Source organism: Taudactylus pleione, unplaced genomic scaffold (genome assembly GCF_031769625.1).
Source record: "Taudactylus pleione unplaced genomic scaffold, aTauple2 ptg000133l, whole genome shotgun sequence".
Taxonomy (NCBI): Eukaryota; Metazoa; Chordata; class Amphibia; order Anura; family Myobatrachidae; genus Taudactylus; species Taudactylus pleione.
The window spans coordinates 3,194,267-3,338,445 of NW_028284535.1; the positions used below are offsets into that span (position 1 = coordinate 3,194,267).

At 42.5% G+C, this 144,179-nt stretch overlaps 1 protein-coding gene across 4 annotated transcripts; it reads right to left on the reverse strand.

The window, feature by feature from the left end:
* Nucleotides 1-13,987: 13,987 nt before the first annotated feature.
* MTMR14 (myotubularin related protein 14) lies at nucleotides 13,988-94,830 on the reverse strand. 4 transcript variants are annotated; one of them, XM_088473275.1, is made up of 19 exons: nucleotides 94,593-94,830; nucleotides 90,129-90,277; nucleotides 88,202-88,310; nucleotides 85,703-85,778; nucleotides 85,165-85,222; nucleotides 79,598-79,720; nucleotides 79,418-79,491; nucleotides 77,122-77,192; nucleotides 72,570-72,644; nucleotides 71,196-71,262; nucleotides 69,944-70,029; nucleotides 66,108-66,184; nucleotides 63,893-63,929; nucleotides 51,507-51,580; nucleotides 48,863-48,921; nucleotides 43,721-43,859; nucleotides 40,722-40,892; nucleotides 24,431-24,586; nucleotides 13,988-17,989 (listed from the first exon to the last, which is right to left on the reverse strand). In XM_088473275.1, exons 1-19 carry the CDS (start codon nucleotides 94,680-94,682, stop codon nucleotides 17,809-17,811), a joined length of 1,872 nt encoding a protein of 623 aa, XP_088329401.1. In that variant the 5' UTR covers nucleotides 94,683-94,830; the 3' UTR covers nucleotides 13,988-17,808. The 4 variants fall into 4 exon arrangements, with proteins under 4 accessions (XP_088329401.1, XP_088329400.1, XP_088329403.1 ...); XM_088473274.1 differs by having other exon boundaries at nucleotides 40,695-40,892; XM_088473277.1 differs by lacking the exon at nucleotides 24,431-24,586.
* Nucleotides 94,831-144,179: the final 49,349 nt, after the last annotated feature.

The following is a 144,179-nucleotide window of genomic DNA, read 5'->3' on the forward strand; positions in this document are numbered from 1 at the left end:
AGAGGTTCCCAAACACAGTCCTCAAGGCACCCTAACAGACCAGGGTTTAAGGATATCCATGCTTGACCAAAGGTGACTTAATTAGAAACCTCGGTCAATTTGATTTAACCACCTGTGCTCAACCATGGATATCTCTAAAAGTTGAAATATTAGGGAGCCTTGAGGACCGCGTTTGGGAAGCTCTGCCTTGTTGTGATACCGCATGCCAGTGTAGGGGTGAACGTTTTGTACCAGGGTTCAGAATTCTTTACTTCCATCACTGTCTGGGGAACTGGCTAAATAAATAAGCACTGTTGGATATAGTCTTGGGATCCCCACTGCCTACTACCTGGATCATCGGAAGAGTTTGATGTGCGGCCTGTGATTCTGAAGCACCATGGGAAAGGAGATGTGGATTTGTTGGCAGATTTCTAAGGACTGGGAGAGAGAAAGTGCCTTTATATCCTTGTCATATGTTTTTTATTTTGCACAAGATTAATTCTACTGCCTGATGCTAACGCAGGCGTCCTGTGATGTCACGCCACTCCCACATTCAGCATTAGCACTAATACATAGATTAAAATGACAATCCCTGACAGATCTTCCAGAGAAGTGTGTTTGTAAGCAGCGACAGATGTGGGTAGCTGTATGTTCACTGGAGCAGTGGGGATTTCAGATACTAACCAGTATAAATCTGTATTTGAGGGGATGAGGGAGATATCTATTTTTGTTTTGTGTGCAGGCAGAAAATCTACAGCTGCAGCTAAAATAACACAAACACGACAATAACAGTAAGAGAAACAGGCAGGAGCGCACAGGATTGTAAGTGACTCCCATCTGCTGTGCTCTGAACCAGATGTATTAGGGATACAGGAGTGAGGCGAATGGAAAAGGGTTACCAAATTAGCCATGTCAATCTAGACACAGTAAGCATGTTACATACCCACCAACTGCCCTGTTTTCACTGAGTGCCTCGTGTCTCAGTGAGGTCAAAGGAGAGTTTACATTTTAGCAATATGATGTCTTTCTATTTATTGTCATTTGCACTGAAAATTTGTATTTATGTGTAGATATCCAGCAGGGGTGTATCTAGGGATCCGAGCGCCCCTGGCAAGGTAATGGACTGGCGCCCCCATTCCCCCATAATTTCAGGAAGTGCCCACAGTAGCAGTAGTAGTCCCTCCTATGCAGTGCCCCCAGTAGTAGTCCCTCCTATGCAGTGCCCCCAGTAGTAGTCCCTCCTATGCAGTGCCCCCAGTAGTAGTCCCCCCTATGCAGTGCCCCCAGTAGTAGTCCCCGTTATGCATTGCCCCCCAGTAGTAGTCCCCCCCTATACAGTGCCCCCCAGTAGCGTACCCCCTATACAGTGCCCACAGTAGTGCCCCCCCATAAAGTGCCCCAACTAGTGGCCACCCCCCCATAAAGTGCCCCCAGTAGCAGCCATCCCCTATACAGTGTCCCCTAGTAGCCACACTCCCCCCCTCTGCTGTGCCAGAAAAAAAAACACACACAGGAAAAAAAAACAAAAAACTTACCTGATCCCCGCTCCTGCCGACGTCCGCTGCTGTACACTCCTCCGGGCCAGCTCTCTTTCTGCACTATGGGATTGGAGAGATGTCATGACGTCTCTCCCATCACCCGCTGCGGGGGGAGCCGGAAGGCGGAGCTCATGAGTGAGCTCAAGCCGCTCCCTCCTTGGATGCAGCAGGCAATGAGAGTCTGTCTGACTCTCATTGGCTGGCTGCTATAACAAACACAGCTGTGTGTTTGTTACTGTGTAGGGCAAAACAAAATGCTCTCACTGTGGTCTGCCCTACACTTGTGGGGCCCAGGGGACTAGCAGGGCTAGTTCAAGCCCATGGGGTAGTCTACCCATTGGCTGCTGGTGGCAGTGCCGGAGGGCGCCCCCCCTTTGGACGGCGCCTCTGGCGAGAGGCATCATAGCCAATGGGTAGATACGCCCCTGATATCCAGCTACTGTCCAACATCATTCCCTACCATCCACGTGGACATAGAGGGGGAAAATAAACCTGTGGCGAGCGTAGCGAGCCACCGTGCCCGAAGCGTGATGAGCCCTCGAGGGGACAAATGTCTTCATTTGGTGGCCTTTATGGACAGGGAACCGCACTTCTGCCCTCACTCCACGTCACTTCCAGGTCCCTAGTGCGAAGGGGAAATACTGTAAGCTCTAACTAAGGGGTAGATTTACTAAAGCTTCTAAAACAGACAAGTGATGGTGTTGCCCACAGCAACCAACCAGATTCTGTCTGTCTATCATTTTCTAGAATGCAAAAGGGAAATGTTAGCTAGAATCTGATTAGTTGCTATGGGCAACGTCACCACTTGTCTGTTTTAGAAGCTTTAGTAAATCTACCCCTAAGAGTATAACCAACTCGACTTAAAGAAGATATACGAGACCTTTATGTCCCAGTGTGGAAAGGCAGATCTTATATATAAAAATGAAAATTTGTCCTTCTGTCTTTCTATACGAATCCACAGTTTACAAGCCACGATCGTGAAATTTTATATACGAGCATATTAAAACACGGCGGAGGCAACTTAAAAAATTTGAAATCTAAAATAATTATTGTTAATTTATAATTAATGAAAAACCACAATTTTTGCATAGCATTCGCCCTCTACAGGTCAGGTACGGAACTACAAAAGGATTTAGCTTATCTACTCTTATTTTGTTTCTACTCTTCTAAATCAAAATTAATTATTGTTACTTTTTAATTAATTAAAAAACAAAATTTTTGCATAGCATTCGCCCTCTACAGGTCAGGTACGGAATTACAAAAGGATTAGCTTATCTACTATTTTTTCTTTTATATCTTCTCTACTACATCAAAGCGAAAATTTGTCCTTCTGTACTTCAGTCTTTCTATACAAATCCACAGTTTACAAGCGAAGTTCATGACATTTTACATACGAGCGTATTAAAACACGGCGGAGGCAACTAAAATAATTTTAAAATCTAAATTAATTACTGTTAATTTTTTATTAATTTAAAACCACAATTTTTGCTGGACGCTCATTGTGGGGCCTCACGGCATATGGGTAGGGCCACGGAGCGAGCGTTTTGTGTTGTCATGTTTTGTCATGATCTTAATGTTTATTATCGAAGAGAGCTTTAGCAGGGGAAGTTTGTCACACTTTTCGTGAGGCCGGCCTAAGAAGAGGTTGGTTGGAGGATGATGTGTAAACAAACATTATTAAAATCCCGGGCAATGCCGGGTACTCCAGCTAGTATTCTATAAAGTAGATAAAAGGAAAGATTGCTGGAGGCCCGTTGTGTAGGGCTGTACATTGGAAGTCCAGCATTGAATGGTTGCCGTGCTTCCTACATGAAATCCAGCGATGCGACGGCAACTAGCCATTGCATCGCAACAATTCTACAGTATAACCATCGCAATGGACTGAACAGGGGTGGGGCCTCGCAGCACCTCCATTCACATCACAGTAGGTGTATGCCTAGCACTCGCTGGGCTGCCCCCAGGCTCCCCCTGACACTATTAATAGATGCAGTGCACATGCGCACAGCATCTATTTATACGCTGTCCTGCTCTGCAGAGCTGTGTGCTTCCTCCACAGCCAGTCATCTGATGGGCATCGGAAAGCTGTATCCGATGGCTTGCAACCATCGAATTCCCACTATTAGATGGGAAAAGTACTTCCATCGAATCGGAAACATTGATGGTTGCTAACCATCGGCTTCCGATGTCCACAGCAGAAATGGGAGAGGAGAAAGTAATTATAGTGTTCTCTCAGGGCCCAGGGATTATTGCAGAATCCATGAAGCAAAGGGATTCCACAATGCCAACCACTGGGTATGGAGAAGACCATAGGTACAGTAGAATTCATGAATAATCCATCCTTGGACCTCCCACATGCTGTTACCAGACGGAAAGGAGGAATTCCCCTAAATTGAAGTAATTTGACTACAGGGGTGGGCAGTAAGTGCAGAGAAATCAACTTATACTTCATTCTATTTGCCTCTAGACTGTACTTACACTAATGATGAGAAAAACAGTGGCTGCTGGGAAAATAATTTATCCGGAGAGCATTAGTGAGCTATGTGTCTCTGTAGGTCTATTTACTCTGGGGGATGCAGTCAAAAAGCCGGCGGTCGAAATGCTGACCGCCGGCTTCCCAAATGTCAAATCCCGGCATCTCGACGCCTGTCATACCTACGCCGGGAGTCCGACGCCCGCATTCCAAATGAAGGTAAGCCGGGCGCGGACAGCCGCGTGGGGGGGGTGGTTAGTTTAGGGGCTCCTGGGGGGGAGGTTAGGGTTAGGTACCTCCCCAGGAGGGTTAGGGGGGGGGAGAGGGTTGGGGATAGTTAGAAACTTACCTTAGTCGGAATCCTGTTCTGCTTTCCGGCATTGGTATAACATCCGCCAGGCTAACATCCAGCGGTATTTCATACCGATCCCCACACCGGTAGGTAAGTTCCGATAAGGTTGTCTGAGATAAATAAGCAGAAGATTATACAGATACATCCAGAAGGCCTAGACTTCCACCCAGCTGCATGCAGAAGAATACCTATTTGGCTATGTGCTGAGGACCGGCTCTGCCAAACAACCTCTAAAAGCTTTTTCACTGAAGGATTCTAAGATCTCCCGCAGACTATTTAATTGGAGGCTACATGAACTAATGACATTTATTTGGAAGCCAGGCTATAAACGCTGCCTACCCTAAAATTATTATTATTGTCTTTTATTTATAAGGCACCACAAGGGATCTGTACATTATAGAGGAGCATAAGGCCTGATTCAGCAAGGAACGCACGTATGCAGATGCACGCAATTCACCGCTGTTCGCAGTCTGCGCATGTGTCTGGGTTGCAGTGTGCGAACTGCTCACTGCATCCGCAAAAGCGAACGCAGTGAACACACAGACCCAGGGAAAAGTGATTGACAGGAAGTACCCTTTGTGGGTGGATACGGGGAGTGGTGGGCCGAACGCACGCTCTGTTACTGGGGCGTGCATAAATTAGCCACTGAGATGCCGGACGCAGCCTGGGGTCCCTCTGCGTGCCGGAAGTCTGTCAACTCCTGCGGCAGGGTCAGGTCTACCATTAGTCTGCATGCTGCTCCGATGTTACTCGATGTTTTCTCAGCCTTGTGCATCAGTACGGACGTTAGCGGATGGTAAAGGGGGCGGCGTTATGTAGTGCTGGGTGTCTGCATCTTTGTGCTGCGATTGCCGTGCGTATGCATTCATTAGCATATTCTCGCAGCTGCCGGGTGCGTGCGTCTGGATCCGTGCGTTCCTTGCTGAATCATGCCCATGGAGACAATACCAGGTACCAGTGTCATCAGCCAGAGTAGTAACAGACAAGAACACAACTTTACAGATACACATAATAAAAATCTTACTCCAATCCTCCAAAATAGAGAAAATCTTATATTACAAAGGGGAGAATTAACGCTATGCACATCAATGGGATTCTAACCCCCAAATCCCTCACCAACGCCGACTGCCATTTAGTATTAATAACCCCACAATAAGGAGAGCAAAGGACATGTCAAGTTAATATTTATAAGCACTTTGCCTTAGGGCCCTTGATTTTAACCTAGATAGAATGCCAAAATGACTCAGTAAGGACATGAGATTAGGGAAGGATGATGGTTCAACACAGGACACATAAAATCATTTGAAAACACCTGTCTGAACTAGGGCCACCTACCGTTCAGAAGTATTAGGGTCAAACTATATGGCACATGCTAGGGGTTGAAGTAGCAGCATGAAAGGTGGGCAGACCTGTGTTCCATGGATGAGAAAGTCCCTGGAGCACAATTTTGCTATACTGGAAGGCTGACATACCAATGCATACACTAAGAAACCAAAAAGAGTGGGAACCCTGGGCCTGATTCAGCAAGAAACGCAGCTGCCAATACGCACGCAATTGGTCGATTTTTGCATTCTGCGCATGCAACGCATTGCGTGCAAACTAGCAATTGTGATCGGAACTGCGATTGCAGAGGCTATGCAGACCCAAAGCAGAGTGACTGACAGTAGTAACCGTCATTTGTGGGTGGTGATGGGGGGGGACGCAGGCGTGCGGTTTCAACGCCGTTGCAGGGGCGTGCATAAAATATCCTGTGTGGCCATAAGCAGCCATAGCACTGAGGGCCTGATTCAGAGCCGGATGCTCTGACCAGAGCGCTCGCTCTGAATCAGGGCCCTCCCACCTCCTGGTCTGGCAGCTTATGCGAGCGGCCAAAAAGATGGTCGTGATGGTCAAGACCATCGCGACCATCGGGCTTGCGACGAGACCCTGTGGTAGGGTCTCGCTTCCGCAAGCCCTGGAGTGATTTTGGCTCTATCAGAGCCAAAATCACTCCCACTGACATCACTAGTGAAGTCAGTGGGGCCGGACCCAGACGGTAGGCGTTCCCATGGGAACGCCTTCGTCTGGCAGCCAGGCCCCCGGCACGCCAACCAAAGGGGGCGTGCTGTCAGTCACCATGGACAGCACGCCCCCTTTGGTGCGAGACTCCTAACGACAGCTTGGCTGTCGCTATGCAGGTCTCACGCATGCGCACGACGGAGCTCCCTCCGTCATGCGCATTAGGGCACCATCGACCCGCTTGCGAGCGGGTCTGAATTAGGCCCTGAGTGTGCATGGCTGTTAGTAATTTTGGAGTTAGTCAGGGCTTGTGCAAGTGTGCATATGGGTCCGATGTTACCAATTGTTTCACTATGTTGCCCTAGTATACAGATGTGAGTAAGGGGAAGTGGGCGTCCTTATGTCAGGCTGCGATCGCAATGTGGATGCAAACATTTAACATTAACCAATAACATTGGACATAGCGTCGTAGGAGCATATTTTAGCACGTCAATGGATGCTTTGCATCTTGTTGCGCTGGTCTGTTGGGAGTAAATCAAAAGTTGGGGACAGATGTATAAAAGGAGATAGACCCTTTTATCAGCATTTTTTTTTACAAACATAAGGGGAGAAATCAGAGATTTCCCCAGTGCTTGCTGAACATACCGTGTCGTTTTGCTGCCGCCACACCTGGCTATGGCAGTATACCGCGTCGGCAACTTATCATAGCTTTCCAACACTTCTCAAAAAACATAATGTCATCTTCCTAACTAAAATCCCACCGGAGCTCTGTCTTTAGTCAATGCACATGCACAGCCTGATAGTATACGCTGTCTCGGACAAAAAAAAAAATCATCGTGTGCTGCCATTTAGTCTTGTTCATCCGCAACAGGCAGGGGCGAACACACACGTCGCATATACATTAGAAACAAACTTATCTTGCAGCAGATCTGCACTGGTATGCATGAACACAAACGCACAGGACTGCTTTCGGTAAGAGTTGTCCTTTGCAAATAAGGGACTCCCGGCTCTATAACCCAGAAGTCCCTCTGGCGTACTTCTGCACATGCACAGAAGGACGTGTGTGCCGATGGGAGTGCTGGGAGGGATCTGATTGGATACCTCTCACAGCACTCTCCGAATAGAAGCCTATAGGCTTACCCACAGCATCCACACCCGGCTTGGTGCATATGAGAAATTTCTCCCTTTGCTGCATCCTGCCCCTGATCAGTACAGGACCTAGCACAGTGGTTCCCAAACTTTTTTGAACCACGGCCCCCTAGAGTATCAGTTATGTTTTCACGGCACAGCTAAGCAGTTTGTTATTGAGAAATTCAGAGAAAAATGAAGTAGTGAAGTTAATTGTGCTGCCCTGTCATCCTTAGGTCCAGTTATGTGGTGGTGGACAGGTTTGCACTTCTATTAGTCCACATATTTACATTACATTTATGATAGTTTGATTTGGTGCTGGCCCACCAACCTGAGGCACCCCTGCAAGTGTCCCAAGGGACCCCAGGGTGCCACGGCGCACAGTTTGGAAACCACTGACCTAGCAGACTCGCATCATGTAGCTGGGCTCCGCCCCTCCCCCTCACGGCAAAATGCTGCGATTCGCGGGTCAATCGGGAGGGGGCGGGACCAAATGACTTAATTCTAATGGAATCACATATTGGCTCCGCCTCCTCCACATTGACCCGTGAATTGCAACAATTTGCCGCAAGCGGCGGACCTAAAGAACATGGTGCTTGTACTCCAGTCTGTCAGGGAAGGGTTTCTGGGTACTCAGAAAATGCCCCCGGGCACGGGTAAAAGGGGGCATGGCCTATTTGCAGGAGGCGTGGCCACATCCCTTAGGTTAAAAAAAAAAGTTTTGCAGTGGCGCTGTGCACTGGTCAGGGGGGCACAGTAAGCCCCCCTCAGCCTGGTGCATAACCAGTGGGGGGGCGCGATCAGCTTGATCACTCCTCCCACAGGCATAGGCTGCTACTGAGCAGCCACGAGCAGTCTCCCAGTGCAGCCCAGCGCTGCTGTGATGTAAGATGGGGGGGAGCTGTGCCGGGCCCGGGCCCCTCCAGCACGCCCGGGCAATTAGTACACACTCCCCCCCCCCCCCCCCGCAGCGCCAGCCCTATAAGAGATTATGTATGCAGCTACGATGCCGATCACAGGCAAGATTCAGGAAAACATACACAAGCACAGGAATCACTACCTGTGGCAGAGCGTCTACATCGCACCAGGCATCTCACGCCATATGGCGCAAAAGAGATGTGTTTAAGGTCACATAGGACTAAGGAGTGACCTGTCCAACTTTTTGACACACGTTGGGGGCAGAAATATCAGCTTTACACAGGAAGTGTAGCTGTCAGATGATCATCACATCAAAGTCATACCACCCACTTATCAGATGATGCAATGGACATACAAGACAGAGGTCGCATAGCAGGTGCCTGTACTCCTCTAAAATTGGGTTAAGGCTAAATTCAGAATCATCCTCCACATTAGATTGTGATCACTCATAGGCAGGGTCAACCCTCGTTCCGGTCTTCTTGCCCATTCTCACCTCATTCCCTGATGTGTACTTGTAGGTTACCATCTGCAAGTTCTTTGTAACACCCGTTATGTGCCCTGCCTAGCACGTCTTATTTACAGTATTGTGACTCTTGACAGTCCTGTACTTTGGTTCCCTACATCTTTATAATATACAGTGCAAAAGGTAAGGGGGTGATCTCATACAGGACTACAAATTTATAGGAAAAACTAATAAATCGACCAACATATAGGAATATTATTATCAAGAATGAGAGAGTATAAATAAATTGGTGGTGGTCCCAGAAATCGAATACCCAGTAGTGGGAGGAAAAAAAAAAAAGGGTGTTTAGCGAAGAAGCTAAAAAGACAATGGGATAAATTTACTAAAGTGAGAGTTTTTAGAAGTGAGTTTTAAAAATGTTGTTGCCCATAGCAACCAGATTCTAGCATTATCTTCTAGGATGTGCTAGTTACATGTTAAATAGAATCTGATTGGTTGCTATGGGCACCATCACTTCTAAAAACTCTCACTTTAGTAAATTTACCCCAATGACTGCTACAGACAGTACTTGGGGCACACTTTAGAATATGAAAACTTAGATAGTAATAATACAACTTTTATTCATACAAATGGAGTATACAGACAAAAAATCCTGCTCCTAAACAAAAAGATGTAAATAATGTATTACAGCAAAGGATTATTAAGGATTAAGCATAGAACCCTTTTGTAAAATAAGAAAAAAAGTTTATTCAAAGACTAAGGGGGAATTCAATTAGCTACTATTATTTTTTGGGGGGTGAAAAACAGGATTTTTTTTTTAAGCTTCAGGCAATGCAATTAAAACTTGTTGTTTGCGTCTGAAAATTATGTTTTCAGGCGAATACACAGAATCCGATGACGAATACACATAGGTCCCATGAATTTATCACGGCTTCCAGAAAACAGATTAATTATATAGTTATCAGGGATTTCTTTTTTGGGACTTCAGAAAGCTTAAAAAAAAAAAAAAAATCCCATATAAGTGCTGCAGGCGGCCTCGCTTTGGGGCGAATTGGATAGTCTCGAGGTGTTAATTAGTGTACGGCAATTTACAGCAGATAATTGAATTCCCCCATAAATGTTCATCTCGCAGCAAAATATAATTTTAATCTCTCATGTATCTAGTAAATCTTTAGGTGAGACCATGGACAAGAAACAACAGTAATATTATTGTAAATTCTCACGATTATCGGACAGAGTACAGTGTAATCCAATGCATAAAATATTTTATTATAGATTGTAATTAAAAAATAAGGGGAAGCAGTTTGCTGCTAATGAACCAAAAAATGTCAGTGTTAGATAGTAATGTGGTCATGCATCAGGCATTTAGGGCTTATGCACCTGAATCTTCAAGAAAACTGAAAATATTGTAAATGCAGTTTCCTAGGCCAATAATAGCAGGACGTGGTTACGGTCATTCTCCAATGCAACTGGACCAGCTGACTGTTTCCATCTGTTCTTGTGTGCAGATTTATGCAACCCATTATTAGACCTGTTTTAGTCAATGTCTACAATTAAAAATGTTTTATTACAACCTAAACTGAGGTCACAGAATTCATGAATCTCACGAGATCAATTACATATAGAGAGCAACCCATAAGTTACAGAAGTCATAAAGCTACAAATAATAAAACAGAAGATTCTCCATCAGTCTATCACCCAATTAGCTGTATTTACACTGTTTAAATTAGTATTTTCTGTGTTCACACAGTTTTCCTAAGGGAACATTAAGTGTCGGGTCAAATAATAGACCAGATTGTTTTGAAGGACCTTTAAGTGTGTGTGTGTGTGTGTATGTATATGTGTGTATATATATATATATATAAATAAATGTAGTGTAAGCGGTGCAATAAGCTCATAAAAAAAAGTGAAATAAACAATAATTATCAAATGAGACATAAAGGTGAACAATCCCTATTTTAGGAGGCCGCTATAGTATTCCAAAAAACTATCAATTCTAAGAACCATCAATAAAATAGTGAAAAAAAAAAAGGGAAGAACAGCGCCTTCAGTGTACGAGTCTGATTCCAAATCTTTAGTGATGAACCATCTATTCAAAAGTGTTCAATGGGGATCCATAATGTCCCTATGGAAACTTCTGGGGTATCTTCATACGGTGCCCCCACAATATAAAACCAAAAAGAAACAAATAAAAACATAGTATAAACCTGATAATTCTAAATACATGTGCTCACATGCAAGGAAAACACATGAAGTAGTAAATTAAAATACAAACGTGAAAAAGCACTCCACTCGTGCTCAAAATAGGCTTCCAGCACCTATTTAGACTTCGACATAAATGCCTCGTACCAACTAAATTCATTCAGACTACTACAGGTAAAGATTGTCTGCAACCGATCCCATTCAGTCAATGGATTCATATATAAATTGAAATATAAAAAAAGGAGAGCCTCCCCAAAGAATAGAGAGGGAGGCAACGCGTTGAGCTGGACCTCTTGTGGTCACCTCCAAACTGGACAGATAAGCTGTTTGAACATACCACACGATTAGAGGCTTTTTTTTTTTTATATTTCCATTTATATATGAATATCCATTGACTGAATGGGACCGGATGCAGACAATCTGTACTAGTCTCTGAATGAATATAGTTGGTACGAGGCATTTATGTCTAAGTCTAAATAAGTGCTGGAAGCCTATTTTGAGCATGGAGTGGAGTACTTTTCACATTTGTGTTTTAATTTACTTCATCATGTATTTTCCTTGCATGTGAGCACACGTATTTATAATTATCAGGTTTGTACTACATTTGTTTTTATTGGTTTCTTTTTGGTTTTAAATTGTGGGGGCACCGTATGAAGATACCCTAGAAGTTTCCATAGGGACATTACGGATCCCCATTGAACACTACTGAATAGATGGTTCATCACTAAAGATTTGGAAACAGACTTGAACACTGAAGGCGCTGTTCTTGACACGCGCGCACGAGCACACACACATATATATATATATTTACATTTTATTTATAGAGCGCCACAAGAGGTCCACAGCGCCATACATACAGTAAAGGGTACACAGAACATTACATTACAATACAGTAACCAACTTATAAACAGAGTATAAGTAACAATTAGCAACACAATTCTCCATACACAATACAGCTGGGAAGGTGAAGGCTGTCATAGAAGTGCTAGATAAGAAGGCTGTGAGACAGTGGGGAGGAGGACCCTGCTCCTAAGAGCTTCCAACATACACACACACACACATTATATATAATTATTTTTCCTATATATACAGCCATGGCCAAAAGTTTTGAGAATGACAAGTATTGGTTTTCACAATGTTTGCTGCTTCAGTGTTTTTAGACCTTATTGTCAGATGTTACTATGGTATACTGAAGTAAAATTACAAACATTTCATAAGTGTCAAAGGCTTTTCTTGACAATTACATTAACTTTGTGCAAAGAGTCAATATTTGCAGTGTTGAACCTTATTTTCAAGACCTCTGCAATTCGCCCTGGCATGCTGTCACTCACCTCCCGGGTCACATACTGACTGATGGCCACCCATTCTTACCTAATCAATGCTTGGAGTTTGTCAGAATTTGTGGGTTATTGTTTGTCCACCCACCTCTTGATGATTGACCACAAATTCTAAAATTAAGGTCTGGGGAGTTGCCCGACGATGGACTCAAAATTTTGATGCTTTGTTTACCGAGCCACTTCGTTATCACTTTTGCCTTATGGCAAGGTGCTCCATCATGCTGGAAAAGGCATTGTTCGTCAAACTGTTCTTGGATGGTTAGGAGAAGTTGCTCTTGGAGGATGTTTTGGTACCATTCTTTATTCATGGCTGTGTTCTTAGGGAAAATTGTGAGTGTTTTCTGATAGCGTAAACAAAATTTTCGTACTCCTGATGTTGTCACATTCCCACCAACTTCTCTCGCAGTTGCTGCATACGAAAGACCATTTTCACATAACGCCACAATCCTGGATCGCTTCCTGGGTGAACCAATCACCACTTTGCCTGGACAACATTGTTGTATTTATTTTTTACACCGTCAATAGCACTAAATAATACACACAAACACCCAACCGTAATTGCACTTCAGTAACCAACTTTATTCTGCAAAATGAAACAGCCAAACTGACCTTTCCCACCTTTGAACATGACCTTGCACCTGCTCATAAACGACAGCTGATTGGTCCTCAGAACGACGATCTTGATTGGCTGGTAATAGCTGTTACTACAATCCGCTTCTTGAATCTCACGCATCTGCGTTTCTTTGTCTGACTGAAAGTAGTATAACTTCCCTTGTAATGCAAATATTTGACCTGTTTATTGTGTTGATTCAGCATAAAATTTCCTTTCATTTGATATATGAATCATTGCACTGCGTTCAAAGTTGAAAAACATTCATGTTTCAAAATGTGTCTGCAATTTTGGCCACGAGTGAGTATGTATAAATATATATAACAGTGTGTCCGGCGCTCCACGTAGGGCAAATGTATACTTGGTTGCCTCCACAAAGATAAATATAGAATGGTAAAGATGTGGCACTTCAAGCAAATAATCAATAGGCTCTTAAACGGCAGGTAGTCAGTGTTTCAATGCCTTTTTAATAAAGTGTCCTGATGAAAATGCCACCACTTTATTAAAAAGGCATTGCCGTCTAAGAGTCTGCTGATTATTTGCTTGGAGTGCCACATCTTTACTATAAAAATATATTATATATATATATATATATATATATATATATATATAATATATACACATATATACATACACTCACACACATATATATAAATATTTTTATTTACAGAACATTATAATATAATAAAAAAAATTATTAATTTAATGGTTAGAAAAAAAAAATAAAATATATATATATATATATATATATATATATATATAAAAAATAAAATGAATGGAGTAGTAATTAAAAAAAAATAATGATGCAGCTTCGTGATTAATTTAATACTTGCATATTACAAGTACTTTCAGGTGTTTTCTAGTTAACTATATAAAAAAAAAAAGAATAAAAACATTTACTTAGAGAATTTGGTCTACAGAAAAAAATTAAACAAAATACAAGCTTTCCACCCAGATGACATTTTTAACGAAAATAAAGATCAGGCATATGGTTTCACAGAGCATAAAGTTGATCAGCAGTTTATTTTGAAAGCCGCCTAGAACCACAGCTTTTAAAAACAGTCAAACACTTCCAGGATTTAAATTAGCTTTATAAATCAGATTAAAAATAAATCGCTTTATAAAATTTATAAAAATGAATTTAAGTCAGAAAATGGTAAACTGTATGGACAGAAGAAAAATTCTAGATTTGAACTCAGCATATTTGTCCAAATGTACATGAAACGCATATATACAGGAAATATATATTACATATGAGCCTTAAAGAAAAAAGGTATATCAAATAGATGCAATATTTTTTCAATGCAGAACAGAATTGTGTGTGCTTCATCGAGTAATGTTTCACTGTATAGGAATGCAACTTAAAAAACAAACAAAAAAAAAAACACAACCCAAAACACAACAGCCAAAAAAAATATGAAGAGTTCTGAACATGCAGAAGGGATCATGTGCATATGAAAATTGCGTAGGCTGCATCCAAGGCCAAATCTGCTTTCACAGCAAGTGAGTGTATTGTATGGCCTTTCTTTACAGCGATCAATAATCCCTATTTTTAGGTGTGCCTTGCACTGTTCCAGAGTACACTTAAGCAAAGGCTAAACAGATATCATCGTAAAGCTGTTCACTACAAAAGAATACAAGAAAGCAAGCCAAGATTAGACTCCATTCTACAGATTTTAAAAGGTTGAGTATTTTTAGGAAAAAAGTCAGAGCTGGTACTTTGCAAATTGAATTAATGGGGAAAGTCCACATTTTTAATTCAGATTAGAAATAAATTGGTCGGTAAATCATTGAGACACATTTTTGTTGCCTTATGAGCTAAATCCAGTACCTGCAAAAATAACATTTATAAGTATAAGTATAACACCTCCCCTGCTGACTGAATTGTCAAGCACTTCTTGAAGCGGTGTCACACAGAACCTTATGTGTCTACAAAGTTCTGGTAAGTCCCCACCCAACATGACATCTGCCCACAAATTTAAACACCCCCCCCCCACTGCAGTACAACAACTTGTATAATTGTTACAGTTGTTAATAACGTTGTACAAACATCTACTAAGGGTACTTATTCATGTGTGGTTTACAATCAGACTGTAGTTGTGTTATGGAGGGATGAAAGAATGGGGCCACTTGTCACTATAGTGATCAGATTATGACAGTTGCTGTACAGCAACTAAATATAAAGATCCAGAAGGATCATGGAACAGGGGAAAAGCATGATCTTCATGCATGGACCAGTAATGAGACTACCAGTATAGTAGTAGGGGAACCAATATCAAATGAGCTGTAGTAATGCCAGCTGATTCTCAGTGCATGACAGTACACAGAATGAGTCAAGCAGTGTTATATCTGCATCCTAAAGTGACTTAATCACTATGGGTTGGGTACGGGATCCCGGTGGTTGGCATGCCAGCAGTTAGACTATGGACAGCGGCATCCCGATGGTCAGAATCCCTACACCCAAAGGTAAGTAGCCTAACCCTAATACTTCCCGTTGGTATGCTGGTGGTCGGAATTCTGGCACCGGGATTCCGACTGTTGACGAAATTCCGGCACTGGTATTCTGAGCTCCGGCATTCAGACTGCCGGGATGGTGACTACATCCCATCACTACACATACGGGTGCCAGTGTCATTACTAGGAACCAGTAGGTGTAGACAGAGCTGTTGGTTTGATCAGGTTTTAGAATGATTTTAGGTACTGGAGATGTGTAGCTATATTTAAAAAAAGATTTAGCAAGAAACATTTTTTGCACACTGAGCAATGTTTGTGGTTTTAAGGGGCTCTATGAACTGGTCTCTTGGTAGCTGCAATGTATCTTGAAAGCACAAACTCTAAGCCGGATTTTACATGCGATGCATCCCCCCAGTACATGCTAACCAAAAAATACAAAGACAAAAAGCAAACAAATAAAAAAATCCTGAAATATAATCTCTGCAAATCTTTTCCTTAGAAGGCCCGAGTAGAATGATGTGTTAGAAGTGTACTCAGGGTACATATTTAATAAAATATCAGCAATGTCACAGTATTCAACGTTAAGTGCCATGGACATAAGGACAGACCGGTCTCACATAAACCAGTTTACTCAATCCAGCTGTAAAAGGATTTTACATTTACAAAAATGATCAATTGTTCTAGGCATTCAGATCCAAAATTGGAATTCTGCAGATGAACAATACAGTTTTCAAAAAAACAATCGTTTTAGGTAAGAGACACGCAAAAAAAACCCACAAAAAAACAACAACAAAAAAAACATTAATGCAGAATTAAGAAGAAATATACTAGGAGAAAAAAAAAAGTTACAAAAATAAATCCTCATTGTGTTCACAGAAAATTGGCAACCATATCAGAAAACCTTAATCACAGGGATACAATGTGAAATAAAACTCTGTATGAAAAAGTTGTACGCGCAGCAACAAAAAGGAGGGCAGATCTGAACTACAAGTCCCAGCATACTTGTGTATGTACACTTAACTGCCTTCCACAAGCCTCAAATTATAGGTTAGACCCAAAAAGAGTTAAACAAAATTGTGAAAACAACATATATGGGATAGAATGCATGATAGTCAATTGTGTTTTAGCTATAATTAGGTTGTTAACCTACTGGTTGCTATGTACTAAAGGCCACACTCATTCTGTGCTGTGGGCACTGATCTGATGATCTGGCTAGCTGCAAGTAATTATATGCCCACCCATATTTTATGGGGTCTCAGTTTTCAGAAATGTTTCCCCAATATGACTAAACCAACCAGGGTTGATGGAATAATAAATGACCTTACGGGAAGGTGGCTGGAGGTAGATAGGTCTCGGACTGTGGACAGATCGGGAGGTAATGCAGACATGTAAGTAGTGAGGATAGAATGACACATAATACACAGGGTGGAGGGAAAGCTCCTTAGAACAGACATCATTACACTCCGATCTTTGGCATTATTATGTGGGCAGAGGAAACCGATACAAAGATTAGAGACGTTAAAAGCAGAAAAGTCATTTAGTGCACATTCCCTTTTGGAAAAAAATAAAAATAATACTACTTTAAATCAGGCTACGTTACCAGCCTTTTGGGTTGGTTGGAATTCCACCACTCTGTCTAGAATAAGGAGGAGACCCAGAAATATTACAGGTACAGCGAGCGCGCATTACAAAATCGCCAGGGCTACTTTACACAAAATATTATACCATGGACCAAAGAGAACACTAGCCCTGATATAAAAATAATCCCTTTGTTTAATGTGGCTCAAAAACAGGTTGTAACAGTCTTGCTCGGACGTAGGGGAACCTGCCCTTTCTAGCTGTTAAAACTTTGACAGTTTGCATCAGGCAGGCTGGCAATGTATGCTGGGACTTGTAGTTCCACAACCCGCCGGAGAGACACACGCTACTTTAAAGCATTCCACAAGCAGTGTCATCCTAGCATTTTACCATGTAAAAGCTGCAATCTTCACCCATAGTGCTTTACATACCAGTGGATGTAGGTTAAAGGGATAAAACCAAAAATGATAAAACATAAAAATAAAGGGGGGGGAGAAAGAGTTGTGAGAACCACTATTAATTATCAGCCCGCATAAGCAATTTAATCTTTCAACCATTACAGCGGGATTGGTCAGATTTAAATGATTAGAATATCTGCTCCTCTTCTATTCAATTAGTAGAGAAAACAAAACAAAAAAAAAGGTAATTGTAGCGCACAGTTTAGGAGCCAAAATAGAGAAGCCCCAACAGGTCTTGAAGATTGTCTCATATAGCTTGTAATAAAAACTGTAGCATCTGATTTTTGCACATGGCTTTTATATTCCTAGGTTCCTGGCGGAGGTCACACTATGGCACCGGAGCTGCGAAGACCCACACCTCGTGCAAACTGTTCCAGAAGGCCGCCGATTGCTCCCGAAGAGCTCGGGGACACAGTCCTTAGGCCAATGCTGGTTTGGTAGGCAGACCGGAAGATGGACCAGACAGCCTCTAGTCGTGCCGCCCGTTCAGTCTGTGCGGTCAGCCTGCGAATAGAGGGGGGAACGGGAAGAAAAACCATGCTATTAAATTACTCCACAATGTTCTAGTTCATAAGGAAATGGTTGATCGGGATTGAGCAACACAACACTCAAACAATGGCGATACCGAATAGATAAAAGTGAAAATGTAAATGGTATTGGCAATATTAATGGAGCACAAATATTCTGCGAGCTGGTGCTTTCATTTCGGCATCCTCAATTACCGTAATAATGCCGCCCCACTGTTAGTACAGCGTTCCCAGGTCACTGGCAGGCCGGGAGAATTGCAGATATGAGCGAATGTCACGGTCAAATAGAGTTATTTCCACATTTCTATTTACTACCAGCAGCTCACAAATATAATATATGTATTGGACTGCGCTACCGATGTGAAATATTACATCAATATAATTATAGATAATATAAAGTATTATTTGACTGAGAATGAATATCCAAGACAAGACTTCTCTCAATAAAAAATAAATGTTTAATATCAAACACATAACACACTAACATTACAAAAGTATAAATGTAAAAGTTATCCTGATAAAAAACAATTGTTAAGTATTAATACCAGACTGGAAATATATTTGTACATCTATATCTCTGATTGTGAGAGACTTTTGTTTCATTATTAACGAACATTTAAGGTTCCTTGGACCAATAGGACTAATACACCATGTAGGAAACATTGAATCACGAGTTGTATTAATGCTTATTAACAATTGTTTTTATCAGGATAACTTTTATATTCATACTATTGTAATGTTTAGTGTGTTGTGTGTGTTGTGTGTGTGATATGTGCTGATATTAAACACTTATTTTTATTGAGAGAAGCCTCCTTTTGGATATTCATTCTCAGTCAAACAATACTATAGTATATCTATATCATTTTTCACACCGGTAGCACAGTCCAATACATATATTATATTTGTGAGCTTTCCTGTTTTAGGATCAGCTGGTACTGACCCACTGGACTTGCAGCAACAGAGGTGGTCTAACCAAGCACAAGGATATTAGTGGTTAGGTTCTAACATACTACACTACCAGCAGCTAGTGACGGGGGAGATGCACGGCTCAGGGTTATCTTAAAACATGTGTTTATTACAGAGTAAGTGCATATATACGCTACATAGTCAAAAGTATGTGGACTCAATATGCCAAGGGACGCGAGACGTCTGGCGTGAGTGAGCAGCGCGCAGCGGTGTAGAGTTTGTTTTGTGTCTTTTATTGCCCAGAAACGCATCTTCGTCGTCAGATGTGACAGTTTCACACGACTGTACTGATTAATATATGCGACACTCGTATAGGTGTGTGCGACAGAGTCTGAATCTGTATGCAAAGCACAAGGGAACTTGGCGTGGAAAAAGCTGCAGCATTGTGAAGTTTCGTATACAGATTCAGACTCTGATGTACAAATGTCACATATGAAATTAATCAGTGCAGTCTCGTGATGCAATTGGTCACAACTGATTGCAACGAAGATGCAATTACGGGTAAAAAAAGGTGCACGGGGCAAGCAGAGGCGCCCAGGACTTGGCGTGCAGAGGAGGGCTGTTTTGCGTGACTGCAGCAATAGTGTATGAGGACACGGCTGTATATTTTATGCATCATGCCTTTTATACTTTTGAGTAGCTCATTCCAAAACAATAGCCATTACTATGGACTTTGTCCCCTGTTCAAAGATATAAGACCTCCACCACTCTTTCCATCCAGATTGTGGAACATGTCTGCTGGAACTCGTACCCATTCAGCCAGAAGAGGATCAGTAATTTTGGGCAATAAGACCGGACTCGTACACAGCATTCCAATTCACCCAAAAGGTGTTGGATGGGGGACAAGGGCAGGGCTCTTTTCAGCCCAGTCAAGTTCTTCCACACAATGTCTGCAAACCACTTTAAAAGGACCTCTCTGTGCATAGGGGAATGGTCATGCTGAAACAGGAAAGGGTCTCCCTCAAACAATGGTGGAAGCAGACAAATGTTGTAGAATGTCATTTTACAGTTTGCTGTAGCATTGATTTCCTTGCATTGGAAGGGTGGTGCACAGACCAAACTATGTATAAAAAAACCCCCAAAGACCATTATCCCTCCTCTACCATACTTTACAGTTGACAGGAAGCGTTCTGCTGGAATCTGCCACACTCAGATTCGGCCTCTAGCCTGCAAGGTGGTGAAGCGCGATTCTTCAATCCAGAAAACGGGTTTCCACTATCACAGAGTCCATAGGTTGGGTATTTTACACCAATACGGACAAGGTTTGACATTGTGCATGGTGACCGGAGGCTCGGTCAAGGAAACCCAATCCATGAAGCTCCCAATGAATGGTTCATTCGCGTAAGTTGCTTGCAGTGTCAGTTTGGATGGCAGGACTGACGTTTTCTTATAGGCTACGTGTTTCAGGCCTTGACAACGCCATTAGGTGATCTTGTGCAGCATACCACTTCACAGATGTTAATTGGAAGTGGAAATTGTCTAGGAGCATAGACAATTTCCACTTCCAATTAACAACAGTTACAGTGGACCGGAAGAAATTTGCTGAACAGACTTGTTGGAAAGGTGGCATCCTATGACAGTGCCACGTTGAAAATAAATGAGCCACTCTACTACTAATCTACAAATATGGAGATTACATGGCTATATGCTTGATTTTAAGCATCGCCACACAAACTTTCAGTATTCTGCGCCCCTCTCCCCCTCCCGGTTTTTGTTTTAGTCAATACACTGTAAATAATGTTGCGCCATAGAGCAGGGGTTTTGCGCCATTAGCCATCCCCCAATAGGTCATGTTTCGGGGTTTCTTTAATCATTAATAAGCAAGTTCATCTATTTTGCTAGGTCATTAAATTACCCCACCTGTTTCCAGAGAGAAATCCTGAAAACATGACCTGTTAAGGGTACTTGAGGACTGGACGTGAAAACCAGTGACCACAGCATTATTGGACAACATTACCTACAGCTCCCAGCCCCTTTCCCATTTATTCAATAGCAGTCAGAGCTGAGGCACAAGTCAGAGCTGGGGCAGTGGGCGACACATAGAATCACATAATCTGAGTAGCCGCTACTGAATCACAAGACCGTGCGCTGCAGGAGGAGGAAGAGGAGGGACCGCTGTGCTGTCCGCACCATGTAATCTCCATCTGGAGAACACCATGACATTCCTGATCATGACTGGCGAGTTAGCGCTGCTCAACAAAAGGAAAAATAAAATGCAATATTTTCGAGCCGCCGTTTCATGCACAGAGAGTGTCTCCATTTTTAAAAAAAATGTCTTTCATAAAAAATAAAATCAAAAAGGTGTTTCATCATCAGGCCAGTATCAAACTAGAGGCGAGTTGTTTGTGCTCGTTATCTAAACTGTAGAAAAAAAAAAAAAAAAGTATTTTTTACAATGCGGAGTCATTTCTTAGGGTTTTGCCTGAATATCGTACCCAGGTGGATTTGCAGAGCACAGTAAGAACATCCCGTTTCCAGTGCTTGTGGAGTAATTCCCTGTGTGCTCCTGCCCTGTGGACAGACAGGAGAGCAAGTGGTGGCGTCTCCGCAGTTATACAATGCCAAGCCCGTGGGGACTCGGCTAGACCAAGCACACTTTCCTAAATTGCAAGGCCGCTGACAAATCACTCTAGTGCCAGGTGTTTATTTTTAGCAGCAGATGTTCCCCAGTCTCTCCAGCTGTCCAAAATCTGCATGTGCAAGCATCTGCCCCCCCAACCAGCCTACAGGAAAAAAGCCTGAATAAATGTTTCACTCCTGTATTCCCGAACGATGCAGGCTTTTAAGTACACAAACTTTTGAAAAAGAATAAAACACTTTTCGGCATAATTTAAGAGTTGATTCAAATCTACAGCCCATTTATATAGGTAACTGTGGGGGTTACAGTCTTAACAATCTTGCAGGCTAGTGGGATATAGAAGCATGGCACTAAAGCATTTTTTTTTACACTACTTCAGTGTGGATTAGAGTTAGAATTTAGTATTGGTGCATTATTTCTGAATAGTGCTCAAACACCAAAATTTATCAACAAGCCCCGGATACGGTGCATCCGGAAAGTATTCACTGCGCTTCACTTTTTCCACATTTTGTTATGTTACAGCCTTATTCCAAAATTGAATAAATTCATTTTTGGCCTCAAAATTCTACACACAATACCCCATAATGACAACGTGTAAAGTTTTTTTTGAGACTCTTGCACACTTAATAAAAAAAATAAATAATAAGAAATCACATGTACATAAGTATTCACAGCCTTTGCTCAATACTTTGTTGATGCACCTTTGGCAGCAATTACAGCCTCAAGTCTATTTGAATATTATGCCACAAGCTTGGCACACCTATCTTTGGGCAGTTTCGCCTATTCCTCTTTGCAGCACTTCTCAAGCTCCATCAGGTTGGATGGGAAGCGTCGGTGCACAGCCATTTTCAGATCTCTCCACAGATGTTCAATTGGATTAAGCTCTGAACTCTGGCTGGGCCACTCAAGGACATTCACAGAGTTGTCCTGAAGCCACTCCTTTGATATCTTGGCTGTGTGCTTAGGGTCGTTGTCCAGCTGAAAGATGAACAGTCGCCCCAGTCTGAGGTCAAGAGCGCTCTGGAGCAGGTTTTCATCCAGGATATCTCTGTACATTGCTGCATTCATCTTTCCCTCTATCCTAACTAGTCTCCCAGTTCTTGCCGCTGAAAAACATCCCCACAGCATGATGCTGCCACCACCATGCTTCACTGTAGGGATGGTATTGGCCTGGTGATGAGCGGTGCCTGGTTGCCTCCAAACATAATGCCTGGCATTCACACCAAAGAGTTCAATCTTTGTCTCATCAGACCAGAGAAATTGTTTCTCATGGTCAGAGTCCTTCAGGTGCATTTTGGCAAACTCCAGGCGGGCTGCCATGTGCTTTTTACTAACGAGTGGCTGCCGTCTGGCCACTCTACCATACAGGCCTGATTGGTGGATTGCTGCAGAGATGGTTGTCTTCTCTCCACAGAGGAATGCTGTAGCTCTGACAGAGTGACCATCGGGTTCTTGGTCACCTCCCTGACATGGGCCCTTCTCCCCCGATCGCTCAGTTTAGACGGCCGGCCAACTCTAGGAAGAGTCCTGGTGGGTTCCGAACTTCTTCCGTTTACGGCTGATGTTGGCCACTGTGCTCATTGGGATCTTCAAAGCAGCAGATATTTTTCTGTACCCTTCCCCAGATTTGTGACTCGAGACAATCCTGTCTCGGAGGTCTACAGACAATTTCTTGGACTTCATCCTTGGTTTGTGCTCTAACATGCACTGTCAAGTGTGGGACCTTATATAGACAGGTGTATGCCTTTCAAAATTCAAAAATGTCCAATCAACTGAATTTACCACAGGTGGACTCCAATTAAGCTGTAGGAACATCTCAAGGATTATCAGTGGAAACAGGATGCACCTGAGCTCAATTCTGAGCTTCATGGCAAAGGCTGTGAATACTTGTGTACATGTGATTTTTTTTAATTAAATTAGCAAAAATTATAAAAAAAAACTTCTTGCGCGTGGTCATTATGGGGTATTGTGTGTAGAATTTTGAGGACAAAAATGGTTTTTTTTTTGGTTAGTGTGCTGGCAAAAATCTTGACTTCCTATCTATCCCACTGGTGTGTAGATGCTATACATCAAGGAACAACTAGGCTGACAGGAGGTTACCGGCCTCGGGTCTTTGCTGGCCTTAAGTGGGCAATGTGCAATAATATCTTCTAGCCATAACAAAGCCCACCAGGGACTGTTTTACACAGATAAAAGGAGGCCAAGACTACACCTTCTCCCAATCCACCTTCCTCTCTGACAGGCTACTGTGCATGCAACGGTGTTGATGTCACGATGGTTAGCAGCTGGAGACCTGAGAAAGCGGAAGCCAGGAAACCACGTGTTATGCTCTCCCAACACGTTACACAGAGACAAGATATAAATGGAGAACCCATATAATTATACACATGTGAACTACTCTATTTAACTAGGTTTTTCCTCCAGGGGTACTACTCAAAGCATACAACCTGGCAGGGAATTAAGAGCCTTTGCCCTGTATTTTGAGCTTATCTGACTACTAAACTAATTGATATGGCAAAATCGCCGGCATTAGCTAAATAAGCGGACGAGGAACTTTGTACCTATCAGAATTGGATTGTAATCCCTTATTTTTTTATTATAAACCTTAGATAACTTTATAGAATGGACATTCCATAGCTAGAAGCCAAGCCGAGCTCATTATAGCAACCCCCTTATTTCCTGAACTTCTGAGGTTGCAGATGACAGCTTGTGATTGCAGAACCCAATAGAAGAACTCCGTTCCTGCACATTTACCCTTGCTGGCCTCTGCGTGCACAAACACGACTTATGTTGGATGTGACAATATGAAAAGCTCCACAGTCAGCAGCTCATTGGCGGGACAGAAGAGCAGCTGACAACTCTGGATCCACTTACAGGCCACCGTTCGGTTTCTCATCGGGGAAGCTGAAGAGGAGGAAGGTGCTGGCACCCAGTAGACCATGGTCATGAACACTCCCACCCTCCGATACCATCTGCCAGCTGCCATAGTCTGTGGAGACGGAAGATCCAGGCAGGGAATGGTCCGCTGATCTGCGGCGGAGAGAGGAGAGAGGAGTTTTGATTTGTTTTAAAAGTAGAAGACAGAAGAACTTTTCCCTTTCATGCCTCCTGAGGCGGCAATGGCTGAAGCTGATCACTGAATCAGTGAAGACAAGTGCAGACAGCGTGGAGCAACAGAAACGGGGGGCCAGGACGGTTCTCCTGAGAGATGGTCAGCGGTTCCCCTGATATTGCGGTATAATGCAAAGCCAAGGAGCATGCAGAAACCAGCACACCCAAAGCAGGAGGACTCAAGTGATTAACAGGATTTCCTGATTAAAGGCATCCAGTGCAGCAGCCACAAGCAAGAGCGATAAAACCATAGGATACAGTCGCTCATAGGACAGTTAGTCGCGTTTGGAGAAAGAAATAGGAATAAAGTACAAATATGCTAAAGAGGCTTCAGACAGGACGCCACATTAGCGAAGACCATGAGTCGCCAAAGTTAATAAAATGTGCAGGTGTATAGGTTTATTTATGTATAAGCCTTGTAGGATGCAGAATATGGTGTACGATCTTGGCCAAATCTACGGAATCTTGTTCAATATACACACATTGAATGTTTTTGTTTTTTTCCTTTTTGTGCCCTGGCCTCTGGGGGTGCCTTAAAAAATAAATGACCGTTTTAGTGCCAGACTGGAAGAAGCAGGTAGCCTATACATTTAATGCTGGCTCAGTGGTGGACAACTGGCATCCCTCAAAAAGATCATGTGGCACTCCTGATCAGGATAATTCCCCCTTTGTGATCAGATAACAAGGGGCATATTTACTAAAGGGTGGGTTTAAAGAAATTGAGTTGTTGCCCTTAGCAACCAATCAAATCCTACTCATCAGTTATCTAGCACTTTCTGGAATATAATAACTAGAATCTGATTGGTTGCTATGGGCAACAACTCCACTTCTAAAAACCAGCACTTTAGTAAATATATATCCTAGTGTCTACTGTCAAAGGCTAAGAATAGTGCATTGACACTATGTATAGCAGCAGGTTATTGTGTTATATGGAGAGGGCATGGAGTACAGTCACACAATCTATGTAGCAGGTTAGTCTGTAATTAGATGTGATGTCATGAAGTGAGTGCAGTCACACAATCTATGTAGCAGGTTAGTCTGTGATTAGATGTGATGTCATGAAGTGAGTGCAGTCACACAATCTATGTAGCAGGTTAGTCTGTGATTAGATGTGATGTCATGAAGTGAGTGCAGTCACACAATCTATGTAGCAGGTTAGTCTGTGATTAGATGTGATGTCATGAAGTGAGTGCAGTCACACAATCTATGTAGCAGATTAGTCTGTGATTAGATGTGATGTCATGAAATGCTTCTGCAAAAATACACATCAGCTTCGAACAAAGCTGAGATTAAGATGCAATACTGTATATGTTAGGCAAATACAATTACATGTAAGTAGCAAATATCTAACTTATAATTATTCAAAATGCCACTGATGTTGCATAAGTCATTACCACACTATAAAAAAAAGGAATATATAATAGCAATAATCAATGAACCATGTTAAAATAATAATAAAAAATACCATACACACATTAATATATTATATACATACACACACAAATATAGGCTGAAATAACTGATATAAATACTATCTAAAAAAACATGTACACAATATATTCATATATAAAGTATAAATATCATACTAAAGCCCTTGCTTACAAACACATAATTACACATAGCTATATACTGTAGATTACACACCATATTAAAGTGTTACTTAGGAAAAAGGACAAAAAAATCCCATTTCTATGGTGGCCTTAGGAATCTGACAGCCTAAACGCTCTCTCCATTCAACTTCACATTGTAGCAGCAATTAGTTAATATTACAAGGTACAGTAACTACTTCTTGTGGCAAGAATAACTGATTCTAAGATTTGCTACTGCAAATCATTGTATATGCTCAATATGTGAAGAGGAGAATCCTAACTGGAAAAGCTGTTTGTTTTTTTTTTTTCTTATTTTTTTTTTTAAAACCAATATAAATAAGAACATAAATGATAAATTAGCAAAAAAGGGGAAAATAAAACATCCCCCCCAAAAAAGCCCCACCCCCCCTTTCAAACCCCCACAAAAATATCCCTCTACTGTAATTGTAAAAATGGCAGAAAACACAAGAGCCGTTATTATTGCGTGGGATAAACAATGATACAATTCAGGAGCTGTGTAACTAATTGATATGCGATCCACAGATGCCGGCTCAGGGGATCGGTGAAATCATGTTGGATTTCACAGATTTGCCAATCACAATCAAAATATGATCGTGATTAGCAAAATCGGTGAAATTTAACATGGCTGGCGAATCAGCATTTCCGATCCGATCGCAGGATTGGACAATATGTCGGTAGGTATATGGGGGTCTTAAAAGAAGTGCAGAATAATCCCATCACCAACATTACATTTATAGATTTTATACTGAATTTTTATTTCACTGAGGCACCCAAAGATAATGTTGTTTCTAAAGAAACATGCAATTTCCTCATGAATTCACGTCCTTCCACACCGTGTTTTATACGTCACCAAAGTTACATAAGGATCTAAAACAGTGGTTCTCAAATTCGGTCCTTAGGACCCCAAGTAGTTCACGATTTCCAGGTCATCCAACAGGAGCACAGGTGTAGTCATTACTCACTGACACATTGTAAAACATCCACAGGTGTAGCTAATTATTTCACTTGTGATTCTGCGAGACCTGGAAAACATGCACTGGTTGGGGTCCTGAGGACCGAGTTTGGGAATCTATGATCTAAACTCTCCCCCAAGACAATGTGTAGTTTCTACAATTTATTATATCCCATATCACATAGTGTAGGTTCCCAAACTCTGCCATTACAGGCCAGGTTTTAAGGATATCCATGCTTGACACCAGATGGTTAAATCAAATTGACTGATCATTTTAAAACCACACCTTATTAATAGATTTTTTTTAAAGGTATAGAAGAATTTATTTGGTGATGGATGAGGGTAATAAATGTCATCCTTCGATTAAGTGTGATTTTTCAATGAGTGGTAAGAGTGTGACCTTTCTAGATGGTCTTTGTAACGGAAAGTCATACTAAATTTATCCACCGACTTATACCGCTTTTACACCTAAATTCCGGGTCTGACCTGGAGGTTGGAACAGGGTTCCAATCCGGATCAGACCCGGAATTTAGCTAGCGCCGACCCAGGATTTTCCCGAGCCGGCGCCGTTCACACCTGAGCTGGGTCTGCATAGACCCGGCTTTTCCGGCGTTGAAGTGGACGCTTGGAGATGACGTCATCTCCAGGCGTCACTGAGGCCGGCCAATCGGCACCGTGACCCGGATCGTGCCGTGTACACTGCAGGGTTTCGCAGGTTATTCCTGTGTTAAACTCTGCTAGTTACCTGGGTTGGATTGCTGGGTCACTCGACCTAGCAATCCAACCCTTTCCCCTTTTACACCAAGGAGCTACCCGGTTTAACCCTACAATAACCTGGGTTTTAGCTCTGGTGTAAAAGGGGTATTATATATAAAACCCCCAGACTGATTCTTTAGTGCAGGTAGCATCCATCCTGAACCTCTAACTTGTAAAAAGGTCAATGAATGCGTCTACGTAGGATCATGGATAAAGAGATTTAACTTAATGCTGAAGCCAATATTCTTACAAATTAAATAGATGTTACAATCACTGACACTTGGAAAAAAAAATTGATTTGAACCAATAAAAGTATATGGATCAATGGGATTTACTAAACGGCAATACGAGGAAAGGTGGTCGAAAAAATGTATTCTATTGTAACATCTTATGAAATGTAGGAAATTACTTAAGCTGTATACCTGGGGTGTCCAACCTTTCACCTTCCCTGGGCCACATTAGAAGATGAAAACTTAGTTTGGGCCGCACATAAAATAAAATAACAGTAACGTAGTAGTAGTCCCCCCCTTGTAGTGCCCCCAGTAGTAGTAGTCCCCCCCCCTTGTAGTGCCCCCATAGTAATCCACCCCCCTGGTAGTGCCCCCAGTAGTAATCCCCCCCTGGTAGTGCCACCATAGAAATCCCCCCCCTGGTAGTGCCCCCATAGTAATCCCCCCCCTGGTAGTGCCCCATAGTAATCCCCCCCTTGGTAGTGCCCCATAGTAATCCCCCCTTTGGTAGTGCCCCCATAGTAATCCCCCCCTTGGTAGTGCCCCCATAGTAATCCCCCCCTTGGTAGTGCCCCCATAGTAATCCCCCCCCCTTGGTAGTGCCCCCACAGTAATCCCCCCCCTGGTAGTGCCCCCATAGTAATCCCCCCCTTGGTAGTGCCCCCATAGTAATCCCCCCCCTTGGTAGTGCCCCCATAGTAATCCCCCCCCCCCTAGTAGAGAGAGACTTAATAAAAAAAAACAAAAAAAAAACCACTTACCTGAAACTCCCGCTCCTGGTCCCGACGCTTCCACCGGCTCCTCTGGCCGCTTTGCATTATGGGAGAGACGTCGTCATGACGACGGCTCTCCCATTACCCACTGCGGGAGCCGGAAGATGGCTCCCGCAGTGGGAGCAGCGGCAGCCGCTGAGAGTCTGACAGACTCTCAGCGGCTGCTGATTACAGCAAACACAAAGCTGCCGGCTCCGGTCAGCGCTGCACACGCGGTGCAGTCTGTGTCACAGTGACACAGACTGCACCGGCCCGCATGACGCTGCGGCCCAGCCCGCCACTGGTGATTACGCTGGCGGCACAGTGAATGAAGGAGAGCGTGGGGGCGTGGTCTGGGGGCGCCGGGACTACAGTGAGCAATCCCGGAACAGCGGGACATATCGTGAATGTCCCGCTGAATCCGGGACACTTGAGAGGTATGCGGGCCGCATTACGAGCCAACCTGGGCCGCATGCGGCCCGCGGGCCGCGGGTTGGACAAGCCTGCTGTATACACACACACACACACAACGATTTAGTAAATGAACAATTTTAGTAAACGATTTTTGCATATTCCCTTGATGAAAAGCGTTTAGTTGGTCAAGTCTGACTGAACTACAAACGTGAACGCGCATGAACGATAACCGTTAATTTTTTTAACTTCGACAGTGAACGATTTTTCAACGATCGAATGATAAACGATATCATTAACGATAATCGTTCAAAAAATTGTTGTGTGTGTATGCACCTTTAGAGAACTGCAATATGTGCATGACAGAACTGGCTGGAAAGGTTTGTTCTATTACATAGGGAACGAAGCAGCATCCAAATAAAGGGTATAATTTTATCATGTAGTGAATTTCACATGCGATCGGTAAATGTTATTATCCGCTTCAGGATCCATGCGGCCTGGACCATGTTTGGTCAGGCGGTCTGGAAAATGAATACTCGGCTGAGAGAACATAAATGACAGTTTCTTGAAGCGCCACAATGCGTTTCCCTTAGAATAAGGGGGGATTTGACGGCTGTAATGTGAAAAAGTGTATAGGCAAATTAGCACTGCTCCCAAAAGGCCTGAAAGAACATCTAGATTTGTGGTAAATTATTCACAATATCATTATAAACGCGTGTCTTAATAAGGTTTAAAAATGTATTTTTAGTGTAAGTGATAATTTCAATAAAAATTGTAATAATAAATACCGATATGACTAAAAAAAGGTTGCATATATTAGTTTATGAATAATTATATGTGAATATAGTTACATACACGCAGTCTGCAATTATATTTAGCCAGTGGTGGTTGCAAGAGAGAGGAACAATCATAAGTGGCAATCAAGAGGACTTCTGCCTATGATTAGTTTTCCCGCTCACACCGTCCCCCCTGAGTCCCCTCATGTGAGAAAATTCAATGCAGAAAATGCCTGCTCTGTGGTTTGTTTTAAGATGTCACAGGGTGAGCTCAGTGTTCCACAGTGTATATAAGATGGTAAACTGGTGATTAGATGGCAGTGCCAGTGCAAACACAATGCTTCAACAGTCTATATATGAGGGTAACTGGTGATTAGATGGGATGTAGTCAGGAAGCCGGCGTTTTGAAAATACCGACCGCCAGCTTCCTGACAGGGATATCCCGGCATGGGACTAATGATAAGCGTCTAAATACCGACTATCATCAGCCGAATTTTACACCCAGCATACCGAACGTAGGCAAGCCGGGCGTCGGGAGATGATAGTTGCGAGGGGCATGGGGGCGGGGGGTAGGTTTAGGGACTGCCTGGGGTGTCTTAGGGCTAGGCACCCCCCCGGGAGGGTTAGGGCCAAGCTAGGGGAAGGGGGGTTAGCTTCAGGCACCCCCGGGGGGAGGTTAGGTTTAGGCACCCCTATGGGATGGTTAGGTTTAGGGTGCGGGGAGGAGGGGTTAGGTTTAGGCACCCCTGGGGGGAGGTTAGAGTTAGGCACCAGGGGGGAGGTTAGGGTTAGGGGTCTTCCTTACCTCTATCAGGATCTTCATATGCCGGCCTTCCAGCGTCGGTATTTCATCCGCCGGGCTTAGGTCTGGCGGTAATTCATACCGATTCCGATTAGATGTTGGTGCCAGAGAGAACACAGTGCTTTCTCAGTCTACGCAAGAGGGTGTGGTGATAGATGGTGGTGCCAGTGCAACACAGCACTTCCACAGTATACATAAGAGTAATTGGTGCTTACATGGCGGTGCCAGAGCGAGCACAGGGCTTCCACAGTCTACATAAGAGGGTAACTGGCGATTAGATTCGGTGCCAGTGCGAGTACAGCGCTTCCACAGTCTACATAAATGGGTAATTAGTGATTAGATGGCAGTGCCAAAGAGAGCACAGTGTTTTCTCAGTCTATGTAAGAGGGTAACTATTGATTAAATGGCAGTGCCAGAGCAAGCACAGTGCTTTCATAGTCTATCTAGCGCATAGGTTCTCACACTCAGTCCTCAGGACCCTCAACAGTGCATGTTTTCCAGATCGCCTCACAGAATCACAAGTGAAATTATTATCGCTACCTGTGGATCTTTTAGAATCCGTCAGTGAGTAATGACTACACCTGTGCACCTGCTGGGTGACCTGGAAAATGTGACCTGTGTGGGGTCCTGGGGACCACTTGGGAAGCACTGATCTAGCAGATTAATCTGTGACTGAATAGTGGTGCCAGAGCGAGCACAGTGCTTTCACAGCCTATATAGCAGGTTACTCTGATTAGATGGCGGTGCCAGAGCGAGCACAGTGCTTTCACAACCTATCTAGCAGGTTGTTTCAAGGTCTATCCAGCAGGTTAGTCTGCAATTAGATGGCGGTGCCAGAGCGAGCACAGTGCTTTATAGGTCTATTTAGCAGGTTAGTCTATAATTAGATGGCGGTGCCAGAGCGAGCACAGTGCTTTCTAGGTCTATTTAGCAGGTTAGTCTGCAATTAGATGGCGGCGCCAGAGCGAGCACAGTGCTTTCTAGGTCTATTTAACAGTTTAGTCTGTAATTAGATGGTGGCGCCAGAACGAGCACAGTGCTTTATAGGTCTATTTAGCAGGTTAGTCTGCAATTAGATGGCGGCGCCAGAGCGAGCACAGTGCTTTCTAGGTCTATTTAACAGTTTAGTCTGTAATTAGATGGCGGTGCCAGAACGAGCACAGTGCTTTATAGGTCTATTTAGCAGGTTAGTCTGCAATTAGATGGCGGTGCCAGAGTGAGCTTTCTATGTCTATTTAGCAGGTTAGTCTGTAATTAGATGGCGGCGCCAGAGTGAGCACCGTGCTTTCAAGGTCTATTTAGCATATTAGTCTGTAATTAGATGGCGGTGCCAGAGTGATTACAGTGCTTTCTAGGTCTATTAAGTAGGTTAGTCTGTAATTAGATGGCGGTGCCAGAGTGAGCTTTCTAGGTCTATTTAGCAGGTTAGTCTGTAATTAGATGGCGGCGCCAGAGTGAGCACCGTGCTTTCTAGGTCTATTTAGCATATTAGTCTGTAATTAGATGACGGTGCCAGAGTGATTACAGTGCTTTCTAGGTCTATTAAGTAGGTTAGTCTGTAATTAGATGGCGGTGCCAGAGTGAGCTTTCTAGGTCTATTTAGCAGGTTAGTCTGTAATTAGATGGCGGCGCCAGAGTGAGCACCGTGCTTTCAAGGTCTATTTAACATATTAGTCTGTAATTAGATGACGGTGCCAGAGTGATTACAGTGCTTTCTATGTCTATTAAGTAGGTTAGTCTGTAATTAGATGGCGGCGCCAGAGCAAACCCAGTGCTTTCTAGGTCTATCTAACAGGTTAGTCTGTAATTAGATGGCGGTGCCAGAGCGAGCACAGTGCTTTGTCAGTCTATCAATGAGGTTAATCCGTGACTAGACAGTGAGGGCTTCTCAGCCATTTCACAATATTTAGTTTCCAGGCTAATATCAGTATTATAGTGCTTCTTCAAAAAAGGTAATAAGCCCCTTGTGTTGTCTACCATTGGCCTATCTTTTAATGGTGGTCTACAGATCTGAAAGGCCGCACTTCTTCCTTGGCTCCTTGTCTACTAGATTTAACCAGCTAGCTGATGAATTCTATATGATCTAATACAGTATACTTGTTGATTAATGGAAGACCGAAAAATCCATTGCCAACATAGAAGCTTCCAGTAGCAGTGCAGGTGAAATCATTACAGACCAATGCCATCAAACACAGAACAATAGCTCTTCCTGGTACCAGCTATGGGGAATAGCGTGCCCAACTATTTGTGGCTGCCTGGGTCCCTCTACCATCCTTTTCACCAAGCGTACAAAATAACTGTGCAAAGCTAAATGGCCATGAGAATTGAGAGGCAGGAGCCATATTCCTTGCCTATGGGAACGCTGACGCCGGGTGAGACAGGCCCATGAAACGGCCGCGACACATCTGCGTTTTTTTTTCCGCCACTCGCCATTACCTCCCCCAAAGGCTCCCTGACTGCCAATCACACTGTGAATAAGTAGTCGCTGCAGTCACTATGGTAATGTACCCTTACCCATTCTCAGTGCGACTTAAGACGCTTGCACGGTTTAAGGATAATCGCTCAGCTTGTCTATCAAACGCCTATGAAGGAGTGCATTCCCGTTTTGCGTTTAGGAATTGTGGCTTAGGTGGGAACCCAGATCTGCCATCAGTACAAGGAGCACACCATTAATTTACGGGGGCTGGATGCAGATGCTCCTTTTACCGGCACCTTCATCCCGACTGCTGGGATAACGAAGGTAAATGTCGGGGTATTAGGGGGGGGGGGTTAGGTTTAAGGTGCGGGGTTAGGCACTTGGGGGAGGGTTAGGCACTGGGGGTGGGGGGTTTAGGGTGCGGGGTTAGGCTCTAAGGTGGGAGGGTTAGGGACCGGGGAGGTTAGGTTCAGGCACTAGGGGGGGGGGAAGGGTTAGCATACCGCCAAGAAGTGTCGGTATGTTAAACCTTTAAACCTTTCCAGATGCTGGCGTCGGGATTTCAACAGCCATTAATGCATTGCACAGGTTGTAGTACACACTGTCAACACCCAGAAAGCAGACATGGGCGACATGGACATTATGTTGACAGATGCAATGTCGACACGATCCATGTCAGAGGGTATGTTGACATAATGTTTTATTTCCAATGTTAGAGCCCTAAGGCAATCCTAACCGCAGCCTAACCCTGTAAAGTCATCACTGACAGTCATGTGCAAGGGGGTCTGTTGTCACTGTGTTGACCGTTTGTATAACACGGCCACGTCCGGTGGCTGCAGAGGGCATTCTACTGATTGTAATAGCCCAACACTGGTCAACGCCATCGCTGGGCACATATAAAGATCAGGGTGGTTTGTGCTGGAAAGAAGCTTTGAGCAATAAAGCAGGAATATAGGTGCATTTGCCGCTCATGGATACCCATCTTACACCTCATGCAGCATTTAAATGAAGGCCATGTAAGAAATATACATATGCAGACAAGCACACAAAAAAGATAAACATTCAATCTTCAAGGCAGCTGATACAGGTTAAATGACAACAGGTATTACATTACATTAGACTTGCTCTACTCCTAATGCAGACATTACAGAGGATATAGTGAACACGTAAATCCAGGATAATTCATCGTTACTACGTGGAGTTTGTAAAGGTGCCGCAAGTGTTACTTGTACAGTACATTACTTTTATAGTAAAGCGCCTTTGAATTACTAGTACTGTATGGGTTTAAACACTTTCAACAAGGAGTCTTGTGAAACAGAGAATGTTTCAAGAAAACCGCAACACAAATGCTCTTTTGTGATTAATTATGGATTTGCTATATGTAAAGGTGCAAAAGGCACCATCCAATTGGAGGAGTCGGACAGGATGGAGGCGGTCCTTGTGAGTTATGGATTAAGCCAGAGGTTCCCAAACTCACTCCACAAGGCGCCCCAACAGCTCAGGTTTTAGGGATATCCATGGTTGAGCACTGAAGGTTAAATCAAATTGACTGAGGTTCTAATTAAGGCCCTGATTCAGAGCCGGACGCTCTGACCAGAGCGCTCGCTCTGAATCAGGGCCCACCTCCATAATTATGGAGGGTCCTCCTGGACGCTCGTGTAGCTGTGGGTCACCACCCACAGCCTATACGAGCGTGCAGGTTGATGGTCGCGATGGTTTTGACCATCGCGACCATCGCCACTGCGAGCCGGAGCCTGCGGTTGAGTTTCTAAACTGCAAGGCCCGGAGTGATTTTGGCTCTATCAGAGCCAAAATCACTCCCACTGACATCACTAGTGATGTCAGTGGGCCGGCTTCTGACGGTAGGCGTTCCCTTGGGAACGCCCCCGTCTGGGAGGCACGCCCCCGGCACGCCCACCAAAGGGGGCGTGCTGTCAATCAACATCGACAGCACGCCCCCTTTGATCAGACACAACGAGCGAAGGAAAGTCCTTCGCTCAGCACGTCTCGCGCATGCGCACGACGGAGCTCCCTCCGTCGTGCGCATGCGCAGTGCACACCATCGACCCACTTGCGAGCGGACAGCCGCTCGCGAGTGGGTCTGAATCAGGCCCTAAGTCACTTGTGGTCAAGCATGGTTATCCTTAAAACCTGGATGGTTAGCATTGGATTAAGCACAAGTAGACCTAGACAAGACTTTGTTATGCAGGACAATGTTATTCAACCGAGAGGACCTCATACCAGGGTGCCTCTCCTGTTAAGGCTTTTTCAAAACTATTATCTATTCCGATATTTTTATATTGAATGTTATTTACATCTTCCAGGTGAATTTCTAAGTGTACCTTAACCAAGATCCTAAACCCCTTCTTACACACAACAAAGGCTGTTCTGAAGTCTCTTCATTCATCAATAATTTAAGTCGTGATGAGGAGAGTAAACAGGAAAAATCTGTTTAAATGAACAAAGGTGTTCGCCCTAAATTTGGAATAAGTAAAAAATTGGAATATTTGCATAGAAGAAACTGTAAAAAAGTCGCTGTACGCAGATTACAATACAGAATAGTTTTACGGAGAGGTTAGAAAGTCTGACGTGGACAAGACCTAGAAATGCTTCAGACAGACAAAAAAAAAACCAAACATTGTATTTCTACCATTTATAACGACCCCTATTGTCTGGATTTGAAATAAAACCTGTAACCAGAAGGGGACAAGACTTTTTTTTTTGTTTAAAAACAGTTTCTTTCACCCGTTTGCCCAGGTAATGGGTCACATAGTATGGCTGATACTGTATGCTGAAAATCTGGCCCTCCAGACAGGTGGGTGAAAAGTTTAAAGGCTATTTATAAAAAAATGTAATCTGTTCTATGACTGTATGACGCTGTTCCCAAATACAGGTCCATTTAACTACCTCTGGGGTATATTATGCTTTTAAAGAGATTTTTTAAAATAGAATAGATGTACAAGCTGTGTGTGCATCCCTTCTTCACAATCCCAAAAAAGGAATGACCTCATTTACTACTTATTTTTGTAAATAGCTGTCACATCCACTTCGCTCCGTGTCCTCATTTCAGCCCCAATTCCCATACAGTATTTCATGCGCTGTAGATAGAACCGCTGCTATAGAGCACAGCCATTATTCAGCTGCCTGTTACTAGCGTGTTACATTGGGAATGGGGATGTGTGCCGGATTGTAGCAGGGGCTGCGGAACACACTGCACCTGCTATCACTACGGCACAAGCCAATTCTCTGCTGGTGCTGGGGCGCAGTGCTGCTATGGGAGCTGGAAATACACAGCAACTGGCAGTGAGAGATTCAGCTTCACACATAATAGCTACAGGGCCACATGCCTCCAACACAGCTAAAACATGCAACCCAAACTAGAAGTTCTGTAATACATTGGCACAGTGCAGCTATGCATCATTGTATGCCATGGGCATTGAATGAAGTGTAGTTTGGAAACACCTGTATGTTTATTAATGCAATATGCAAATGCACCAAAGTTTGTAAACGTGCAACCTTCTAAATTCAGGTCACTGACGCCTTATTTATATACCCAACGAAGCTGGGGGCAGGACTGGATGAATATCTGCCTCTGTACAGTCAAGTGCCCAGTTTTTTGCCCAGTACTTTGTGAGGAGCTAGCTACACTGATTCACCAGATTTGTACTCAACGCAGACTACTGTAGGTTATTTACCAGCTGTTCATATGTTAGAAAGGGTTGGGTATGAAATCCCACCTGTCGGAAAAGGCCGCTGGTCAGAACACCGACAGTGGCATCCTGACACCCATAGAGAATCGCGGTAAGTATTTATCTAACCCCTACCTTAACCTACCCCCCTAGTGCCTAAACCTAAACCTCCCCCTCCCCGCACCCTAATCCTAACATTACCTCCCCAGTGCTAACCCTCCCCCTAATGCCTAACCCTAACCTCCCCTAACAACCCGATACTTACTTTCGGGATACTGGTGCCGAGATTCCGATCTGTGTCGGGATTTCGGCATCGGTCTTCTGACCGCCGGCATCCCGCATGCTGGGATGCCGACTACAGCCCGTTAGAGCGGTCCCCTGTTAACTAATCTACACTGTATATTGGCATTTGGAGCCGGCTTATGCCGTTGGTATATTGAACATACTTCTAACTCAGTTTCCTACATCATACAATCATACACAAGGCTAAGATCTCAGGAGGCTATTCGAACCAGTGGGATGCACAGCAGTGTTCCACGTACAGGTGCTGTGAATCTCTAAGGACAGAAGGCATTATCAGAGTGTGGGTGGGGATTAAGATAAGAAAACCTTTCGGGGGACACACAGCCAGGAAGTAGGTGACAGCCCTATGTTGCTATTTAATGCTTAAGGGAAGAAAGCCCAATCCGAAATTGACAGGTGCCCAAACAGTGTATACAGCATGGAGGTGACAGGTAACAACGGCCATACTACCTGTGCTAGGCCAATAGAACAAGGCGGCTCAGCCACAGGCAATTGTTTAAGTTGGTGCCAATAGCTTTGGAGGAGCAGCTATTCATCAGCTAAACTTTTGCTACAACACCAACAACAGGGTAATAGAGCGATGCATAGATCCTGTTGTGTGTCCATTTCAATGGAGAGGTCAAATGAATCCCAGTTGGACTTACCTTAGAACTTCCATAAATATTATTGTGCACAGTACCTAGAGCATGTAACAGAACAACGAAAGACTGTCAATGGCCCATTGGCTCAGCAGAAAGCTTAGAGCTATGGTGTGAACTCTGCTCAAGAGAATAGGTCACCATCGATGGTTCATACACATCGCTACTCACCCTTTTGTCATGTATAGTTCTGTTTATAGGAGGAAAACACAGGGCACTCCTTTAATGAGCAGACTACCTTAGTCTTCTGTCCAGCAGCCCGATAGCTTGAAAACCCAAGATGTAGTGCCCCAGGGCGTGAGTGAAAGTTACTATGGGCTATAGCCTTCACACTGGGAAGGAGCAATTCTTCTACTTTCACCTGAAAGGCTAAGAGGCTTTATTTATGTCACTTCATTCATGTTCTTTTCCCCACAGAACATTAGTGGGGTGTAGTGGTCCTTATTGGGCCCATGCCCCATCAATCTAGGGGAAGTGGGATAGTCCTAAGACTCAGATCTTCACTGTGACCTTCAAGGTTCTCTCTTCTGGAGGAATGGTCAGAAGATATTGTACCCTGTGGGAATCTGATGAATCCCAGACCAAAAAGGGACTTAGCCTAGCCTTGCAGTGTAGGGGGGGCACTCAAAGCCCTTGCCCCCGGAGGGAGAGAGGTTTTGGGTGAAAGCAGGGACAGGGACAAAATGGTCCTAAAGACCACCCCACCATGGAGCACATTGTTGTGTACTTGGACAATTCAAAAGCATTGGTCTTGTATACACAAGTGTTCAGGGTGAGCGGTGGGCGGTCTATGGTTCTAAGAAGCCACATTCATGGCCCAGCCGACTCTGCCCAAATGTAGAGATGTGTGCTTATACTCTGTTGCTTCAGTTCGCCAAACAGCCATCTCTGACCGCCAGGTCATGGGCGACTCGGCCGCGCCAAGCGTCTTTTTCACTCAAAGTGTGAGTCTTATCCACACAAGTAAAACTGGAAGCAACAAAACTACTTGGCTAGATTACACTGATCAATCTGATGTGCGACATTTGTACATCTGTACGCGAATGAGTCTGACTCTGTATACAAAGCGCTACCGCAGCTCATTTGCTCACCAAGTTCCCTTGAGCTTCATCTGTGACTTTGTATGTGTTTATAACCAATCCTGTGCAGCGTCTGTAGTACACTGTAAGTGGTGTTTTGCTGTGTTTGCGATACGAATAAGACGCAACAATTTAAAAAACATACAATTTTAAAAACTCTCGGAGCAGCTCAGTCGCACCGGGCGTCTCGTGCTGTATGGCATATTAAGGCTAGGTGTTTGAGGACACATCTGTACTATGGTCCACCCGTACAAGCCGCACAGGCTTCATTACACCCAATACATGGCAGCATGGTTCCTGTTAAGCAATGAGATGTAGTCAGCTTCCAGACAGTTAGGATGCCGACAGATTGCAGCGGTATTAGGGTTAGGGGGAGGGTTAGGGTAAGGCTGTGGGAGGGGAGGGTTAGGCTGCGTGGTGGGAGTGCTAGGGTTAGGCTGCGGGGAATCGGATCAAACACAGACAGTGGCAGCCCGGCGGGTCGAAATCCCGACAACTAAAAGGTAAGTACCCTACACTTTCCCTCTGCCCCCCCTAACCCTCCCTTAGTGGTGCCTAACCCTAACCTCCCCCCGTTAGTGCCTAAACCTAACCCCCCCACCCCACACCCTAAATCTAACCCTCCCAGGGGGTGGGGGGGGGGGGGGGGGGAGAGGGATGCTTGGGGCCTAACCCTTATCCCCCCCTTTCTCTACCCTAACCTCCCAGGGGGGTACCTAACCCCAAGTCCCCCTGAGGGTCCCTAACGCTTAACCCACGGCTACACGCTAAGACACCCGGCTTACCTTCGTTCGGTATGCCGGGTGTCGGGATTTAGTAGTGGAGCTAATGATAGGCGTCGGGATTTCGACACCTATCTTTAGTCCCATGTCGGGATGTGGGTGTCGGGTTTTCAGTGGGCGGAACAGCGCCCGCCGGTATCCTGACCACATCCCGGCTGCAGGATGTGAGTGCTAGGGTTAGGCGGTGGGACGGGAGTGCTGTGGTAAATGTTATAATACAGAAATCCGTCAGCATTCTGACCATCGGCATCCCGTACCCATCCCGGTGTTATAACACTAGGAAGCAGCAAGATAGTGCTTGAAATGAATTTACTTAACAGAATGAAACCACAATCTTGAACTGGGTGTAATTTGTTGTATAGAACATTGACTTGACAATTATAGGAGGACCTTTGCAAAATCTGGTGATCAGGTAACTTTAGGAAACAAAATTTTACACCAATTCATTAATTTTCAACTTTTTAAGCTACAATATTAAGGGTGTTACGGTCTGTGATAGGTTCCAAGATAACAGACTCACCACAACATGGCTGGTTTTGCCTTAGAACTGGTTCCGTAATCTCAGAACCCATTGCATAACCCCCTCCTAAGAATTATAACTAAGTTGGAATCTTTCATTTCTTTCATAACTAGCCTCTAAAGGTTACAAAAGTCTAATGGAGGCTTTCACTGAAAGCATTGACCTACACCAGGCAAATGACTACAATGCCAGGACCTACATATAGACTGCACAAGAGGAGACTGCTGGCTAGCACTCTGCCCTCAGTGAAATCACCAGCTCTTCATTTAATTATACAACTGTAGAAAAAATAAAATAGAAGTTAGACGTACGGAGGAAAGGGTCGCCCTCTGTCCCACCTGCACTGCGGCACCTCCAGGGGACTACTCCCGGCTCTCAGCATGATGTCTGAATGGTTGGAAGAGGAGGAGCTGGAGGACTTGGCTGCCGGCTGAAGCAAATGGTCTTCTGCAGCCACCTGGGTCCGGTCCCAAACTACAGTTTGTGGGGATGAGGTATGAGTCTTCTTCCTGGCATGGTGGGGAAGAGCAGGTGAATAAATGTTTAATGACTGAATTGATTTGGAAACACTCAGTGCAGGCCTGTTACCCATGGAAGGTGAAACAAAACTTCTTTAAGCAACACAAAGTAGTAACATCTACCAGAGCGCCGCTAGTCTCCCCCACTTAGATGGAACACCCCAAACAAAAGAGATTGCTCATATAATGTACTAGCTGTTGCCTGTGGCTTCGCCTATGATGAAATAGCTTCTGGCAAACAAAATTTTTTATTAGGGATGTCCTAGTTGTATTGCTTTGCATAGGGGCTCTGTGGCTGGAGTGGCCCACGTGACCAGCAGCGCCTTCACCCACCACTCACACCAATGTCACTGTGTGCCCTGTGCACTGACTGCTATGTAACCTCTCCTATTCACCCACCACTCACACCAATGTCACTGTGTGCCCTGTGCACTGACTGCTATGTAGCCTCTCCTATTCACCCACCACTACACCAATGTCACTGTGTACCCTGTGCACAGACTGCTATGTAGCCTATCCTATTCACCCACCACTCTCACCAATGTCCCTGTGTGCCCTGTGCACAGACTGCTATGTAGCCTATCCTATTCACCCACCACTCTCACCAATGTCCCTGTGTGCCCTGTGCACAGACTGCTATGTAGCCTATCCTATTCACCCACCACTCTCACCAATGTCCCTGTGTGCCCTGTGCACAGAGTGCTATGTAGCCTATCCTATTCTGTCACTGTGTGCCCTGTGTACAGACTGCTATGTAGCCTATCCTATCCCTGTGTGCCCTGTGCACAGACTGCTATGTAGCCTATCCTATTCTGTCACTGTGTGCCCTGTGTACAGACTGCTATGTAGCCTCTCCTATTCAAGTGAGCGAGGGAACAAAGCACCTCTCCCCCCACCCCTTACCGGCGCATGGTGCCACACCTATCTCTTGCATTGATGATGTTTATAAATGTTATTTTTGTTATTGCTCAGCTTGAACTTGACGGATTGAGATAAAACAAAGTGCAGGTTATTTCTAGGAGTTTCCACTATAAAATTATGCAGCTTTCATGAAAATCGGTTGAGTAGTTTTCGCGCCAACTTGGATTGGAACAAACAGACACAACATTCTTATTATATTAGGATAAATTACGTATCTGTCAGGTTACCCCAAATTTAGAATAAGATACCCCACTTTAGACCCCAACCCACAGTTTATACACCTATGAAATAAAAGACCAGAAGAGCAGGCCCTGGAAATAAGTCAATAGGAGTGAGAAGGAAGCTATTTCTTACACTTCATTTTATTTCTGTCTGTAAGGAAAATAGAAGTTTTTACAGTCAGTAATTTCCGGGATATGTTGCCTGGGAGAATAATAGAACATTGTACAATACTTATGAGAATCACAAATATTAGCCTGTATGTAAGGGAATAGCTGGGTACACTAGCACAGTGGGGGAAGAGGGAGAAGTAATAATCTATAGCCCACACAGGTACTGCATGTACAGAAGCACCTATGCCCAAACAAAACAACACAGGCCTGCTTTAATTGGCTCACACCTAGAAAGGAACAATTTCTGTACATTTAAAGCTCTTACAGACCTACTTATATTTTTGGTTGCATCTTGGCCACATGTAGCCTTCTGTGACGGGGAGAAGGGGGCTTAGGCATTTATCAGTACTTTCTACAGTAACTTAACTAGTTTACAGTTTAATGAGGATCCTTTATGAGATGCTATAGTGCAAACCCATAGTGCAGCGCTCATCTGAGACAGCACCCACCTGCTTCTATGCAAAAGCACCTGGTAGAGTGTATGGTTCTGCTAGTGAAGAGAGTTATGCGAGGGTGCAAGGTACATCAGGTACTGTATACGGATGTTGTAGAGGGCTTTATTTATATGGCTTCCCACCGATCAGTCTTCAGGACCTCTAGAGATTTTTAGGTGGTTTGCATTTTGCATTTGATAAATGTAATACTAGGCTCACTTTGCCCGATGTAATAAACCTGTTACACACAAAACTGATGCACTTAATAGAAAACAATACTGCTGTCTCCTCACGGTCATCCATTATTTAATGGGAACCTTTGTAGACTTTGGAGAGTCTCCATATCTTCAATAATTGCCTAATGGAAACAATACACTAGGATTAGACCATATTTAACGCGTTTTCTTCTCTCCTCTCTGGGAAATACAGGTAACCTCAGGGGAAGGGAGGGGAGGTCATTATGGTTGGATTATGGGCGTGATTTTCGGCATCATGCACAGGGGATGGGGTTATGATAATGCCATTTGCTGAGAAACGCGTCAGCCACGCTCAGTCCCTTCTGACTATAACTAGAGCTGGACTGAAGTCTAACTATGGGGAACACTGCTCTTTTTGCTTAAGTAATTCAAAAAGAATCCTTGAAGACGCAGGTTCTACCAGATCACTCACGCAGTCCAATTATATGAATTATATTTAAATAAATTTTAAATTTTTGGAAAATAAATCACGGCTCTATGAATAGTTCAAAAATCCATCTAGTACAACATTGTATATAAACTAAATGTTGTCAAGTAGACAATTTTGCATAAACAGGTTACGCGTTTCGTGGGTTTGCTGCTCCCTTCCTCAGACACGGATATGTAGATATTTGTTAGTTGGTTAGAGAATGAGTTCCGATGTCTGTGTTAGCTCTATTATGTCACGGCACAATCAGTATCACTAGATGCATGTACTTGCTGGAGAGTCTTATCTCTAGGAGGCACCAGACTTACCAAAATGTTCACTGTATCTCCAGATAGGATATATGAGAAGGGCTTGTCATGTTTCCACAAATAACAGAGCCAACACTTACCAGACTGCATGGCTCTGTGGACCGAAGGTCATCAGGTCTACACCATCACAGTTTGAACTTCCAAAGGCACTAGGAGAGTCTTCAGTAATAACCGAGAAGTCGCTGCTCAGACTGGTGGCACTGCCACGGTCTCTAGGTCCTGGTAAAGGGAACAAAGAACAACACCTTAAGACAGAGGTTCCCATTACAGTGCAGGTTTTAAGGATATCCATGCTTGAGTCCAGATGGTTAAATCAAATTGACTGAGGTACTAATTAAGTCACCTGTTCTCAAGCATGGATATCCTGAAAACATGGGACTGTAATGGTGAGGTTTGGGAACCTTTGCCTTAGGAGATGATTAAAACATATTGTATATTCCCTAAACAATTGGAAGTCGAACATTTTCTGAACAGTATTTCCAATAGATACGACGTTCTTGTGAGAACGAAAGCCACATAAAAGAAAGTAGCAACGTCCAGTTAGAAAATACATGAAATAAAATTAAATCAAATGCAACTTATTTTCCATGAGAAGACACAAGACATGCTAAGACTTTATTCTTAGAAAGCTATGTTTAGCTAGTCTCTATGTAATAAAGAAACAAAACATTCACAATACTGATAATATACAAAGAACACAAAGGAATGAAAGAATTTCAGCATAAGACGAACCAACCTACCTAATGTATGTAATTTATTTAATTTGAGCATTATCAAGAGGTCTCGGCAAGTAAGCACAAATTGCTGCTATATTTGCATAACTAAACAGGTCAGCATTAGCGAATGTACACAAGTATAGCATTTATTTACTCACAAGAGAGTGAGAGCAAGACAGGTCTATTTAATGTGTTACTGTATAGCAGCAAATCGTCTGCTGAACCGGATTCATAGCCAGACTAGTCATAGTTAATGCAGAGGAGCCTTCATTAACAACTGATCTCCTCCAACCAAGACGTTTACGGATCTGTCCCTACACATCTTTGCTGCCGTTGCGCCAAAAAGCCCCTCTAGGTGCACCAAGGGCCTGATTCAGACCCGCTCGCAAGCGCTGAGCACTCGCAAGCGGGTCGATGGTGCCCTAGTGCGCATGCGCGAGACCCGGGGAGCAACGGGGAAGCCGTCGCTCCAGGTCTCGCACCAAAGGGGGCGTGCTGTCGATGTTGATTGACAGCACGCCCCCTTTGGTGGGCGTGCCGGGGGCATGGCTGCCAGACGGAGGTGTTCCCATGGGAACGCCTACCGTCTGGGTCCGGCCCCACTGACATCACTAGTGATGTCAGTGGGAGTGATTTTGGCTCTGACAGAGCCAAAAATCACTCCAGGGCTTGCGGTCACCGAGACCCTACCGCAGGGTCTCGTCGCAAGCCCAATGGTCGCGATGGTCTTGACCATCATCATGGACGCTCGCATAAGCTGTGGGTGGTAACCCACAGCTTATGCGAGCGTCCAAGAGGCCGCTCCAAGTTTAGGTAGGAGGGCCCTGATTCAGAGCGAGCACTCTGGTCAGAGCGTCCGGCTCTGAATCAGGCCCCAAGTCCCGTGAGACTCTGCTAGCGCCGGGCGTCTTTTTTTTTTGCCGTAAATACATCTAAGTAGCAATGTGATGTGACTAGGCGCACCAGCAGACTGTACGGATTTATTTGATTTATATATCTGTGCGTGACTGAGCCTCTAAATCTGTATATGAAGCGCTACAATGTAGCGGCCGCAGCTTTTTTCATTCCAAGTTCCGTTGTGCTTCATATACAGACTCAGACGCACACAGATATACAAGTGTCACATTAATCACAGTCTACTGGTGCGACCTAGTCGCATCACATTGCAGAGTTGCCTGGACCTCACTCACTCGTGGATCACCCATCTTCTTGATTTAAGAATATTGCAGATATCCAAGTTTTCTATCACTGTCACATGTGGATGAATGACATTTTCCTACATGGTATTACCACTCACTATGGGCTGACTATCCCTGCATCCCTGAACTGCTCCTTCGAAGATCTTCTAGGAGCGTATTTAGGGCCTGATTCAGAGGCGCTCGCTCTGAATCAGGGCGGACGCTTTTTTTTTTACCCGGGCTCCTGGCCGCTCGATAAGCTGTGGGTGACCACCCACAGCTTTTGCGAGCGGCCAGGTGATGGTCGCGATTATCGCGACCATTGGGCTTGCGACGAGACCCTTGTGGTAGGGTCTCGTCTTCCGCAAGCCCCAGTGAGTTTCCTGCTCAAATAGAGCCGGAAGCTCACTACTGACATCACGAATGATGTTAGTAGGGCCGTCCACAAACGGCAGGCGTTCCTTCAGGAACGCCTCCGTTTGACCAGCCACCCCTCCTCCCCGCCTACAAAACGGGGCGAGCTGTCGATCAACATCGACAGCCGCCCCGTTTGTAGCAAGCCCCGGAGCGAGTGAATTTCTCACTCGCTCCGAGGCTCGCGTGCGCAGTGCCCCACCATCGACCCGCTTGCGAGCGGGACTGAATGAGGCCCTTAGCTTCAAGCAAACAATTTACATTTAACTGTTATTCGAAGCATCTTTGGGAGCTTGTTTTACTAGATCAGACTGTAGCTAGGATTTAATAACTTGTTTCTCAATGTAGTATCGTTTTGAGTGAATATATATTTTCTCCTAGGAGCAGGCTAGGATTGTGCCCAAGATTATGGAGCATAATGGTTACTGCTTTTACGTGATCTATTCGATCTGCAGATCTATGGTTGTATAGTTATATTTTTAAATACATTTATCCACTAGGTTTAATAGTTGCATTGCACTTATTTATATTCTCACTTTTTTATTTATCAGTTGACAAGCGTTGTCATATTTAGAGGCCTTTGTAGTAAAAATCGTGGCACCATGGAAATTAATCTGCATCGCGACAGATATTTTTATTTGGCGTGAAAATATCCTCACTATGGCCCGTATTCAAATAGAAGCGAAAAGCCGAGATCAGCAAAAAAGTATCGCCGATTGCGACTTTTCGCCTGTCGGAAAACTATCGCCGTATTCAATTCCATCCGCTTTTCACGTACGCGGAAACGCAATGCAATGTAATAGGCGAAAGAGATTATGCTCTAAATAGGTGGAGAAAAGAGGTGCAAAATTTTTGTTTGGGGGTGCAAAGGTGGGAAAGCACTCAGAACCCTTGGGACAGACTCTCAATGGACAACTGCATAAAAAACTTAAAAAAAACCCTTAACACCCCAAAAAAGTACTTTGAATTTGGTGGCGAAAAAGTGCAAAGTGGGGGACAAGTTAGCAAACTAGCGAAATAAGGTTCTGGGGGTGCACTAAGAAGGGGCCAAGTGTTTTGGGGATTGCAGGTGCATTATTTGGGGGTGCATTTTCACGTTATTTAAAAGTTCACTTCAGAGACAGTAAAAGATGCTTGCACCCATATTCATGTTCCATAAATTTGCCAGGACTACTTATTTTCACCTACAAAAAACACTGCTTTATGCCATTCTTCACCACTTGTGCAAATACACTAATTAGTGGAAATTGTGCAAACTTAAGTACCCCAAACAGTTGTATTAGGGCTAATCGGGCACTACCACATTGATCCCCAATGTATCTGTAGCTTACTAGGGGGTTCAGGCTGATTTCCCCGATTCAGGACACCAGTTTGCGCGCGTTTTGACTTTGTGTGTCTCCATTTTCAAGACTTTTGGAATTGAATACGGCGAATAGCGGGGGCGCGCACGATAAGTTTCCACGGCTAAAATACGCGTGTAGGCAAAAACTCCGGCAGGTGAAACTATCGCGGGTGCGAACTAACTGAATACCGCCCTATGTACTAAACTTAACCCACGGGGACAGCGGTAGCGATAACCGATGTCCCTGCGAGTTACTTTCCCAGCATATTGGAGGAGTCTTTCCCAATTTGTAAAAGACTCCTCTGGGGGAAACTGACACTGCGCAGGACGGAGGCTGAGGGAGAGTGATCGGAAGATCCTTCACCTGCCAACAAACCTCCATAGGCTGAAAGCCGTGTACACCATATGAAGATAGTTTAAACTAGTGGGGGGCCAAGCTTTTTGAAGTATGGTACATAGGGGTCAGACTGCAGTCTTCACTGATAATGGGGATTGCGGTATGCAGCGCTAATGCGCCTTTTAAGGGAGATTTCTGTGAAATCTCCTGCGTTAGGCTATTAATTATGCAGAAATTACTGTTTCCACAGCAATCTATTAAAAAATAAATAAATTGATAAATAGGCCCCTTAGTCTTTTTTCTTATTATTATTATTAATATTATTTTTGAGTGTGGGTTGGCTCAGCAGCTCCCCTATGTAGAGCCAATAGTGTCAGTGATCCATATTGGAATATAGTTTTATTGGTCACTCAAGTACCATTTAGGGAGATTTTGTTTATTGATTTTTTTTTTTTTTATTTCCATCATATAGGATAATGCAGTAGAGGCCAACCTGTACATTTAGGCTATGGTTATACATGTCATTTCTCACTATTTATTCCTCGCTCATATATCATATTCAAACCCATACAATAGAGAACAATGTGACAAGGATCCTTGATAATGTGTTTCATATTTAATTCAAACTTCACTTGCAAGGAACTGCAATTGACTGCAGGGCTACAGGAATGGAAAGACAGCATCTGCATGGAGAACGACCTAGCACAGTGTTGGCTAACCTTAACACTCCAGCTGTTGTGGAACTATATATCCCAGCATGCCCTGCCACAGTTTTAGCATGCCCTAATAGCAAAACTGTAGCAGTGCATGCTGGGTTATGTAGTTCCGTAACAGCTGGAGTGTCAAGGTTAGCAAACACTGACCTAGCAGGACATGTACACCCTGCCCGACGGCCTAGGTGCTGCCTGCTCACATTACAGCAGGGGTTCTTTATAGATGTGGTAAGGCTAGAATTGACTCTCAGCTGCCCCTCACTCAAAGTCTACTGCTGCAAGTAGAGAGTCTCCCAGTTGAGCATTGGGAAAGTCTTGTGATCCGGTGACTACCCAATGCCCGTTTCTGGAGACTGTTATTGCTTTCTGAAAATAGGGGAATACAGCACGGATCCTGCTGCCTTGTTTGGTATTTATATAGAAATATCTCAACACAGTCAATGTAAAAATGTTCGGCTTGGAAGATCGTTCTATATATTCTAAACCAAATAAAAAAAAAACAATCAAACTCATGGCACCTACTTAGTGCACAGAAATCATCCAATGATAAGCTCGGGTCTCGCGGCTGTGAAGTTTTCCGCCTGCAGGACAGAAAAAGCCATTACTTCTTGTATCCAAGGGCACATCAGCGTCAGAAGTAGGTAGCATTACAGGAGCGTTCGCTGTTAGATCACACTTTAGAGCAGGGTTTCTCCAAACTCGGTCCTCAGGGCACCCAATCAGACCAGGTTTTAAGGATATGCATGTTAGAGCACAGATGGTTAAATCAAATTGACAGGTATTAATTGAGTCACCAGTGCCTAAGAATGGAAATCCTTAAAACCTGGACTGTTAGGGTGTCTTGAGGACAGACAGAGAGATTTATCACACATTACTACACTACACTACACTACACTATACTATACTATACTATACTATAAGGTGGAGATGTACTAAGCTTGGAGAGAAAGTTGAGGGAGATAAAGTACCAACCAATCAGCTCCTAACTCATGTTACAGGCTGTGCTAGATAAATGACAGTTAGAAGTTGATTGGTTGGTATTTTATCTCTCTCCAAGCTTTGATAACTCCCCCTCGGAGTTTGGGAACCCTGCCATAGAAGATTGTAGCTCCAAACACAACATTTCTAACACAAACTGTAATAGTGAGCTTCAGTAGCTCCCGGCTGCCTATGGAATAATACTGCTTAGTATGGTTGCTCGGGTAACACCGCTGTGCAGACATTGGAGTGTCTTACCCAGCTTGTTTCATTTCAAAGTATTCTGTGTTACCTGCTCAGCAGCTGTCCGCTCTATGCTAGATTCATGCCTTTACAGATACTTGTACTGCCTACTTTAAAAAAAGGGAATTCTAGAGGAAATACATAGGGTACATATACAGCCATGGCAACAAGATTGGGTTTTCACAAAGTTTGCAGCTTCAGTGTTTTTAGACCTTTTTGTCAGATGTTACTATGGTATACTGAAGCAACATTACAAGCATTTCATAATGGAAGCAGTCAGGAAGCCGACAGACATAATCCCAACCGCCTAACGACAGGCGTCGAAATTCCGACGCCTGTCATTAGACCTGCGCCGGGAGCTCGACCTCCGGCTTACCACGGGGGGAGTTTAGGGTTCGGCACCCCCGGGGGGACTTAGGTTCAGGCTGCGGGGAAGGGGGGGTTAGGTTTAGGGACTTAGGGGGGGATTAGGGTTAGGCACCCCTAAGGGAGGGTTAGGGGGTAGAATAGAGTTAGTGAATACTTACCTTTTGACGATCGGGATTTTCACCCCTGCCGGGCTGCCGTTGTCGGGATTTGAACCATGCGGTCGGCGGTAAATCATACCGATTCCTTCCATAAGTGTCAGAGGCTTTTATTGACAATTACATTTATGCAAAGAGTCAATATTTGCAGTGTTGACCCTTCTTTTTCAAGACCTCTGCAATTCGCCCTGGCATGCTGTCACTCAGCTTCTGGACCATATACTGACTGATGGCCGCCCATTCTTGCCTAATCAATGCTTGGCGTTTGCCAGAATGCCAACAGTAAAGCAACCTGAGACCATTCATGTGTGGGGTTGCACAGAAGCAGAAAACTTTGTGAAAACCAATACTTGTGTCATTCTCAAAACTTTTGGCCTCGGCTGTACATCTGTCACCTATATTACGGAAACTTCCATTACACTGAAATGTAAAAACGCTTTTCTTGCCTTTAGTTTTCCTTTAACAGTGACATTTCCCTTTCTAAAACCTTCTCAGCCCATAAATCAGTCTTACAGTTTGCATGATCCTAAAAAGTTGAACCATCGCCAGCACCGTGCCAAGCACGTAGCCTACCAATTCACCATGGACCTGTGGCAACTCTGAGACACGGGTAAAGTAAACTAGTAAGGTAGCTCTAAAACTGGTTCAGCAAACAAAACGGGAGATCGGCCCATTTTAGGTTTTGTTCTCATATCTAATGGCCTAATGTGTGCTCTGCATGCGGTGCGGTTTTACTGCGCGGACTGCATAAAGCACATTGAGAACGGGCATCAGGATTTGTCATTAATATGCCAGCATGAAGTAACATGGCATGCCGGTACGTGACAGGGGGAGGCGCACAGACTCTATTTACAGTGCATTTTGTATGTAGTGAACATGTTCTCAGAAGGCAAATGGTATTACATATACACACACTTCAGTACAGGGTGTAATTTAGTCCTCAGTGTGAGCTCATGTACAGCTTTGAGACTATGAAAAGCAGAGAAAGGAAGCACAACCTGGAATAACTATTTTTAAAAAATGTGTCTAAAGTTCAGCAAAACCGGCAGCAGCCATAGATCCGTTACTTCCATTTGCAGATTGTCATTTGCAAAAACAGAGGCAAAAATTATCCCTGAAAAGTAGAAATTCTTAGACGGCTTGATCTGCTATATTAAGGCCGACGTGCCTCCCCTTTCCCCGTGCATCACACAAAAGCCCACATCTAGTTACGAACTGGGCCGCGTCTTCCAGTGCACCACGCGCTTCCATCCACACCTCCAAGTGAGGCAGGTCCCAGGCTGGGAGCCTCCGCAGCAGAGAATAGATTAAACAAACTGGGTCAGGACACTAGAGATTTGATGGCCTCCATCAATATCCCCAAGCTGGCTTCGCTAACGAGGTCAGGAGATTTTTCTATCGTGCGCTAGGTGTGCGCTTACCGTGCTTTCCTCCCCGACGCGGAGAACTCGTCCGAAGTGATGTGCTTCAAAAAATTGAAGCAGAAGAAAAATATCTGGAAGAAGGGAGGGGAAGGGGAGAGAAGAACACATACACCAACACGAGAAAGTTATTCACAGTAAAATACAGAGATAGTGATTATGTATTTAGGAGCTCATTCAGACCCGCTCGCTAGATGAGTTTGCTCGCTCAATGCGTATGCAAATTTGTGAAGGCAGGCGATCGCACGGCAAGGCATTAGCACACCCACTATGTCTTGGCGTGCGATCGCTTTGTGTATGCAGACGCCCACAAGACTGTCTTAAGATGCCCACTTGCGCACGTCATCTACAGGAAGTGTACGCAACCATCGATACATCGGGTACCGTTGGATGCAATCACAGCACTTGTGGCTGACTATACCCTACCGCATGCACTTCAGTGTAAAATCCAGCCAGGTGACGTGTACTATGACGCTGTCTCTAAATTATGCAAGCCTCTGAAACGGCGTTGAGACGCTCAGGCGCACCTGCGTTCGCACCTCCATTCCCTCGTTTGTAATGGCCAGCCCCCTGTCACCCCCCACAACCGGCTTCTCCGGTCACTCACTCTGCTGGGCTGTCTAAGCGCAGCGAACGAACGCTTCCCGATCTCTCGCACTGCGTCTGGCTATGAGTGAACGCATCCTAGCGAGCGGGTCTGAATCAGGTCCTTCGTACCATCTTTATATTAAAAGAGGGCAGGTACAGTTTTTCAATTTCTGCACAAATCATTAAAAAAAAAAAAAAAACAAAAAAAAACCTATAAAAATTGGAGGAGCGGCTTTTCTCCCCTCCACCACTTGTCTCATTTCATCGTACTACAAAACAGCCAACTATATTGTTACCGTGTCGTTGGCAGTGTAGCCCATAGCTCTGGGTGTCTATGATCATCCCCAACTGAAAGCTAACAGCTGTGCAAGGATCTTTTAGGAACGGAACACACAACACACCTGTGGGAAAATACAGTGGGGGAGATGTATCCAGTCATCTAAAGAAAGGGGAAGTGGAGAGGTTACCCACAGCAACCAATCAGCTTCTACCTATCATTTTATAGACAGCAACCAATCAGTTTCTACCTATCATTCTATAGACAGCAACCAATCAGTTTCTACCTACCATTTTATAGAATGTACTTGATAAGTGCTAGCTGGGTGCCGATTGGCTGCTACAGGCAACTTCTCCACTCTTTAAGAGAGTTGATACATCTCCCCCAGTGTATTTACATGAAATTACCGTGATCTCAGGCCAAACAGATAAAGGTAAAAGCAAGAAAGAAAAAACAAAACAAAAAAAAAAAAAACTGTTATTCTGCACCAGATACTGAATTAGTAAAATCATATAAAACACGACTTGAATAAATAAATGGCAATATAACAATCTATATTAATAGGATCTGAAACAAAACTACATTGAGTCGCTTAAGACGCAGCCGTTTCACTAAACCTCTGGATTTGCGCAATCTTGAGCTTTATGCGAGTGGCCTCCATAACACTGAAACATTGGATTTTTATTTAGAAATAAATTCACCCACTGTAACCCTTTAGCCACCTTTGATTGGTGCAACCGGAAAAGCGCAAGAACCCTATTCAGCCCGGAACGGATCAGTCTAATTTGGGGGGCTTCAACCTTACCCTTTGTATCTGCAGCCAGAGCTTACAGATCCCAGCTACAACCCATGCAACCTTTGGCCCTCCAGCTGCTGTGGAACTACAGATCCCAGGATACCCTGCCACAGTTTTACCATGCTGTTATATCAAAAAGGTGGCATTGCATGCTGGGATGTGTAGTTCCACAGCAGCTGGAGGGCCAAGGTTGAAGACCCCTGCTGTAGATTATTACCATCCGGAGAGCACAGACCATTTTGTTCCCTGCTGTCCATGAATAAAACTCAGAACAGAGGAATTAACTACATCTGAAAAGGGTCTTCTAATTTTGTTTTCTTTCAATTTTAAATAACTTTTATAACCCTTTCAGACATCTCGAGATTCCCGGGAATCTGGCCTGTCTCAGCCAAATTCCCGGGTAGCCGCATCTGTCTGAAAGGTACCTACCCGGGAACACGTCTGGCAGGCACGCCCCCGGCACGCTCACCAAAGGGGGCGTGCTGTCAGTCACCATCGACAGCACGCCCCCTTTGATGAGACACTCCGAGCGAAGGAAAGTCCTTCGCTCGTCGGGTCTCGTGCATGCGCACGTCGGAGATCCCTCCGTCGTGCGCATGCGCAGTGGGGAACATCGACCCACTTGCGAGCGGACCGCCGCTCGCGAGTGGGTCTGAATGACCCCCTAAATGTAGTACTCTGTCCTGTATAGCACTATTCGCATGCTGTATTTTGTGTAGAAAACAGAAAAGCCCGGTTACTTTGCACGTTAAAGGTTATCAGTTTGGTTAGGTGAAAGTCTAGAAATTGAAAGCTAAAAGGACTAATAAAATGTAAAATGCAAGTTTGCTCATATAAAAATAACATTCAAATATCTATCAGAGACAGTGGCGACTGTGTGGGGAGGTATTTTCCTAAGCACAGACTTCTTGACCAGTAACGCCATTCCAGTCAGCCTCTTTATGCCTGAAATTACTATTCGCAAATAAGAGTTTATGATCAACAGCATCGCAAGTGTGAACTATGGGCCTGATGCTGAGCGCTCGCAAGCGGATCGATGGTGCCCTAGTGCGCATGACGGAGGGAGCTCCGTCGTGCGCATGCGTGAGACCCGCATAGCGACGGCCAAGCCGTCGCTATGGGTCTCGCACCAAAGGGGGCGTGCTATCGATGGTGATTGACAGCACGCCCCCTTTGGTGGGCGTGCCGGGGGCGTTGCTGCCCAGACGGAGGCGTTCCCATGGGAACGCCTACCATCTGGGGCCGGCCCCACTGACATCACTAGTGATGTCAGTGGGAGTGCTTTTGGCTCTGATAGAGTCAAAAGCTCTCCTGGGCTTGCGGCAGCGAGACCCTACCGCAGGGTCTCGTCGCAAGCCTGATGGTCGCGATGGTCTTGACCATCACGACCATCTTTTTGGCCGCTCGCATAAGCTGCCAGACCAGGAGGTGGGAGGGCCCTGATTCAGAGCGAGCGCTCTTGTCAGAGCGTCCGGCTCTGAATCAGGCCCTATGTGTGGTGCTGTCAGCGTAGGGAAACTTTATATGAATAGATCTGCAAACACAAGCCAGTAGCTCCTTTGAGGCTCGAGCACACAGACATACAGTATATAAGTTGCTCAGTGAAGAGTGAAACTACTCCTCAGCTCCTAACGGTCATTTTTCAAACACAGGGCCATATTTAATTAGCGGCAAAAACGGACGGTTTTCTTGACATTGGCGAAAACGGACAAGGGCAAAATTTTCGACAAAAAACAGGCGAAAATGGCAACAGGTGGGAAAAAAAAAGCAAAATCCCTATCTTTGACTAAAAATGTGGGGATTTCTTTCAGAACCTTTTGGACACCCCCCCTAATGATAAATTACTGGGGGAAAAAAAATCGTAAGTTGCGTACTTTGGCGAAAAACAGCCGCGCAAATTCTGGGCGAAAAAAAAAAAAGAAAGCTATTTTTTTCCAGGAAATTACTGTTCCACGTAAATTGGGGGTACAATAAAAATGGGTGCAAGTATATTTTTGTGTCGAAAAACACAATTTTAAAAACCGTTAAAAAAACCGCTTGCTGCGACGGCGTGCGATATTTAAAACACTTGACGCATCCGTACCGCCCAACAAAAAATACACCCAATACGTTAAAAACGGGGGGGCGTTGAAAGGGTTCTGAAAAAAATCTCCAAATTTTTTGCCAATAATAGGGATTTTGCATATTTTTGTTCTGGGAAGGAGGAAACTTTTCTCCAGTTATTTTTCACCTGTTGCCGTCTTCGCCTGTTTTTTGGCAAAAATGTTGAAGTTTTTTGGGGCGAAAAAAAGTCAGTTTTCGCCGCTAATTGAAAACGGCCACAGTCTAACATGACAGTTGGGAGCGGAGTGGCTGCTCGTTTATCACTCTCCAATTTATCACTTTCCAGAGCTTAATACATCTGCCCCAATGTTCATTTGGCAAATTCACAGCAGGAGATAGGACAGGTGTCCATCTTCAAGTCCTCCAAAGCAATACATGTTCTACAATATACAATTATAAAGGGCATAGTACAAGACCGCCATTCTTATTAGATATGTAGTTCCAGTTTCCCCATGCTTGGAAGATGCACAAGGGAGAATATCCCTACATCTAATCTAACACTGACCTGTCACTCACACACAGAGGAGGAAGCCATCTTGTGTGTTGAACCATAATTCAAGAGACTGGAACGCATCACTTTAACAGGAACAGGCTCCATAGACATTATAATGAGGAATGCGGCAAGAGCTGAGGGCTCTGGTCCACAAGACAAAACTAATGGCCCCCATCCTAAACCAGCATTACAAAATATATACTGTACATGTAAGTCAGACCTTACATAACACACTTCACAATCAAACAGTAGCATTAAATCAACTCTGCAATCAAGAACTGCAGCAAGTCGGCTATTTAGATTTATCTTGGAACTTTTGTCATCAGAACGTTGCAGGTCATTATGGTCCAAAATAAACCTGTTAAGAGAAACAATTTAACAATGAAGAAAAAACAAATAAAAGGTATCACTCCTATACGGTGAGCAAAAGGGGGTTCTAGAATGTGTTAGTTTTATTTGGTACATGATAGAAATGAATCCGAACTTATTCTCAGATCACGTCATTGGAAGTCTGGCCAGAATTCTTCTCCTGTTAAACTCTATCCCTAGAGGCCAGACGCGTTTCATACAACAGGGCTTTCTCACTGTTTAATGGGATTATTCAACAGTAACACCTTTTAAACTTAGCTGGTTATATCTGAATCAACTGTAAAGTGCAAAATATATGAATAAACTATATATTAAACCAAAGCAAAATCTATAATAACACATTATAAACCAGAAGTTCAAAATGTAATGGTAAAATAAAAAATCAACCAACAATTAACAGAAAAACATGACAAATCTCTCTCTCATAAAAAAAATAGGGACTTAGGGCCTGATTCAGACCCACTCGCGAGCGGCTGTCCGCTCGCAAGTGGGTCGATGTTATGGACTGAGCATGCGCACGACGGAGGGAGCTCCGTCGTGCGCATGCGCCAGATGCGACGAGCGAAGGAAAGTCCTTCGCTCGTTGTGTCCGATCAAAGGGGGCGTGCTGTCAATGTTGATTGACAGCACGCCCCCTTTGGTGGGCGTGCCGGGGGCGTGCCTCCCTGCCGGGGGCGTTCCTAAGGGAACGCCTCCCGTCAGAAGCCGGCCCACTGACATCACTAGTGATGTCAGTGGGAGTGATTTGGGCTCTGATAGAGCCAAAATCACTCCGGAGCTTGCGGTTGAAAACCTCAACGGCAGGCTCCGGCTCGCAAATTCGATGGTCGCGATGGTCTCGACCATCGCGACCATCACAATGCGCGCTCGTATAGCCTGTGGAAATGAAAATGGAGCCCGGCCCTCATTCAGAGCGTGCGCTCTGCTCAGAGCGTACGGCTCTGAATGAGGGCCTTAATGCACAAAAAGATCCTTGTTATAATAACTCATATCCAATTTCGTTTCTCTGCCGTAACATATGAAATGAAGACCTTTGCATTAAAAATAGGACGACAAGCATTGCAATGTGTGCGATTAAAACAGAGGCCCTGATTCAGAGACGGAGGCTCTGACAGAGCGCGCGCTCTGAATCAGGGCCGCCCCTCCTACCTTTTGGAGCGGCCTTCTGGCCGATCGCATAGCTGTGGGTCACCACCCACAGCTATAGCGAGCTGCCAAAATGTTGGTCTTGACCATCGCGACCATCGGGCTTGCGACGAGACCCTTGCGGTAGGGTCTCGCTGCCGCAAGCCCTGGAGTGCTTTTGGCTCTATCAGAGCCAAAAGCACTCCCACTGACATCACTAGTGATGTCAGTGGAGCTGGCCCCAGACGGTAGGCGTTCCCATGGGAACGCCTCCGTCTGGGCAGCCACGCCCCCGGCACACCCACCAAAGGGGGCGTGCTGTCATTCACCATCAACAGCACGCCCCCTTTGGTGCGAGACCCATAACGATGGCTTGGCCGTCGTTATTCGGGTCTCGCGCATGCACACGACGGAGCCGCCTCCGTCGTGCGCACTTGTGCAACATCGACCGGCTTGCGAGCGCTCAGCGCTCGCGAGCGGGTCTGAATTAGGCCCAGAGCACATTACAATGTTTCTAATCTCTATTGGAGTTAACACGCCAGGACATAAAATTTGTATAAGATTGGGAGCTCTTCTCTGAAATTTTTTTAGGGTGGGTCTGCAAGTTGAATTCCAAAAGCAAATCCATGAAAAAAGGATAATTTACTGAGGTTTTTTTTTATTATTATTATTTTTGCTTGTTATAATGGTGCATACACACAGTCAGATATGTCAGATGAACGAGTGAACGATTTGCAAACGATTGAACGATTTCAGCCTGTATTAAAATTAATAAAATCGACCAAATCTGACTGAAAACACGTCAGATGTCGTTCATTGTTGCCAACATGTCAGATTTTCCTTTCAGATATGAACGATTTTTAAAATTCATTGTGACCGTGTGTATGCACCAATACGACTTTTTCGGGATGGGTATAGGTGCATACACACGCAACGATTTTGTAACCAACGATTACCTGTCAGATTTTCCCTTTTTTGAAGTGTAATGAACGATTTTTACAATGATGAATGAAAAATGTTCCTTCCCTTAATGAAAATCACTATGTTGGACAGTCTGAAATTGACGATGAACGATAACTACAAACGGGAGCACGCTTGAACGATTATCATTCGTCGTTATAACTCAGAAACTGAATGATTTTTTTAACGATTACGTCGTCGTTAACGACAAATCGTTCAAAAAAATCGTCACGCGTGTATACACCTTATGAAATACAGACAGTGTCAGCACGAACAGTCAGAATCCTGACGGGGGCTGTAAGTATACAATCACTACCCCTCTCCCCCCCCACCCTAACCATAACCCTCCCTTAGGTGGTGCTTAACCCTAAACTTCCTGGGGGGTGCCTAACCCTAACAGCTCCTCCCGGTGGTGCCTAAACCTAACCCCCCCCTTCCCGCACCCTAAACATAACCTCCCGGGGGGTGCCTAACCCCAACCACCCTGCAGCCTGACCCTAAATCCCCCCGGGGTTGGATAAACCCAACCCTAACCCTCCCCCCCCCCCAGCCAAGACTTACCTGGCTCAGGCATCTTATGATCGGGATGCAGACGCTGGTATCCTAATCCCTAAGGGGGTTGCAGGATTTTGCCGGGCGGCGGGATTCCGGCATCGAATCTGCCGGCAATATAACTACATCCCGACTTTTTCTGTACTTTCAAGTTAGGAATTAAATATGGGTTATGAACATTCACTTGGTTAAATCTCTTAATATTTTTTTTGTTTTTATTACTTTCACTATTCAAAAGAAAATGGTTCATGATCTAAACTAACTATTTCAAGTGCTTCAATAGACTTTATCATGATCACCTATTCTGCTTGTTGGACAAATATTTTTTATTTTTATTTTATATTTCTTAAACTTCACATTATATGACCAATAGAAGGGTTTTAAATACAAATTTACAATCGGCCCCTATGAAATGTAGGTGGAGCAGAACAGTTTATAAATCAAAACGCATTCTTAATTTAACACCATGTATAAAGTACTGTAAATAAATACTTTGTGTGACTAATTACATGCAAAATAAGTGAATAAACAATCAGCAAATAATAATAATGTGCCTAAGAGAGTATAAAAGCTGTTACTGATGAATAATCCCCTAAACTATTGAGAAAGTATGGATGTATGAAACACGTCTGGTCTCTGGGAAAAGAGGTCATCAATCGATATGGCCAAACACATCTTTCCACAAATCGTGTCAAATAGCCCCAATTTTTACTAATCCTAAATACCTAGGGCCTGATTCATTACCAATCGCAACTGCGATTACGCATGCAATCGGCTGATTGTTGCGACCTGCTCATGTATCGCAGTGCATGAACCAGCCACTGCGATCGCAGTGACTACACAGACCCATTGCATAGTAATCAACAGGAAGTGCCGCTTGTGGGTGGAGACGGTGGGCGGGACGGTGAAACGCAGGCGTGCCAGTGCGTTTCAACAGCGTTGCAGGGGCGTGCATAAATTAGCCTGACAGTGTGCAATGAAGTTAGCTATTTCTGAGTAAGGTCAGAGCTTGTGCAAGTGTGCGTGAGGCTGCGATGGTACAGATGTTACCGATGGTTTTGCTGTCTTGCTAAGGATACGGATGTGTGTAAGGTAAAGTGGGCGTCCTTATGTTGTGCTGCAGCGGCATAGCAATCGCAGTGGATTAGCATACTATCGCAGTGAGACTGCGTGCGTAATCGCTATTGCAATCGCAGTTGTGATCCATAATGAATCAGGCCCTTTGTACACCATTAGTGATGTTTTCGCAGTTGAGCGATTATCGGAAATCTGCGCATACATCTGAGTCACAATGCGCACACATCAAGATACTGTACCCTAGTCCCTCGCAGTGACTTTACGCGCCGTGTGATTGACAGCCAGGGTTAGTTTAGGGGAGGTAACGGGGAGTGGTGGCAAACCTTTCGTGTCACTCCCTGCGCCTGCAATCCTGCACACAAGAAATATGGCTGTGCCACATCTCTCTGCATCGGCCACATTTACATATATTCGCATAGCAGCTGCGTCAGACACCTCCTTGCTGCATATGCGTGATCGCAGCGCTGCGACAGAGGTCGCAGCCTGGGACCACCATTGGAACAATCGTGGCAATCAGTCGCGATTGTTGTCCCTTCGGCCAGGCCGTGGTAGCTGAAGCTTACCGCAGCCTGACCAGCCTGCGAGGCCAGGAAGTCGCCTCGTCCATCTCGGAAAATGGGGGCAGGACGCCCCCGTTTCTGGGAACGCTGCCCAGGAATGGCCCCGCTCCGCCTCACAAATGCCGCAGCCTGTCAATCAGGCTGCGGCTGTGAGGCGCTGCGAGCGGACTCGCAGATGGAGTACACATCCTGCACATGCGCAATCCTCCCACCATCGGAGATGTGCGCTAACCATCGGGTAAGCGTACATCTCTGAATCTTAGTACTCAATTAGCAAATTAAGAAGTAAGGTTCAGGGAAAAATACTCAAGTGCGGGAATCGCTATGCGTGGTGGAATGTCTAAGTCACGGCAGAGGTCTCCAGCCAAAGACTAGGCAGTAGATTTACTAAAGGTCTATTTTAATTAATGTTGTGTTTCTTTGTAATGTAATGTTCTGTGTACCCTTTTTACTGTATGTACGGCGCTGCGGACCACTTGTGGCGCCCTATACATAAAAATATAATAATAATAATGGCTATATCACACAACTACGCTTACAAAAAAAAAATAAAAATCATTGTTAGCAAACGTGTGATTTAGACCCAGAAAAACACAAAAATCGATGTTGATCAATTTAAAATCGATCAAAACCAATTAAAAAAACAAAACAACTTTTAGTAAATATATCCCATGGTGTATGACACATCTGTATGAGGTGTCACCTATCTATAGCGCTGTAGATTCAAATATTCTCCTCAATAGCATCCGTGATATAATACTTAATCGAATTATTGAATAGATCTTCTCTCCCATCTCTATATATTGATACTCAGGACTAGGCAGCGGAACCCAGATTAATACTATACACATCACAATACAAGCACAGAAGGTGACAAATAGGCAACTAGAAATCCTGCTCTGTAGTAACCTGGATTGTTAGATACTCTATACATTGTTACCCCCACTTTTGGAGTCCAAGAATAATGGATGACCGACACTTGGGGGTCCCCGCTGATGGGATGTTAAGCAGAAATGCACTAATCAATATTGCAAATTTAAAATATAAAAATGAAAGATTTTGTCTGTAGTATTGATTTGTAATCTCCGTATAAGGAGGTTCAGGTTGTCTCAGCGAGACCCTTGCACAGCAGTCTGCTCTCACCTGCAGGCATTTCCTGCACTTCATTTTGGCTCTAAGAGACTCATTCAGAGTCGGTCGTAAGCGGCCGCTCGGTCGTACGCCTAACAACCGAGAAACTGAAAAAGGAAGCGATCGCACGGCTGGTCGGTCGCAACCAAAGCGACGCCCATACGTGAACAATGCACCTCCTCTAGCTAGTGAGTGGTAGCAGCTAGCGATAGTAAGTCGTTGTCAGTCGCTGTATGTTAATTTTCTTCTGATGGTTGCGGCCGCTTGTGTTGTGTTGATGCCCACAAAAATAAAAAACGCATAGAAAAAGCCGTCCCCATGAAATTTATTCATTCTTATTATTTGCTAATGCAAACCCTCCGAATCAATTGCAAGCCAATTAGCAGTGTTATTAGCTTCAATCGATTATTAGCTGCTTGCATTGTGTAGCTCAAAATAGAAACATCAATCCTAACATCAATAACATTCGATAGTATCGATTGTACTCTGAGGCTTGCGAGAGCACATACCCAACCTCAAGCTGTACGATCAGCCAGGCCTCGAACCTGCTCGCAGAGCGACGTTTTACTACTTCCGGCCTTCTATGTCGGTCATAGCAGGTAATTTATGTACGCCCCTAAAACGCCCTGAAAACGCTGAGGCACGTCTGCGGTTTCAGACCACCACCCCCGTCTACACCCACAAACGGCCTTTCATGTCAGTCACCTCTCGGAAGCCACTTCCTGCTCGTGAGCCGTACGATCTACAGCATTTTGGATCGCAAGGTCTCGTACGCACATGTGCACAACTAACCGTGCGCATGCGTGGTTTGGAAACATCGGATGCGTACGACCGAGCGGCCGCTTACGACCGACTCTGAGTGAGGTCCTAAGTAACTAGCCAGCAATAATACAGCTGCCTGTAGCTTTGCAGCAGAGTAAAAAAAAACAACAAGTCATTAAGATGGAGGAAAAAATAGCCACAGGTACAGCTCATATTAATTTCATGAAAGAAACAGTCACATTGCAGACTTTGTGCAAACAGGTCTGGTGACTAAGCTGATAAAACCAGTCTAACATCTGTATAATCATATAAAACCTGTGTTTCACAAATCCAGTCCTCACCCATCCCCAATTTCTGCTCGTGGAAACTGCAAGGATAATTATTGACCCAACCAAGTAGACCAGGTCACCTGTCCATGATTAAAGAGATCCTGAAAACATGAGCTGCTGAGGTGTGCGTAAGGACCAGAGTTGTGAAAACGCTGATCTAAACAAACACACAGCTTTTATGCCAGGGACAATCAAACATGCGGCCCTCCAGCTGCTGTGGGACTACACCTGCCAGCATGCCCTGCCCCGGTTTTAGCATGGCCTAAAAGCAAAACTGTGGTAGGGCATGCTGGGAGGTGTAGTCCCACAGCAGCTGGAGGGGTCACACGTTGAATACCCCTGATCTATGGAAATAATCCATTAAAGAGGAGCAGTCACTATGCCCTACGATTTTGTTTCCTTAATGCATGGTACCTTGTGTACTATGTAACTAGTAAATATATAGATTAATGGCCTGTACACACACGGTCAGATCAGACAACGATCAGATATCGTTGTCTGATCGTCCTACATGTGCTGGATGATCATTATCAAACATCCAGCACATGCACCAACCCCCAACTACTATAACAACCTTAGATCAATAATCGAGGGAACCTATAGTAACCAGGCTAATCGTGTTCTCTCTACCTCCGGCGGCAGGCAGGGCACCGGAGCTAGAGAGGGCACTTCCGTGCGCGTACAAGGGGGCGTGGCCATTAAAAGGGGGCGTGTCTATAAGACGCGTCCCCTTTTCGTCAATCTTGGGGGCGTGCCCGGCACTTACGGATACGCCGGGCAGCCCCCAAGCGCTGCCGACAGGGAGAATAGATGTCGGGCGCATGCGCCCGGCGTCTATTCTCCGGCGGTGACCGGGTCACCGCAAATTTCCCCACCCGCGGGACACTGCGACCTGCGGGTGAAGACGGCACCCGCAGGCTGTGAGGGCAGGGCACTTTTTGCCCTCCAGAAGGAGGGCAGGCCGCCGCGCCCCGCTAAAACAGCCTAGCGGGAACGCTAGGCTAACCTGGTCGATATCGGCCAGGTTGGCCTGCATGCACGGGTGGAGGTCGACATCGATATCGACCATCCGTGCCCACGCATTGTTTTGTCGTTTGAGGGGGCAAAAAAAGAATGATTTAAGCGATCAAACGATATTGTTATCATTTAAATCGTCCTTTAAATCTGAGCGTGTGTATGCACCATTAGAGAGATGGTAATGATGAAATGTGGGTCTGTTAGAAATACAGGCTCTGGAGAAGGGCTTATAGTGAGTAACATTTACCTCTTCACCCTTACTGAGACGATCAGCCAACATGTGCCTAGAAATGAAAATAAGAGATAATTAGCACCAAACAGGATCTCAGTTGGATATACAGTATGGTTCAGAGGACGGGTACCTTTTATTTGGGAATGGACAGAAGAACTTCCCTATTGCATCCATTTCTATTTATTCACATTCATAGATTCACCAGCGCTTTACAATTGGGAAGAACCTCAGTAACAAGATACAATACATTGGATATTACCATTAATACAGTGTGGGATAGGTAAGCACACTTCAAGAGGGTTACATGTGGCTGACATGACGGTGGTACTCCCATTCTCTGTCATCCTCATCCACCACAGCACAAATGCTTGCCTTGATTTGAGAAATTGGGCCTAGATTTCCCCCATGAGTCTTGCAGTGCAAGTGTTGTACATAGTTTAGGCATTCAGTTAAAGGGGTGGAAGAGAGATGATATCATCTACTATGTAATCCTACAAAGCAGTGTGTCCATTACATGCACAGCGAGTGTCAGACGGTACACGTGCACCACGCTGGAAGCTCCCAGTGCAGCCAATGATGGTTCTTTTGCTGTCTGCCATGTCCAAGCCACACTGTCACCAAACTACTGTACCCCCTGTGCCCCCAAAGTAGGAGACTTATGTCCCAGAATGAGACTACTTGGATGACCCTATGTCTGCCAACTTTCCACCCCCCATGCAACTTGGAGAGGCAGAGGCAATTTTGCATGCACCAGGCCTGGCACATGAAGGGCCCAAAATACTAGTAACAAAATAATGTGATGAAAAAGGGGAATTTTCCAGGAATTTTGCAGCAGTTCTGAGCTAGAAATTGTTTTAGAATATTCTATTATAATTAGTCCATTTTGTGTCCCTGTCTTCCTCTTTCAGCAAACAAGCGCATTTATACACACACTGGAGCGATGCCATTTCGATTTTCCATTTCCACAAATCGCCTACAATCGCTCAGTGTGTATGCTTAATATGCGGATGCCCTCAGTCGCTAGTGACATAGTCAGGATTGACGAGCTGCACATCGAACCTGACGATATTGCGTGCGACCTAATGTATGCTAAGGAAGGACGGAACGAGTGATCGTTCATTAATCCCTATACTGTGTACAGGTAATCATGCGATGTCCAGGATGTCCCTGAACATCGGTATGATTGCCAGTCATCTCAATGTGTACCCAGCTCAACAAAACGCTTCACACACTGACTTGTCACTTGTTTTAAAGACAAATCCTAAATCACAGTTTAATTTATATTGAGCACACCCAGAAGAGCAGACTGTGCCCAGTTCTCCTGTGCGCACATGCGGCAGGCTCCCCAAAACCAGTGACAACAGAGGAGTAAAGCCGCGAATCCACTAGCCGATATAATAAGCGATAATGATATCGTTCATTATATTGGCAAGTGGATATGCAGTCAACCACCAGCGATGCACGCTCCCGCTGGTTGTTGACGACATTGCTCATCGCTCAAACCTTCTGTCCATCCTGATGATATCGTCAGGTTGTGCAGGTTCGGGGATGAGGGAGGGTGCCAGCATTAAACGATATTGTGAATGTTATTGCTCAGTGTGTGCGCTCAATGTCGTTAAGGACATTGAGCGCACCACACGATATTGCTCATGGAGCGATATCGTGTAGTGGACATGCGGCTTAACTCCACCAAAACAAAGAAGCTCACATCAGGGGCGGAAATTATTTCTTTAACTGCACAAAAACTCTTCTCCCACGAAGGTGCCCGCTTAGAATGCGCACGTCCGTCTCAGGACATGCAATTCTTCATTGGACTATAGATCTACTCACCTGAATAAAAATTTTAGTTTCAAGATTTATGGAACCTGTTTGATATATATGGTTTGTCAACACAGGTGATGCCCATAAATTTCTGAATCATGACCAATTGCTAGACATTCCATAAAGAGTGGTTGGTTGCATGTGTCACGCTGCCATAAAGTTCTGCTGTATTTGTGGATTTACACACAACCTGTTTTCCGGAACAGAAGCTGCCTGAACGGCACAAGCTAGGATATAGGTGGATGTTGGCTTAGGTAACAGAGATGTACCATGAGGAGGGTGGTAGAGTGCCAGACGCTGCCTAATGTAACTTTATTCCACCACTGGAATTTCAGGTGGTGGCACAAACCCCCATGCAATGCCAACTGTGAGTGCAGCCATAACAGGAGAACCCATTACACTGACTCACCCAAAGAAGAACCAATCGTAGGCCACCGTCAGGTACAGGATCTCTGCAGGCTCCAAGGTGCTGTGGACCATTCCATCCTACAAAAGCAATCAACTTTAATGCCATTCTGGTTATGTTCTAGCAGACTGGAATCTACAAACCTAAATCATTGCCCTAGGGCGTTGTCTCAACATGGTGGTTTCCAGGCGCAAATTAAATGGCTACTTTTTGGAAAGCAACAATTTAACACAAATTGTCAGTGTAACAGTGTTATTCTGAGCCAACACTCCTGGCTCATGAGAACGGGATGCGGTCAGAATCCCGACCGATGGGATTCCGGTGGTAAGAATACCGGTGCCGGCATGCTGACCTCCGGAATCCCAAAGGCAAGTACTGGGGTTAGGGTTAGGCACTAGGGGGAGGGGGAGGTTAGGTTTAGGCACCGGGGAAGGAGGGTTAGGTAAGGACCAATTACCTTTAGGTATCGGCATCGTAACCTGGTCGGGATTCTGACCGCCGGGATCCTGAGACGCAGGTCCCAGAAGAATGTACTACACATGTAAAACAATTAAATCGGGCCTTAAATCTGATTATGAGCCCCCACGTTGGCAAGATGCCCAGCTCTTCTCTAATACACGTCTTCTCCTAGAGAAAAATAATGAAAGCAAAATATATACACTTGTTGGCAAGAGTTCTATTCAGATTACACTGGCTACGAGTAGTTGGATTATTATTATTTTTTGGCGGCACATTAACGGATACTTTGTGTTGATTAGTGGGGAATCCATTTCAATGAAATCCATGATGGCTCCATGATGTAACTCAGGGAAATGTATACACCCTTCTCACATGCTATACGATTTGTACTTGGCTTGCATCATGTCCATTGTAACCTCATCCTACAGAGAAACCCATGCATAACACTATGCAAGACACATAACAGCAGACGCTGACCAGCAATTGCACAAATATAAATAGAAGGAACCTTTGGAAAGTAAACGGACAAGAGACTCAAACACACACATCCAACAACAATACCATGCAGGTGGGTATCATGGTGTGTGGAGATTCAGCGATGTGCGTATCTCAGCCTCATCTCCACTTGCGGCTGAGCTCGTGTAACTGGGAAGAACAAGGCATTTTGCCAGGTAAGCGCTCTGAAGGCATGTGGGCTGAATTGCAGGTAGATTAGTAGGTGGGCGCGCGGAGGGTATGCAATCGGGAAGCCGGCGGACGTAAGCCCGACAGCCGGCTTCCCGACTGGTTTATCCCGGCGAGGGTTAAATGAGAGGCGTCTAATTCTAGACGTCTGTCATTTTACCGACGCCGGGAGACCGGCGCCCACCATCCGATCGAAGGGATGCCGGGCACCGCTGCGGACAGCCTCGGGGGGAGGGGAAGGGTTAGGTTTAGGGCTCCCGGGGGGGACTTAGGGTTAGGCATCCCCCCAGGAGATTAGGGTTAGGCTAGGGGGAGGAAGGGTTGGGTTAGGCACCCCCCCCCCCCCGAGGGACTTAGGTTTAGGCTACGGGGAAGGGGGGTTTAGGTTTAGGCTCTGGGGGGGAAGGTTAGGGTTAGGCACCCCTAAGGAGGGTTAGGGGGGTTAGGTTAGTTGATACTTACCTGGGGACGATCAGGATTTTCAGCCGTGTTGGTCTGCCGCTGTCGGGATTTGATAATTCATATGTATTTCGCATGGAGAAATCCGTCTGATTTCAGAGGCAAGGATAAGGCTGCGGCAATTATGCTCCGATAGCGATGACTGCTACTTTCAAAAGTGGAAGGATGGGGTGGGGGGGTGGGGGGGGGGAGGAGTAGGGCAGTGAGGTCCCATAGATGCGCCAACTGTAAATACTTGCTATTCATAGGAGCAGCCAATGTGGCCGACTTGTGTTCAACCAGGAGTCAGGCCCGGTGTCATGAGCGGTTCGGTTTTCACTAGGTTCTTTTTGCCAAATTAGCGCAAGTTCGGATATATCTTATTGGCTACCTAAAACTCATGAGAGGCGGTTAGCCAATATGCTGCCGTTTGTAAGATCCAAACATAACTGAGTAAAACCGAACCACTCAGCTCTAAGTATAAGGCTTAACCCATCTGCTCACAAAGTGCCTAGCGAAGACATCAATAATAATTATCCTGCTGGCATAAAGGAAAAACAATAAAAAAAGACCCAAATTGTGGTCATGAAAGGTAAGAGGGCTTGGAGCGCAGCCTATATAAAAGATTAGAACAAACCCATTAAGAATGAAGTCTGTTTAACAAAGTGATGGGGGCCATTCCGCCAAATGACTGTCAATTACTACAATTTTAGGGACTCCTGATCAGTCATTCTTTTAACTTAAGAGAAAACATGATTAAAATGTATATACAAAAAAAAAAAATACTAAAAAGAGAAAAAATGTGATTAAAATTTTTTTTATTAAATTGTTCATTTAATTTCCAAAAACCTGTACACTAAACTATTAATAAGGAGTCAGACTCTGTTCTTTGAACTTAACTTTTCAAAAGATTCACGGTATTTGATGAATTATTGAAAGAGTAGTCTTACAAGCGGTTTTTCTGGAGCGAAGAAAAAAAAAGATCAAAAAGATAAAAAAAAAAAAAAGGCGCAAAGTTAAAACCTTAGAAGAAAAAAAAATATAAGTCTACCTGAAAGTTTTCGGCAGCTCTAAGGTCATTGCTTATAAACCAGCGAATCGTAGGGAATGCTGTATGATTGTAAATGTAGGTGACAGATATTAGAAGTCCCCTATGACTTTTACAAAGACACTCTTTGAAAGGTTGACACAAAGGAACTATACAAACACACAAGACAATGTTTAAATGATATATATATATATATATATATATATATATAAGGCAGGCGTTGACGCCAACCCCACCACCCCTCTGCTGCAAGAGTCTCCTTTGCTAGTCCGTTTTATCTCTGTTGCTATGGTAGGAGTCGTTCCCACTGCGCATGATGGAGGTAGGACCGGTCCATCCTCTATTATTATATAGATTTTAACTGCAACCTCCAATCTCGCACAACACAACCAAAAGTACATTAAAAAGAACATTTAATTTTGTTGACCATAAGTACAATGCAGTTATAAGCAGACATAAAAGGTAGCTCAGAATAATATGATTATCACTCTCCAGCTCTGTGGTCTGATGTAAAACGCTCGACTCGATTCTTGCTTTTAATGGGCCACGAGCTTCTTTCAATCTGGTGCCTTAGATCCATTATCCCCATTCCTACCTTGATGCAACAATTCTTCTCCATTGTCAATCATTTTAGACAGGTACAAGCCCCCTACAGTGCTCTTCAATGTCGTAGCTGGCGGGAAGCCGCATATATAGAGGAAAATAAATCTTTCATCATGATCAAACTCTTCTCTCCTGCTAAACTCCTGACGCTCTCACATACGCACTTGTCAATGTCATCACACTCACACAAGGCCTAAGGCGCTCTAGTACCTGCAGCCATTTAAATGGAAGAGCTACTACCAACATAACCAATAAAAATAGGTAATTGATTCAAGAGCACATGAGGACCTGAGATATAAAAGATTAGGTTTTGGCTGGAGGAAGGGGTTTTCCTACGCACACCAAACTTCCTGCCCACTGAAGAACTTGCAGTCAGCAACTCTCCAGCCTGATACAGCCGATGGTGTTGTACTAGGGAACACTCTCCTCCCCCAGCAAATGTTAGTACAATTAAAATATCTCAGCGTCTCAAGGAATACATGTTGTTAATTGCTTTAAGCAAGGTCACATTAGATTTAGATATACAATAACAAAACAAGCACCTAGAGTGCTAGGTAATCTGTTTTACTTGCACAATGTATTGTCACATGACATGTATTCTACTTACCGCCCACAGCGAGAGTCTCAGAAGCGAGACAAACAGCGGCGTGCGATCCCAGCCAGATATACAGTGCACCAGCAACCCACTGTTATCTACAAACAAACAGAAACCTACATGTCAAAATGTCTGTGCATAATAGCTTGTATGTATGTATGTATGTATGCATTAACATCCCCTTACAACAGGGAAAGTTAATTGCTCAAGCCTGGAGTGTACAAGAGTCAAGTAACAAGGGCTGACTTACATGTAGAATCGGTTGCTCTACAGATGTTCTGCTGCCACATGCTGTTTAGCAACAGATAAGCTCTGGTGCCAAATTGGACTTTAACAATTTGCTCTATGTAGTACATGGTGTTATTGTACCATTTTTAGTGTTCAATCTAGCACCCTGCACCAGTCACAAACCTGTGCACTGTCTCTTTCTTGCCTGGGATGTCGCTCTCTGCTCTGGTGCTTCTAGCACAACTAGCTGATTCAACTAACTGCTGAGATACAGACCAGAGAGTGCTTGAATGAACACTACATTATTGTCCTGAGAAATCCAGCCAGCTTGAAACATCACATAAATACATAGTGTACTTTTATCAAATATGAGCACCCGAGGGCTAGGCTTTATGTTTGTTGCATGTGACAGACACCGTATCAAACCATTAAAGGCGTCACAGTCACTTATTTGTCAGGAACACAGGCATGACCGAGTCAAGAAATACGATAACTGGGACCTTGATTGATTTAGGTTAGCCAAATACAAACATTATGCCAGAGGTCAACAAACTCTGTCCTCAAGGCACCCTAACAGTCCAGGTTTTAAGGATATCCATGCTTAATCACAGGTGACTTAATTAGCCTTAGTCAATTTGATTTAACCACCTGTTCTCAACCATGGATCTCTGTAAAACATGAACTGTTGGGGAGCCTTGGGGACCACGTTTGGGAACCTTAGCAGAAACACACACAGACACAAATTTAGGTCAGTTATAGGGGTCTAGTTACTAAGCAGTGTTAGGAGACAGAGGAAAAAGTGATAAGATGCCAGCCAATCAGCTCCCAACTGTCATTTTTCGAACACAGCCTGTGAGATGACAGTTGGGAGCTGATTGGCTGGCACCTTATCACTTTTTCCTCTGTCCCCTAAAACTGCTTAGTAAGTAGACCCCTTAATTTCAAACCATTCTTTAGTCACAAATTCAGCAAAACATAAAAGGCAAGAAAGCCCATAGCAGGCAGATGACAGTAAATCATGTGGAGGGCCTCTTACCATCCCCGTTGATGATTTGAATGAGCAGCCTCAGGTAATTCTGCGTCTGTTTTACTAAATCCCAGCTCTGCAACAAATGGAAGTTGGGTTAGACTACACGATGAGATCAGCATAAACAGGAAACCATCGCGTCAATTCATTTACATTGCCGCCCCACCCCCATATCTTTGTTTTTTATTATACAACCCTTCATGCATCACCAACAGTATACTTCTTCTTTTCGCTAAATTATATATTTACCGTGATGGATCACTAATTCACCTCCTGTTCCCAATTTTTTCATTTTAAATTTGAAAAAATTAAAATAAAATAAAAAATCATCCATAATGAATATATACATATCCCTTCACATGCCCATTCCCTGGATACGTATCCGTTCCAATTCCCTCTCCGACAAGTGCTCACTCAGCACTTTGCTGCCGGCGGCTGCCTGCTGGGCGCTGCCCTAATTCTGACTTTCTGCCTGTCAAAAGATTACTAAAATCATAGTTCGTGTGGCACAGGTCTGGCAAACACTTGACCTGCTAAAAAAAAAAAAAAATCTACAACATCCATTGCTGTTGAAGTAGGTGAAAGAAAAGACTTCCTAACCCTGAAGAGGTTATAGTCCAAGGGGGAGGGCGGGGGAAGATTTTTTTGTTTTCTTAAAATTCAAAAATATTCCAAGCTATGCCACAAACCAATAAAATCGTCAGGTAGAGCATATACCAATAAAACGACCTTGGAAATCATTTGAGATAAGAGTTCTTAAAAGTGAAAAGGGTTAAAATATTATTGTGGTTAAAATCATTTATATGCTGCGAAAGTTGTGGCGGTGGAACGTGATGCGTTTTGCGCTTTAAGCCCTTCATGTCAGAAAACAGGAGATCATTAGAATCGTTAGCAGCACAACAGATTGCGATTGAAAGAGTTTAAAGAAAAAAACAAAACAAAAAAAACCAAAAACACAAGAACATGACAGTGCGCAGAGCCTCCCGGGAGGCTGAACGAGGCACCTGTGAAATGAGCCTCAATTAGGACTTGTCTACCCAAAACCCATTAATATTACCTGCCCACAGCGCTTCCTACAGTGTGCTGACCCATATTCCAGAGCTCTGCACATGCAGGCTTCTGTTGGAATATCCCAGAGGCTGTGTATAGAGGGAAACCTGCCCCATCAACACACAAAGCGTTATTTAAGGAGACCTGCCCCTGACCGTGCTGTCCTTTCATCCTTCTGTCTGCCATGGTGGCGCTGAGCAGAGCCTCAGGGGACCAGAAAGGGCGAACAGCAGCTCAGAGTGCCTCACTGGAACATGTCAGACTGCAGATTGCTGCACGTGTTTTGTACAGAACAGATTAGTACAATGAGCATTTCAAGACTGCTCTGCTTACCTGGTATTCCCTCCAGTCAATGTTTAGGTGCCTCGTCAGACAGGCTGGGATACTCAGCGGGGCATCAACATAATCCTGCAGAGAAAGGGTATGTTATACTGTACACACGACAGAGGACAGATGTTCACCTTCTAGAGTTCGCACTATAGCCATCACAGACAGGGCTGTCGGGCCATCCATCTAAAAGCAGGTGCATTCAACATGCGGCCCCTGCAGCTGCTGTGGAACTACACATCTCAGCATGCCTTGCACAATGTTTGCTATTAGGACATGTTAAGACAATGGCAGGGCATTCTGGGATGTGTAGTTCCACAACATATGGAAAGCCGCATTTTGAATGCCCCTGGTCTAGGGACATTGGAGGCAGCCACATTATGAGCTACACGAATACTAAATGTGAATAAAGCGTAACAATTTCAGTAGAAGCCTCCACGTTACAGATGTGTCCTCAAACACGACTGGTGCGACTCAGACGCTGCGCCACAGGCAGACACTCCAGGAATGTCACAATTCTTGCCGAATTTTGCACCTTAATCACAATGTAGCCAAATACATATTCGCTTAGTGTCCTAGGTATTTAGGGTTAGTGTTTTTGTTGCACAGGTATTGGTATAAAATTGCATGCAATAATATATATATATCCCTTGATGAAGTCCTAAGTGGATGAACAATGTTGGGAAACTGCCTCTTCCTGCTGCCTTATTAACTTTTAGCTGTTTTATCAGATAAACATTTTTTTCTTTTTTTTAATTATTTTTATTACTTTTAAATATGTAATTTCTTTTCCTCTGTGTATTTTTAGGACTGACCTATAGTTCTGTGAACGCTTTTTATGGTATTTACAGGTTGAGTCTCCCATATCCAAATATTCCGAAATACAGAATATTCCGAAATACGGAATATTTTCAGCATGACTGAGATAATGAAACCTTTGATTTTTGATGGTTCAATGTACACAAACTTTGTCTAAGGCACAAATTATTAAAGATATTGTATAAAATTACCTTCAGGCTGTGTGTATAAAGTGTATATGAAACATAAATTAATTTCATTTCTGTACACAAACTTTTCTTGAGCCACAAAATTATTGAAAATATTGTATAAAATGACCTGCAGGCTGTGTGTATAAGGTGTATATAACACACAAATGCATTCTGTGTGTGAATTGGGGTCCCATTCCCAAGATATTTCATTATGGTATGCAAATATTCCAAAATACAGAATATTCCGTTATCCAAAATACCCCTGGTCCCAAGCATTTTAGATATGGGTGACTCAACCTGTATTAAGTACATTAATTATCTGAAAGCTGTATGAAACAACAAGAGGATTGTTTATACATTTTGCACAGCACATAGCACTATTCAGCACTGTTTGCACCATTGTAGAGTAACCGCTGCTGCTATAATTAATCTGTGCGGATTTATTGATTTTGTTGATGTAGGTTTGGCCCTTCTTTTTTATACATGTGAATAAAATTGTTTTAAAGCTATTTCTGGAAGCTAAAACTATTTTATGTACTTTAATTCACTATATATTTATTAATATAGCACGTATATATATTGCACATTTTTGCACTTTATTTCACTAAACAAGTCGATATAGATTACCTATGGTTTGTATTTTCAATACACCAGTCGCTTGGATTGACTATATGTAAACATAATTTAACCTGTGGGCAATTAACTCAATGTCCTACTGCAGTTAGTCTGACACCTGATATTTAAAAGGGAGTGCGGTTGCCACACACATTTATAACAGTCTTGTTGTATAGAGTGGACATCTATTGGGTTGGCGCCTTTACCATAATATTTATATATATATATATATATATATATATATATATATATATATATATATATATATATATATATATATATATATATATATATATATATATATATATATATATTAGGGGTGAGCGGGTTCGGTTTTACTCGGATCTTTAAACGGCATTTTATTGGCTATCGCCTATCATGTGTTTTGGATAGCCAATATAATAAATCCGAATTTGCGGTAAAGTGGCGATAAGAACAGAGTAAAACCGAGCCTGCACATCCCTAATTATATTATAATATTATAATATATATATATATATATATATACACACGCACACACACATATACATACATACACACATATATACATACATACACACACACACACATTATATATACACACACACACACACATTTAATAAAAATATATTTTTAATATAGATATACCACTCCTGGGTATGCAGTTGCGCTCTGATATACAAAAGAGGGCCTCGTGCTTTCAACCACCCAATGCGTGCATATACCAGAGCAAACCTGCACACCCGGGAGTGGTATATCTCCCTTATAAAATGGGCCCTGATGTGACAAAATAGTTCTATGTGGAGATAATGTAGGGTGACTCAAATGCAGAGTAAAGGTGCATACACACTAGACGATATGCTCCCTGAGCGATATCGTGTAGTGTGTCCCCGGGAGGCTGTGCTCAATTTCTTCATGACATTGAGCATACCAGCTGAACGATATCATTAACGATATCGTTCAGCGCCGGGCTCTCTTCCCGGCATTCACGAACGTGCACCAACCTGACGACATTGTCAGATTGTGGACAATGTCGGAAACGACCAGCGGGAGTGCGCATCGCTGGTCGTTTCCGACATAAAAGTGCACGAATTTGTGCACGATTACTGAGCGATTGCATGATTACGATGTCGTAATCGTGCAGTCGCTCAGTAATATCGCCCAGTGTGTACCCACCATTAGAGGAAGAAATACTTCAGAATAGGATGTTTCAGTTGAATTATTTTTAATTACTAAACATTTAACTGGATAAAAGACTTATTCAAGGGCCGTATTCAATTAGAAACGAAAAGCCGAGATCCGCAAAAAAGTATCACCGATTGTGACTTTTTGCCAGTCGAAAACTTATCTCCGTATTCAATTCCAAATACTTTTCGCGAACGCGGAAAGTCAGTGCAACGTAATAGGCGAAAAAGATTCACCTCTGAATAGCGGAGAAAAGTAGTGCAGTTTTTTTTATTTTGGGGTGCAAAGGTGGGCGAAAAAGTACAAAGTGGGGGTACAAGCATAATAAGTAGCGAAATAGACTTCTTGGGGTCCTGAAAGTATGGGGGAGGTGTTTTTGGGATTGCAGGAGTTTGCAACAGGTGCGTATTTCACGTTTTTTTTAAACGTTCACTTTAGCGACTTTAAAATATGCTTGCGCCCATTTTCAAGTACCCCAAATTTGCTGGGGCTACTTACTTTCTCCCGAAATAAAGCTTTATGCCATTCTTCATCACTTGTGCAAAGACGCTAATTAGAGGCAATTGCACCAACTTAAGTACCCCAAACAGTTTAATTAGGACTAATCGGGCACTACTACATTCATCCCCAATGTTACTGCATCTTTTTTTTTTTCTCAGATTCCGACACCACTTTCCGCCAGTACTGACTTCGCGTGTTGCAGTCTTTGCGTCTTTTTGGAATTGAATATGGCGAATAGCGGGGACGCGCACGATAAGTTTCCACGGCCAAAAGACACGATGTAGGCGAAAAATCCGGGTACGAAACTAATTGAATAACGCCCTAAGTGACAGACGAACATTCACAATAGGCTGTTTAAACAGTTGAACATTAATGAGTACTATCACTATAAGAGTGGTTCATTTTTGGAAAGAAAAAACTTGTGTTGTACAGTGAATTGTACCGATAGGAAGAAGTGCTTAATGCTCCTTCAGGGTCAGGGCTGGCATGTCTGCTCACTGTTTGCTCTGCTGGACTCTGTAGTGGCTGCTCAGGTAAGTCCTGTTCAAGTTCTTTGGTGAGGACTGGTGTCAGGTTTTGATAATTGTGGGAACTAGATCAGGCGTGAGGTGTTGGGAAATAATGCATGGTCATGTGATCTAGTGTATGCAGCATGGTCATGTGATCTAGTGTATGCAGCATGGTCATGTGATCTAGTGTGTACAATCATGTTGGTGGGATTTATCTCAATAAGGGAGGCACCTTATACAAAGATACATTTCTAGGGCCAGGACAGAAATCGGCAATGCATACTGGTTGTCAGGTAAAATAAGGCACTCTAGAAAGGGTGTGCCATAGGGGGATGTTAGACAGAGAAGCCCAGTAGGGATATGTTCAGTAACCTGACAAAGGGTATGCCTGCGCTTAGAACACCGGCCCTTGCTGACTATGTCGCCCGTCGGACCTGCATGCAGGTCCAACGGGCGATCCAGCATATCGGACGACATATCGTCTAGTCTGTACCCGGCATTAGGATTAGGCATTAGGGGGAGGGTTAGGCACTAAGAGGGGAGGGTAAGGTTTAGGCACCGGGTAGGGGGTGGTTAGATTTAAGCACTGGGGAGAGAGAGGGGGAGGGTTAGGATACCGACCGACAGGTGTCGGTATTCGAACACTGTCGGCATGGGTATTTTTGACTGCCGGGATAATGAGTGCCAGCATCCCACCCAGTATAGTGCAGAGAGAGAACGACAGTGAGCAGCATGACCACCTCTCTCAGCAACCTTCCCCCAGCACAGAACAAGACCTACCTGCTTCCAGTTAAATACAAGGCCTTCTGCAGCATAGTCACGATCTTTGTAATCTTTAAAGAATTCACAGCCTACAAGTAAGAAAGGACATTGGAAACTATGAATACATAATGCCCAATACAGAACTACATTTGTGCCATGTACAATAAACCTAGCAATAATAAATCAGGTTCATATTTTTCACCAATACAGTGCCAGTGTCAAATGATCAAAGCTAACATCTACTATCTTATTTTGAGCAACAGGACATTGGTGCTGCAGGGTGGCACAGTAGTCAGCTTAATAAAATGTATACTGCTGCACTACCAAAACAAAATATAGAAATAGCAGCTCACTTTTAAATTGAAACAATGTAATAAGTAAAGAAAGGAGCACTTGTTAATAATATATGGCTAAAAATAATGTGTAGCGCGATTCCTGTGGAAAAAAAAAAAAATAGGGTTAGTTAATGTCTAGCCGCTCGTTTGTACATTTGAAAGTCTTATAAGTGTGTCTTGCTGCGGGTTCCAAAGTTTGCCAGTGGCAAGGTTATCAGCGGGTAGCTACAGGTAGATCTAACTGGCTTGCCCTATCTCTGCCTACCTTTAGTTGCCGATATTCGCAATGTGTAGCGCTAATCCAGAGTAGGAACACTAAGAACTATCTTCCTACTCTGGATTAGCGCTACACATCGCGCATACCAGCGGAAAGAACAGACACACACGGAGGGAACGTACTTTGGCGAAAAACGACGGTGCAAATTTTGGGTGAAAAAAAAATAAAATAAATAAAAATGGTTGAAAATGATAGAAAGCTATTATTTTTCCAGGAAATGACTGTTCCACGTAAATTGGGTGCACGTATATTTTTGTGTCGTAAAAATGCAATTTTGAAAATCGTTAAAAAACCACCTGCTGCGACCGCGTGCGATGTTTAAAAAAAACACTTGATGCATCCATACCACCCCTCAAAAAAAAAAAAAATCTTATAAAAAAAAAAAAAATAAGACCCAATACGCTGAAGCTATTTATAAAAAAAAAATAAAAAAAAAAAATCATCATCATTAGGGAGGGGAGGGGGGTCCAAAGGGTTCTGAAAGAAATCCCCACATTTTTAGTCAAAAATAGGAATTTTGCTTTTTTTTTTTCCTCCTGGTCTGGGATGGAGAAAAGTTTTTCTTTTTTGGCAAAAAAAAGGTCTGTTTTCACCACTAATTGAATATGGCCCTAAAGTGGTTTTAGTCGGAGTTAACATTGCAGTCAATTGAATAGCTCAGGGAAATCCTTCCCAGTGCTATTCACATCTCTCTGGATTGAATCGCCCCCTATAACTTTACCTCTGGGTACGGTCCCATCAAGGCTACCGCACACGTGAAAGATGGCGGGCAGTTAGCCCAAATATCTCTCTCTGAAACTATTTGTGATACAGTAGCTCAGACACTACAATAGGCTAACACCATCTACATATGCCATTAGGGACCGGTGCCAAAAACCTAAGCTTTTCTGAACTAAATTTAGCAATATCATAGTCCCCATAGACAGCAATGGGGAATGCTTTTGCTAAAAAATAGCAGATTTACCACAGTACCCTAATAATAGTGGCCACACTACATTGAAAATTAGGCAAGCCTCCGAACACTTCCATTTTTTTTTTTAAAGACTGCCGCAAATTTAGTTGAATAAATATGCGCCCAAGTCTTGAGCTTAGTTAAAATCAGAAAGCAAAAGGAAATTTATATGGCTCTCTCAGGAAAGGGGAGCATAGTTTTTGGCAGTATGTTGGAATAAGATACAGATAAATCTATCTGATCATCTCCCAAGTAAAACTATACAGAATGTGCATTCATTTTAAATTTGAAGGGGTGATATGACTGTAATTAAAGTCTTTAGCTTGGTTTCATTTTCATCTTATTCATTTGATAGGTCTTATTGCCCACAGTAAGGACGCCAGCTGACTTTGTAGAGCTACTCTTAGGATAACCATTACGTTAATCTTATAGTGCTTAGTGCTAGCAGGCAGAAGATCCCTGATGCAGGTTCCCTCGCTGCCTCCAGACTGCCCTCTACTGGGGGAAAAGCCTTGTGACATCACTGCAGGAAGACACATTTCCAGCTCCCAGATGACGAGACGCGCCGACTCGCTTTGCCATTACACATTGCAGAGAAGTGCAGGCGCCGAGATGCAAGTGCTGCTTCGTTTTTCATAACTTTATTTGAGGTACTTCTATTTTAGTACACCTGAAATCTAAACACTTACTGAGATCTGTACCAAAAAACAAAACAAAAACACAACACCGTAGTAATGCACAGTCCATTACCTGGGTAAGGGATAGACAATAGCGTGAAGTCCGCATATCGCTGAGCCTTATCCACCTTTTCAGAGGATGTCACACTGGGTAGAAGAAATAAAACAAAACAAATTTGGTGTCACAATCTTCAAGCACCCTTATGGCTCGAGTGCAGTATCCCCACCACCACCCGCAAACGTGACAACTCACTTGAGGCCGAATTTCACCTTCTTGTTTTCTACCATTAGGTCACAGATGTAGCGAACGGAGAGGTATCTTAACAATTTAATGTCATGGCCTCGGACTTTGTCGAAGAGCTGAGCATCACCATTCCTAGGGGAAATAAAAAAAAAAAAAAAAGGACCTTAAACCGCGTACTGACAGTTAATTTACAGTAAAAGCCGCAGTGACATTGATCCTTCACAACTTGGGACAGGAGAGTATTTTAATGGGATCAGGATTTCATATACAGATGTAGCCGCTTACGTCTAGCCTCAATATACCACGTAGCGTGACCTGCCTGGCGTGAGTGAGCTGCCAGATCCCGTGCTACTCTGCAAGCGTCGGGCGTCTTTTCTTGCCTTCAAAGCGTCCAAGTCTTTACGAGTACCTGAAGCACAACGGAACTTGGAAAGAAAAAAAGCTGTGGCCGCTATATTGTAGTCACTTCGCATACAGATTCAGAGACTCAGCAGCACCCAGATATACAAGTGTCATATGAAATGAATCAGCGTAGTTTGCTGGTGCTCTCTTGTCAAAATCGCACTGTGACTTAAACGCATTGTGCCCGGCGCTAGCAGTCTCACGGGACCAGGAGCGCCGAAAGGGGCTGCTTGGCTTGACTGCAGCAAAGACAAGTAACAAGTTTGTGATCAGGCTTTGTGAGAGGGAAGCATTGCGTCTGTGCACACCAGACTTCCTGTTATACAGTCTAATAAGAACCAGCAAAGCCCCATAGTGAGGCCTCGCAGAGAATCCGGAAGCGCATAGCAGCATGCGCTCAGACAAAGGTGAATACAGATTTAAACATTTCATATTTTTACATGTTCTACTAAATAATAGTTTTAATAAGAAAATAGGACCCTAAAATGAATACTTAAACCAGACTACTATAAAAGAGTTACTAGCATCAATCGCTGATATATGTAGTGGATTCTATGCCTTCTCATGATTTCAGACTGCATTTAAAATTAAAAAAAGATCAATGTTCAGAGAGGCTGACCTCCATGTTCTTCAATTGATTACTGACAGGAAGTCTGCTGTGCGCGGGATGAAACCTCCCCCCACAATCAAAACTATCTGAAAGATCTTCACCTCTGATATTCGTGCATGGTATTAATAACTCTAATTTCCGCCAACTTGTGTCCTACATTTAGCAGTCATTTAAATATAAATAGTGCATATTAGGAAGTCATTCTGTCATGTGAATTTAGAAGTTTCCATCTGTATGAATCACCGTCTGGAAAGTTCCGCGGCTATTGTTGAGAACGTTACAAAGAATTTACATAATGAATACGCATAATTTACGTTTCATGGCTGTAAACCGCAAAAAGGAGATAATTATCGGATTCATTGTTTCCAGTGCAAGTACACAAAGTCTTGGTAATTAGGTCAATGATTATATCGGTATATCGCTTAAAGGCGTTCAACATCATCGCAAACAGCCACAAGTGTTCAATTAAAATTACATTTATTAAAATAACAAAACACCTATAGCATATGTTCCACTAAATGAGACATTAAAAAAAGGTTAAGACTTCCAGAATGTAACGTTCTTACCATATAGATTAGACACAAAATATCTATGCACAAATCCGCTGTAACATTTCAGGTAAAATGTAACATTACACACTTTATGTTATTAGAATCCTCTAAGTTAAATGATTTGTTTGAGATGAGGAAAGCGTCTTTGTGAACTAATTTGTTAACCAGACAGACAGATTGTTGATGTGCAATAAAACCAATAGTAGGAGTTATCCTGTTAATTGCAACGGTCTGGTATGCAGTCGGTCTAAATGCCAACCGTCGGCATCCCTACTGTCTAATCCCGGCAAGGGTCTAATGACAGGAGTCGAAATCCTGACGCCTGTCATTTTACCTATGCCGGGAGCCCAATGCCCGGCATCCCGATCGTAGTTAAGCCGGACGCGGACAGCTGCGGGGACGGAGGGTTAGGGGCTCGCAGGAGGACAGAAGGTTAGGTTAGGGGCTCCCGGGGGGGGATTAACGGTTAGGCACTTACAGGGGGGGTTAGGGTTAGGCATCCCTAAGGGAGGGGTTAAGTTAGTGAATAGGAAAATACTGTCGGGATTAGAACCGCCGGTGTTCCAGCGTCAGGATTAGAACCGCCGGATATGCATTTCATTCCGATCCCGATATAATAGTCCATTGATCAACAGGCTAACCATGGTGTGGATAATCAAAAGAACAAATGGGCTTTTTCTCAAAATCCAGATATCTTTTAACCCCTTATGCATAGGATATAATTCTGCGGACCACCTCTCCAGTCAATCACTGACCACAGGGTTCGGTAATCCGACTGACAATTTGTAGTAATAATTAGCTGCTCAGCCAGTGTGTATACGGAGTCCAGATGTCTGCTTGAACCACTGCGGGTCCTGCTTTCATTTATAGCCTCGAGATGTAGCGGAGGCACGAACTGGCACTTGTGTGATATTAAATGCTCACCCGCAACGTATACGGAGTCCAGATGTCGGCTTGAACCCCTGTGGGTCCTGCTTTCATTCACAGCCGCTAGATATGATTGTGACACAGACTCCAATGTCTACAGTGTCAGTGTAGCAAGGACATTTCCTGTGGCTGGAGTTGTCGGATGGCAGGATTTCTTTCTGCGGGTGCGCCCGCTATCAGTATTAGTATGGTAAAGCAGCAATGTAGAATGGCACGTTGATGTAGTAGAAAAGAAAGGACAAGCGCCCAATGGTGTTGTATCTCGTGATCCAATCGGATAAAATAGAGAACAATTGACTATCGCCCGTACCCTATGTACGTTTGTTATATAAGCGTATAATGCAGAATCCCATCGTCCAAACACAGTTCAGAGTGATGAAGCGGCCTCGGGGAACCCTCAGACTCCAGAACGCCCCACGTGTATACTTGGACAGCAACCTTATGAGTGAATGGTGTCCACAACGTAATGTAATTAGCATCCAGTTTTATTCATATAAATGTGAAACACAAATATTACATATGGTTTAAAATTAAAAAAGAAAAAGGTCGCTTATCTGAAAGGGGTGGTGGCTGGTCTTGCAGGGGGGAACCATAGGCACACAGCAGGTAAGTAGTGGTAGTTGTAGCAGAGGGGCATCAATACCCTACGCATTTCACCAATATAGGCTTCCTCAGGGAGCAAGTTGATGTACACGGAAGCATTATGCCAAATGTTGTTGTTTGGCTGTCGATATCCAGTTAGCAACAGGTTTAGGAGTGACTGCTCACGTATAGGGGGAAAAAATAAAAAATAAAGTTTCATATGCACCCACAGACCTGACGCGTTTCCCCCTCTGATGAACCGATATGCTATATGGGGAAACGCGTCAGTATCTGTGGGTGCATATGAAAGGGGAGTTACCCAACGCTAGCAGAGTCTTATGGGACCTGGCGCGCCGAGGTGGGCTTTTTAACATGACTGCAGCAAAGACGTATACATCTGTACAAGCAATATAGACAAAACATAACATTTCTGTGCCAAGGTGTGCTTACAATTCAAAGGCAATGTAGTAGATGAGGTGAGAGGAGAAGAGGGCACATTGGTAGATGAATGTCACTAATGTATCACACAATACATTGCTATCTATACACACTGTGCCTCTGGTCGCCTGGTACAAATTCGCTGCAATGACCACATTCCCGTTCATGAATGTGTCTGTACCAACTATCCCAGGCATAACAAATACGGAGAGTACTAGCGCACTGAAACAATGGGGACTGTCTATATAATGCGAGCTGCAGTTTAGGATAACTGACTAAATCCCTAAAAGGTATACACAAAAGAGAAGTAAACTGCGCTGAGCTAAAATAGATCAGAAATATAAATGGTATTTATGCATTGAATGTATGGATCAGTAGCTAACCAAATGTGACATTAAACACATATCCAATCCCAATGGTAATATAATATCCAGTCAAACAGAAAAACCATACCAAACCAATGCAATATTGATATAACGGAATTTATTTATTTGAAAAAGGCTAAACCATAAAATCATGTGCAGCATTTCTGTCTTTTTATGGTTTAGCCTTTTTCAAATAAATAAATAAATTCCTTTATATCAATATTGCATTGGTTTGGTAGGGTTTTTCTGTTTGTCTGGATATTATATTACCATTGGGATTGGATATGTGTTTAATGTCACATTTGGTTAGCTACTGATCCATACATTCAATGCATAAATACCATTTATATTTCTGATCTATTTTAGCTCAGCGCAGTTTACTTCTCTTTTGTATCTATCCCAAGTGCAGCTGGAAATGTGCATGACGGAAATTAAATACTAGTTACCTAGCAGGGCCACTTGTTTCAATAATTTAGACTTTGCTCTTAAATCAGGCTGGTTTAGGCCTCATTCAGGTCATAACTCAGTCAGTGAAGACTGAAGAGCGGGGGAGTACTCCTTAATTACATGTCACTTTCATGGGTTTAAATATTTAATACCGTGGCTATTTGGGCATGTATATTCACCTGGGTGGTGGGAAAAAAAGCCATCCAGCTGAAAGCATGTAATAGAGCAGGGATGGGGAACCTCAGGCCCTGGGGGCCGTATAAGGCCCCCGGAATCATATGGTCTGGCCCTCTGAGCTTTTTTCTCCTGCCAGCCTCATCTGGCTAGCAGGGTGCCTAGAATGGCACCATGCAGCCAGAATCTATGCAGCAGTGCCACCTGGAGTGTCCTTAGGAAGCTTCAGATGGTCACACCGCTGTCCTTACAGTTCCCCGGAGCATTACCAGGATGCTACGGGCATTGCTATCATCCCTGGCGATTGTGACCCCGCCCCCGTATTATGTCACACGGAGGGGTGTGGCCATCACCGTCCCGCAAATAATGTTATATCTATCAAACTGGCCCTCGGCAGAAAAAAAAGGTTCCCCACCCCTGAAATAGATCCAGATGTCCGGCACCTCCTGAGCACACATAGTGATCATCTGTGGACCCTCACTAACCAGAAAACACCAACGCAGTTTACCTCTCCGCTACCTTACCCTTTAAATATTGTGCAACAAACTTTTTTTTTGTAGTTTAAGGTGGATGAGGGAACTCCCTCAAGGTCTATCTAGGAATGCCCTGATGCCACTCCCCACAAAAAAATTAGGTGCGTGAAATCACAAAGTGCAATATGCACGGTCAGGGTCCTCTTACAGCGCAGTAACAGGAGCTATTTTGTGCCTGCGATGTGTCACCATTGGCAGCTTTTCCATACCGCCCTGGCAACGCAACAAGGGCTTCGCTTTTAATTGAAAAGCCACAGTCACGTCCACCAAATTAGAAGTTGGGCATTTGTAGTGGTCATCTCCACATAAGGTGGTAAACCCTAGATCAATGTAACATTATAAAGGCGGCTCGCTCCCATATAAAGAATGAGTGAAGATATAATTAAAGCACAACTAGACATAATACACAAAAATGATCCATTCTAAAACAGAATTGACTGGAGTTCTATATAGTAAAAGCTTTGTCAACTTTTTTTTTTTTTTTATGCAGGATTGCTTTTACCAATTTGAATAAAAATATATAAAACTCAACGCGTTTCGCACATACCTTGCTGCAGCTTCATCCTCCACTACTTCTGTATCTGCCCATGCGTCATCAGAGCCCCCTGCAGGAAATCCACAGGTCACCAGCAGAAAATGAAAGCATTACAAACCCATGTCATTGACCCCCCCCCACCCCACCACTGGAAGGTCTGCTTCCACACCAAATCCCTGCTGACATATACTCCATTCATTACATCAGCAGCCGTAACTGGAACCATTGCCCACTTAACTGCTACTACATTTGGTGGGCTGCAGACCTTACGCAGGGTTCCACAGACCTACAGGCAGGAAGTGAGCTATGCACAGGAGAAATATACATCCCGCCATGCGTTCACTGTATTATTACATAGAGCACTTGCATACACATTTCTGATGGATAAAATAGGAGCAATCTAATTCTGCTGACACAAAGGTAGCACTATCATCCGCTGAATATTGCAGCCAGAAACTGAGCTCGCGATTTTATATTACCGTTCTGTACATTTAATAGAAAAATGGAAATACCAAAAGCCGTTATTTTTCTATAAAAGGAGTGAACAAACCTGAGAAAATATAATTATACCCGGTGCGTCCGTATAGCTCTCCCCATCCAGCCAGTGTCGCCGACCTGCAAATGTGCTGCAACAAGAATTAAGGACTTATAGTGAGGACATATACTATAATACAATCCATTCTTTTAGAACATTTTAATGCATCAGTTTGGAAACCACTGGTCTACGACCAGAGACTCAGACAATTGAAAGCATCGAATGACTTTTGGCTCATAATTTATTTTATATACACATACATAATATATATATATATATATATATATATATATATATATATATATATATATATATATATTACACACACACACATCTATCCTCAAATCGCGCCAAATAGCCCTGTTTGTGGCGCCGCAGACTTTGTGACTCAGCTGTGCCAAGGGTCCTGCCAGATACTTTAAAATAGAGTATGTATCTTATTGGAATCACTAACACGACAAAAATACCAAGCAAGGCTAAACAGACTACTCACGCTGGCATATCATGTACTTCTGTGTGTGACAAAGTCGCTAATCTGGGAAAAAAGGCAGAAGACAGTGTTGCGATACCAGCGACCCGCGCCATATATATCGTTTCTGCGACTTTAGACCAACTGCTTTGTGACACAAGTACTCATTTAATGTGTCTGGTACACTGCGAGAGACTTTCTGTGTGGCTAGGCTGTGAATAAGACGTGATAATCAGGATGAACTACGAATTGCTACCGTGGCGGGATGTCTATGTCACGACAGGCGTCTCGCGCACAGGGAGCACAGAAAAATAAAAAACAATGTATAAATAGATTTCAGTATGAACATAAAATAGCTAAGTAAATCATAAGGTTATTTCCTAACCTCAGAGAAAAGTCCTCTTTTTGAAAACGTGAGTGCCCCTTATTTTAGTTATTGCCCTATGATCAAACAATAACACAACTTTCATTCAGTAAGTACAGGTGAAAAGTTTTCCTCTGTTGTACCTTGCGGGTTTAGGCACTAGGGGGAGAATACTCACTGCACCGTCATACTGCCATATGTCTGCACCAGAACTGCTGCACATATGACTGCTGGGACACAGAAGCCACTTCTGAAGCCACTGCTGCGGTCGGGAGCAGTTAAGTGGTCGATGGGCCACCACGTCGGTTTGTCAACATTCTATCATGACGACATTTCAGCAGTGTCGACATTTTATACCTCACCCCTCCAACCATACTAAGAATTACCAGGGGGGTGCCAGGAGACTAAATACACAAGGTCAGAGCATATAGAGGGGAACCAACTTTTTGTTTCCCTTTTTTGGAAACAAATGGATAATGTGTTATGTTCGGCTATTACGCCAGCAGGAACTATTGTGCATTTCAGATTCATTAATAATATCTTTATTTATAGAAGCGCCACATGGGTTCCGTAGCTCCATAGATAGTAGAAGAAAGATTGTAAGATTACATGGATAACAAACAAGACCGTTCCCAACTTTACAAAGATACATAGATTATAATCCGCAGATGTTATCATTTCGCGCAGACCACAGAAGGAGAGAGGTCTCGGGTCTATAAAGAATGTATAGATGTGTCCTCATTCATCTAGCCTCAATACGCCGCGCAGTGCGACTTGCCTGGCGTGAGTGAGCCAGCAGGTACCGTGCTACTCTGCTAGCGTGGGGTGTCTTTTTTTGGGGGGGGGGGGCAAAAATGCGTCTAAGTCGCAATACGAAGCGACTAGGGCGCACCAGCGGACTGTGCTGATTATTTTGATATGCGACACTTGCATATCTGTGCGCACCTGAGTCTGTATATGAAGACCAACGGAACGTGCGATACAAAAGCCTCGCCCGCTACATCGTAGCGCAACATATACAGAGACTCGGTCACACACAGATATACAAGTGTCGCACGTCATATTAATCAGAACAGTCTCCTGGGGTGTCCGAGTCACATCGCATTTTAGACGCATTTTCAGCACATAAAGACGCCTGGCGTTAGAGTCTCGCAGGACCTGGTGCGCCGAGAGGGGCTTTTTAGCGCGACTGCAGCAAAGATGTGTACGGATACATCTGTATTGTATATTCTGAATGTGCAAAGGTTTTTTTAACTTATGGGTTGTGTGCACTTAAAAAAAGGACGGAACTGAAGTGTGAATGTTATGAACTAAAAATTAGGCTCAGCACAGGGCTGAAGCCAAACCTCAGCAAAAGTGCCAACTAGAAGAACCCCTCCGATAATACAAGAGTCTCTTGTTAATGCCCTAAGCCAGTTGTAGCCGGTCCTTTGGAGTAGACCTAAGCGTTCTTTCGTGAAACCAGGTAAAAGACCTTCTCTGTGAAGAACAGGTGCATCAGAGTGGAGGAGGGGGGGGGGGGGGTGAGGGGAGAGACACCTAACAAAAACAATATTACACCATATAATCAATGGACCTTCTGTGAGATCATGGACCAGCGGATAGGTGCAGTGAGTGTAGCCTGTTATAATGCAGAAGAAATTGCAATAATGAGTACAGGTCGATAAACAAAAAGATTTACCTTTCCCTTGTAAAGAATTACTGGGCAGACAAAACGTCCCCGGCAACGCGCCATTTTGCTGCGGTTGACAAGGTCTTGCAACCTGCTGACCTGCACCGTACTTTCAAACCTGTAACAAATCCCAGTGAATAAAACTTCAAGAGCCCGATTTAAAGATAATGAATAAAGGGAAATGTAATTAAAATAATAAAGTAACTGTACAAGCAGCTTAACCTGTGTGCACTTATATTGTCAGCTCTCCATATATACTATACATTTAAATGCATTCTAAAAGTCTACACACACCATGTATTTTAAAGGGTTGTAAAACCTGGAACATGTGTTGATCAAATCTAGGCTTGCTAGATCATTCCCTTAAGTCGGGACACGTGAATTACGCAGGTTCTGTGGTCGATTAAAAACCAGGTGAAATGGGCCCTACAGCAGCCGACAGATTGTCCGATCCTCAGACCTTCGATGTTCACCGAGCAGTCGAAGGATCAGTGAAATTCTACATGTTAAAAGTCACCGATTTGCAAGTCACAATCATATTTTGATAGTGATAGGCAAATCAGACGTTTGATTTCACCGATCCTCTGACCCCGGCATCTGGGGATCGCAGAATTGCGACTATCAGTCGCTGGTGTATAAAGTGCCTTCATTTATGTATCCCAACTTAAAGGGATGACACGGAAAGCCTAATCAAATCAAGAATGCCTCTTCACACCTCTATGTGTATAAAGCTGGGTGCACAAGAGTTGATATGTCACCCGATCCGGCTGACATATCGTCCCTGTCGGCAAGTGTGTATGCAATATGACCGACCATGCATGCTCCCACAGGGTCGTTCATCGCACCGACAGATCGGGCCTACATTCTGCTGAATCTGTCAATTTGATGAACGACCCCATGCTTGTGGTAGGAACTGGTGAATGACATTTTGTGCGGCCGCTCACCAGATCATGTGGTGTAAAATGACCGAGCAATATGTATCGTGCGTCGGTCGGGTACACACATCGTCTAGTGTGTACCCAGCTTAAGACTCAGTCAGACAGGTGATAAAAAATAGCTGCGCCCAAACCAAAGCATTACAGTGTTTGAGAATTCAAGGAGAAGTGCTCTCAGATTCCTGTAGCCGTAGCCTACCGTACGGATGATTGGATGGTGAAACCTGTTCTGCCTGGTTATACTAAATCCACTTGGATTTCGAGTAGTCATTTAACTGGGAAACCCTATGCAACGAATGGCCAGTTTTGTCAGAAATGATGTGATCTGCATATGTGTGGGCAATATAAGAGATTTGGGAATAGTTTTAATATCCATCATCTACAATTCAACCTGCAACCAAGATGAAATGGTCTTTTAAACCACACAGCTCCAGCAATACCACACAGCATAGACATTTAATTTGATCAATTGAATAGTCATCTAATATTCAATCTTTGCTCCCAAATTGGAAACAGTGCAGATAAAATTGTTAAAATGTGCTGTACTTCTATCCAGAAACTCTTCGACAGCAGTGGTGTCAAACCGGACTGGATGCCTACATCGTAAATTAAATAATGCAAATGGGTTTTACAGCATAAGCAGTGATGGCACATTCCTCCCGCATTCCACAGCAGCAGGGTAGGTAATAATTCAGATGTGATAGGAGATAACAAGTGCTTTATAAGCTCTCTGAAATGTGCACATCTACAGCACAGTGAGGTGCTGCCCCCTGCCTGCACAGCGGCACATTTCAGAAGCAACACAAAAATAAATTCAATGGAAAGAGCATCTTTCATGGAGCGCGAAACGGCAGCGTAAACGCCAAGTCCTTGAAGTTCCATCAAATCTATAATGTTTTCAGAGCAAGACCCCATGGAAAAAAGGACGGAATAAGATAGTCTCTCGCAAGTTGCTAATTTCGTAGCGGAGCGCCAAAGGCAGGAAATAGTTTATTACATACGTGTTTTTGTCGTCCTCTGTGCTCTCGTATTCCAGGAAGACGATCTGCCTGGGGTAGTGGCTGCACAGCTCGCCATTCGGGTTCTGGATGATGCTGTAACAATAGTCTCTGCCGAAGAGTTCCAAGCAGCGCCTTTCGATCCTCTCCACCTGAGACATGGGGGGGGAACACATCTGTTCAGGTCACCAAAGCTCACACAGAAACAACAGCATGACAGGAACCACCTGGTAATGCCAAAATAATAACCCAACATTGTTCATGAAACCGTTTAAACTGGGAGGAGCTGTTCTATATACACCTAATACTGAATATCGATAGAACTAAAGTAATTATATTTATTATAAATTCGGTATACAGTTTCCTAGATTACGATGTACTTGACAGATGCATAAATACAGAGGGCTTACCAATTTAATAAAAAGGGACTTAACTGGTGAACAAAGTTTCCTATTCATCAAGTTCCCTCTCACAGATAACCACCACCGACTTCTGACCAAATGGCCATTGTGTGAGCCTTGCTATGACTGCAGGGCCAGTTGAAGTCTTCTGGGGGCACAGGGCACGCCCCCACTCCTCTAGCCCTCCCCCTCTCGTTAGCACCGCCCCACTCATCATCCGACTCTCCACCAGTCGTCTGAGTCTTAGACATGCATGGGACTGCACAGTGTAGTAGTGTGCCCTTCGCCCCCCTAAGTGAAAGAGGGCCCATTTCACTGTGCCCACGTGTCTCCCCCCCCACCCCTAAATCCAGAAATTACTAAGCACTCAAGAAAGTAACAGGCTATGCTGGTAAATAATAAAAATACTTATTTTAAACAGACCCCTTTGGTGTTGGTCGAACAAGCGGCAACATTGGCAGCAGTGTCCGACACTTGGCACAATATGGCAGGATGTGCGTCTCCGAGGCCAGCACTATAACCCGATCGGATCGCTACTAGGCATGCGGGTAAATGAACTGTGAGGATGACCAATTATAGCCTACGCGAGTACAGCTGGCCGACCACCAAACAGGTCCCAGAGAGTGCGAGCAGCTGAATGGCTGGACCTTATTCCAGTTGGGCCTCTCATGCATTATACAAATTTGGACAAGGTCCTTGGTGCTTGGGCCAACTCACCGGATGACTCATGTTTGGCTGCCTCTCATCAGGACTCCACCCAATTCTAAAACAGCTTTGGATAAAGTTGGAGACATCAATAAAAATAAGATCTTACCTGCTCCCGACCTCCATCCTTATGGCCCCACATTGGCTCCAATGGTGAATGGCAAGAGAGAGATCCTCTCCCCTGTACCGGTGCCTATTGTCAACTGTGGGAGACTGAGGGGTCTATGTACTAAGCCTTGGAGAGATATAAAGTACCAACCAATTAGCTCCTGTCACTTTTCAAACACAGCCTGGAAAGTGACAGGAGCTGATTGGTTGGTACTTTATCTCTCTCCGCGGCTTTATACTTAATCCCGCATGTCCGTCTATGTAATGAAGCAGACCCCATATACTTAAAAATTTTAAAACAAAATATAAACATAGTCAATGGGAATCAGGTAAAGGACATAAGTGTCAAAGAGAAACCCTATGACGTTATTCTTCTGTTGCAGTTTACAAAACTAAAGCAGACAAATAAGTGACTGCAATATCCTATCCTCAGCACCAATTCTCAAATGCCTGCATTAGAAACCAGCATCAGGCACAGAGAGGCAGGAGGTCCCCTGCTCTATCCAGCTGTAATATTATGCAATGTACTGGCTCACTGAGCAGAATTATAGCTCAAGCTTTCGAAACTACTATGGTCCTTTCTAAAATTAAAAAAAGTCTAATTTTTATATACGCGTCAGCACTTTAACTAACCATTGCTTCGTCTTTGGCAGGGATAGAAGATAATTAGCTTTTAGATCTACGTAATTTAAGAGGGTTCGGAGCAAAGTCTGCTCCATTATCAAACAGAAGGTACCCCAAAGCTTTCCCCTCTATCACAGCTGTGGCTAACGCAGAACTATCCTCCACTGTGTGTGACTCAAGTGAATGGTACATTTTTATTTATTCCAAGGGACTTGCAATGCAGCTTAAAACAACTATAAAAAAAAGAGGACACCTGATCACAAACTAATACCAAAAATACAGGAACATACTAGTCAGCTAAACAATGACTTGAATAGATAGCCAGCGCTGAATATGCAACGTTAACAATAAAAGCATTAACAAAAAGGAGCAGCAGACAAAAAAAAAAATAGGAAGGATGCATTCAAATCTTATTTTCACTTCTCTAACAAGATAGCGGAGAGTCTAGAACCAATTTTTGGATGTTCAAGTCACCTGACTGACCCACAGCACTACCGAAATCCAGAGTCACAGGAGACAGAAATCACTACGCTAAATAAATACAAATATGACTGAAGATGGTTCTGGTTTAAAAGTGAAAATAAATCAAGGAGCATCGGCTTATGAGTGTGAAAGTACACAAGAGGGCACAACTAGATAACTCCACCCAAACACTCATAAACAGCATAATTCAAAGTTATATTGCATACAGTACACACAGTTGTTAATAAAACTCTCACTGAAGCGTACTGTAGGTGTTTTAATCTCGCTTTAGATACATTAACATATCCATAATATAGCATAATGCAGAGTTTCCCAAACTCCAGGTTTTAAGGATATCCATGCTCGAGTCCAGAGGGTTAAATCAAATTGACTCAGATACTAATTAATTCACCTGTGCTCAAGCATAGATATCCTTAGAGCGTGGCCTGTAATAGCAGAGTTTGGTAACCTCTGGAACAATGCACTATAATGGTGCTATAACAAATAAGAATGCTTTACCAGGGACTGAATAAACAAGCCCATACAAAGCAGCTACTGTATATTTTACCAAGTGTTGACTATTGTGAACGCAACAGGTAACCTTGAATTTGACATAATTCTGCGCGAAGCAAACACTCGTTCAAAAGTCAGTGTAGAGATCCCTTTGCATAACGTTACTGTTTTATGGCGCCAGAGAGCGCTAACTAGGACTTATTGACATACTGTACTAAAACCACAATTTCAGAATTTGGCATAAACACCTGTGCGTTCCTTAAATGCTACATAGGCACCTGGCTAAGATAATACAGGGATACTGGACCTTATACTGTTACAGAGTGTCCACACAGTGACAAGAAGACATAGAAGGCCTGATTCTGCAACGCACACAACTCCCTATGCGGCCGCATTTGGAATCTTGCAGAGTCCCGTATTCTGAGACGCACAGATCTCTGCTGCAACGCCCCCTGCTTTCGATCATCTCTATCATCAGAACTAACCCTACGGAAAGGTTTAGATCCCCTTCAGTATATGTACCTGGAAGTGACGGAAGTGAGGGCGGAAGTGTGGTTCCATGCCCATAAAGGCCACCAAAAGAAGAAATGTGTCCGCTCGCCGCACTTTCAGAAACGGTGGCTCTCTTCACTCGCCACAGGTTTATATTCCCCCTCTATGTCCACGTAAATAGTAGGGAATGACGTTGGACAGTAACTGATGTCAGGGTACATCTACAGAAGGGGATCTATCCACTACCCTAACCCTACTCCAAGCTGGGTGCAAGAGACCAGTCTGCAACCGGCATCCCCTGGTCATAGGGAAGCTTCAGAAAAGGACACAACTCTGGCTACAGGCCCACCTGACAGTTTTCTTCGGTGCATATACCCAAGTGACATCCTGGAGCGTATTTACTAAAGTGCAGGTTTTTAGAAGTGGAGTTGTTGCCCGTAGCAACCAATGAGATTGGTGCTAGATAAATGATATTTAGAATATGATTGGTTGCTATGGGCGACAACTCCACTTCTAAAAACCAGCACTTTAGTAAGACACCCATTCACAGACAGACACGAACGAATGAGATCCATCCGCCCCAGAAACGCCCAAAGATACGTGTAGATAGATGCACATGTACGCCATGGCGCATGCTAAAACTCGCCATGGGCAGCACCTGCGACTCATCATAACCAGGCTCTGATGCTCCAGCAAGTTCTCATTCCCAGTCGGGGTACCTAGCAGGAGACCCCTGCCGTCAAGGGAAGGGGTACTGGGGGAAAGTGACATGTTAGGCAGATATAACCAATAAATGAGGTGACAGATCTGGTCTTGCTGACATAGAGCAGTCATGTCCCTGACATTGGGAATAACTGTCTGTACAATAATAATGATGAGGTGTTACTGCAGGAGGGGCCCGGGCCAGATTCTTGTGCAGGCAGCTCCTGAGAAAGGATGGAGCACTACAGCACCCAGCATATTGGTGGGCGGGTGTCTTGCTCTGCTGACCCCATATCACCCCTGGTCACCACAGCGCATCAGGGAGTGTGACAGATGTCACGTGCGAGAACGGCCAGTGGGGGCGCTGTTGCACAGCCCGTACCCGCAGCTCTCCCGTCCGCTCCTCATACCCCCCTTTGTATACACCCGGGCACCCCGGGACCAGCACCGGGGGTCTCACCTTAGCGCCCACGTCCCTGGCCCGAAACTGAGCCCGTGAGAACTCCTCCAGCAGCTCCACCAGCCCGCCCAGGCGGCCGGACTCGTCCATAGCGGCCCCTTCGGCTCAGAGGCTGCACCCCATCCCGTGCACCGGAGCCCCGGGAGCCGCCTGCCAGGACATCCGCAGCACCGCGACCGGCCCCTCTGTCTGACGTCTTGTGACAACTGTCCCCGGCAGCTGTTGATGACGTCACGGGCAGGCCCATCCGCCATGTTGGTTGGGGAAGGTAAGCGCGGACACAAAACAGGTCTGGAAGGCGGGGACCGGGCTGGGCGTAGATTGCAACTGTCCGGGGACCACCTAGCTAATAAAGCTGTTTGTATTGTTGGCAATAGACTGTAATACCGGTGTCAGCCAGCAGTTGGCAGTGCAGAGCTCAGTTCTTATTTACTAGTTAGCGGTCTATTTACTAAGCAGTGTTAGGTCAGAGTGAAAAGTGATAAGAAAGTGATAAGGTACCAGCCAATCAGCTCCCAACTGTCATTTTTCAAACACAGCCTGTGAGATGACAGTTGGGAGCTGATTGGGTGGCACCTTATCACTTTTCACTCTGTTTCCTTAGTTTGTACCCTCCCTGGTCTGGGCTGGAAAGTCATCAGTTGACTAATGTCTGACCATGCTGTAGATACTGGGGTGAGGTTTACACCCTCATCTTGAATCCCATTACAGCACTATAGATACTGATTTTAAGGGGGCTTTCCCAGCCTCCCATCTCCAACTAGGATCTAGCAGCAACCATGAGAGTAGGGGTAGGCCAGCTTCACGAGTGCCATTCTGGCCAATAGAAAGATACGTCCTTGGCTACGCGCTTCCCGAGGGAAGTAGGAGGTCACAGGTGCTTGATGACGTGGTTTGCACTGAATTTCGTCACTTCGTTCTTGCCTACCCCTTTTCAGTGCCATTAACTGCGACTTTGTATTGCGGGGGCATTACCACGATTACCATAACTCAATGCACCCTCCCCCCCGGCTGTCCCCTAAAGGGAAGGGGCTTCCTTAATGTTGGCAAGTATGATCAACCTGTTAGGAGCCGTATTGCTGGTGGAGGGCTGATGCACAGAGCCAACATTTGGGTTGCCCTGAATGGGTTGGGTACGCAACGTAGCCGGAGCACCCTGTGCCGCAACCACCCCCTGAGCGGCGCGCATATTGAAAAATGCGTGCCGCGTGGTCCTGGCAACTAGGGACGGCCCGAGTGTCAGTACAGATCCCACGGTACTGTGGCATTGGCCGCACTGCCCACCTTACGGTCCTCCTGGCCATGCCCCTACCAGGGTTGTAGCGTCTCCAATGTGCCCCTGAATGGCCACACCCCCTTAAGGCACTGGGGCCTGCAACTTTTTATCTACTTTATGTGTTTTCCTGACAAACTGTACACACACAAAGGTATTGTCCGATATTAGAGGGGTATTTCCAGAAGTCCGGAAATTTGGGCGTGTACTTTGAAAGTCATTTGACCAACAATTAGGTACAAATAGAAAAGTAATGTGAACTTGCATTTTTTTAAAATTTGTAAATGAGCGTTATTTGCATACTTGCCAATATATTTGTTCTCCCCACTGGGAGATCCTGGACAGGAGGTTCAGGGTTAAGTGCAGGGAGTGTGGTGATGCTGCAGATATCGACCACTGATGAAGTCCATAGGGATGAAACGCGTTTGGGGCGGCAGTATATGGACACATGCTGTTATCATTATGCTAAGGGCTCCGTGTGCTCTGTGTGAGGTCTTGTACATATGCATACTTGCAGGGGCAGAACTATGGGAGACAATGGAGGCACCTGCCGCCGGGCTCCCACTCTGAAGGGGCACCTCCTCCATTGTCCACAACATATTCACCCCACTTAGGGCTGTTACTATCTGGAGTGTACCGTCACGGCCACCCAATACATGGCACCCCTTCCTGGCACCTGAAAAGCCACCATACACTAGTGGAGAGCTCCATGTCAGACCATCAGCTGCTGCCTTCTTCTATCTATAGCCTGTCTGCATGCAAATTGCTACATTACAGTGTCAGCGGCTCTGAAGGGGGGGGGTTGTGATCGCTGAGCGTGGAGCGGCGGGCCCCGGCTTACTGGTGAATCTAGCAGTCTGTTCTAGAATAAAGCTTGCCGGATCCTGGTGAAACTAGCAGATGGGTCTTCGGAGCAGTGGAGACGGACCGAGGCATGCTTATCACTGACAGGCTGGTTCATATGGATTACTTTTAACTTAGATGTATGTGACTATGTGCTTTTATATTGTGTAAAGTGTTACAGAAAATTACAAGTGTGCGCTCCTTGTCCTTCTTTCCTAGAACTACTTCAACTCAGGTGTGGTGAAACCCTAAATCAAGGCAGCTGCTCTCCAATATAATTGAGCATATGGGACTGTGAATTTATACAAAACACAGGTGGACACAGGCCACGATGTTTTACATATATATATATATATATATATATATATATATATATATATATAGAGTGGCAGTATCACCAGAGATGGCGTTGGTGAGCAGCAGATTCTGTGTGGGATTGGAGAGATCCTCCCACACAGGCTTGAAATACTGAGTGGTGATACACCTGTTGCTGCCTTGTGGATAGAGCTCAGGTGTAGGCTGATGAAGCAGACCAGTCAGAGAGCCCAGTGAAGCTGAGCGAGCCATTGGGAGGCCAGAAGGCCTGTGTCTGAACCTTGCAGGAGGCAAGGGGGGACCACAAAACTCTCAGACTGTGACAGTGAAGCTGCAGGCTGAGGAAGCCAGGGCCTGTACCTGGAGGATACAGGGACAGCCACCCAGACAGACTGTGAGGCTGTGGCAGCCAGCCAACTAAAGACCAGGCCGGAGCCTGGGTTAACCTGCAGGACGCAGGGGTAAGCTGACATTGGACTTTTATTTGCAGACTAGCTGCACCTTACATAGAGAGGGCTGAAGAAGTGAGCTAGTTGCCCTGATTGGGCTAGGTGTTTTGTTATTTTGTTTCCTGTCTGTGTTGAAAGTAAAGCACCATTCCATTGTTTACCTGAAAGCTGTGTGTGGACCCTCATTAAAGCACCTAAACACTGCACCAAACCACTCTCTACCAAGCTAATTAACCCCAAGACATCACAATATATCTATATATAATTTTATTTTTTTGTATCCAAATGCCATATATATATATCGTTCCAATGGCGGCACTCCGTGAAAAACAGCACACAAGTCAGTGCATTGATAACAGCAACGTTTCAGCGCTTTATTTCGCGCTTTTGTCAAGCCAACATATGTTATGTTGGCTTGACAAAAGCGCAAAATAAAGCGCTGAAACGTTGCTGTTATCAATGCACTGACTTGTGTGCTCTTTTTCACGGAGTGCCGCCATTGGAACGGTATACACAGCTTCCCTCATTCATATGAGGCAAGACTGAGGAGGGCACCCGGCAAGTATACAGCTGTACGATTTGAGTGCCGGATCTTTGGATTGTTTTATATATATATATATATTACCATCCAGATGTTTCTGGGAGTACCACATCAGATATCGAATTTGACCGACTGCTTTGTAATGATCATGGTGTGCGGTCGCCTCTCTCATTATTCTGCCCGGTAGTAATGGTCGCGCCTGTGTGGTCACGTCAATCTTCATAGCGACCAATGTGGTTTCTATGGGAGGCTTCTTAAGTACTGAATAACAAGCTCCAGTATGATTCACATTTCCGGAGCTAGGCCCCAGTAGCTAATGCCATCTCCAGATGGCGCCAGCCATTGTAGCCTATAAGCCACATTTTTCAGTAGTTATTGGGAGAGGGATGTGTAGGATCCCTGCCCGGCAATGGGCGCTCGCACATGTGTGGTCAGCAGACTGTATATGTGCAGTAGCGCAGCGGGGTTCTGATGGAGAAGGAAAGTGATCTCATTAGTGATATCTTCACTTCTAACACATGGCAGGGGTGGGCTCCTATCCTGCATGTGATTCCTAATACATTCGGGTGATAATTATTTCTTATGGTGGCAATAAGAAATTACTATCGGAACAATACTTGATAATTAATAAATATGCCCCATAATATGGTTATTTCACAGTTTATTTCAGAATAAGTAAAATTGTACTGAAGATCTCACAGTTTAAAGCATCTGAGACTGAAAGAGTCAAATCAACCAAACCTTTAATTGTTTTGGTTTGATTGATAATTTATTATCACTATCAGCTGTATGTCACCTTATATACTATTTGTAGTGACACAGAAAAAAGGGGGAAAGGGGTTTATTGGAAAAAGATTCTGCACAGGAGATCAATTTGTATTGAAAAGATTATTTATATTGTAGAAGAAACCAACTGTAATATTCGGTAAATGGAACTATTTGCCAAAAGATAAGTGTTGTTGGTGGTGCACCCTATAGTCAAAAAATATTGAATTGCAAACAAATCCCTGCACAGGCAGGTAAAAAGAAAACTATTATGTGGGGCACTCTTGAGAAAAATAGTATTGAATAGAAAAATGATAAATTGAATATTTATAATAACAATTTTAATAGTACTCTTTAAAAAATGATGTGTAAAGCATCCAAAGAAGAAAAGAAAAAATAATTATAATTGGTTATACTGTAAACTCAACACAATTTTATATATATATATTAATGTGTTAGAGTAAATATCTTATTTCGGAAGGTAAGTATTCCCTCTTTAATAAGAAAAATGGGCTAGAATATTTAATAGAGCAATTCTCTAGTTCCTAAATGATGGGAAAAAGAGAGAGTATATATGTATACTTTAGCGACCACAGGTAAATATTAATCAAATTATATCATGTATATGGGCTCATGACTAGTATACAATCATTTATCATGCAGATACTAGAAAAGCACTGGTACATATATTTTATACACTTGGAAGGTGTATAATATCCCCTATATTGTATAAATACATAAGAGTATTGTCACCTGGGTAAGCATAAATCAGCAGATAGAATTCAAATGTGACATGAAATAAATATTACATAATCATTGGTTGAAGATATTGTCAAAAAATAATGAGAGATCCACAGTTGAAATTCACTCCGATATATTGTTAATACATTAAATCTTAGTATGATATCGGAGAAACCTACATTTAAAGGGAGACAAAGTATCACCTATGTCAAATGGTTGCTTGGAAACATTGACACCAAAGTAAAAATCAACCAATTGCATAAATCAGCAGAGGTTATCAAATATATGAACTCTCTACCAATGAAAGAAATCCTTTATCTTGTAAATGCACATAATCCTGGTGCAATATCATAAATTGTATGCTTAATCAGCTATAATAAATAATGTGTGATTAATTAGTATTAGTAACCATGAAGGAAGTAAAGAAAACACTATAAAGAATGTCTTCCACTTCTGCTTTTACATGGAGGATGTACAAGCCATGCAATGAGAGAGTGGAGACTAGTGTTTATGTAGAAACAACAGCATTGATGGAAGTTGTTAAGGTTCTGCCAGGTGTTAGGTAAACCCTGTTACCATAAAGCATTGCAGGGTTAAATGCGCCCAGGAACAGTCAAGTCCCCATCAGGAGAGAAAGACATAGAGAAGATACTTGATTCCAATACAATATCGTGATTTATATGCTTAATCAGCTCTAATCAATAAATAATTAATTAATAAATGTTAGTGAGTATAGAAAAAATTGAAAACGTAAAGAAAACACTATACAGAATGTCTATCCACTTCTGCTTTTGCATGGTAGGTGTGCAAGCCATGCAATGAGCGAGTGGGGACTAGTGTTTATATAGAAACAACAGCATTGGTGGGAGCTGTTAGAGTTCTGCCAGGTGGTAGATAAATCCTGTTACCATAAGGTATTGCAGGGTTAAATGCACCCAGGAACAATCAATTCCCCATCAGGAGAGAAAGACATAGAGGAGATATATTATTACCCAGTGTGAGCTATACCGTAAGAGAAAGGGAAAATTTCACTGTGTTTTAGCTAACTTGCTCAAACCTTTCAGCAGCTAAGTGCCGCATGTCTGTAACTACAGACAAGTCGAATAGTCTGGCTCCAAAGTCACGCGGTGACCGTTGTGTGTTTGCAGTCAGCCGGCAAGTATCCAGAGAGACACTATGTATCTGCTGCCCAAGGGTGAATAAGTCCAAACGGAAAGAGTATAAGCCGGCAAGGGATCACAGTCGCGGTCATGTGACTAGATCAGCTGACAGGTACCTGAATGACGCGCGTTTCGGCCGGAGGCTTGCTCACATAGAAAGGAACGCCCTGTGTACTGAGGGTTCCCTGTAACAGCATAAATACATTGGTTGGCCTATCAGGAACTGCCATATCTGATGTATACCAGAGCCAACCATAGATTAGTACTATTCAGTCATCAGTCATTTACTGATTGACATACTTGATAACCTATCAAATCTATTTAAAGAGAATTAAAAATGACGTTAGATATAATTTAAACATAAATATAGACCACTCCTTATACGCAGATAGCTACATATATATATATTATATATCAAGGCTGTCATTATGAGAAGAGATTAGTAACCATATCGTACATAGTTAGTCTATGACATAAAAGTATTTATGATATGAGTAAAAAATAAATGGTGACATCCCCCAAGGGGACATACATATAGAGATAATAATAGTAAGGCAACAGTAGAAGGATTGGTATGTATATATAAACATAATTATAAAAAATTATATAATAATAAAAATATATATTATAAGTGCAAAAAATTTGAAAATTAATATAAAAATAAATAATACTTAAGTAAAAAAGAAGAAAATTAGAAAAGGGAGGGGAAAAAAGAGATTAAGGGGAAAAAAATATTCAATGTGTGGTGGATGTGTTGTGAAAGATGAATGCAAAAATTGCATATGTGTTAATGAAGTGAGTAAATGATGTGATAATCGGAGTTGAAAAATAAGTGTGAAAAATAAATAAACAAATTAGGATTATAGTAATCTCTCAAAGAGTGATGAAAGGTGAATGAAAAATGGTGAAAATTGTTTATTTGAAAGTGATCGAAAATTAGATTGTATGTTAGTTTAAAAATTGGTACAAAGATAAATATATATATATAGAGAGAGAGAGAAATTATGGATGAATATCTGTAAATATGATCAGTATAGTATGTATCAATAAATGTATAAAAAATTTTGAGTCCTACAGAAATACACTAAAATTGATATGTTCATTCATACCATATGGTGCCATACTGTTGAGTCTATAGGTCCATCTGCTTTCTCTCTTGAGGAGTTCCTTGGTGACATCTCCTCCTCTTATCCCTAAGTTTATTGTTTCCAAACCAAAAACTTTAATTTCCTTATAGGAACTATTGTGTTTGTGGAAAAAATGCCGGGCTACTGTTGTTAATTGCCTCATTCTAGAAATGTCCGATTGTACATTCCTAATTGTACCCATGTGCTCCAAAATCCTCTGCTTCATCATACGTGTGGTCATTCCCACGTATCTCATTTTACAAGGACATTCTATACAGTAGATGACGTTTTTGGTACGACAGTTGATCAAAAATTTTAGGGTTAATGTACTGCCAAATTTGTCTTGAAGTTTAGTGTTATTACAGATATGCCCACAGATTTTACAGGACCCACACGGGTACGTCCCGACCATCAATGGTTTTTTTGAAGGTTGTTTAGAATAGTGACTTCTCACCAATTTGTCTTTCAAGTTTGGAGATCTCCTCCAGCTCATAGAGACTGTACTGTCCAATTTTTCTGCAAGATCATGGTCTGATAATAGGATATGCCAGTGTTTCTGAATCTTTTGTTTAATCTCCTTCCGATAGTTTACAGTATAACCAATTATAATTATTTTTTCTTTTCTTCTTTTTCTTCTTTGGATGCTTTACACATAATTTTTTAAAGCGTACTATTAAAATTGTTATTTTAAATATTATACTATTTGTAGTGTAGGTAATTGCATATTCAATGGAAGTAGAAAATATGTTTGATACTGTACATGGTTTGTTATTTTAAGTAGCGTTATTGGGGTTTTGCTGTGACCTTTTTATGGTTACTAAGGGCCAGGGGTGTATCTTGAGGTCCGAGCGCCCCTGGCAAACTAAGGAACTGGCGCCCACCTCCAATGACTGCTTCTACTTGAAAAAATAAAATAACGCACACTGGGGGTAGTTTAATTCAGACACCTGTAGAAATAGGGAGAATATTTTTTTTTATTTCTCTTTTTAATATATATATATCTTTTACATAACTTACTCTATTGCAAACCACTATTTATTAATGCCAAAAAACACAGGAAAAGCTTGAAAACATAGCATCAAAAACAAACATGCATTATGGGTAAACTAATTTACATCTATTCAAATTGGACTGCCCACACTGCATTATGCTTTTTAACTCTGCCATATAATTCACTGGTAAAACAGCCCACATGTGTCCATTGCAAATACACACAAAATAATAAAAACAGTCCATAAAGATCATGTGTTAATCCTGAAACCAGAGTATCCACAACCTATAAAGATCATGGTCAATTCCCCATACTGAGAAAAAGATAAATTTATTAGTACTTACACTAGGGGTAGTTCAACTTACATGCCTGTAGAAATAGGGAGCCATATATATATATATATATATATATATATACTTTCTTTTTAAATTATATATATATATTTTTATAGTTTTTCAGTTATGACACTTACTACATGCAAGCACTGTTTATTAATTTCTATATGTCAACAACACAGGAAAAGAGGGCATCAATAACAAACAAGATGTATTGTGGGCAAGATAATTTGCATATATGCAAATTATCTTGCAAATAGAGCATTGTGGTTGATGTGGTGCTTGCACTCTTTTCCTGCAAGGTTGACATATGGGAATTAGTAAGTGGTGATTGGTATGTGGTGGGTATTGTGGGAGAAGAGATATATTAGAAAAATAAAAAATAAAAAAAAATTAGTCTCTCCAATTTAAAATGTTTCTGATATAAAGGGACATATAAGAAGCCTGATACACATTAACAACCAATGGAGGACACTGATAAGAGCAGAGGAGACAGAAGGAAACCAGGGATCATTTACTAACGACAGCTATCTGCGGGACACTGCGCAGAGCAAACAGGAGACCAGTGATTGGGACACTGCGCAAAGCAAACAGGAGACCAGTGATGATTTGCTAATGATGTCCGGTTGCAACGGCACCCCTGGCGAGGGCTATCCAGGCCAATAGGAAGATACGCCCCTGCTAAGGGCAGTCGTAAGGAAGATAGAGAAGAGATAATGGGGATATGTATGAATGGGACAATATATGAAGTGAGAATAAAGGGGAGCCAGACAATACAGGTGCAGCCAATAGCAACTGCTTCTTCTGCAAAAGAGCCTTTTGCAGTTAGGTAAGCAAGCGCCTGAGTTTTACTATATAAGTTAGGATGGCATCCTAGTGTGCACCCATCTGGCAATTGTGCATACACATTTACTAATCATCGACCACATGTGCCATTGGCTGATGTCACAGCTGGGTGGGCATTTACATGTGCCTGCCCAGTTGAGCTGTCAGTCACCGGCGGCCTCTGCAGCAAGTGTACGGGCGGTCGGCTGAATGTGTAAGGGGCATTACTGTGTGTGACGTGTTATAAGGGGTATTACTGGTGGTACCATAATGTGTTATAAGGGGCATTACTGTGTGTGGCATAATGTGTAAGGGGCACTACTGTGTGATGTAATGTGAATAAGGGGTATTACTGTGCAGTGTAATGTGACTAAGGGCACTACTGCGTGGTATAATGACTAAGGGGCCGCACTACTGTGAGACATAATTTGAATTGGGGGTACTATTGTGTGGTCACACCTCTTCCCATCGAAACCACACCGTTTTTTTTTTAACATGCATGCTCTGCCTTGTTGAGGTATGGAGGGGGCACCAATGCTCTTTATGTACACAGGGCACCAAAATGTGTAGTAAGGGCTCTGCTTTGGTATGCACAGATGTGTCCTCCTCTGCATTTAGCAATCCTGTCCTAAGAAATTCCTACAGTGAACCCAATCTAATTCTCTACAACTGCTAAGCTTTTCTTTGTGTGTGACCTACTCCAATGAAGTGCCAGCTTCACCTAACAGAAACCAACCAAATATCTGACTATGGCACATGTTTGAATCCCCTACAGGATGAGCTTAATACAGAGAATGATGTACACGTGTACTGTATGTTGTTCTAATATTAATTATATTAGTAGGAGCATAGACTAAGAAGTAGGAGGAGTCAGGAATAATAAGGGGAGGAGTCTATGCCAGGAGCCAGATGCTGATGTGAGGTGTATTAATTCCTAATTATCTATACACCCTAAATGTCGCTATTTAGCGTTATAAGTCGCACAAGAAATAATTGCTTTCCAGACTTTGATTGTGGTTCCAAAGCACAAAAAGATATTATTCACCAAAAAGCATATAGTTACACGCTATGATCTAAATACAATTAGCGCAAACAAATTATACAATCACAAGGTACAGTTGAATACATACGCATGCGCTCTGAATCCAGATTCCCGGCATCAACTATGAAACCTCCGTCAACAGCAAAGAAAAGATGACTGACTACTAGATCCAGGGTGCTTGCATATAAACCCTTGCAGAGATATGCAATACAATAGAATAAGTTGGCATAATCCCATTGGTTCTTCCTTCTGGTTCTTCTGTTACGATACAGTTCATAGGTCAGTTTGTATTGTAATAGTTCAGCCCCAACAGTTCTTTGTATTCGTTTTCCTGCCAGAAGAAAAGTCTAAACTGGCTGCATTACGGGTACATTTCAATGCCTATCTCTCTATGATCCATAATTCACAGACACAGACGCATGTTGCGATTTTCTTGCAGATGGAACAGGAAGTCTGCAAATAAACAGTGGTTTAGAATAGCACCAAACACCGTCTGTTTATCATGTACTAAACCTGAGATTTTAAATACAGTCACTTTATTACAAAATTAATAATGAATAAAACCTTGAATATTATGAATATTAACCTTAATGCTAGGGAACCTTTCTATGTAGGTGTGCAATGTGTAAGTGTAAGGATATTAAGAAAAGACGCTAGTTAGCGTTGTGCGACTACGTGTTTGTGGAGTGCACCGTGGTACATCTTTTTACATTTGTTCATATTATATGTTTTAGTAAATGTATGTATTTATAGAATGAGGACTTTTAACATTGTTCTATTGCGTGGGAATCGCACAACGCTAAATAATAGCATTGCCGTATGTACTGATATTGTGAGAGATTCGCTAAAATGGCGCTGGGTGGCCATTTGCAAAATGGCGTCTTGTTGCCATTCGCAAAATGGCGTCATGCAGATTTAATTTTGAACAGATTCTGTCTCAGCCAATTATCCGGCTTCGACAGGTGAGCCTGTGTGTCCTTTGCATGCCATGGCCTTTTTTTAGTCCCAGTCCGGCCCTGGCTAGAAAGGAGGGCAGGACCATGTATCGCGCAGCAAAACTGATGCTTTGCCATGTTAGCGCTCTGTGCACTAGTAGGAGTAGGTGGTCTGGATACTACTTGTCTCATTGCACATGTCTCACATTGGCCAGGGGCACAGACGCATGGAAGACAGCGCTTTCTCTATCTGGGCAGGGTGCACTATCATCAGTTATGCAGTCAAACCCCCCAAAATGCCATTTTGGGGGGTTTGACCTCATTTCTCATATGCACCAAGCTTCAGAAAGCAAATCTTTCTGCAGCTTGGACCTAATGGACAATAGCACCTATAGATGGTGCTGCCCAATCAGGGGCGTATCTATAATGGGTGCGGGGAACACGGGCCCCTGGGTCCAGGGGGCCCCGCACCGCACACCCTGCACTCATAATATTACTTACCTCTCCGAAGTCCCACGTCGGCGCGGGGGTCCGGAACTGCAAAACGACTGGAAAATGGCCGCTGCGGCCATTTTCCCGTCGTATGCACAGTACAGGAAAAATGGCCACCACGGCCATTTTTCCAGGATACCTGTGCATACACTATAGACTCTGGGCATATTCTAGTGCCCAGAGTCTATAACTCCGGCTCTAGCCGCACACAGCCCAGTGCGCTGCCGGCCGCTGGGCGGAGGAGGGGGCCCATGTCGGAGACTGCACACTGGCCCCTCCTCTCTAGAAACACCCCTGTGCCCAATAGAAGCCTATGGGTTTCTTTTCACATCACGATGTGAGAGGGAACCAATCGGATCCCTCTCAGATGTCCCTCTATCTCAAAGGAGAGCGCTTATCAGGAGAGCTGTCCTTTGCGATTTTACTCGCAAATCTTGCATGCATACCTGCATTATTAAGAGTGGCGAGATGCATCGCTGGCAGAATGCGATGCTTGATGTACCCCGCCCTCTATCTGATGAAGGACGATGAAAATGTGTTTTTGTTTATAAAATGGAAAAAAAATTCAAGTCAACGCTGCCGTGTAAGAAAGTCCTTTCATTGAATTATCTCCTTTCACAAATACTTTAAAATGAAGAAATAAAAAGCAAAGAATACTAAAAAAAAGGGGGGGGGGATTCCTGATTACAAGGTTCCCAGGAAATCCTTCTAGGATCGTTTCAGCATCAAGGTGTCACTGTTGTTTTTGCTCTCTATACAAAACGTTTATGTGTAATTAGCATGAGGCAGTAGCTGACTACAGATATATTTACATTGACTCCGTCCAACATTATGTCCAGTTGCTCCAGGCCACAGCCGTAGCTAGACTTTTTGGTGCCCTGTGCCAGAAAGAGCATTGGCACCACCCTCATTTTTCATGATGCACCCAAAAAGGGGCATGGCCTCATGGGGAAGGGCCAGGGAAGAGATAGGAGAGGCCAGGAGATGCTGGGGATGAAATAAGAGGAAGTTATAAGTGAGAATGATAATAAACAGAAATTTGACAGGCCCAAACAGTGCCCCCTGGCCTGTGGTGCCCTGTGCGATGGCACCGGCCGCACTACCCTAGCTAAGGCCCTGCGCCAGGCAGCTACTGTATGTCGGCAGATCATCACTTGCTACCCATCACCAGTATGGAGGTTACTGTAACAGGCCCTAGAATGCTAATGAGGTTATTGTGTAATGAAAGCTTTCATGCTGGTGATATCACCCACCAGTATCTAGACCACAGGCAATATCATGTTGTGTATAGATTTTATTAGTGATAGTAATACAACTACAAAAACATTTAATGTTCTGTAAACATCCCATAAATCAATTTTACATTCCCTCTTCTCCTGAAGGGGTTTAAGAGTCCAGAATACGATCTAATCCCAAGAGCTGACATATAATGCATTGACGTGCTGCTTTTTCCATATGTCAGTGTGATATCTCCGCTGTGGATCTCCGTGCAGTGCATTAAACATGTCTGCTGGGTAAAAGAACAAGAAAAGGAAAACAGAATAGTGAGACCGGAGCTTTCCCTGCTCATTTATATCTAATTTACTTCTTACCATAATTATCAGAATGAGGAGACATAAAGCAAGATGTTAGAGATGTGTCACTTCGTGGGCGGGATGCTCTATGCTGAAAAATGCGCTCAGACCTGCGAAGATGCCATTTTCGGAAGCTTGTCCGCAATTACTGTAAGCACCAAGGACCTCATTCAGAGTCGGTCGTAAGCGGCCGCTCGGTCATACCCAGCGATGTTCGCAAAACAGCGCATGCGTAAGTTTAGCACTGCGCGTGCGTAAAATAGCTGTTGCGATCGGAAATTTGTCTATCCTTCAACTTGGCCAGGTCGTTAGTTTGAGTGACAGGATGAGGCGTTTGTGGGTGGTAACAGGGGAAGGTGCTTGTGAACGGGGGAGTGGAGATCCGAACGCAGGCGTGCCCGACTATGCAAATGGCGTTTTAAGGAAGTGCATAATTAACTAAGTAGTGTCATGGCACATGTGACATGGGAGGTTTTTACACTGACTTGATCGTAGTGCTTAAGAGAGGGTATGGTCAACCTTAAGCTCTACGACCAGCTCCGATGGTTCCCGATGGTCTCGATTAATTCTTATATGCCCGGAGATGACGTGTATTGCGAACGAGAAGGGGGCGTGTTTTTAGTCTTACGGCCGCATCCTCCCCTCGCTCATCCAGCTAACGATCCCATCTTAACAACGCATCTTGCAAGCGCTTCATTTGCTTATCCGGCCCCTTTTCCCTTACGACCGAGCGGCCGCAACGACCGACTCTGAATGAGGTCCCAAGTGCTTTCTGGAGATGACGTAGCATAATAGAAGCCTATCTTATTGGAGTTTTACCCGAGAGGGATCCAATAGCACCCTCCCAGGGTCCCCCGCGGCACAGGTATACGCTGGCCGATGGCTGCACATGCGCAGATGTACTCCCAGGGGACTTCTGGATCATAAACACGGAAGTCCCCACACCGCAATGGACAGGTCTTACCGGCAGAAGTGTCATTTGCTAAAATATACATGCATAAGGCGCTACTAAAGGTCGGTATGCATGTAATCATTGGCGCAATTTGTCGCATCCAAAATGTGATGCTTGATGAATCCCGCCCCGCGTCTTTGAAGCTTTGTTATATACTGACTGAGAGGCGCCTACAGATACAGAAATGTGATTTAAAAAAACTGTAAACCTCTTCTCTAATCCATCAGAGTGTTTTATGTAACATAAAGAAGTAATGATCATTCTCAGTGGTCAACTGTAGCCAGTACGACTGTGTCACTGTTACATGACCAAGAGAAACACGGAGGGAGAAACACGGAGAGAGAGAAACACGGAGAGAGAGAAACACAGAGAGAGAGAAACACGGAGAGAGAAACATGGAGTCTCATATCTGTCACCAGATCTCCCATAGGGCTCTATTTATCAACATTATTTTTACTAAAATAATGTGAAAAAGGGTGTTTTCACACCCTTTTCACATTATTTTAGTATCACCTATAGTTATTACAGGGCAATTGGAGTAGAATTCGTAAAATTCTACTCCAAGCCCTAAGTATCACTTATTTTTAGTAAAGCAGATCGCATTTCCCATAACTGTAATGGGAAATGTGATCTGACCATAGTTACTAAAAATAAATGTGAAAAAAATACCGGGGGAAGCCCTGTGATAATAACGCCACCTGGAGGTGGCGTTATCCAGGGTCTATCCCGGTTACCGGACTCCTGGCCTGCTCTAACGGGGAGACCAGAGCCGGGAGTCGGTCCCTGTAATCAGCTGTGTGGTCTAAACAGACAGCAAGCTGATTACGGTAAAAAAAAAGAAAGTAAAAAAAAAAATTACTTACCTGACTCCAGGGACCGGTGATCGGGCCTCCGGTGATGACTCCCCTCCGGTCAGCTGGTCTCCCACAGTGCACTGCTGCCCGGTCATCAGGTGATCGGGCCCCAGTGCACTATGGGAGATCACCTGACCGGAGGAATGGAGAACATCACCGGAGGCCTGGAGCATGCAGGTAAGTGTAAGTAAGGGAGAGGTGGGTCGCGGGGGGGAGGGGGGGTCCGCGATCATGGGGGCGGGGCTTAGCGTCGGGGTTAGCAGCGGCGAATGGTCGGCGCATGTGCGGGCACTTAATCACGGTATTTTTTGCTAAAATACCATGATAAGGCTCCGAAGGGGATTCGCAGTGACAGAGCTTTATCGCAAGCTCTGTCCCTGCAAGGGATTTGTAGTAAATCCCTGTGATATTGCCTGAATTCGCAATGCAAATTCACTCGGTAATAGCACACTACAATCTGCATTACCAATGCGGATTGTAGTAAATAGAGCCCATAAAATTACAATAATCCACATGTAATTCAGGCAACTAAGTAACTTGGAAATGTCGGAGTTCAGGTTACTGACCAGGGAGACAGAAAACTCCCAATAGATGAAGTAATGGAATGATTAATAAATGACACTAGTTATTATGTAAGACGGATCCTACGTCACAGTGAGCAGTTATACATGAGAGAGGAACATGATTTTTTGTTGAAGTCAGTGGAGTATCTGTAATAGGTGCAGGGGATGCAGTGTACACGGGCCCATGGGTCACAGGGGACCCCGTGCCGCACACACTGCACCCATGAGATATCCACCAGAGACAGTGTCAGAGCCTGTGTGGTGCCTCCCCCCAACTGTCCCTTTGCTCTATGTGTGTATGCATATTGGCGTTCCACTTCTGGTTTACCTCCACTCTGTTCAGCAATAGAATCATTGGGATAAGACAAGGTTAATGTATTTATGGATCCTGCATTGCTGCTAGTGACCCTCTGAACGGCCATTGTGAGTAACATAGGGATTTTGTTTATTTTTTAAAATTCATTTCAAGCTATATACTGTCAATGTTATAGCACAATTTATACAGAACGTAGCTGAAGCGTAGGGTTAATGCAGGCTAACCAGGCGTGGTCATGCAGCTGTAGGAGAAGGGCTGAGTCTACAACACCCATTATTATGGTGGTAATTCATCTAAATAAATAAGTGCAGCTTTATTGTAGACACATCACACAATACTAACATATAAAATACACATATTTGTAGTGAAATAATAATGTTAGTGCTCCGTGACAAGAACACAGATAGAAATACCCTCCTAGCATCGGATAGTCAACACCCCAAATCTATCAAATTTGGGCTCCCCTTTTCTCAATTTCTGAGAGTGGTAAGAATCTGTAGTGACCCCTATGATGTCGTTACAAATCCAGAAAATGATGATGAAGTTCCTCAAACGGGGATATCACCGTAAATTAGGGATGTGCAGGCTCGGATAGGTTCGAGTTTGCACGTTGAGTTCGGATTTTTCCCTCCAAAAAAATGGAACTCAGAAAGAGGCTAAACGTCATCTTACATGGACGAACATCATCATTCCTGGACAAAAGTCAGAGCCTGCACATCCCTACCGTAAATCCCTTATCAGAGCCAGAGACCGCGCATTGGCTGTGAGCCGTAAGGATGTTCTTCTACCTGCTCCACAGAAGGAAGTCGACAATCGAGTCGATTGGACACAAACATACTCCACGGGCAGCCATGATCTGATGCAAACTGCCAAAGCTATGTGGCCTATAATTTCCGCAGATAAGCAAATTAAAAGCCTTGTTAGGGTCTTCCATCTTGCCATCATTCAATTGGGGGAGGAACATCAGGAACATCATAGTCCATAATGATATTAGTAATTTCTTAGAAAACAAACCGCACGTCATTTTCGGGAACAGCAGCATAATCTTTCTAGTATCACATACAAGATGATCGATTGGATACCCCCTATAACAGGAGTAACAAAAATGTAGTTTTCAAGCCATTTTGATGTTCAGTGCTCTCAGTCGGTTTTGCAACATATACAGATTGTGACACAGTCCAATATATATCAATATGTTTTAGAATGCTAGCTAGTTAGCTATTACAAATGTATTATGAGACAATATATATTTAAGCCCGTGTCAACATAGTTTTACCTTCAACTACACACCATAAATGTACTCAATTTGTAAGACAACAGTGCCCCCTACTGTCTCAATCTCCTTGTGTGTATTGCAAAAGATGACCTTTATACCTTTTAAAATGCCTATTCAGGAGTTTTCCCCTCAGCATCTAGCCTATATTAGCTGTACTGTGTCAGTGTGGAAGCAGCCTTATTCCTGTAACCACACTGACTGCAGAAGTGCCAGGAGATCCCGTTTGAAAATAATCCAGTCTCTAGATGCTGAGAGAAAGGCTCCTGGATCTTGCTGATGTGATTGCTGTATCTACTGAATGAATCGACAATTGTAGCTAAGTATATTAAATTTACACTTTTATATTAATTTTGTTTGTTTAAGTATCATTTCTGGGAATCCACCCATCTGGGATCTTTTAGATTGAACCAACCAGTGCCAGATTAAGGCCCTCATGGGCCTGGAGCTGAAATTTACAAAGGGCCTATTGTGTGCTGCTGCAGGGGGTGTGATTACTGATATGGGGGTGTGGTCTGTGCCATGGGGTGTGGCTAGCACCATGAAGCATAGCTACCCACCTACATTCAACTATCTCAATCTCCCTCCCCTCTTTGATTATATGAAGCATACACCACCTGGTTTATTAATAAAATACAACAAATTTGACAAAAAGTGTTTTAACAGAAACATATCTGAGAATTGCTAGTTTTCCAATATTTAACATTAATATTTACAATTATACAATATTTACAAAGAAAAAGGTGCAGAACATGAAAACATAATAAATGATACTAAATAAATATTAAATAAAGCTAAAATAATATGCACATTATTAAATATTAAATAAATATGAAATATGTGAAGTGTGACTGCAAAAATGGCTCCATAAGTATGGGGCCAAACTGTAAAAAGGTACACTTTTTGGAATTTGTACATAGCGGTCAGACCGCAGTCTCCACAAATAGTGTGATTGGGATCCTGCTGCACCATTGTTGGCCCAGTGTCAGTATTTAGCTTGGTAATTATTATGGGACTGATTCACTAAGGATCGCAATATTGCGTACGCATGCAGTTCAACTGTGATAGCAAGCCAAACCACTGTGATCGCATTGCAAACTCAGCACTACATAATGGATAAATAAATATACGTACTGCGCTCAGCTTAACTTTAATCTAGGCTAGGAAGATGGTCTCGTGTGGACTGATATATAAACCATGAGAATCAGTATGATTATGAAACAACGAGGGGTTTTAATGCAAAAAACGGGGGGCATATACAATTCATATGTATATATCACAAAATGTACAAAAACAAATTAATAGGGAAGGTGATAATATATATCACTATTTATAACAAAGACAAATAGATGGGTAGATAAGTGATAAACATTAATCAAATACAATGATCAATAAAGATGGGCATGCATAGAAGATCATGAATGAGATATACTGCTGTTTGTACAGATGGTTCAATATCAAAGCTCAGAATGTGTCCAAAGTCATGTAGTTGGACAGATCGGTCTTTAGGAATGGGGTTGTAGCGGCGTCCCGCTTGTAATATGGAATAGTCTAATATAGCGCTAGATGAGGTGCCCGGGTGAAACTTCCTGAGGAAGGGAGTACGGAGAGATCGGCAGCCAGGGGGTTAACTCTGACCGACTGCTGCTGACTCCCGTGCAGGTGCCGGCGGTGCACCTGTTCCCAGGCGTCCGCCGGAGCCGCAGTCCGCAACAGCTGCTGCCGTGGTGTGGGAGATGCTATAGTCAGACTCTGTGTAGCCAGTGACCATACGTCCCTCTCACATCAGAGACTTACCTCCCTTGGTACCACCGCTGACCGCTCCTTCCTCTTGCCGGCTGTGCTGCTCTGCAGTGCTTGTCTGCCCTTCGTTCTGCCTGGTCTCCTGGTCTGGTCATGTATCGGGCCCTTCTCCTCTGTGTGTTTCTCCTCCGCTTCTGAGTATGGTCACGTGGGGGTTATCTGAGCTGCGGCCACAGAAGTAGCAGTATTTCTCATGAAGATCTCTGAATGTAGAATAATTGTAATGATCTTATGGTGGATTAGTTGTCCTCCAACGCGTTTCAGCCCAATGACCTTTTTCAAGGAGTTGTCTGTCAATGTAGGGGTATGTTCCTTCCAGCATAATATAGGAAGGATCTTCTGATTAGATTGGTCTCATGTGAATCAAGCGTACCCTGATTGGTCCATATGCTAATTATGTCATTAGGCCAAGATGCTACAGGTGGTTATATGCTTGATTTTAGTGATACATCTCTGGTTGCAAGTATAAGTGGCTAAGTGAATAGCCAAGTCCATGGGTTGTACAGCAATAAATGTAGATAAATGCATAAGGAGTAGCTCTTATTGATAATAGGATGATTAATATATCCAACTTGTAGAGATAGTGCTAATGTACATATAGAAATCCCAAATTGAATAAGAAAAAAAAACAAAAAAAAAACATATATTAAAATGAAAATATTGTGAGTAAAAGTAAAAATGAAAAAATCTTGCGGCACAATAACGACCGGAAACTGACTGACTATCTATATGTCGCTGTTCGCATAAATGTTTATATCTGTGAAATGAATAGTGTTTTTATAAACCTCTTATATTGAGCGCAAGTATAGACATATATGGAATTGAATATATATATATATATATATATATATATGTATACGGACATGCATGTATATAACATATAAATATGTGTGAGGATACGGGGTTCTCTCAATCACCCAGACACCGAGCAGATGAAACCAACGTGATGGTTTATTTTTCCACAGCACACAGAAATAGATAATATGTCAGGACAAGCAGTAAATCCAGTGAACGGGAAATAAACAGGTAGCAGTCCAGACAGAGGCAGTCCCAGTAGAGTATAATGTCCCAGAACAATTCTACAAAATAGCTAGAGACCCTCAGTCCCCACAGTAGAAACTATCACTGATCACACAGCAGTGAATAGCGTATGTCCACTCAATCGCTTCCAGGACCCCACACGTAGAAACTATCAGAGATCACACAGCAGTGATAGTCCCTGGGTACAAATAAAGCATTTCCAGGACCCCATACAGTAGAAGCTAATCACAGAACACACAGCAATGAATAGCGTATAGGTCCTTGCAGAATTTCCAAAGTATAAATCCACAGAACTGGTGATGTGTTCCACTAGTACCATGGCAGAGCGAGACCTCTTAGCCAAAGTCAGCGACTAACATGTGGAGTTGCCTTCGGTGACATGTTTTAAAATCTTCCAATTTCCCACGATATTGTGACCACCCGGGGGGGGTTGCACCATCTCCTGATTGGTGTGGGTCCCTTATGCTGTCACTTTCTCCTACCTCCTCCGGATATTACTTCCCTGACGAACACCTGCTGGGATGGTTCCGTTCGGGCTACCAGATTCACGTGAGACACAAAACAGGCAAATGGAAGGAGGAGTAAATCCTGAGCGTCCCCTGGGGAGGTGGGAATTAACTTAGAGGGTCTTTTGTTCTGGGAGGTGTCACCTTGCTCTAGTGGTTACAAATAACACAGACATATGGACCAGGCTAACATCAAGGCTTATCCAGTATTAAACATTACAATTACTTACATTATTACAGTACATAATATACATGCTAATGGAAATGTGTGTCCTGAGAATGATCACACATACACTAGGAGACGGATGGGGGACACAAAAGGACTAAAAAGTAAATTGATCCTCTGCAATGACTGAGATGCTGCCAGTAAATTTGTAACACACATCCCATGTCCTCACAATATGTATATCTACAACAGCCTAAATCTATATATACGCATGGTGGCATAGGAGTCAGTACTCCTGTGTAATGAAGTCACACTTCTATGTAATGTATTGATGCTGGTAAAACTCATGTTTGGCCCTATATCTCACAAGAGTGGAGAATGGTATGTGTAAAGATCATAATGGTTATAGTGGATTCTGGTATAAGGTATGGAGTTGTAATGGATCTCGTATCACTTGTTACATATTATTGATTTTATCTCGTTATCCATGTTGTGTCCTTGTGGTGCAAATGTGTTAAGTTCGTACATCCATTTAAGCTCCCTTGTATTAATTTTATGTTCATAGTTACCCCCTCTCCAATTGGGTATTACTTCTTCTATTCCTAGGAATCTGAGTGTTCTGGGGTCGCTATTATGACAGAGTTTGAAATGGTTCGAGAGATTATGATCCACACCCTCTTTTCTGATATTTCTAATATGTTCATTTATCCGTGTTCTCAGCGATCTTGTGGTCCTCCCAATGTATTGTTTTCCGCATCCACATTCTATTAGGTATATTACCCCTTTACTGTGGCATGTGATTCTTTTAGTTATTGGGTATTCCTTTCCGGTACTACTAGATTTAAATGTGGTAGTAGGTTTTGTTGTTCTTTGTCCCATATTCTTGCATCCTATGCATCCACCACAGTAGAAAAACCCTACTGTGAGTGTATTGTTATCAATAGTGGTTTGTATAAGTTGTTTCGGTGGAATATGGTAGTGTACTAGTTTGTATTTTAAATCAGGTGCTTTCCTGTACACAATTTTAGGTTTTGCTGGTAAAATGTCTGCAAGGTTATCATCCCCAAGTAGGATTGGCCATCGTTTATTTATGATTTTTTGTATTTGTTTCGCTTGTCTGGAATATTGTGTAATGAACAATGGGGTGTCTATCATTTTGGTTATCCTTCTGTTTGTAATCAAGTAGGTCGTTCCTTTCTAGTTGTTCTACTTCCTTAAATGCCTGTTCTACTTTATGTTTATTATATTGTTTTTCCAAAAATTGAGTGGATAATACCTGTCTTTGTACCTGGAAGTCTTGTAGTTTTGAACAATTCCTCCTTAATCTGAGGAACTGTCCCTTTGGTATTGTTTCTAGCCATCGTGGATGGTGCCAGCTACTAGACAAAATAAAACTATTGACATCCACTGTTTTTCTGAATGTATTAGTGTGTAAAATTCCTTCTTCTATAAAGATGTTGAGATCTAAAAATGTGACTTGTGTCTTACTATAGTTGGAAGTGAAGTATAGGTGATTGTCATTGTTGTTAATTGAGGTTAGGAAATCAAGAAGTGATTGCTCATCTCCTCGCCAGATGAAGAAAACATTGTCGATGTATCTTTTCCAGAGTACGAGACTTGCCCCAAGTTCTGGTCGGCCCCAAATGTTGAGGTCTTCCCACCAACTCATAAATAAGTTGGCGTAACTTGGGGCAAATCTCATACCCATCGCTGTCCCTGTTGTTTGTAAGTAGAAAAGGTTATCGAACCATACCTAATTATGTTTAAGTATGAAATGAATACTATTGATAATGAAATCCCGTTGTGTATCTGTCAGGGAATTATCTTGATCTAGATGTTATCTAATGCTGGAAATACACACTAATACATTCAGAAAAACAGTGGATGTCAATAGTTTTATTTTGTCTAGTAGCTGGCACCATCCACGATGGCTAGAAACAATACCAAAGGGACAGTTCCTCAGATTAAGGAGGAATTGTTCAAAACTACAAGACTTCCAGGTACAAGGACAGGTATTATCCACTTAATTTTTGGAAAAACAATATGATAAACATAAAGTAGAACAGGCATTTAAGGAAGTAGAACAACTAGAAAGGAACGACCTACTTGATTACAAACAGAAGGATAACCAAAATGATACAGACACCCCATTGTTCATTACACAATATTCCAGACAAGCGAAACAAATACAAAAAATCATAAATAAATGATGGCCAATCCTACTTGGGGATGATAACCTTGCAGACATTTTACCAGCAAAACCTAAAATTGTGTACAGGAAAGCACCTGATTTAAAATACAAACTAGTACACAACCATATTCCACCGAAACAACTTATACAAACCACTATTGATAACAATACACTCACAGTAGGGTTTTTCTACTGTGGTGGATGCATAGGATGCAAGAATATGGGACAAAGAACAACAAAACCTACTACCACATTTAAATCTAGTAGTACCGGAAAGGAATACCCAATAACTAAAAGAATCACATGCCACAGTAAAGGGGTAATATACCTAATAGAATGTGGATGCGGAAAACAATACATTGGGAGGACCACAAGATCGCTGAGAACACGGATAAATGAACATATTAGAAATATCAGAAAAGAGGGTGTGGATCATAATCTCTCGAACCATTTCAAACTCTGTCATAATAGCGACCCCAGAACACTCAGATTCCTAGGAATAGAAGAAGTAATACCCAATTGGAGAGGGGGTAACTATGAACATAAAATTAATACAAGGGAGCTTAAATGGATGTACGAACTTAACACATTTGCACCACAAGGACACAACATGGATAACGAGATAAAATCAATAATATGTAACAAGTGATACGAGATCCATTACAACTCCATACCTTATACCAGAATCCACTATAACCATTATGATCTTTACACATACCATTCTCCACTCTTGTGAGATATAGGGCCAAACATGAGTTTTACCAGCATCAATACATTACATAGAAGTGTGACTTCATTACACAGGAGTACTGACTCCTATGCCACCATGCGTATATATAGATTTAGGCTGTTGTAGATATACATATTTATATGTTATATACATGCATGTCCGTATACATATATATATATATATATTCAATTCCATATATGTCTATACTTGCGCTCAATATAAGAGGTTTATAAAAACACTATTCATATCACAGATATAAACATTTATGCAAACAGCGACATATAGATAGTCAGTCAGTTTCCGGTCGTTATTGTGCCGCAAGATTTTTTCATTTTTACTTTTACTCACAATATTTTCATTTTAATATATGTTTTTGTTTTTTTTTTATATTCAATTTGGGATTTCTATATGTACATTAGCACTATCTCTACAAGTTGGATATATTAATCATCCTATTATCAATAAGAGCTACTCCTTATGCATTTATCTACATTTATTGCTGTACAACCCATGGACTTGGCTATTCACTTAGCCACTTATACTTGCAACCAGAGATTTATCACTAAAATCAAGCCTAGCATATAACCACCTGTAGCATCTTGGCCTAATGACATAATTAGCATATGGACCAATCAGGGTATGCTTGATTCACATGAGACCAATCTAATCAGAAGATCCTTCCTATATTATGCTGGAAGGAACATACCCCTACATTGACAGACAACTCCTTGAAAAAGGCCATTGGGCTGAAACGCGTTGGAGGACAACTAATCCACCATAAGATCATTACAATTATTCTACATTCAGAGATCTTCATGAGAAATACTGCTACTTCTGTGGCCGCAGCTCAGATAACCCCCACGTGACCATACTCAGAAGCGGAGGAGAAACACACAGAGGAGAAGGGCCCGATACATGACCAGACCAGGAGACCAGGCAGAACGAAGGGCAGACAAGCACTGCAGACCAGCACAGCCGGCAAGAGGAAGGAGCGGTCAGCGGCGGTACCAAGGGAGGTAAGTCTCTGATGTGAGAGGGACGTATGGTCACTGGCTACACAGAGTCTGACTATAGCATCTCCCACACCACGGCAGCAGCTGTTCCGGACTGCGGCTCCGGCGGATGCCTGGGAACAGGTGCACCGCCGGCACCTGCACGGGAGTCAGCGGCAGTCGGTCAGAGTTAACCCCCTGGCTGCCGATCTCTCCGTACTCCCTTCCTCAGGAAGTTTCACCCGGGCACCTCATCTAGCGCTACATTAGACTATACCATATTACAAGCGGGACGCCGCTACAACCCCATTCCTAAAGACCGATCTGTCCAACTACATGACTTTGGACACATTCTGAGCTTTGATATTGAACCATCTGTACAAACAGCAGTATATCTCATTCATGATCTTCTATGCATGCCCATCTTTATTGATCATTGTATTTGATTAATGTTTATCACTTATCTACCCATCTATTTGTCTTTGTTATAAATAGTGATATATATTATCACCTTCCCTATTAATTTATTTGTCTTTGTACATTTTGTGATATATACATATGAATTGTATATGCCCCCCGTTTTTTGCATTAAAACCCCTCGTTGTTTCATAATCATACTGATTCTCACGGTTTATATATCAGTCCACACGAGACCATCTTCCTAGCCTAGATTAAGGTTAAACTGAGCGCAGTATGTATATTTATTTATCCATTTGCCTATTTACAGTGTCAGCTGTACCACTTACTGCAGCTCGCCAACCATACCCATTCTCTGTGCGCAGATATCCTACCTCCTCTTCTTCTAAAAGTAATTTCTGACTTTGGATCTGCAGCAAGAGACCACAGATGGGACTACTTGACATAAGGTCAAGCAGACTAGATAGGGCCAACACTGTATTTTCAGACATCAATAAACACATTCCACCAAAACATAACAGTAATAATTTTTGTGACACGTTCCTTTAACTAGAAAAACGAATCACCAAAGAAACACGTATTTGGTGGGATACCCACACATTACAATGGTATTTAAACAATAAGACAATACCAAAAGGATTATGTATAAAGAAAATACCTACACATAATCAAGACAACACAGAGTTTATGAACAATTGGAACAATATTCTGACAGATTGTTCCTACAAACTAATCCAGTTACTGATAGACACGCATTTACAAGAACTCCAAACTTTAGATCAGGAGATAAAGACAGCAGATCAAATATTAGAGCCATATAAAGATGATAGTGAATTCATCACCTTGTCTAATCTAACAGCCAATAGAGTCACTAAGAATGAAGAAAAATCAATTGCTACTAAAAAAGATAAAATATTGAGAGACAAATACGGTCTCAAAAGACATCCGTTAGGTCAATTATCAAAATACAAAAAACAGGTACCCAAACAAATCAGTCGGAATAACAAAATTAAATCAACTCCTAACAAACCAGATCATTTTATCCACACCAATACACCTGTATATCGCAGATTAAACCTAACATATCAGCAATATATGTCCAGATTACACAATAAACGAACCTATACAAAACCCAAGACACTCGTCAATCCAATCCAAATTAGGAAATTTTCCTTTGGGGAAACCTGTGATAGCTCAGACTCAGAGATATAATTTTCAATACATGAGGTGGATGACGATTCTGATTACGAACAACTAGCTAGACTCTCAATAGATCAAGGTTGGAACAGTATTGACACCAATACAATCATCTCAACCACTACACAACCAAACATCAACACTTTGGCATCAAAAGCCACTAACCCACAAGGATGTGTTTCCCTACCAGAAATAGAAGTCATCAACTCACAAGAATGTGTTTCCCTACCAGGGTTTTTTTTAGAGGAACTTCTATACAAAACACCCTTCACAACGAACAATACGAATCAACACATAGGAAAAAGAAAGTTGGACATACAAGAAGGGGATGTAGGGGGGGAGAAAAAAGCAAGGGTTCAATACAAACCACACCCCCCGCATCAGGACAAGGAATATTCAATCTGAGTAATACTATATTATCCAATGACTGCATCAAAATACTAGACAAAGGCTTAAAGTTTGCCCCGAGCAACAATATGAATAAATTCCAGACATATGTTGATCTACATAAATTTACCAGGAAGATCACACTTAAAAAATACTTTGCAATGACAACACCCAGTGCAATCAGAAATGCCAATATGGATTTCCCCAAAAACTTAACAGAATTAAAGCCGCCAAGTACATTTTATCCCAGCCATATGAAAGGGCCACATATAGAGACCTTTACGAAATTAGTAGAAAAAGATATCAATAAGATCACCATCCACAAGACCAAACACAACAATCTAACGAAGAATGAACGAAAAACACTACAAGATCTGCAGGACACTCACTCGATAATTATAAAACCAGCAGACAAGGGGGGTGGTATCGTTGTTCTTAACAAATCAGATTATTTAGAAGAGGCACACAGGATTCTAGGTGACAATACAACCTACCAGATTCTTAATATGGACCCCACAGACAGGTTCAAGAAGGAACTTACTGACCATCTACAGACAGGTAGTTTAACTGGAGTATTGAGTATTCAGGAGCGTAAATTCATAGAAACACCTCATCCCATAATTCCGGTATTCTACTACCTCCCTAAAATGCATAAAAACCCGCTTAGACCTCCAGGGAGACCGATCACATCGGGTATAGGATCTTTAACTTCTAACTTATCGGAATATGTAGACAATATATTACAACCATACGTTTGCAGACAAACAGCATATTTAAAAGATACCACTCAAATTTTGAACATCCTCAAAGATACCAAATGGGAAGAAGGATTATGGCTTGTGACGACAGACATTACCTCATTATATTCCATAATTGACCATCAACAAGGTATTTCCAGCATTAGATACCATCTAGATCAAGATAATTCCCTGACAGATACACAACGGGATTTTATTATCAATAGTATTCATTTCATACTTAAACATAATTATGTATGGTTCGATAACCTTTTCTACTTACAAACGACAGGGACAGCGATGGGTACGAGATTTGCCCCAAGTTACGCCAACTTATTTATGAGTTGGTGGGAAGACCTCAACATTTGGGGCCGACCAGAACTTGGGGCAAGTCTCGTACTCTGGAAAAGATACATCGACAATGTTTTCTTCATCTGGCGAGGAGATGAGCAATCACTGCTTGATTTCCTAACCTCAATTAACAACAATGACAATCACCTATACTTCACTTCCAACTATAGTAAGACACAAGTCACATTTTTAGATCTCAACATCTTCATAGAAGAAGGAATTTTACACACTAATACATTCAGAAAAACAGTGGATGTCAATAGTTTTATTTTGTCTAGTAGCTGGCACCATCCACGATGGCTAGAAACAATACCAAAGGGACAGTTCCTCAGATTAAGGAGGAATTGTTCAAAACTACAAGACTTCCAGGTACAAAGACAGGTATTATCCACTCAATTTTTGGAAAAACAATATGATAAACATAAAGTAGAACAGGCATTTAAGGAAGTAGAACAACTAGAAAGGAACGACCTACTTGATTACAAACAGAAGGATAACCAAAATGATAGACACCCCATTGTTCATTACACAATATTCCAGACAAGCGAAACAAATACAAAAAATCATAAATAAACGATGGCCAATCCTACTTGGGGATGATAACCTTGCAGACATTTTACCAGCAAAACCTAAAATTGTGTACTGGAAAGCACCTGATTTAAAATACAAACTAGTACACAACCATATTCCACCGAAACAACTTATACAAACCACTATTGATAACAATACACTCACAGTAGGGTTTTTCTACTGTGGTGGATGCATAGGATGCAAGAATATGGGACAAAGAACAACAAAACCTACTACCACATTTAAATCTAGTAGTACCGGAAAGGAATACCCAATAACTAAAAGAATCACATGCCACAGTAAAGGGGTAATATACCTAATAGAATGTGGATGCGGAAAACAATACATTGGGAGGACCACAAGATCGCTGAGAACACGGATAAATGAACATAATAGAAATATCAGAAAAGAGGGTGTGGATCATAATCTCTCGAACCATTTCAAACTCTGTCATAATAGCGACCCCAGAACACTCAGATTCCTAGGAATAGAAGAAGTAATACCCAATTGGAGAGGGGGTAACTATGAACATAAAATTAATACAAGGGAGCTTAAATGGATGTACGAACTTAACACATTTGCACCACAAGGGCACAACATGGATAACGAGATAAAATCAATAATATGTAACAAGTGATACGAGATCCATTACAACTCCATACCTTATACCAGAATCCACTATAACCATTATGATCTTTACACATACCATTCTCCACTCTTGTGAGATATAGGGCCAAACATGAGTTTTACCAGCATCAATACATTACATAGAAGTGTGACTTCATTACACAGGAGTACTGACTCCTATGCCACCATGCGTATATATAGATTTAGGCTGTTGTAGATATACATATTTATATGTTATATACATGCATGTCCGTATACATATATATATATATATATATATATTCAATTCCATATATGTCTATACTTGCGCTCAATATAAGAGGTTTATAAAAACACTATTCATATCACAGATATAAACATTTATGCGAACAGCGACATATAGTCAGTCAGTTTCCGGTCGTTATTGTGCCGCAAGATTTTTTCATTTTTACTTTTACTCACAATATTTTCATTTTAATATATGTTTTGTTTTTTGTTTTTTCTTATTCAATTTGGGATTTCTATATGTACATTAGCACTATCTCTACAAGTTGGATATATTAATCATCCTATTATCAATAAGAGCTACTCCTTATGCATTTATCTACATTTATTGCTGTACAACCCATGGACTTGGCTATTCACTTAGCCACTTATACTTGCAACCAGAGATTTATCACTAAAATCAAGCCTAGCATATAACCACCTGTAGCATCTTGGCCTAATGACATAATTAGCATATGGACCAATCAGGGTACGCTTGATTCACATGAGACCAATCTAATCAGAAGATCCTTCCTATATTATGCTGGAAGGAACATACCCCTACATTGCCAGACAACTCCTTGAAAAAGGCCATTGGGCTGAAACGCGTTGGAGGACAACTAATCCACCATAAGATCATTACAATTATTCTACATTCAGAGATCTTCATGAGAAATACTGCTACTTCTGTGGCCGCAGCTCAGATAACCCCCACGTGACCATACTCAGAAGCGGAGGAGAAACACACAGAGAAGGGCCCGATACATGACCAGACCAGGAGACCAGGCAGAACGAAGGGCAGACAAGCACTGCAGACCAGCACAGCTGGCAAGAGGAAGGAGCGGTCAGCGGCGGTACCAAAGGAGGTAAGTCTCTGATGTGAGAGGGACGTATGGTCACTGGCTACACAGAGTCTGACTATAGCATCTCCCACACCACGGTAGCAGCTGTTCCGGACTGCGGCTCCGGCGGATGCCTGGGAACAGGTGCACCGCCGGCACCTGCACGGGAGTCAGCGGCAGTCGGTCAGAGTTAACCCCCTGGCTGCCGATCTCTCCGTACTCCCTTCCTCAGGAAGTTTCACCCGGGCACCTCATCTAGCGCTACATTAGACTATACCATATTACAAGTGGGACGCCGCTACAACCCCATTCCTAAAGACCGATCTGTCCAACTACATGACTTTGGACACATTCTGAGCTTTGATATTGAACCATCTGTACAAACAGCAGTATATCTCATTCATGATCTTCTATGCATGCCCATCTTTATTGATCATTGTATTTGATTAATGTTTATCACTTATCTACCCATCTATTTGTCTTTGTTATAAATAGTGATATATATTATCACCTTCCCTATTAATTTATTTGTTTTTGTACATTTTGTGATATATACATATGAATTGTATATGCCCCCCGTTTTTTGCATTAAAACCCCTCGTTGTTTCATAATCATACTGATTCTCACGGTTTATATATCAGTCCACACGAGACCATCTTCCTAGCCTAGATTAAGGTTAAACTGAGTGCAGTATGTATATTTATTTATCCATTTGCCTATTTACAGTGTCAGCTGTACCACTCACTGCAGCTCGCCAACCATACCCATTCTCTGTGCGCAGATATCCTACCTCCTCTTCTTCTAAAAGTAATTTCTGACTTTGGATCTGCAGCAAGAGACCACAGATGGGACTACTTGACATAAGGTCAAGCAGACTAGATAGGGCCAACACTGTATTTTCAGACATCAATAAACACATTCCACCAAAACATAACAGTAATAATTTTTGTGACACGTTCCTTTAACTAGAAAAACGAATCACCAAAGAAACACGTATTTGGTGGGATACCCACACATTACAATGGTATTTAAACAATAAGACAATACCAAAAGGATTATGTATAAAGAAAATACCTACACATAATCAAGACAACACAGAGTTTATGAACAATTGGAACAATATTCTGACAGATTGTTCCTACAAACTAATCCAGTTACTGATAGACACGCATTTACAAGAACTCCAAACTTTAGATCAGGAGATAAAGACAGCAGATCAAATATTAGAGCCATATAAAGATGATAGTGAATTCATCACCTTGTCTAATCTAACAGCCAATAGAGTCACTAAGAATGAAGAAAAATCGATTGCTACTAAAAAAGATAAAATATTGAGAGACAAATACGGTCTCAAAAGACATCCGTTAGGTCAATTATCAAAATACAAAAAACAGGTACCCAAACAAATCAGTCAGAATAACAAAATTAAATCAACTCCTAACAAACCAGATCATTTTATCCACACCAATACACCTGTATATCGCAGATTAAACCTAACATATCAGCAATATATGTCCAGATTACACAATAAACGAACCTATACAAAACCCAAGACACTCGTCAATCCAATCCAAATTAGGAAATTTTCCTTTGGGGGAACCTGTGATAGCTCAGACTCAGAGATATAATTTTCAATACATGAGGTGGATGACGATTCTGATTACGAACAACTAGCTAGACTCTCAATAGATCAAGGTTGGAACAGTATTGACACCAATACAATCATCTCAACCACTACACAACCAAACATCAACACTTTGGCATCAAAAGCCACTAACCCACAAGGATGTGTTTCCCTACCAGAAATAGAAGTCATCAACTCACAAGAATGTGTTTCCCTACCAGGGTTTTTTTTAGAGGAACTTCTATACAAAACACCCTTCACAACGAACAATACGAATCAACACATAGGAAAAAGAAAGTTGGACATACAAGAAGGGGATGTAGGGGGGGAGAAAAAAGCAAGGGTTCAATACAAACCACACCCCCCGCATCAGGACAAGGAATATTCAATCTGAGTAATACTATATTATCCAATGACTGCATCAAAATACTAGACAAAGGCTTAAAGTTTGCCCCGAGCAACAATATGAATAAATTCCAGACATATGTTGATCTACATAAATTTACCAGGAAGATCACACTTAAAAAATACTTTGCAATGACAACACCCAGTGCAATCAGAAATGCCAATATGGATTTCCCCAAAAACTTAACAGAATTAAAGCCGCCAAGTACATTTTATCCCAGCCATATGAAAGGGCCACATATAGAGACCTTTACGAAATTAGTAGAAAAAGATATCAATAAGATCACCATCCACAAGACCAAACACAACAATCTAACGAAGAATGAACGAAAAACACTACAAGATCTGCAGGACACTCACTCGATAATTATAAAACCAGCAGACAAGGGGGGTGGTATCGTTGTTCTTAACAAATCAGATTATTTAGAAGAGGCACACAGGATTCTAGGTGACAATACAACCTACCAGATTCTTAATATGGACCCCACAGACAGGTTCAAGAAGGAACTTACTGACCATCTACAGACAGGTAGTTTAACTGGAGTATTGAGTATTCAGGAGCGTAAATTCATAGAAACACCTCATCCCATAATTCCGGTATTCTACTACCTCCCTAAAATGCATAAAAACCCGCTTAGACCTCCAGGGAGACCGATCATATCGGGTATAGGATCTTTAACTTCTAACTTATCGGAATATGTAGACAATATATTACAACCATACGTTTGCAGACAAACAGCATATTTAAAAGATACCACTCAAATTTTGAACATCCTCAAAGATACCAAATGGGAAGAAGGATTATGGCTTGTGACGACAGACATTACCTCATTATATTCCATAATTGACCATCAACAAGGTATTTCCAGCATTAGATACCATCTAGATCAAGATAATTCCCTGACAGATACACAACGGGATTTCATTATCAATAGTATTCATTTCATACTTAAACATAATTATGTATGGTTCGATAACCTTTTCTACTTACAAACGACAGGGACAGCGATGGGTACGAGATTTGCCCCAAGTTACGCCAACTTATTTATGAGTTGGTGGGAAGACCTCAACATTTGGGGCCGACCAGAACTTGGGGCAAGTCTCGTACTCTGGAAAAGATACATCGACGATGTTTTCTTCATCTGGCGAGGAGATGAGCAATCACTGCTTGATTTCCTAACCTCAATTAACAACAATGACAATCACCTATACTTCACTTCCAACTATAGTAAGACACAAGTCACATTTTTAGATCTCAACATCTTCATAGAAGAAGGAATTTTACACACTAATACATTCAGAAAAACAGTGGATGTCAATAGTTTTATTTTGTCTAGTAGCTGGCACCATCCACGATGGCTAGAAACAATACCAAAGGGACAGTTCCTCAGATTAAGGAGGAATTGTTCAAAACTACAAGACTTCCAGGTACAAAGACAGGTATTATCCACTCAATTTTTGGAAAAACAATATGATAAACATAAAGTAGAACAGGCATTTAAGGAAGTAGAACAACTAGAAAGGAACGACCTACTTGATTACAAACAGAAGGATAACCAAAATGATAGACACCCCATTGTTCATTACACAATATTCCAGACAAGCGAAACAAATACAAAAAATCATAAATAAACAATGGCCAATCCTACTTGGGGATGATAACCTTGCAGACATTTTACCAGCAAAACCTAAAATTGTGTACTGGAAAGCACCTGATTTAAAATACAAACTAGTACACAACCATATTCCACCGAAACAACTTATACAAACCACTATTGATAACAATACACTCACAGTAGGGTTTTTCTACTGTGGTGGATGCATAGGATGCAAGAATATGGGACAAAGAACAACAAAACCTACTACCACATTTAAATCTAGTAGTACCGGAAAGGAATACCCAATAACTAAAAGAATCACATGCCACAGTAAAGGGGTAATATACCTAATAGAATGTGGATGCGGAAAACAATACATTGGGAGGACCACAAGATCGCTGAGAACACGGATAAATGAACATAATAGAAATATCAGAAAAGAGGGTGTGGATCATAATCTCTCGAACCATTTCAAACTCTGTCATAATAGCGACCCCAGAACACTCAGATTCCTAGGAATAGAAGAAGTAATACCCAATTGGAGAGGGGGTAACTATGAACATAAAATTAATACAAGGGAGCTTAAATGGATGTACGAACTTAACACATTTGCACCACAAGGGCACAACATGGATAACGAGATAAAATCAATAATATGTAACAAGTGATACGAGATCCATTACAACTCCATACCTTATACCAGAATCCACTATAACCATTATGATCTTTACACATACCATTCTCCACTCTTGTGAGATATAGGGCCAAACATGAGTTTTACCAGCATCAATACATTACATAGAAGTGTGACTTCATTACACAGGAGTACTGACTCCTATGCCACCATGCGTATATATAGATTTAGGCTGTTGTAGATATACATATTTATATGTTATATACATGCATGTCCGTATACATATATATATATATATATATATATTCAATTCCATATATGTCTATACTTGCGCTCAATATAAGAGGTTTATAAAAACACTATTCATATCACAGATATAAACATTTATGCGAACAGCGACATATAGATAGTCAGTCAGTTTCCGGTCGTTATTGTGCCGCAAGATTTTTTCATTTTTACTTTTACTCACAATATTTTCATTTTAATATATGTTTTGTTTTTTGTTTTTTCTTATTCAATTTGGGATTTCTATATGTACATTAGCACTATCTCTACAAGTTGGATATATTAATCATCCTATTATCAATAAGAGCTACTCCTTATGCATTTATCTACATTTATTGCTGTACAACCCATGGACTTGGCTATTCACTTAGCCACTTATACTTGCAACCAGAGATTTATCACTAAAATCAAGCCTAGCATATAACCACCTGTAGCATCTTGGCCTAATGACATAATTAGCATATGGACCAATCAGGGTACGCTTGATTCACATGAGACCAATCTAATCAGAAGATCCTTCCTATATTATGCTGGAAGGAACATACCCCTACATTGACAGACAACTCCTTGAAAAAGGCCATTGGGCTGAAACGCGTTGGAGGACAACTAATCCACCATAAGATCATTACAATTATTCTACATTCAGAGATCTTCATGAGAAATACTGCTACTTCTGTGGCCGCAGCTCAGATAACCCCCACGTGACCATACTCAGAAGCGGAGGAGAAACACACAGAGGAGAAGGGCCCGATACATGACCAGACCAGGAGACCAGGCAGAACGAAGGGCAGACAAGCACTGCAGACCAGCACAGCCGGCAAGAGGAAGGAGCGGTCAGCGGCGGTACCAAGGGAGGTAAGTCTCTGATGTGAGAGAGACGTATGGTCACTGGCTACACAGAGTCTGACTATAGCATCTCCCACACCACGGCAGCAGCTGTTCCGGACTGCGGCTCCGGCGGACGCCTGGGAACAGGTGCACCGCCGGCACCTGCACGGGAGTCAGCGGCAGTCGGTCAGAGTTAACCCCCTGGCTGCCGATCTCTCCATACTCCCTTCCTCAGGAAGTCTCACCCGGGCACCTCATCTAGCGCTACATTAGACTATACCATATTACAAGCGGGACGCCGCTACAACCCCATTCCTAAAGACCGATCTGTCCAACTACATGACTTTGGACACATTCTGAGCTTTGATATTGAACCATCTGTACAAACAGCAGTATATCTCATTCATGATCTTCTATGCATGCCCATCTTTATTGATCATTGTATTTGATTAATGTTTATCACTTATGTACCCATCTATTTGTCTTTGTTATAAATAGTGATATATATTATCACCTTCCCTATTAATTTATTTGTTTTTGTACATTTTGTGATATATACATATGAATTGTATATGCCCCCCCATTTTTTGCATTAAAACCCCTCGTTGTTTCATAATCATACTGATTCTCACGGTTTATATATCAGTCCACACGAGACCATCTTCCTAGCCTAGATTAAGGTTAAGCTGAGCGCAGTACGTATATTTATTTATCCATTTGCCTATTTACAGTGTCAGCTGTACCACTTACTGCAGCTCGCCAACCATACCCATTCTCAGTGCGCAGATATCCTACCTCCTCTTCTTCTAAAAGTAATTTCTGACTTTGGATCTGCAGCAAGAGACCATAGATGGGACTACTTGACAGAAGGTCAAGCAGACTAGATAGGACCAACACTGTATTTTCAGACATCAATAAACACATTCCACCAAAACATAACAGTAATAATTTTTGTGACACGTTCCTTAAACTAGAAAAACTAATCACCAAAGAAACACGTATTTGGTGGGATACCCACACATTACAATGGTATTTAAACAATAAGACAATACCAAAAGGATTACATATAAAGAAAATACCTACACATAATCAAGACAACACAGAGTTTATGAACAATTGGAACAATATTCTGACAGATTGTTCCTACAAACTAATCCAGTTACTGATAGACACGCATTTACAAGAACTCCAAACTTTAGATCAGGAGATAAAGACAGCAGATCAAATATTAGAGCCATATAAAGATGATAGTGAATTCATCACCTTGTCTAATCTAACAGCCAATAGAGTCACTAAGAATGAAGAAAAATTGATTGCTACTAAAAAAGATAAAATATTGAGAGACAAATACGGTCTCAAAAGACATCCGTTAGGTCAATTATCAAAATACAAAAAACAGGTACCCAAACAAATCAGTCGGAATAACAAAATTAAATCAACTCCTAACAAACCAGATCATTTTATCCACACCAATACACCTGTATATCGCAGATTAAACCTAACATATCAGCAATATATGTCCAGATTACACAATAAACGAACCTATACAAAACCCAAGACACTCGTCAATCCAATCCAAATTAGGAAATTTTCCTTTGGGGAAACCTGTGATAGCTCAGACTCAGAGATATAATTTTCAATACATGAGGTGGATGACGATTCTGATTACGAACAACTAGCTAGACTCTCAATAGATCAAGGTTGGAACAGTATTGACACCAATACAATCATCTCAACCACTACACAACCAAACATCAACACTTTGGCATCAAAAGCCACTAACCCACAAGGATGTGTTTCCCTACCAGAAATAGAAGTCATCAACTCACAAGAATGTGTTTCCCTACCAGGGTTTTTTTTAGAGGAACTTCTATACAAAACACCCTTCACAACGAACAATACGAATCAACACATAGGAAAAAGAAACTTGGACATTCAAGAAGGGGATGTAGGGGGGGAGAAAAAAGCAAGGGTTCAATACAAACCACACCCCCGCATCAGGACAAGGAATATTCAATCTGAGTAATACTATATTATCCAATGACTGCATCAAAATACTAGACAAAGGCTTAAAGTTTGCCCCGAGCAACAATATGAATAAATTCCAGACATATGTTGATCTACATAAATTTACCAGGAAGATCACACTTAAAAAATACTTTGCAATGACAACACCCAGTGCAATCAGAAATGCCAATATGGATTTCCCCAAAAACTTAACAGAATTAAAACCGCCAAGTACATTTTATCCCAGCCATATGAAAGGGCCACATATAGAGACCTTTTCGAAATTAGTAGAAAAAGATATCAATAAGATCACCATCCACAAGACCAAACACAACAATCTAACGAAGAATGAACGAAAAACACTACAAGATCTGCAGGACACTCACTCGGTAAATATAAAACCAGCAGACAAGGGGGGTGGTATCGTTGTTCTTAACAAATCAGATTATTTAGAAGAGGCACACAGGATTCTAGGTGACAATACAACCTACCAGATTCTTAATATGGACCCCACAGACAGGTTCAAGAAGGAACTTACTGACCATCTACAGACAGGTAGTTTAACTGGAGTATTGAGTATTCAGGAGCGTAAATCCATAGAAACACCTCATCCCATAATTCCGGTATTCTACTACCTCCCTAAAATGCATAAAAACCCGCTTAGACCTCCAGGGAGACCGATCATATCGGGTATAGGATCTTTAACTTCTAACTTATCGGAATATTTAGACAATATATTACAACCATACGTTTGCAGACAAACAGCATATTTAAAAGATACCACTCAAATTTTGAACATCCTCAAAGATACCAAATGGGAAGAAGGATTATGGCTTGTGACGACAGACATTACCTCATTATATTCCATAATTGACCATCAACAAGGTATTTCCAGCATTAGATACCATCTAGATCAAGATAATTCCCTGACAGATACACAACAGGATTTCATTATCAATAGTATTCATTTCATACTTAAACATAATTATGTATGGTTCGATAACCTTTTCTACTTACAAACGACAGGGACAGCGATGGGTACGAGATTTGCCCCAAGTTACACCAACTTATTTATGAGTTGGTGGGAAGACCTCAACATTTGGGGCCGACCAGAACTTGGGGCAAGTCTCATACTCTGGAAAAGATACATCGACGATATTTTCTTCATCTGGCGAGGAGATGAGCAATCACTGCTTGATTTCCTAACCTCAATTAACAACAATGACAATCACCTATACTTCACTTCCAACTATAGTAAGACACAAGTCACATTTTTAGATCTCAATATCTTCATAGAAGAAGGAATTTTACACACTAATACATTCAGAAAAACAGTGGATGTCAATAGTTTTATTTTGTCTAGTAGCTGGCACCATCCACGATGGCTAGAAACAATACCAAAGGGACAGTTCCTCAGATTAAGGAGGAATTGTTCAAAACTACAAGACTTCCAGGTACAAAGACAGGTATTATCCACTCAATTTTTGGAAAACAATATAATAAACATAAAGTAGAACAGGCATTTAAGGAAGTAGAACAACTAGAAAGGATCGACCTACTTGATTACAAACAGAAGGATAACCAAAATGATACAGACACCCCATTGTTCATTACACAATATTCCAGACAAGCGAAACAAATACAAAAAATTATAAATAAACGATGGCCAATCCTACTTGGGGATGATAACCTTGCAGACATTTTACCAGCAAAACCTAAAATTGTGTACAGGAAAGCACCTGATTTAAAATACAAACTAGTACACAACCATATTCCACCGAAACAACTTATACAAACCACTATTGATAACAATACACTCACAGTAGGGTTTTTCTACTGTGGTGGATGCATAGGATGCAAGAATATGGGACAAAGAACAACAAAACCTACTACCACATTTAAATCTAGTAGTACCGGAAAGGAATACCCAATAACTAAAAGAATCACATGCCACAGTAAAGGGGTAATATACCTAATAGAATGTGGATGCGGAAAACAATACATTGGGAGGACCACAAGATCGCTGAGAACACGGATAAATTAACATATTAGAAATATTAGAAAAGAGTGTGTGGATCATAATCTCTCGAACCATTTCAAACTCTGTCATAATAGCGACCCCAGAACACTCAGATTCCTAGGAATAGAAGAAGTAATACCCAATTGGAGAGGGGGTAACTATGAACATAAAATTAATACAAGGGAGCTTAAATGGATGTACGAACTTAACACATTTGCACCACAAGGACACAACATGGATAACGAGATAAAATCAATAATATGTAACAAGTGATACGAGATCCATTACAACTCCATACCTTATACCAGAATCCACTATAACCATTATGATCTTTACACATACCATTCTCCACTCTTGTGAGATATAGGGCCAAACATGAGTTTTACCAGCATCAATACATTACATAGAAGTGTGACTTCATTACACAGGAGTACTGACTCCTATGCCACCATGCATATATATAGATTTAGGCTGTTGTAGATATACATATTTATATGTTATATACATGCATGTCCGTATACATATATATATATATATATATATTCAATTCCATATATGTCTATACTTGCGCTCAATATAAGAGGTTTATAAAAACACTATTCATATCACAGATATAAACATTTATGCGAACAGCGACATATAGATAGTCAGTCAGTTTCCGGTCGTTATTGTGCCGCAAGATTTTTTCATCTTTACTTTTACTCACTGTATTTTCATTTTAATATGTTTTTGTTTTGTTTTTTTTCTTATTCAATTTGGGATTTCTATATGTACATTAGCACTATCTCTACAAGTTGGTTATATTAATCATCCTATTATCAATAAGAGCTACTCCTTATGCATTTATCTACATTTATTGCTGTACAACCCATGGATTTGGCTATTCACTTAGCCACTTATACTTGCAACCAGAGATTTATCACTAAAATCAAGCCTAGCATATAACCACCTGTAGCATCTTGGCCTAATGACATAATTAGCATATGGACCAATCAGGGTACGCTTGATTCACATGAGACCAATCTAATCAGAAGATCCTTCCTATATTATGCTGGAAGGAACATACCCCTACATTGCCAGACAACTCCTTGAAAAAGGCCATTGGGCTGAAACGCGTTGGAGGACAACTAATCCACCATAAGATCATTACAATTATTCTACATTCAGAGATCTTCATGAGAAATACTGCTACTTCTGTGGCCGCAGCTCAGATAACCCCCACGTGACCATACTCAGAAGCGGAGGAGAAACACACAGAGGAGAAGGGCCCGATACATGACCAGACCAGGAGACCAGGCAGAACGAAGGGCAGACAAGCACTGCAGACCAGCACAGCCGGCAAGAGGAAGGAGCAGTCAGCGGCGGTACCAAGGGAGGTAAGTCTCTGATGTGAGAGGGACGTATGGTCACTGGCTACACAGAGTCTGACTATAGCATCTCCCACACCACGGCAGCAGCTGTTCCGGACTGCGGCTCCGGCGGACGCCTGGGAACAGGTGCACCACCGGCACCTGCACGGGAGTCAGCGGCAGTCGGTCAGAGTTAACCCCCTGGCTGCCGATCTCTCCGTACTCCCTTCCTCAGGAAGTTTCACCCGGGCACCTCATCTAGCGCTACATTAGACTATACCATATTACAAGCGGGACGCCGCTACAACCCCATTCCTAAATACCGATCTGTCCAACTACATGACTTTGGACACATTCTGAGCTTTGATATTGAACCATCTGTACAAACAGCAGTATATCTCATTCATGATCTTCTATGCATGCCCATCTTTATTGATCATTGTATTTGATTAATGTTTATCACTTATCTACCCATCTATTTGTCTTTGTTATAAATAGTGATATATATTATCACCTTCCCTATTAATTTATTTGTTTTTGTACATTTTGTGATATATACATATGAATTGTATATGCCCCCCCGTTTTTTGCATTAAAACCCTTCGTTGTTTCATAATCATACTGATTCTCACGGTTTATATATCAGTCCACACGAGACCATCTTCCTAGCCTAGATTAAGGTTAAGCTGAGCGCAGTACGTATATTTATTTATCCATTTGCCTATTTACAGTGTCAGCTGTACCACTTACTGCAGCTCGCCAACCATACCCATTCTCAGTGCGCAGATATCCTACCTCCTCTTCTTCTAAAAGTAATTTCTGAATTTGGATCTGCAGCAAGAGACCATAGATGGGACTACTTGACAGAAGGTCAAGCGGACTAGATAGGGCCAACACTGTATTTTCAGACATCAATAAACACATTCCACCAAAACATAACAGTAATAATTTTTAATCTAACAGCCAATAGAGTCACTAAGAATGAAGAAAAATTGATTGCTACTAAAAAAGATAAAATATTGAGAGACAAATACGGTCTCAAAAGACATCCGTTAGGTCAATTATCAAAATACAAAAAACAGGTACCCAAACAAATCAGTCGGAATAACAAAATTAAATCAACTCCTAACAAACCAGATCATTTTATCCACACCAATACACCTGTATATCGCAGATTAAACCTAACATATCAGCAATATATGTCCAGATTACACAATAAACGAACCTATACAAAACCCAAGACACTCGTCAATCCAATCCAAATTAGGAAATTTTCCTTTGGGGAAACCTGTGATAGCTCAGACTCAGAGATATAATTTTCAATACATGAGGTGGATGACGATTCTGATTACGAACAACTAGCTAGACTCTCAATAGATCAAGGTTGGAACAGTATTGACACCAATACAATCATCTCAACCACTACACAACCAAACATCAACACTTTGGCATCAAAAGCCACTAACCCACAAGGATGTGTTTCCCTACCAGAAATAGAAGTCATCAACTCACAAGAATGTGTTTCCCTACCAGGGTTTTTTTTAGAGGAACTTCTATACAAAACACCCTTCACAACGAACAATACGAATCAACACATAGGAAAAAGAAAGTTGGACATACAAGAAGGGGATGTAGGGGGGGAGAAAAAAGCAAGGGTTCAATACAAACCACACCCCCCGCATCAGGACAAGGAATATTCAATCTGAGTAATACTATATTATCCAATGACTGCATCAAAATACTAGACAAAGGCTTAAAGTTTGCCCCGAGCAACAATATGAATAAATTCCAGACATATGTTGATCTACATAAATTTACCAGGAAGATCACACTTAAAAAATACTTTGCAATGACAACACCCAGTGCAATCAGAAATGCCAATATGGATTTCCCCAAAAACTTAACAGAATTAAAGCCGCCAAGTACATTTTATCCCAGCCATATGAAAGGGCCACATATAGAGACCTTTACGAAATTAGTAGAAAAAGATATCAATAAGATCACCATCCACAAGACCAAACACAACAATCTAACGAAGAATGAACGAAAAACACTACAAGATCTGCAGGACACTCACTCGATAATTATAAAACCAGCAGACAAGGGGGGTGGTATCGTTGTTCTTAACAAATCAGATTATTTAGAAGAGGCACACAGGATTCTAGGTGACAATACAACCTACCAGATTCTTAATATGGACCCCACAGACAGGTTCAAGAAGGAACTTACTGACCATCTACAGACAGGTAGTTTAACTGGAGTATTGAGTATTCAGGAGCGTAAATTCATAGAAACACCTCATCCCATAATTCCGGTATTCTACTACCTCCCTAAAATGCATAAAAACCCGCTTAGACCTCCAGGGAGACCGATCATATCGGGTATAGGATCTTTAACTTCTAACTTATCGGAATATGTAGACAATATATTACAACCATACGTTTGCAGACAAACAGCATATTTAAAAGATACCACTCAAATTTTGAACATCCTCAAAGATACCAAATGGGAAGAAGGATTATGGCTTGTGACGACAGACATTACCTCATTATATTCCATAATTGACCATCAACAAGGTATTTCCAGCATTAGATACCATCTAGATCAAGATAATTCCCTGACAGATACACAACGGGATTTCATTATCAATAGTATTCATTTCATACTTAAACATAATTATGTATGGTTCGATAACCTTTTCTACTTACAAACGACAGGGACAGCGATGGGTACGAGATTTGCCCCAAGTTACGCCAACTTATTTATGAGTTGGTGGGAAGACCTCAACATTTGGGGCCGACCAGAACTTGGGGCAAGTCTTGTACTCTGGAAAAGATACATCGACGATGTTTTCTTCATCTGGCGAGGAGATGAGCAATCACTGCTTGATTTCCTAACCTCAATTAACAACAATGACAATCACCTATACTTCACTTCCAACTATAGTAAGACACAAGTCACATTTTTAGATCTCAACATCTTCATAGAAGAAGGAATTTTACACACTAATACATTCAGAAAAACAGTGGATGTCAATAGTTTTATTTTGTCTAGTAGCTGGCACCATCCACGATGGCTAGAAACAATACCAAAGGGACAGTTCCTCAGATTAAGGAGGAATTGTTCAAAACTACAAGACTTCCAGGTACAAAGACAGGTATTATCCACTCAATTTTTGGAAAAACAATATGATAAACATAAAGTAGAACAGGCATTTAAGGAAGTAGAACAACTAGAAAGGAACGACCTACTTGATTACAAACAGAAGGATAACCAAAATGATAGACACCCCATTGTTCATTACACAATATTCCAGACAAGCGAAACAAATACAAAAAATCATAAATAAACAATGGCCAATCCTACTTGGGGATGATAACCTTGCAGACATTTTACCAGCAAAACCTAAAATTGTGTACTGGAAAGCACCTGATTTAAAATACAAACTAGTACACAACCATATTCCACCGAAACAACTTATACAAACCACTATTGATAACAATACACTCACAGTAGGGTTTTTCTACTGTGGTGGATGCATAGGATGCAAGAATATGGGACAAAGAACAACAAAACCTACTACCACATTTAAATCTAGTAGTACCGGAAAGGAATACCCAATAACTAAAAGAATCACATGCCACAGTAAAGGGGTAATATACCTAATAGAATGTGGATGCGGAAAACAATACATTGGGAGGACCACAAGATCGCTGAGAACACGGATAAATGAACATAATAGAAATATCAGAAAAGAGGGTGTGGATCATAATCTCTCGAACCATTTCAAACTCTGTCATAATAGCGACCCCAGAACACTCAGATTCCTAGGAATAGAAGAAGTAATACCCAATTGGAGAGGGGGTAACTATGAACATAAAATTAATACAAGGGAGCTTAAATGGATGTACGAACTTAACACATTTGCACCACAAGGGCACAACATGGATAACGAGATAAAATCAATAATATGTAACAAGTGATACGAGATCCATTACAACTCCATACCTTATACCAGAATCCACTATAACCATTATGATCTTTACACATACCATTCTCCACTCTTGTGAGATATAGGGCCAAACATGAGTTTTACCAGCATCAATACATTACATAGAAGTGTGACTTCATTACACAGGAGTACTGACTCCTATGCCACCATGCGTATATATAGATTTAGGCTGTTGTAGATATACATATTTATATGTTATATACATGCATGTCCGTATACATATATATATATATATATATATTCAATTCCATATATGTCTATACTTGCGCTCAATATAAGAGGTTTATAAAAACACTATTCATATCACAGATATAAACATTTATGCGAACAGCGACATATAGATAGTCAGTCAGTTTCCGGTCGTTATTGTGCCGCAAGATTTTTTCATTTTTACTTTTACTCACAATATTTTCATTTTAATATATGTTTTGTTTTTTGTTTTTTCTTATTCAATTTGGGATTTCTATATGTACATTAGCACTATCTCTACAAGTTGGATATATTAATCATCCTATTATCAATAAGAGCTACTCCTTATGCATTTATCTACATTTATTGCTGTACAACCCATGGACTTGGCTATTCACTTAGCCACTTATACTTGCAACCAGAGATTTATCACTAAAATCAAGCCTAGCATATAACCACCTGTAGCATCTTGGCCTAATGACATAATTAGCATATGGACCAATCAGGGTACGCTTGATTCACATGAGACCAATCTAATCAGAAGATCCTTCCTATATTATGCTGGAAGGAACATACCCCTACATTGACAGACAACTCCTTGAAAAAGGCCATTGGGCTGAAACGCGTTGGAGGACAACTAATCCACCATAAGATCATTACAATTATTCTACATTCAGAGATCTTCATGAGAAATACTGCTACTTCTGTGGCCGCAGCTCAGATAACCCCCACGTGACCATACTCAGAAGCGGAGGAGAAACACACAGAGGAGAAGGGCCCGATACATGACCAGACCAGGAGACCAGGCAGAACGAAGGGCAGACAAGCACTGCAGACCAGCACAGCCGGCAAGAGGAAGGAGCAGTCAGCGGCGGTACCAAGGGAGGTAAGTCTCTGATGTGAGAGAGACGTATGGTCACTGGCTACACAGAGTCTGACTATAGCATCTCCCACACCACGGCAGCAGCTGTTCCGGACTGCGGCTCCGGCGGACGCCTGGGAACAGGTGCACCGCCGGCACCTGCACGGGAGTCAGCGGCAGTCGGTCAGAGTTAACCCCCTGGCTGCCGATCTCTCCGTACTCCCTTCCTCAGGAAGTCTCACCCGGGCACCTCATCTAGCGCTACATTAGACTATACCATATTACAAGCGGGACGCCGCTACAACCCCATTCCTAAAGACCGATCTGTCCAACTACATGACTTTGGACACATTCTGAGCTTTGATATTGAACCATCTGTACAAACAGCAGTATATCTCATTCATGATCTTCTATGCATGCCCATCTTTATTGATCATTGTATTTGATTAATGTTTATCACTTATGTACCCATCTATTTGTCTTTGTTATAAATAGTGATATATATTATCACCTTCCCTATTAATTTATTTGTTTTTGTACATTTTGTGATATATACATATGAATTGTATATGCCCCCCCATTTTTTGCATTAAAACCCCTCGTTGTTTCATAATCATACTGATTCTCACGGTTTATATATCAGTCCACACGAGACCATCTTCCTAGCCTAGATTAAGGTTAAGCTGAGCGCAGTACGTATATTTATTTATCCATTTGCCTATTTACAGTGTCAGCTGTACCACTTACTGCAGCTCGCCAACCATACCCATTCTCAGTGCGCAGATATCCTACCTCCTCTTCTTCTAAAAGTAATTTCTGACTTTGGATCTGCAGCAAGAGACCATAGATGGGACTACTTGACAGAAGGTCAAGCAGACTAGATAGGACCAACACTGTATTTTCAGACATCAATAAACACATTCCACCAAAACATAACAGTAATAATTTTTGTGACACGTTCCTTAAACTAGAAAAACTAATCACCAAAGAAACACGTATTTGGTGGGATACCCACACATTACAATGGTATTTAAACAATAAGACAATACCAAAAGGATTACATATAAAGAAAATACCTACACATAATCAAGACAACACAGAGTTTATGAACAATTGGAACAATATTCTGACAGATTGTTCCTACAAACTAATCCAGTTACTGATAGACACGCATTTACAAGAACTCCAAACTTTAGATCAGGAGATAAAGACAGCAGATCAAATATTAGAGCCATATAAAGATGATAGTGAATTCATCACCTTGTCTAATCTAACAGCCAATAGAGTCACTAAGAATGAAGAAAAATTGATTGCTACTAAAAAAGATAAAATATTGAGAGACAAATACGGTCTCAAAAGACATCCGTTAGGTCAATTATCAAAATACAAAAAACAGGTACCCAAACAAATCAGTCGGAATAACAAAATTAAATCAACTCCTAACAAACCAGATCATTTTATCCACACCAATACACCTGTATATCGCAGATTAAACCTAACATATCAGCAATATATGTCCAGATTACACAATAAACGAACCTATACAAAACCCAAGACACTCGTCAATCCAATCCAAATTAGGAAATTTTCCTTTGGGGAAACCTGTGATAGCTCAGACTCAGAGATATAATTTTCAATACATGAGGTGGATGACGATTCTGATTACGAACAACTAGCTAGACTCTCAATAGATCAAGGTTGGAACAGTATTGACACCAATACAATCATCTCAACCACTACACAACCAAACATCAACACTTTGGCATCAAAAGCCACTAACCCACAAGGATGTGTTTCCCTACCAGAAATAGAAGTCATCAACTCACAAGAATGTGTTTCCCTACCAGGGTTTTTTTTAGAGGAACTTCTATACAAAACACCCTTCACAACGAACAATACGAATCAACACATAGGAAAAAGAAACTTGGACATTCAAGAAGGGGATGTAGGGGGGGAGAAAAAAGCAAGGGTTCAATACAAACCACACCCCCGCATCAGGACAAGGAATATTCAATCTGAGTAATACTATATTATCCAATGACTGCATCAAAATACTAGACAAAGGCTTAAAGTTTGCCCCGAGCAACAATATGAATAAATTCCAGACATATGTTGATCTACATAAATTTACCAGGAAGATCACACTTAAAAAATACTTTGCAATGACAACACCCAGTGCAATCAGAAATGCCAATATGGATTTCCCCAAAAACTTAACAGAATTAAAACCGCCAAGTACATTTTATCCCAGCCATATGAAAGGGCCACATATAGAGACCTTTTCGAAATTAGTAGAAAAAGATATCAATAAGATCACCATCCACAAGACCAAACACAACAATCTAACGAAGAATGAACGAAAAACACTACAAGATCTGCAGGACACTCACTCGGTAAATATAAAACCAGCAGACAAGGGGGGTGGTATCGTTGTTCTTAACAAATCAGATTATTTAGAAGAGGCACACAGGATTCTAGGTGACAATACAACCTACCAGATTCTTAATATGGACCCCACAGACAGGTTCAAGAAGGAACTTACTGACCATCTACAGACAGGTAGTTTAACTGGAGTATTGAGTATTCAGGAGCGTAAATCCATAGAAACACCTCATCCCATAATTCCGGTATTCTACTACCTCCCTAAAATGCATAAAAACCCGCTTAGACCTCCAGGGAGACCGATCATATCGGGTATAGGATCTTTAACTTCTAACTTATCGGAATATTTAGACAATATATTACAACCATACGTTTGCAGACAAACAGCATATTTAAAAGATACCACTCAAATTTTGAACATCCTCAAAGATACCAAATGGGAAGAAGGATTATGGCTTGTGACGACAGACATTACCTCATTATATTCCATAATTGACCATCAACAAGGTATTTCCAGCATTAGATACCATCTAGATCAAGATAATTCCCTGACAGATACACAACAGGATTTCATTATCAATAGTATTCATTTCATACTTAAACATAATTATGTATGGTTCGATAACCTTTTCTACTTACAAACGACAGGGACAGCGATGGGTACGAGATTTGCCCCAAGTTACACCAACTTATTTATGAGTTGGTGGGAAGACCTCAACATTTGGGGCCGACCAGAACTTGGGGCAAGTCTCATACTCTGGAAAAGATACATCGACGATATTTTCTTCATCTGGCGAGGAGATGAGCAATCACTGCTTGATTTCCTAACCTCAATTAACAACAATGACAATCACCTATACTTCACTTCCAACTATAGTAAGACACAAGTCACATTTTTAGATCTCAATATCTTCATAGAAGAAGGAATTTTACACACTAATACATTCAGAAAAACAGTGGATGTCAATAGTTTTATTTTGTCTAGTAGCTGGCACCATCCACGATGGCTAGAAACAATACCAAAGGGACAGTTCCTCAGATTAAGGAGGAATTGTTCAAAACTACAAGACTTCCAGGTACAAAGACAGGTATTATCCACTCAATTTTTGGAAAACAATATAATAAACATAAAGTAGAACAGGCATTTAAGGAAGTAGAACAACTAGAAAGGAACGACCTACTTGATTACAAACAGAAGGATAACCAAAATGATACAGACACCCCA

Bases quoted from the DNA above. Each gene is read 5' to 3' on its own strand.
- MTMR14 (XM_088473274.1), bottom strand. From the start codon at position 94,682: ATGGACGAGTCCGGCCGCCTGGGCGGGCTGGTGGAGCTGCTGGAGGAG. The intron at 90,278-94,592 runs GTGAGACCCCCG...CCCATGTCTCAG, and splicing joins CCAGGGACGTGGGCGCTAAG to GTGGAGAGGATCGAAAGGCG. The intron at 63,930-66,107 runs GTGAGTCAGTGT...TTTCATTTCTAG, and splicing joins TACGATTGGTTCTTCTTTGG to GCACATGTTGGCTGATCGTC.